General features: G+C 45.3%; 7 protein-coding genes and 1 pseudogene across 11 annotated transcripts in view; 5 read left to right on the forward strand and 3 right to left on the reverse strand.

Annotated features, from left to right (window-relative positions):
- The window catches only part of ajuba (ajuba LIM protein), an 18,317-nt gene extending 807 nt beyond the window's left edge, over window positions 1-17,510 (forward strand). The window contains exons 1-8 of the mRNA XM_083640683.1: window positions 1-1,939; window positions 9,184-9,285; window positions 10,313-10,380; window positions 10,551-10,613; window positions 11,824-11,954; window positions 14,611-14,662; window positions 15,671-15,739; window positions 16,881-17,510. The exon at window positions 1-1,939 is cut by the window's left edge and continues 807 nt beyond it. Coding sequence (XP_083496809.1) covers window positions 322-1,939; window positions 9,184-9,285; window positions 10,313-10,380; window positions 10,551-10,613; window positions 11,824-11,954; window positions 14,611-14,662; window positions 15,671-15,739; window positions 16,881-17,003 — 2,226 coding nt within the window. The 5' untranslated portion in view covers window positions 1-321 and the 3' untranslated portion in view covers window positions 17,004-17,510. The remainder of the gene's footprint in view (window positions 1,940-9,183; window positions 9,286-10,312; window positions 10,381-10,550; window positions 10,614-11,823; window positions 11,955-14,610; window positions 14,663-15,670; window positions 15,740-16,880) is intronic.
- Window positions 17,511-18,665: 1,155 nt separating this feature from the next.
- Window positions 18,666-57,820, reverse strand: acin1b (apoptotic chromatin condensation inducer 1b). Its single transcript, XM_083640673.1, is given in 18 exon segments — window positions 18,666-20,386; window positions 21,177-21,274; window positions 21,495-21,840; window positions 22,194-22,301; window positions 23,548-23,655; window positions 25,912-26,057; window positions 26,266-26,437; window positions 28,083-28,235; window positions 29,762-29,910; window positions 32,397-32,442; window positions 39,821-39,944; window positions 49,109-49,188; window positions 51,569-53,758; window positions 54,190-54,260; window positions 55,784-55,870; window positions 55,873-55,897; window positions 56,537-56,602; window positions 57,685-57,820. Coding segments are annotated over 18 exon segments (4,458 nt in total). The 5' UTR covers window position 57,820; the 3' UTR covers window positions 18,666-20,032.
- A 259-nt stretch (window positions 57,821-58,079) lies between these two features.
- efs (embryonal Fyn-associated substrate) lies at window positions 58,080-74,523 on the reverse strand. 3 transcript variants are annotated; one of them, XM_083640674.1, is made up of 8 exons: window positions 74,417-74,523; window positions 73,668-73,909; window positions 71,410-72,759; window positions 70,495-70,623; window positions 66,643-67,629; window positions 65,865-65,936; window positions 62,651-62,908; window positions 58,080-60,876 (listed from the first exon to the last, which is right to left on the reverse strand). In XM_083640674.1, exons 2-8 carry the CDS (start codon window positions 73,677-73,679, stop codon window positions 60,691-60,693), a joined length of 2,994 nt encoding a protein of 997 aa, XP_083496800.1. In that variant the 5' UTR covers window positions 73,680-73,909; window positions 74,417-74,523; the 3' UTR covers window positions 58,080-60,690. The 3 variants fall into 3 exon arrangements, with proteins under 3 accessions (XP_083496800.1, XP_083496802.1, XP_083496801.1); XM_083640676.1 differs by lacking the exon at window positions 65,865-65,936; XM_083640675.1 differs by lacking the exon at window positions 74,417-74,523 and having other exon boundaries at window positions 73,668-73,950.
- A 273-nt stretch (window positions 74,524-74,796) lies between these two features.
- dhrs4 (dehydrogenase/reductase (SDR family) member 4) lies at window positions 74,797-88,063 on the forward strand. Of its 2 annotated transcripts, XM_083640692.1 has the most exons (13): window positions 74,797-74,909; window positions 75,673-75,769; window positions 75,906-76,028; window positions 76,137-76,259; window positions 76,432-76,509; window positions 81,081-81,196; window positions 82,842-83,019; window positions 84,122-84,223; window positions 84,689-84,759; window positions 85,386-85,437; window positions 86,583-86,717; window positions 86,841-86,896; window positions 87,059-88,063. In XM_083640692.1, exons 1-13 carry the CDS (start codon window positions 74,839-74,841, stop codon window positions 87,171-87,173), a joined length of 1,317 nt encoding a protein of 438 aa, XP_083496818.1. In that variant the 5' UTR covers window positions 74,797-74,838; the 3' UTR covers window positions 87,174-88,063. The 2 variants fall into 2 exon arrangements, with proteins under 2 accessions (XP_083496818.1, XP_083496819.1); XM_083640693.1 differs by lacking the exons at window positions 74,797-74,909; window positions 75,673-75,769; window positions 75,906-76,028; window positions 76,137-76,259; window positions 76,432-76,509 and adding an exon at window positions 80,629-80,754.
- A 4,606-nt stretch (window positions 88,064-92,669) lies between these two features.
- On the reverse strand, window positions 92,670-101,838 carry LOC310780134 (uncharacterized protein). Its single transcript, XM_083640688.1, has 2 exons — window positions 100,093-101,838; window positions 92,670-92,987 (listed from the first exon to the last, which is right to left on the reverse strand). The coding sequence occupies exons 1-2, from the start codon at window positions 101,590-101,592 to the stop codon at window positions 92,853-92,855; spliced, it is 1,635 nt and encodes a 544-aa protein (XP_083496814.1). The 5' UTR covers window positions 101,593-101,838; the 3' UTR covers window positions 92,670-92,852.
- Window positions 101,839-107,552: 5,714 nt separating this feature from the next.
- tinf2 (TERF1 (TRF1)-interacting nuclear factor 2) lies at window positions 107,553-121,409 on the forward strand. The gene is made up of 10 exons (XM_083640684.1): window positions 107,553-107,790; window positions 108,055-108,257; window positions 108,492-108,605; window positions 108,946-109,041; window positions 110,767-110,877; window positions 113,000-113,123; window positions 115,238-116,327; window positions 118,111-118,169; window positions 119,709-119,788; window positions 121,235-121,409. Exons 1-10 carry the CDS (start codon window positions 107,772-107,774, stop codon window positions 121,352-121,354), a joined length of 2,016 nt encoding a protein of 671 aa, XP_083496810.1. The 5' UTR covers window positions 107,553-107,771; the 3' UTR covers window positions 121,355-121,409.
- Window positions 121,410-130,215: 8,806 nt separating this feature from the next.
- Window positions 130,216-130,912, forward strand: LOC310779712 (lipid transferase CIDEB pseudogene; annotated as a pseudogene). The gene is made up of 2 exons: window positions 130,216-130,442; window positions 130,771-130,912. The product of its transcript is annotated as a lipid transferase CIDEB pseudogene (transcript).
- Window positions 130,913-144,086: 13,174 nt separating this feature from the next.
- LOC310780143 (lipid transferase CIDEB-like) overlaps window positions 144,087-144,179 on the forward strand; it is a gene marked incomplete at both ends in the record, with an annotated part of 2,617 nt that continues 2,524 nt past the window's right edge. Inside the window, one exon of the mRNA XM_083640701.1 lies at window positions 144,087-144,179. This exon is cut by the window's right edge and continues 27 nt beyond it. Coding sequence (XP_083496827.1) covers window positions 144,087-144,179 — 93 coding nt within the window.

A 144,179-nucleotide genomic window follows, 5' to 3' on the forward strand; every position in this document is an offset into this window, starting at 1 on the left:
ATGTCTTAAAAAACGTTTTATTTATCTGCTTTGTATTTATTTTGTGTATATAGGCGAGGGTCCTTTTTTTTTTAGCCTCTCAGTTGATTTCAAGCCAGTTTGTATTGTTTTTATTTGTTGTTGCAACAGATTCTGCCATTTCAACTGCTGTAGTGAAAACTGTCCTGTTGACTTTACTTGAACATTGCTGTTCTGCTGTACATCTTACTCCTCGCATTGTATTTGAGTAACATCGGTCTTTAACGTAGCTGTAAGATTGAAAAGCAAAAAAAACAACAACTTGACTTTGACTTAAAGAGACATACAAGTATAGGCTCCATCATGGACCGACCAATCAGCAAGTTATTGGAGAAGTTAAAGCTAACCGACTCGGGCAGTGTGAAATTCAACAGTTCAAAGAAGAAACATGACTCTGCCAACAACTTGAACAACAGCAACGGCAACGTTGGCATCTCTGGTGGTACTGGGGGCGGCGGTCTGCCACCGGCTCCCAACCCTGCAGCTGCCTCGCCCTCCAGACCCGGCCAGTTCTCGCTTGCCTCTGCGACCGCAGCCGAGGTGTGCGTCCCAGCGGGCGGGAGAGGAGGAGTGTCCTCCTCCTCCTCTCAGCAGCATCTCATCAGCCCACCTCCTGCTTCCTCCTCCACCACGGCGGCGGGCCCCGTACCTCCGGACGGCGAGCAGCCGCTCCACCCGTCCACCTTGGCCCCGCTGAGGCGGCGCTCCCCGCAGCAGCGCGCCTCCTGCTACCTGGGCGAAGGCGGCGTGGACTCCTCCCACCTGAGGCCCGCCTCCTGCTACCTGGGCGAAGGCGTGGACTCCCACCTGAGGCGCGAGTCGGGACTGGGCCCCGATGGCGGCGGGGACCCGTTGGGCTCCAAGGCGTCCCTGAACCAGCGGCGCTACTCCCTGGAGCTCCAGCAGCTGGTGCGACGACAGCAGCTCCTCTCCCAGCCCCCGCCTCTCTCCGTGCCCCCGCCGTACCCCACCGCCACGGGGTACGGCTCGGCTCCCAGGGCCGGCGGCGCCGGCTACGAAGCCGGCTACCTCCCCGAGCCGGAGAGGCACAAGCGCCTCTCGCTCCAGGAGGCGCTGTTCTACAAACGCCTGAGCACAGGCAGCGAGCTGTGGGAGACCCCCAGACCGGCGTCCCTCTCTCATCCACCACCGCACCGTCCTTCCGATGTCACGGGAGGGGGGGGCTTCTTCTACCCGCCGGGGCCGACCCTGAGCCCCTGCTCTTCGTTCAGCCTGCAGGAGTCTCTGCTGGTCAGCCCCAGGTCCAGCTTCGCCTCCAGCACGGCCAGCGGCGGCGGCGGAGGGAGTCCCATGGGCAGCCGCTGCAGCAGCAACCGGACCAGCGGCATCAGCCTGGGCTACGACTCCCGCTACTCGGCCTCCGGAGGCCTCCCCCCGCAACAGCCGTTCCCCTCCCCGCAGACAGGGGGCTCCACCGCCGGGTATGGGGGCGCGGGGGGCAGGGCCGGGGCACCCACCACCGCCGAGGCCTGGACTCATTATCTGGAGGGAGGGGTGGTGCCCCCGGGCGCCCACGATAGCCGGCACTCGTACCCGCCTGCGGTCGGAAGTCCGGCCGCCATGTGTTACCAGGCCGGGTCGGACTGGTGGGAGGAGCGACGGGCGGGAGCCCGAGGAGAGGAGGGGGGCGTGACGGGAGAGAGGGCCCGCTACTCGGACCTGCCCGGGACCCGGTACCAGGAGGAGCTGACCCGACTGCTGCTGAGAGACGCGGCGCTGGAGGGGGAGGGGCTCCTGGGGGGGCTGGTGTGGAAAGAGCACCAGCCTCCTCCGATAAAAGCCATCTCCAAGCCCACGGCCACGACGCTGGTGCAGGCCTCAGCCGGGCCCGGGCCCGTCAAGGCCCAGGAGGATCCCGGAGCCGGAAGAGAGGGCACAGACAACCGCCAGGAGTTCTTTGGTAAGATCAGTCAGACTCCTCTTTTCTTCTTATCAGCTGTTTTCAGGGCATGGAGTGGAAACGGGAAAGCCAGGGAACTTAGTGAGGAGAGAGGTAGAGAGACGTGGAAAAACCCCAATTTGAACCGGTGCAGTCACGGTTCACACAGCATCCCCTTAATATAGATGACATAATCTGCTCAGTTCACTGGGTCACGTTCCAACATCCTCCCTCAGTGTGTTATTATTGTGTTATTATTATTATTGTTGTTATGATGATGATGACTCGCTGCCTGGTGTCAGATCACAGGGCCTCCCCTGAATCTGCCTGGTGTCAGATCACAGGGCCTCCCCTGAATCAAAGGCTTTGCTGGATGGATGGATGGACAGGTTGATAGTTGAAAGAAGTGGATTGATTGATGGATGGATGGAAGGAAGGTGCCATGGAGCCTGGTGCCATGGAGCCTGCAGAGACATGCAGAACATAAAGGAGAGGAGAGAAAAACACTCTGGGCCCCAGAAACTGATCCAGACAAGCCCATGTGTTCAGCTTCACGGCCATGAAAGAGAGGAGAGAACACAGAGAGAGAGAGAGAGGGAAGATAAAAGAGAGGAAGAGATAAAAGAGAAGTGTGAGATGAAGAAAAACAGCTTAGCATTTAACTGACGCTTTGAAAATGTACATTATTGTCGAGAGGAATGAGCATAGTAAAGCTAGCACACACACACACACACACACACACACACACACACACACACACAATAGAAATATGCGCGGCTTACAACACACACTTGCAGACACACACCTGTAGCCACCCCACACACACACATGCAGACACACACCTGTAGCCTCCACACACACACACACACACACATGCAGACACACACCTGTAGCCACCACACACACATGCAGACACACACCTGTAGCCGCCGCGCACAGCTGACGTTTGAGCAGACGTTGCCAATTCGTGATAGAGGGCAAATGTAGCGCATCGATACGTGACATAACTTACATACACACTCGGTGAAGTGCCGAGACTGCCTCAACGTTCAGACGCAAATGACATGTTTCGTATAAACACACAGCTCCCACCATTACAGTGAGTCACAGAAGATTAAGGCGCAGACTGTGTGTGTGTGTGTTGTATGGGTAGAAGTGTGTAACTGTGTGTATATTGTTTCTTTGTGGCAGGGTGTGTTTGTGTGTTTCCCAGAGTGACTTCAGGCCACAATAACGATGTGTGTGTGTGTGTGCGTGCGTCTCTGTTGGTGTGTGAGTCATGTGTGCGCGCGCGTGTGTGTGTGTGCATGCGTCTGTGGGTGTGTGAGTCATGTGTGCGCGCGCCGTGTGTGTGTGTGTGTGTGTGTGTGTGTGTGTGTAGCAGCACTGCTCTGGCGTGTGCAGGGGGCGGTGTGCTGCTGTAGCCTGTTTGTCGGCTCAGGTATGTGTGCCCAGAGGGGACATACAATACTGTACTCCTCCTCACTCACAGCCATTAGACCTGAGCCGTGAAGACAGACGCTGGCGCGCTCGCGATGAGCGGGGCTAAAGCGAACGGTTCCTACGGTTATTATTAAGCGACAGGCCGGTCCGTATTTGTGAACACGAACAATTACACTCCTATAAAGCCAGAAAGCAGAGAGAGATACAATAAGACTTTGATCAGCAGGTATAAAGTAGGACTGGTCTGGGCAATATATCAATATTATATATCGGCGATATCGGGATATGAGACTAGATATCATCTTAGTCTTTTCTTTTGGATATCACAATATCGTGATATGGCGTAAGTGTTGGTTTTAAAGGCTGCGTTACAGTAAAGTGATGTCATTTTTTTGTACTTAACAGACTGTTCTACCTGTTGTTGTATTATTTGCCCCAGTCATTATATCCATATTACTGATGATAAAAATCTCATTGTGTAAATATTGTTGCACCAATATCGTTGCATTATATCCATATCAAGGCATTTGGTTGAAAATATTTGTGATATTTAGATTTTGCCCATATTGCCCATACTTGTAGCTTTGACTTAGAACTGAACATTTAAGCCACTTGATAGAAAGTGCAGAGGTATAGTGGACAATGTGTCAAATACAGAGGATTTCTGGGCCTATTCGAGGGCCCAGCCCTCGAATAAAGCATGGAGCACATCCATCAATTAGGTTGAAAAGACTAATTTTGTGGCTTAATATTGTCACAAAAAGGTAAAAAGAGAGAAAACGATCCATATGCAAAGATGTCATCTTGTGCTTATTGCTTTGCCCAGGGGCCACTTTCGTGAAATGATAGAAGGCCAGGGGCCCGTTAATAAACAAAACAATATACATTTTTCTGTAGCGGATTGTAGGTTTTTGGGGTGTCAGCCGGAGTTTAGTCTGACAATGTTGTGCACACCGGATAGTTAGTTAGGTTAAGTACATGCATAAGTGCCTGGGTAGCGAGCAGACGGCGGTATTTGACAATTTAGCAGCTAAATCATAGATTATTGAAAGATATTCCTTAATTCCAGGATGAAATGCTATAACAGAAGTGGAGTATTGGCCAGAATGACATGAACATTTGGACACTTATTCAGCGGGTATCTTGCATGTTGCGTTCAGGTGCACTGTAAAAAAAAAATCAATTCCATTCGTGGGCCGCAAGTTGAGTATCACTGGTTTAAGTGATGTATCGATAACCGGTTTGAATGATAACCGTGATCAAATTCCTTATGATAACGGTACCGTTTCAAAATTTCATGATCATTTCATGATTTCTGTGAGTGTATTAGTACTTTTTGAACAGTTTCAACACATTTTAACAAACCGTGATAATACTGATAACCGTGCTAATTCTGGTCACTATAATCGTGATATGAAGTTTTCATATCGTTCCATCTCCAGTGAGTTTAGGCTCAGCCAGGGGAAGAAATACGCCAAACGTTTCAGAAGCCTTCTTCAGCATGTCGGACCTCCTTTCTTTTCATCTTTTTTTGTGATTTTCATTGGTTTCAGTCTCGGAGGCGGTTTCAGTGCATCGGTGTTAGTTTCCTTCAGTTTACCCACATGTTGTGCCCAACGTTTAAATGTATTACCCACAATGCACCACATGTTGTGCCCAACGTTTAAATGTATTACCCACAATGCACTTTATTCTACAGCCGCGCTCGCTGTTGGTCATGGACCACAAAATGTAGCCTTATTCCTAGAAAATGCCCCTGGATGCTGTCCCAGGCACTCCAACCAATTCTTCTCTGTGGAGCAGCTCCACACATTGATATTTTAAGAACTGAAGTTTTTCAGCCTGGATCTCTGCTTTCTGGTTTTTGGCCGGGAGTTATTCCTGGTCCTAAATATCGATGGGACTGTCCAAGACCATAGGAGGAACAGAGTGTAGGAATTGTTAATTTTGCGTGGCCCTCCCTCAACCACGGTAGAAAGGCAAAAATATAGATGCTTTAAATAGAACGCAGTGACACTCTGTAGCTTGAACCACCGCCCAACTTTTCCGTGTGACTTCCAATGCTCTGACTAGTGCTGAACATGTACTTCCTTATACCAGACTAGAGCAGCAACACACAGAAGAGTTACTTATTGAGTTTCCATGGGTCTGGAATGTACTAGGGCTGCAACTAACCATTATTTTCATTATCGATTAATCTGTCGATTATTTTCTCGATTAATCGATGAGTTGTTTGGTCTATAAAATGTCAGAAAATGGTGAAAAAATGGCGATCAGTGTTTCCCAAAGCCCAAGATGACATCCTCAAACATCTTGTTATGTCCACAACCCAAAGATATTTACTTGACTGTCGTAGAGGAGTCAAGAAACCAGTAAATATTCACATTTAAGAAGCTGGAACCAGATAATTTTTACTTTTTTTCTTAAGAAATTACTCAAAACGATTCATCGATTATCAAAATAGTTGTAGGTTATTTTTCTGTCGATCGACTCATCGATTAATCGTTGCAGCTCTAGAAAGTACTTGAAATTGCTTGGATTGAAGGAAAAATAATAATCAAGGACTTGAAAGTACTTACTTACTTTAGCCTAGTGGAATCTCTTGAAGTTTGCGCCTCGTGCACTCGGTCATCTCAAAATCCACCTAGGATATAATTTCTCTGCGTCGTCATCATCAGTAGTGCTGGACAAGCTTGAAGTCGATACACTTTATCCTATCTACAGTATCACTCTCGTGATACTGTGATACTGATACTGATAGTGCATCCAGTGATTTCTTAGCTTAAATATGCGGCTGGTTGCGTAGGTGACCTGCAGTGGATACATTTTTGTTTCAATCTGTTTCGTTTGGTTTTCTTGTTTTTCCCCCCCTCCGATTTATTGCTGAAACACGTATATCACAAAATACACTCGTGTGAACATCTCTGAATTATTGGCCCGCAATTTTGGATGATCCTTAAAAGTCCTTATCTATAATAAAATGATCGTTACAAAAGAGTGGCACTGGCAACCCTGTAGTTAGTTGTGAAGGTTGGCTTGACTTCAACCTGGGTCTGTCTCATGTTGTTTCCTGGCACACGGGTCCCCAAATGCGCCGCGACGCCGTCATTTTACGGCCGTACCAAGCAGCGAAGGCTGAACTCAACATGATCTTGAGCAACAACAACAAAAAAGTAGATTATTGACCTAACCCTAACCTGAAACCTACCCCGTGACCTCCCTGGAGACCTTATACCTAAACCCTAACTTTGAAGGAAACTTTGGCCAGGAAGTGAAAGTAGTATTTTGGCACCAAGCGCATCTTCATGTTTGATTTAAAATAGGGAACAAAGATGATCTGCCGTTAGATAACGCTTTGGAGGAACTTGTACCTGTAAGCAGCCTGTCTTATGTCTCGCTTGCTTGTTTGAAGAGGAATGGCACCAAACATTTTAGTTGTACATTGTTGTTTTTTCCTGTTTTATGAGTAATTTTAAGGGTTAGGGTTCGAAATGTCAGTGCCCACTGCCCGCGAAGATTAAAATTAGATTTTATGGACCGTCATGATCCCGTACCTATTAAACCTTTCTTTTCTTTCTCTCCCAACTTGCGGCCCGTGGGCCACATTTCAGTCTGGAATATGGAATATCTTTCAATAATCTATGATTTAGCTACGAAATTGTCAAATACCTCCGTCTGCTCGCTACCCAGGCACTTATGTAGGCTATGTACTTAACCCTTGTACCCCACTGCCGCGGAATCCTCAATTTACTATTGGTCCATCTGATGGACCTTAACAGGTATCGTGTACTAATTTATAAATATTAATTTAAATTTAATTTTTTTTTACTGTTTATAATTCATTGGTAACTTCTTCCCTAATACCTCATACCAACATTTCATACCTATTCGAATTTTAACCCCTCAAATGCCAGTGTACAGTAAGTACAGTAAAAAAAAAAAAGTACATAAAAAAAAAAAAAGTGTTTTTTTTTCCATTTCCATAAAGACAAACTGGCTTTGGGTCTGATATTATGGGCAGGTTGGGGTGTTTTACAAAAGTCACCACTGCAAGATGCCTAGTATCAAAGATTTGCAGGCATGATGTCACAATAGCTATGACATCACTAGCCTATGACATCATCAGTGATGTCATGAGATGATTTTTTGTCAATAATATGTCACTGATGACATTACTGATGATGTCACAGACATTGTGACATCATCAGTGGGTTTTTGTATTTTTTGTGATTTTTTGTAAAAATAGTATTTTTTCATATTTTGAGCCAAAAATCCAAAAAGCGCATGTTTTGGACTTCCAGCCATTTTCCCCAAAAAACACAAACGAGCTTTAGTCCAGCATCTATCCTGGTCTAAAGGCTTCAAATCAGTAGTGTGGACTGTCAAATTCAGTTTTCTAATATTTTCCCATTTTTGGCATAGGAATCAGTTTTTTTTACATTTCATGTAAACTGTATGGAATTGATTGCTATGCCAAAACTGGGGGAATATGGGGAAATAGGCAAACACAGTAGAAACTACAATTTTAACCCCTTGAGTCAAGGTGAGATGTGTAACATCAAGGAAATAATGATTTTTTTGAAAAATTTGCTGGAAGTCAAAAAAAAATGTTCTTTTTGTGCAAAATTAACATTGAAATCAATGGGACAACTATGCAATGGACTTTGAGACCATGTAACTCCCCCAAAATTTCTACCAACTCCAAGGTTAGATATTAAGGTCAAAGTTCAAGGTATTTGGTCCAGGATGCCCGCTGAAATAAATGAAATAAATTAATTTTGTGAAAATTTGCTGGGAGTACCAATAGAGTGGTTTCAATGGAAGTCAATGGGTCCATCAGATGGACCAGTAGTAAATTGAGGAGTATTTTTGAAAATAGGTCTTAGGAGCGTATAAAAATGATAACTATGATTGATTTTTGTCAAATACCCCAAAAAAAATACCTAGCCTTAGTTTAAAACCATTTACTCAAAAACTGTCGAAACGGCCCATACGCGAATGCAGGAAAAGTCCATCAGATGGACTAGCGGGGTACAAGGGTAAAGGAACACTCCGCCCATTTTCAACCAGCTTTGTATCATTAGAACATCAGTAGTATATCAGAAAACTGTAAACTGTTTTGAAGTCTGTCATTTAATTTGACAGTTATTGAGTGTTAAAGTGTGGACCAGTAAATGACAGACTTCAAAACAGTTTACAGTTTTCTGATATACTGCTGATGTTCTAATGATACAAAGCTGGTTGAAAATGGGCAGAGTGTTCCTTTAACCTACGGTAACTAACTTAACCTAACTAACTATCCGGTGTGCACAACATTGTCGGACTAAACTCCGGCTGACACCCCAAAAACCTACAATCCGCTACAGAAAAATGTATATTGTTTGTTTATTAACTGGCCCCTGGCCTTCTATCATTTCACAAAAGTGGCCCCCGGGTAAAGCAAGTAGAGTATCCCTGCCTTAAGCAGTTATAGTAACCTGTGAACTCAAAACTCCCAAGAGCAACATATACACTCTTCTCTCATACTAACAGTCAAAAAGTCATGTTTGCCCTCTTTACCAGAGCTTCCGAACGGGGGGATGAGGAGTAAACAGGCTTTTAACCCGGCTTTTAACTGTGTGAAAATGCCCTCGGTGGTGCGAACGACAGGATTTACAAGTGTTGACACTTTGCGTGGTGCTGGATTTCAGACACGTCCTCTCGGAATGCGTCGTAAAGCTAAAGTGTTAAGAGCCGGTGTGCCGACTACTCCTCCACTTAATGCTGTGTTTGCATCTGTTGTTGTTGTTGTGTGTGTGTGCGTCCCATTGTGCTGTGTTCAGGGACCTGCGTGAAGTGTGGGAAAGGCGTGTACGGGGCGGATAACGCCTGCCAGGCTCTGGACAACCTCTATCACACGCGCTGCTTCACCTGCGTGTCCTGCGGTGAGTCCTCCTTCTTCTGTCCCCTCCCAAACCCAACAATGAAGCAGGAAGTACGTTTGCGCTTCTGCTGAGCTTCTGTCACTCCTTCATCTACTGTTTACTATTCAAATTACAGCCCGACCCATACTGAAGTTTTTAGGCCGATGCCGATACCGATATTGGGGAGTAGAAAAAATCCGATATCGATATATCGGCCGGTATTCTTATATTAAATATACACATTATATTATACAATGTTTTTGCAATGATCCCTCAGATATCAAACACTTGAGAAAGATATGACTTGAGATATGTCATGTAGGCAGGATATTTTACAGCTTATCAATAAACTTTATTGTCCAAGATGACATCAATGCAATGAAACAGTAAACTGAACTGGGAATTTAATCATTATAAATAACTAGACATAGAAAAACACAAATAGAACAAATATAAAATATAACTTGAGTTAAGAAAAAAGATCAAATATACACAACATGCTGTCTATGACTTAAAAAAAATAAAATAAAGAAATATCGGCATATCGGCCCGATATTGGCTGATAACCAATATATCGGTATCGGCCGATAATATCGGTGGACCAATATATCGGTTGGGCTCTAATTAAAATGTACCCGGCAGGTATCTTTACTGAGGATGCTCGCCCATCATGATGTCTGCTTGCATCGTGGTCCTCAAAGTGGGGTCCAGGGGGACCACTAGGGGGTCCTTGAGGGGGCTCCGGGGGGTCCCCACCAGGAAAAACGGATGGATGAATTGTTAAACTTCACCGTTATTCCATTTTACAAGAAGTCGACACAATTAGTGTTGAATGACTAGTTTTGACACCGTTATCTCTCTCGTTACCAATCATGGAATTCTGGACAAAATCATATCTAACAAAAAGAAATCTCAGATTTTGAGTCGGAGAGACAAAATCTCATCAAATCGGGGTCCGTGGGTTTTTAATGTGGACTAAATGAGGGGTCCTCGATATGGTTGAAAATGACTGATTGTCTCTTTGTGTTCCTCCTCTCTCCTTTCCCAGGACGCACCCTGAGAAACAAGGACTTTTACAATGTCAATGGCTCTGTGTACTGTCAAGAGGATTACATGGTGAGAGAGTTAAGGTCAAAGCCAAGAAAGACTTATTTTCCTCATCTCTGTAACACACACACACACACAGACACACACACACACTCCAGCTGTATTCAGATTAAAACGACTTCATAAAATATCAAATTGAGATTTATTTCCCGTGCTAATCGTTTGCCTTCTTATCACAGTTTTCCGGTTTCCAGGCTGCTGCTGAGAAGTGTAGCGTGTGCGGCCATCTTATTCTGGAACAGGTGAGGGGAGGGGTGTGTGTGTGTGTGTGTGTGTGTGTGCGTGCGTGTGTGGGCGGGCATACGTGCCACATGAAGAAGTGACCCAATAGCTCCTAAGCAAATGTTTTGATTGAAAGATGTGGTTTAAATCACGTCGTCGATGTAAAACAAGTCCTATATCATCAGTGTGTGGTGCTCAATGCATTCCGGGGGTTTTGTGTCGAAGAGTTGTAATTTACTTTTTTCTGGTGAACCAACTTTCCCTCCGCCCGCCTCGTATATACTTCTACTGCAAGTTAGTGGTTTTCCTACGTTTCCCAGAATGCCTTTTGACAACCGTCCCGAGAACAGCACGCAGCATTCAGCTGTCGCCTGCTTTTACATCTGCTCAGAAATTCAAGGTGTATCACTCATAGCTAGTGATACTGTGTTTTGGGTTTAGGGTCGCGGTTGCTATGAATGCGTGTCCAGTGTGTCGCTGACAGGGCTGCTCAGTTCATCAGATTTTAATCTCAATTACAATTTTGGATTCCCGCAATTATGAAAACAAGATCATCGAGATAAAACAATTATTATTATTTTTATATATTAATATTTTAGTTGGCCTATTTATTTATCTAACAATAATAATACTTTTATTTTCCATTTATTTCCTTGTTTTAACCTTAAATTATATTTAAAGTTCAAAGACGTCCAGTATTTAAAAGACACATTTTGCAAATGCATGATGTTGCCAAAGTCAGAGTAATCACGTTAAATAATCGTGATCTCAATATCAGTCAAAAAATAATCGTGATTATGATTTTTGCCATAATCGAGCAGCCCTAGTAGCTGAGTCCATTGACCTCTTAATAATAAGTTCTGGACCTCCCCTCTCAGAACCTGCAGGCTCTTAATAATAAGTTCTGGACCTCCCCTCTCAGAACCTACAGGCTCTTAATAATAAGTTCTGGACCTCCCCTCTCAGAACCTACAGGCTCTTAATAATAAGTTCTGGACCTCCCCTCTCAGAACCTGCAGGCTCTTAATAATAAGTTCTGGACCTCCCCTCTCAGAACCTACAGGCTCTTAATAATAAGTTCTGGACCTCCCCTCTCAGAACCTACAGGCTCTTAATAATAAGTTCTGGACCTCCCCTCTCAGAACCTACAGGCTCTTAATAATAAGTTCTGGACCTCCCCTGTCAGAACCTACAGGCTCTTAATAATAAGTTCTGGACCTCCCCTCTCAGATCCTGCAGGCTCTTGGGAACTCGTACCATCCAGGCTGCTTCCGCTGTGTGGTGTGCTCCAAGGCTCTGGACGGCGTGCCGTTCACCGTGGACCAGAACAGCAACATCTACTGTGTGGCGGACTACAACAAGTGAGACATGCCATGCGTTTGAATGCTTTTGTTGTGGGGAGACGTTAGATGATCCATGGTGGCTCAGCTCTAGTCATATACCGTTGGCGTGTTCCATTTGCACTGGGCACCGGGGATTTCCCAGTTGAACGACGTCACACCCGAGTTGCCAGGCTAGCCGTTGTTAGCAATACCAGTTGATATCAATGCATTTCAAAGGTATTTTGAACATACAAACACCGTAGCAACATGTCCACAGATAGAAGTTATATACAGTATGGTGTGTGTACGACGGATTTAACAAGACGCAAATAAAACAGAAGTGCAAATAACCTGTATATCACTACGTTTTATGACTGTTGATGCGGGAGCTGCCATCTTGGATTTTGAGGTCAGGGTTGGTGAGGTTCCCCGTAGTTTCGGAGTAGGAAATCCGAGGTCAGGTGACGTCACATTCCCGGTGCAAATGGAACCCGACAAGAGATCCCACAACATCTGGGCTTGGAATCTGGCCTGGAAGCTTTTGTTGAATGTCACCCGCATCTCTCCATCTTTCCGTCTGTGTCTAGTCTACTGTCAACGTTCATAACACAAACAGTTCTAAATAAGCAATAAGCAACATTACCATGTTACAAAACAAGTAGAATACCCCTACTCCTACTACTCCACCTAGACATGTTATGCACCAAATTACTCACAATGCATTTGCTGTAGTGTAGCCGTTTAATGTTCTTTACAGTGGGTCCAGACAGTTACAGTGTAGCTGTTTAACCCATTGATACCTGATGCAGCATTTGTGTGTGTATCCCTTTAAGACGCGGTTCGCGGTCTTAAAGGGATACACACACAAATGAGGGATATACACACAAATGCTGCATCAGGTATCAATGGTTTAATGTTCTTTACAGTGGGTCCAGACAGTTACAGTGTACAGTTCTAGTGTAGCTCAGAGCCGTGTAGGTAGAAGAGTCCCGACATCTCCATTCACTCCAATGGACCAGTTTTTTTCCAGGAAGTAAGGTCCTGGAACTCGTGAGTAAAAAAAAAAAGCAGCACTGTCGAGTTGCAGCAAAATAGACAGTTTGTGTTGTACTCTGAAAGGGTTTTTCATCCCTTGAATGAAATTGTACATTATCAGCTTTATTTTAGCATGCAAAAGTAGCGCGAGACCCATTCCTGGCTGTTCATTGGCTAATGAGTCTCGCATTTTGGTCCTCCGCTGACGCCACTCTCTGTAGAGGACACTAGTGTAGCTGTTTACTGTTCTTTACAGTGGGTCCAGACTGTTACAGTGTAGCTGTTTAATGTGCTTTACAGTGGGTCCAGACTGTTACAGTGTAGCTGTTTACTGTTCTTTACAGTGGGTACTACAGACAGTTGCAGTTGTTTCAGTGACGCATCCGGATGAAGAAAAATTGGGATTTTGCTCATGTTGCCATCAGATCTTTAAAACCAGATGGAAGTGGGGCGGGCCTTGTATTGTGATTGGTTGTCTGGAAGCAGTCCAGCCACATTGTGCCCACAAACAGTGTATCTAGATGCAGAAGCAGAGCAGAAGACACGGGTTAAAACAGAACACCTGGAGCCGAGTGCACCAGCTGGGCGTAAAAAAGTAGGTCTTAACTGTTACGCCGGTCTTAGCTACGCCCGACGTTGTGATTTGAATTTACACCGAGTGCACCAAGCCTGACTTACCACGGTCGTAGCTGCGCCCGGTCTTTAGGCTGCGGACGTGCGCGTCCACGTGGATACGTGCTTGTTGCCAAGCAACACACTTCTCTCAGACGAGCACGAGACAGCTGACAGACAGCTCCAACTCAGCTCAGACTTATAGAGTTGTATTCAAAGCGTAGAAACAACGTTCTCACAGCTCAATTTAACAGCGCCAACACAAAAACAGAATCACAAGTGCAATCAGTAATGAATGTGATGGCGGACTGCGCACTGCGGGCAGTTGAGAAGTCAGGAAGAAATGGGAAGATCTTCCGACGCATCGGCTTTTAAAAACCCGCCGACGAGCGGAGGTCCTGCGCACAAAACGTCCATTTACAGCACATATCGATCGATATCTTTGGAGAAGATTCCCCCGCATCACAGGACTGAACGGCACTGACAGCACAGAGCTGTCAGTCCCGACAGCGCAGATCAAGATGAGACAGCTGCCAGTCAGTGTATGGGTACGCATTGGGTGTAACTTTTACGCCTGCTCCATACCAGACGTAAAAGTTACACCCAGGCGCAGCGCATACAGGGCTTAAGACTACATGGTGCACTAGTCATAAAATTAAGTTAGTCGTAACTTCGAGTTCTACGTCGGACGTAGCGTTACACCTACTGTAGGCGTACGCCCAGCTGGTGCACTCGGCTCCAGAGGAGATGCAGAAACGGCCATCTTCAAACCTAGAGTGGACATATAGTGATGTGACCTCATGTTTTATTGACAGGTGTAACCATAGCCATCAACTACAAAGGTACTACAATGTAGTACCTTTGTATGTAATACATACTTTATCACAAGGATTTAAACTTTAATCGGCATGTTACTTTTGGAAAGTACTCTTTGCATGCATAGCATTTAAAAAATGTCCCTTCCTCATCCCATTTCCTCCAGACATGACTCCGCTATCTTATCACTCCAACATAGAACAATCAACCTTTTCCCTGTGTGCTCTTTCAGGACGTTTGCCCCAAAGTGCGCTGCCTGTTTACAGCCCATCTTACCTACTGAGGTAAGTGCACATCACTGTGTGTGTATGAAGCCGTTTGAATCTGAATACAGCTGGTGTGTGTGTGTGTGTGTGTGTGTGTGTGTGTGTGTGTGTGTGTGTGTGTCCGTTCTCAATTGCCTGTGCCCTTATTGTATTTGTGGCTTCAGACTAGAGTGGAATATAACATTATCTGCAAATGCATTTTTAACCGGTGCTCTTTTCCTTATAGTGACATAGAACAAGTGTCAGAATAAGCTTACATTCCTAATTCATCACAACACAACACAACAGGGGGCAGTGGTGGCCTCAAGGTTAGAGAAGCGAGCTTGTGACCCGGTTCAGTCCCGGGAGCGGCAGGATAAATCTGGGTGGGGGGAAATGAAAAAGTCGTGCTGCTTGCCCCGCCCTCATTAGTTGCCCCGCCCTCACTAGTTGCCATATGGGACAATAGTACGACGAAAGTTTGGGCAATCACAGGAAAGGGGTTTCAAAATCTGATGAACTAGCATTTTCTCTGTGATTCACAAGCTACCTGACACAGGATCTGACTTGTCCTGCGCTTTGGAAAACCAGACCCAATGGCTACTCCGAGCAGGATGATTTGATGTTTGACCCGAGTGTGTGTGTGATCTTTGTGTCTGCTGACGAGGGCTGTGAATCTTCACTGGCCTCACGATTCCATTCGATTCTAATTCATCTGTCAACGTTTCGATTTGATTCCACGATGCATCTCGATACAGCTCCAAGTATCACATCCTCAATGTTCTATATTATTACTGCACATGGCTACTTTTTCATCAATTAATACAAGCAGTCAAGATAAATATCAAGGCCCTTTTTTACTTAGAAAGTGCCTTAAAATCTGAATGCCAACATAAACGACTCAACGATTCACCTGTCAACAATTTGATTCGATTCACACGTCCGCATCGCGATGCATCGATTAAACGATTAATTGTGACACCCCTACTGCTGCTGACCCTACCTCTGACCTGACGTCTCCACCGCTCTCTCCTTTTCCCATCACAGGGCAGTGAGGAGATCCTCAGGGTTGTGTCTATGAACAAGGACTATCACTTTGAGTGCTACCACTGCGAGGTGAGTGCAGCCTTCAGCTCAGCGTTCTCACGGTCATGGAAAGTCTGGAAAAGTCATGGAATTTCAAAATCTCACTTTCCGCCCTCAGTCAAATCCGTGAAAGTTTTGGAAAGCTTGTGGAATTTTGTTGTGCGTGATGAAATTGTTACAGTGATCTTCCGCAGGTATGCAACATGACGCAGCGACTCCAAATCAATACCAGAAATGATTACTACACTGAACAAATAGGACACTCCTCGTTATATTGGATTTTAGTCGTTGTATTATATTAACTAGAAATATCATGTGCGCTATGCACGCTAATTACTAATGTGTCTGCTCAACTGCGCATGCGCGTAGTGAGATATTTCTATCTAAAGTGCTAAAATCCAATAGAGGTGTGTCCTATTTGTCCAATGTAGTCAGAATTTCTGGTATTGATTCAGAGTCACCGGCACCGCCTCACGTTACATGGAAATTCTATTATGCATCCTTGAAAGGGTTTGAAATTGTATCCATGTAAATGAGTGGGAACCCTGTAAAGAAAGATAGGTGAAAAGAGGAGATATCCGCACACTGGAGCAGCTCCCAATATTGATTGACTACAAATGCAACGTTTCAACCTAAACAGTGGTTCTTCATCAGGCAAATAGCAAAACTGTTGGGGTTGAAAATTGACCACATAACACTGTCTGTCAGTGACGTCACGTCTTATATTTTGACCAAAGTTGGTATTAAAAAGACAAAAAAATGCGCTTACTGAGGTATGATCATCTGTTCAAAGTCAAGGCAATCTTTAGACAAATATTTTCCCGTCCCATTCCCAAGATTGTTAGTAGAATTAACTTGTTAAAAACAAAATGTAACATAATGCAAATTTGATGCCCCTTTTGGGCCAAATTTATATTTGAAATTCAATTATTTGATTTGCGTGAAGTCCTTGAAAATGAAAAACATTGTGCTTGAAAAAAATCCTTGAATTTCGTTTTGTAACGTCTGTATGAAGCCTGTGTAAAGACACCAAGCTCGTTGATTTTGTCCAAAGGATGTCATGTGTTTTGATGAAGAATATTATCATGTAGTGATTTGATAGCTGACCTCACTTCCTCATCTGCATTCCTGTTCTTATCTATATGTGCGCGTGTGTGTGCCTCTTCCTCAGGAGTGCGGGAAGCAGCTCTCCGATAAGCCGGGCTCCCAGTGCTTCCCTCTGGACTCGCATCTCCTCTGCCACTCCTGTCACATGACCCGAGTGTGCACCACACACAGCGTTCCCCCACACTGACTCCTGTCACATGACCCGAGTGTGCACCACACACAGCGTTCCCCCACACTGATGCACCCCTATGCAGCTATAATACTGTACGTTATGTAGTCTTAAAACAGTCGTTCTCTTGGTTGAATACTTGCACACAAACACACACACACACATTCTTAATTCAAGTTTTGCTTTGGAGATGAACTCACACATGAAACTGCTGATATTAAGACATTTCCACTGGTTGCTTATGATTTGGTCTTGGATCAGTCCCTTTATCACATCTATTGTCTGCTGTACCTTTCATGCTATTTACTGTACCATAGTTATGAGGGAATGGGAATGAAACTACTGCTTCCCCCCGCCCCCCTCCCCCCAACCCCCTCCCTGCCCTGCCCCAATGTGGCTACTGTTTGCTGTAGAAGAACAAGGGATTTTTGCTTAACAGTTTTGTAAATTTAATATTATCGCTAGCAAAGAATTTGCACTTAAAATTACTTTTACTGTATGATTTGTTACAATGAATCTGTACAATTTGGAACAAAAACATTCCTGTATCTTGTAATTAATAAATGTTTTCATTTGTGTTCCAATCATGTGTTGGTGTTATTGCAGCTGGCGGTAAGACCTCAGTGGTTTGATTCTGTTGCCCCTTTATACTGTACCTGTTGCTGGAAAACGCATACAAGAACATTTTTACTTTCAAAAGGGCACTTATCTGGTCAGAGGGCAAAGGGCAGGTGCTCTAGCACCACCTAGTGTCCATCTGTGCACGTCCTTGCTTGCTCACCTCTGTGGAGGTCGGGGGGACTGGGAGGCTTGAACCCATAACCTCAATACTGCTGAACAATCAAACCCTCTGATCCACTGGGTCACACTTCTTAACCCTCATGATGGATTAATTAATAATCGCCTATCCTGGGTTGACTTGAGTGACCATTTTTGGTCACTTATGTTAACGATAAATCTGTTTTTTTTGTGTGCCCCCTCAAACGACATACATACCCAAATGTTTATTCATTTTCAGAATTTTAACCCTTTATAAGCCAGTTTGTCTTGATTATTAAAAAAAATGCTTTGTTTCAGCTTTCCACAATTTCCCACAAAATACAATTCTACGGGAATATTTTTGGGTTGGATTAAAACAGGTTTTCTCAGAGATTTTCCAGTATTTCGTGTGGCTGTCACCACTTAAAACTGACTGAGGCTCGAACCCATGACCTCAAAACTGATGGGCAGGAATCCAACTCTGAGCCACTGTCACACTTTTCTCAGAGGTTTTCCGTCTTTTCGTCTGGGTGTCCAAATTGTGTGTGGCCATAGGTGTCAATTACAATGGGGACATGTCCCCACCACTTTTCAACACAGAGTGACACCCTTGTGTACTCTGATGTTGAGAATTCTGGAAATTTGAGTCTGGAAAAGTTGTTGAAAAAGTATGGCATTTTGAAATGGAAACTGTGTAGGAACCCTGATACTACAATGATAATGATCGAGTCAGGCAAATCTTTAGGCGTAGCCTCTGGGCTGTGTATGTAGTCTTGCATTGAGCTTCCATGGATAAAATAGTTATAGATTTGTCATTAGATGGTCGTCTACTTTTGTCACTGATGGAGAAGTGACTCGCTTCTGCAGCGTGAAACAATTTCTTCTTGTGAACAATGAGAAAGAAAGTAGCCCAAAAATAACCCATTTTAAATTTATTTATTTTTTATTCTTGGTACATTCAGCACTTGCAGGAGAGAAAAAAATAAATGGCAAAATCAAATTGTTTCCAACTAAAAACATCAAATTAAAAAATATTAAAACTGTAATCGTTACTCTACTCAAGGATAAACTCGTTCTTAACGTGACCTCCCCTGAAATATATGATTGATTAAAGGGTCAGGGGTCGGGGGGTAGGCATTTCGTCATGGAGAATCCAGTGCAGGGAAGGCTCAGCTTCCCATAATTATGACAGAACAACTCTCCATACTACAGAATATCATCAACCCCAGATAATCCACTGAAGACAAACTCAGGCATGTTCATGTCTCCCTGTACCACAACGCACGCACAATATCATATATCATGTCTCTTACTATCACCAGGACAGACACTTTTCTCATTTTAAAGCATTTGGACAGTGTTTAGACTCAGTACCAGTCGTGTCTTGTGTGTCAGAGAGAGGCTATCGCACACACAACGACCCTCCAAGGCTGAAACATATATATGATCCATAAAACTTAAAGAAAACTAAAGAAAGAAATCCTTCACATTAACCCTACAAAGAGGGCCTGTAAATTTAGAGAGAAAAAAAGAAGAAAAAAAAAAGTAGTGAAGAATGAAACGCTAAAATTGTTTCTAGAAAATATTTGAGGGACGGGGATCTATTTTGGATTGGGTTTTTTTTATTACAGGGCTTTGAGGAGGAAGTTAACTGTGCACCCGCAGAACTAAAATAAAGAGGCGGGGCTCCCAAACCTCAGCGAGTCAGCTAACCACCCGCCCTCTCTGCCTCTCTCACAGCAAGGAGACCTAGCCGGCACAACGCAGAGATGGGGAGATCCGCTGATCTCTCAACCCCGATGTCAACGTTCATCTTCTGAGACGCTTACAAACAGGAAGTGAGGGGCGGGGGGGGGAAGGACTGAGCGGCGCGCGCCGCCTCTGGAAGACGAAAGAGACCGAAACAGAAAGGGAAACTGGAGCTAGCTAGAAAGCTAGAGGGAACCATCGTTTCACTAAAAACACTCCTATTACCAAACGTATGATCAACATTTTCCATGTAAATGTACATCAGTTGGGAAAAGGGGGGGGGGGGAGGGGGGGGACAGAGAGGAAAGGGGCGGGGGGGACAGAGAGACTCGGCGTAACACGTGTGGAAGACACAGCGGCGGCGTCAAACGGGACAAATTAAAAAGAGCGAAGACGAGAGAAACGCATCATCAAAGTGAAATAAACTGCCCCCATCCTCCTCCCGTGACTTCCTATCTGCTGTGTCCTGCAGTAACGCTGCGTCTCTCCTAACTCTCTCTCTCTCTGTTGACCTTTGACCCGCCGCCTGGTTCAGCCCCTCAGCGGCGTCTGTCCCTCTGATTGCTCCGGCTACGAGACTGCCGCGCGCCGGCGCCGCCACCGCCCACAGCGCCCCCCGAGGGACGCCCGGGCCGGTATCCGTCCCGCCTCTTGTCGTCCCCTTCTCGCTCTCGGACCCGGTCCCTCTCCCGGTCTGCGTCCGCTGCCCGGGCTCCTCCTCCTCCTCCTCCTCCTCCTCCGCTCACCACAGCAACTCCTGCCTCCTTCTCCCGGCCCTTCAGCCTCTCTTTCTTCTCCTCCTCGCGCTTCTTGTCCTCGGCGTCTTGCTGCTCCTTACGCCGCCGCTCTCGCTCCTTCTGCCGGTCGACGCGCTCCGTAGCCCTCTGACTCGCCTGCAGGGGGGGCGGGGCAAGTACAGTTTAGTTATACGTTACGCTAACACTTGATTTGGATAGTCCGCCTGCAGGGCATTTGGAACATTTCAACGGCTCATCAGCTCGACAATTCAACCGTTTGGCTTCGTCTGTAGATGATGTTTCAACAGCTTATTAAGTTGATATTCAACAAACGGATTCCGTTTGCTTCCTGTTCCACACGCCTGCCTGCACCTACAGTGTAATATCGAGGTAGTTCATGAATTGACACATAGAGAATGTGTTCAACATATATGTTAAAACAGTTGAACATGAGCTGTTGAAATGTTACATGTTACGAATACTGTGTGTAGACTCTCTGTAATCAGACAATCCAAAAGTGTTATCCAAAGACTATCCAAAGTGTTACCCAGGTTTCAAGCAAGCATTGGAAGTACTGTGTGTGTGGAGCAGAGAAAAGAGTGAGTGAGTGTAGGATCAACCTGCTCGTCAGTGAGTGAGTGAGTGAGTGTAGGATCAACCTGCTCGTCAGTGAGTGAGTGAGTGAGTGAGTGAGTGTAGGACCAACCTGCTCGTCAGTGAGTGAGTGTAGGATCAACCTGCTCGTCAGTGAGTGAGTGAGTGTAGGACCAACCTGCTCGTCAGTGAGTGAGTGAGTGAGTGAGTGTAGGTCAACCTGCTCGTCAGTGAGTGAGTGTAGGACCAACCTGCTCGTCAGTGAGTGAGTGAGTGTAGGACCAACCTGCTCGTCAGTGAGTGAGTGTAGGACCAACCTGCTCGTCAGTGAGTGAGTGAGTGTAGGACCAACCTGCTCGTCAGTGAGGGGAAGCCAGTATATACATGGAGCTGCTTTGGTCTTCAGAAACAGGTCATCTAGCAGTTTGGCAGGAGGCTCATCTCCTTTCTCTGTAATGACAATTCAGAAAATGTAAATCTAGTATCATGAAGTAGTGATATACTGTCTATATGTACAGTATGTATGTATGTATGTATGTATGTACAGTATGTATGTATGTATGTATGTATGTATGTATGTATGTATGTATGTATGTACAGTATGTATGTATGTATGTACTTATCCAGACCTGGAAATGAGAAAAAACAAAGCCCATACTTTTCCTCTCACCCTTCTTCTCCGTCTTCCTCTCCTTGCTCTTGCCCCTCTCCCTCCTCCTCCTCTCGCGGTCCCTGGATCGAGAGCGCCGGACCTCCTCCTCTTCCGGCCTCCCAAATTCCCGGATCTTATCCCGGTCCCACTCTCGCTCGCCCCGGGCCCGTTCCCGCCGCGCCATCTCCCTTTCCCGCTCTGCCCACTGGTCCCGTACGACTGGCACGCCTCGGTCCCGCTCCCGGTCTCTTTCCCGGTCCCGTTCGGGCATCAGCGGGGGCAGCCGGGGCAGAGGAACCACTGGCTGGGCGGCTTGGACCTCCACTGGTTTGGGTGGCTTCAGGAGGCCTTTGTGGAAGTCCACCTGCAGGGGAAAACATTAGGGCCAATGAGAGACAAATGAGTGATGTTTGGAGAAGGTTTAGTGTTCCTAAAATTACAATAAAAACACTGGAGAACACAAACAGGTAAACCACTTCTGCTGCAAAAATAAAGACCATTTATTGAGGCTCATATTTTAAAGAACAGGTCGCAGTTGTGAATGAGACCTCGGTCTCAATGTGATTTACCTGTTTAATAGGGATCAATTTATCAGAAAATAATGGACACCCTGTAGCCAATAAGAATAGAGTATTCACACAGACCATGCCCTGTAGCCAATAAGAATAGAGTGTTCACACAGAGCATGGCATAATGGCATATAAAGGGGTTCTCTACCTCGTCCTGTTGACAGAAGTCCACACTGAGGACCTTTGGGTTGCTCTGGGGCCATTTGACTCCGTGGAGGGCAGTTCTGGTGGCTACCGCCTCCTCTGCTGTCACGTACTGGGAGAGAGATGAGAAGAAGAAGGAGGTTATCCGAGTGGAAAAACTCATCTCATTCAAGCGTTCAAACAAAACATTCAAAGTCTTTCAAACACAAGGATATCAGTTCAAACGGACTGACACAAACACAAAATGTGAACAAGCACAAGTTATGTCCTTGGGTTCCTTGAAAGGCGTGATATAAATCCAAGTTATTATTATTTATCATTAATGAGAAATGAACGGGAACTGTGTCCAAAAATCTCAAATGATGCGAAAGAGAAACGGTCGATATGGGTACAGATGGAAATGGACGAAGCAAGATAGAAAAAAGTGGTCCTCATTTGTGAAGACGACCTTGCTGAACACGAAGTTCACCGTTTCATATACTTTTGTTAACCACAGACTTTATTTCAGGCATTTCACCAAAATCCCCACTGACTTTGAGACGAGGGAACCAGGAAGTGCTAAAATCCAGAGCCGCGTTCGGAATGGTTCGCTCGTTCGCCCACGTTGTGTTCATCACATAGTGAACTATATGTGTTGTGTTCATCACATAGTGAACTATATGTGTTGTGTTCATCACATAGTGAACTATATGTGTTGTGTTCATCACATAGTGAACTATATGGGGAGTGTTCATCACATAGTGAACTATATGTGTTGTGTTCATCACATAGTGAACTATATGTGTTGTGTTCATCACATAGTGAACTATATGTGTTGTGTTCATCACATAGTGAACTATATGTGTTGTGTTCATCACATAGTGAACTATATGTGTTGTGTTCATCACATAGTGAACTATATGTGTTGTGTTCATCACATAGTGAACTATATGTGTTGTGTTCATCACATAGTGAACTATATGTGTTGTGTTCATCACATAGTGAACTATATGTGTTGTGTTACCTACCTCACTCTTCTTCGCCTTCGGTAAACATGACACACGACAGCATTGCATTGTGGTACATGGGAGAAACTGTAGGGTACATTCTCTGTTCACTAGACATTGCTCTGCATTGTGGGTATTTTATAGTGGACTATATATAGTGAATCAAATTAACCAGTTGAGAATTCGTACACTAGTACAAAATGGCCAACACACTACATAGTCCTATTTCTGTGATCGGGGCCGCAGAACAACACCTAGGATCATGACCGACGCTGGTTACCATCCTAATAAACTAAACTAAACCACTCAACAAATGGTCAAATGAGCTAAAACTGTGAGTTTGCGGGAGTGGAGAGAGAGAGAGGGACTCACTGTGACGAAGCAGTGAGACTTGATCTTGTCGATCCAGAAGCCGTCCTCCAGCACGCTGCCCGTGCGGTTCAGCAGCTCTTTGAGCTGGCCCAGGGTGAAGGGTCGTACCTAGGGGACATCAAAGGAGCGCGGGGTCAATCAAAAATAAAGCTGAATATATTATACAGTATTTTGCCTTTAACCCATTGACACCTGATGCAGCATTTGTGTGTGTATCCCTTAAAGGGATACACACACAAATGAGGGATATACACGCAAATGCTGCATCAGGTATCAATGGGTTAATACACAGATGAAAGTGGAGAGAGACATGAGAGAGAGAGGGGGGATGCCAGGTGATGCGATAGCGGGTCCTGGGCTGGACTTAAACCCTGGATGGTGCCGTTAAGATGGTATGCACCTGAGACCGGTGGTCCCCAACCCCTGTGGTCCGCAACGTATTTGCTACTGGACCACGAGGAAACAAGTATGTTTGACGAAACATAACTGCATTCTGGACCCAAGTCCAGGCTGAAGATCCTGAGATAGCCACAAAAGCTTCCATTTCCATCTCTCCTCGATGCGACCTTCTTGTTGCCGTTATTGGTGAGTTGCAATGGGGTTTTTTTAATGTTCATGTTAGGAAAATATGTGCGAGGAAACGGTACAAACGACACGCTATGTGTTTAATATCCAAAGGTATGAACGATGCGCTGTGTGTTTAAATACCAATTAAATCCTATCCTTACATTGCATGGGTCAACAACTCGAACCAGACTGGAGGACAGGTAACAGGCCAAGCCAAGCCAAGCCAAGCTGAGCCAAGCTGAACGTGAGATCAGGGACCGTGGAGTGGAGAATGTTCCACCTCCATGTTTGTTTTGGGTCTGTGTTAAAGCTGGTGTTTTAGGGTTGGGTGGCATTACGCTACGTTCACACAGGGCACCTACGCCTTGCCTTGCCTCAACCCACGCCTACGCCTACAGACCTTGAGCTGCGCGTGAACCTATCACACGCTTTTGTGATCACACTGCACGCCTATTCCACGCTGAACCTGAGCCGAGTCACAAGCGCCTCTCCTCTCTCCCGAGTGTTGTTTTTGGTCACGTGTGGCCCCGAATTATCATGGGTAGGTAAAATAAATCGGATATATTTAATGTGCTATTGATGCTGGATATGGTTATGTGCTATTGATGCTGGATATGTATAACCAGGTCTCCTTCTTTGGTGACTGCTGTCATAGAGAACTGGATGCTGTTGTAGGCTACTAAGTGGATTAACTTTTCATTGTCCATCTTGCTTCTTCGGTCGCTATTCTCTCTCCTGAAGATTTGTTTACCGACAGGGAGAAAGCCCCACGTTATAGCCACCCGTCAATCACTCTCTCTCTCTCTCTCTCTGCTCAACATTGTTGTAGTAACACCATTTTATTTTGAAATTCAGTTGACTTTGCCATTTCCCATGGATATTGTCGCGTTTTTCCTTCATGGCTTGACAGAAGAAGTGTGCCTTCACGCGCCTAGTCAGCTTGAAAATAGAACTCACGCCTAAACGATACACGCAAGGTTCACGCTGAGGCGCCCTGTGTACACAGCCTCATTGACTAAAAAGGATGCCTATTTAAAAGCGTGGGTAAAGGCAAGGCGTAGGCAAGGCTTGGGTGCCCTGTGTGAACGTAGCCTTAGATCTTAGCGTAACGTGTGATCGTGTTAAAGCTGGTGTTTTATGGTTGACTTAACTTAACTTATTTCAACACCTCCAAAAAGCACAGTGTGTGAGCACTGAGCAGCGTGTTGCACTGCGGGCTGTGCAAGATAACGATTACCACAACACACACGCGCACGAACAAAGACGTTATCACTGGACGCTGAAATGTTGCCTTTATAGTTCACACAGCAGTGGGAAAGGTGTAATGTAGAGGGCAAAAAGCAAAAAAACAAAAAACAGACATTAACCCATTGATACCTGATGCAGCATTTGTGTGTGTATCCCTTTAAGAATGCGAACCGCGTTGACGCGGTTCGCGGTCTTAAAGGGATACACACACAAATGTGGGATATACACACAAATGCTGCATCAGGTATCAATGGGTTAAACTGTGTCCTACATGTTTGCCCTGTACACCATGATGGTAAGTGAGTGAATTTGACCAGCTAAAATAGGTGCTGAACACAACTTTTACAGACTAACTTGTCACTGGTGGAAATGACAAATTTAGAAGTTGTCAGGTAACATTTATCGGCTGGTTTACCACTCGACTTTCTGCCTACAGTGCACAGCCGAAAGGCCCTTATTACGTCTTGCACACACACACACACACACACACACGCACACGCACACGCACACACGCACACACAAAGAGGAAATGCGTGGAGTTAAACTCACCAGGTTGGTGACATGGACGATATTGGAGATTTTCCCCCGAGGTGGCGAGGGCTGCCTGGCTGTGCGGACGGGGTCGTCGATGGTGACGGACACGCCAGACTTCTGCTGGCTGATGGAGCGACGCACCAGACTGTCACTAGGGGTCACTGTGGGAAAGAGAGAGGGAGGGAGGGAGGGAAAAAGGGAGAGTGAGAGATAGAGGGTCAAATGAAGGACAGCGAGAGCGATGACGGGAAGGAGGTAACTGAGAGACGGTATCGTACGTTTACCCTGAAGCCTCTGGAGATGACAGTTAGCACTAAACAGTGTTTATGCCACAAGCTTCTCACCTTCTGTTCAGTGAGGCGCTCTTACCTTTCTTTGCCTCTGTGTCGTGCGGGACAGAGGTCTGCATTTCCACAGTCTCCTCAGAGTGGCTGTTCTTCCTCTTCTCCTTGGAAGTCCGGTGTGGTTTTTCTCTCTCCATTTTCTCCTCCTCTTCCTCCTCATTGCCCTGTCCGTTTTCCTGGCTGTCAGCCGGGACAACCTGGAGAGGGGTTACAGGAGCAGAGCAATGGTGGAACAGTTTAACACACGCACACGCACACGCACACACACACACACACACACACACACACACGCACACACACACACACACACACACACACGCACGCACACACACACACACACACACACACGCACACACACACACACACAGACCAACAGTAAGGACAAAAAACAAATCAGCATATCAGAAGTTTGGCTATGATCAGTCATAATGGAGAGATGCATGAAGATGCGTCTCAACTTTAGTTAGTGTTTCTGTTCGTGTGAACATGAATGTCATAACGAAAAAAGATGCACAAATCTTGGCTGATTCAAACTTTCATTCTTCACAACACAAACTATTGCTCAAATCTATGTTGGTTTTACTGCTGATGAGCAGACTCAAAATGCAATGCTTTAAGGTGTTGATTATTGATCAAATGAGACCGTTTCCCGGAACGGTTCGTTTGTTTTGATTTTCATTTTCATCTGAAAGCGACATTATGCGCACCCTGCTCCTCACCTGGGTGACTGTGCGTCTGCACCCTGCTCCTCACCTGTGTGACTGTGCGTCTGCACCCTCCTCCTCACCTGTGTGACTGTGCGTCTGATGCACCCTCCTCCTCACCTGTGTGACTGTGTGACTGATGCACCCTGCTCCTCACCTGTGTGACTGTGTGTCTGATGCACCCTGCTCCTCACCTGTGTGACTGTGTGTCTGATGCACCCTCCTCCTCACCTGTGTGACTGTGTGACTGATGCACCCTGCTCCTCACCTGTGTGACTGTGTGTCTGATGCACCCTCCTCCTCACCTGTGTGACTGTGTGACTGATGCACCCTGCTCCTCACCTGTGTGACTGTGTGTCTGATGCACCCTGCTCCTCACCTGTGTGACTGTGTGTCTGATGCACCCTCCTCCTCACCTGTGTGACTGATGCACCCTGCTCCTCACCTGTGTGACTGTGTGTCTGATGCACCCTGCTCCTCACCTGTGTGACTGTGTGACTGATGCACCCTGCTCCTCACCTGTGTGACTGTGTGTCTGATGCACCCTGCTCCTCACCTGTGTGACTGTGTGTCTGATGCACCCTGCTCCTCACCTGTGACTGTGCGTCTGATGCACCCTCCTCCTCACCTGTGTGACTGATGCACCCTGCTCCTCACCTGTGTGACTGTGTGTCTGATGCACCCTCCTCCTCACCTGTGTGACTGTGTGTCTGATGCACCCTGCTCCTCACCTGTGTGACTGTGTGACTGATGCACCCTGCTCCTCACCTGTGTGACTGTGTGTCTGATGCACCCTGCTCCTCACCTGTGTGACTGTGTGACTGATGCACCCTGCTCCTCACCTGTGTGACTGTGTGTCTGATGCACCCTGCTCCTCACCTGTGTGACTGTGTGTCTGATGCACCCTCCTCCTCACCTGTGTGACTGTGTGACTGATGCACCCTGCTCCTCACCTGTGTGACTGTGTGTCTGATGCACCCTCCTCCTCACCTGTGTGACTGTGTGACTGATGCACCCTGCTCCTCACCTGTGTGACTGTGTGTCTGATGCACCCTGCTCCTCACCTGTGTGACTGTGTGTCTGATGCACCCTCCTCCTCACCTGTGTGACTGTGCGTCTGATGCACCCTCCTCCTCACCTGTGTGACTGTGCGTCTGATCTTGAGGCCTTTGTCCTGGTCGTCCCGGCTGCTGTCCAGACCCTGGCTCTCTTCGTCCCCAGACAGCTGCAGCTCCTCTGGGTGCAGCTCCACCACCGCCTCCTGGCTCGCCTTGATGTCTGGGATCAGAGACTGGAGGACAGCAGGATTGTCAACTCGGCCATAACCAATTTTAAGTGGCCCTCGGCTTGTCTCTCAAAATATACTATATGTGGCCCTTCACACGGCATTGGTTAATCAAGCAAGTTCAATTAAAAAAAGAATCCGTTCACCTAACGATGACAGCACTATCATACAGTTTGTAGACAAGCACCAAGTAGGAACAACACAGGCAGAACTCATGTTTTCAGATGGTAAACAAAATCCTTAGAGTACAATTGTATTATGTGATTTTCTTTTTTATAACCCATACAGTTATGATGCGAGAAGCAGCTGGCCCTGCGGTATTTTCACATGATCTAATCTGGCCCCCATTCAAAAAAGTTTAAACACCAGTGACCAGTGCTGTATGAGAACACTCAACATGGATTATCTAACAACTCATTTCAAGTGTGTGAAAGTTGTTTTTCATACTGTACAACCTGCCAACCTAGTGGATTTTCTTTTCGAGCACCGCTCAAAGTCACCAAAAACACACATTTCTAGCAGTGCCAAAAAGCTCTATGTACATGTTGTGACTCGGGTGCTCACCACGAGATGAAATATGAATCCAAAATGCAGAGAAACGCTTTTTTTTTAAAGGTAGCTGGAACTACTTTCTAAACATGGCTGCGCTGTGTACAGACAAACAAGGAAGTAAGTTGATCTTTGTTTACTTCTCAGTGTGTGGATTACTCGTGGTGAGCACCCGAGTCACAACATGTACATAAAGCTTTTTGGCGCTGTTAAAAATGTGTGTTTTTGGTGACTTTGAACGTTTGTACCATTTTCTTCAATTCACTGGTGATACTAACTAACTGGACGACTGTAGCTCACTGTATACTATACAGAGAGTGACGGTAAAGGCATTGTGTATCTTGGTTAAAGTTTCTGTTCAGGATTTCCATTTTATTTAATAATTTAAAAATTGAATCGGCTTTTATAGGCCTAATGAAAACAAATATTCAATTGAAAAATGATCTAGTTATGCAGGCCTTTGTAACTACAGCTTTCGCTAAATTATTATCTGAAGCTCCTTGGTGGCTGTATGTCCAAACAGATTTGCACAATGTGCAAAATGCAAAATGCATGTACCGTAAATGAATTATTTGCTACGTGTGGAAACTAAACTATAGAAGCAATCACATCCCTAAAGGGGGAGTATCTTTATCTTACACAGTGCCAACACACACACACACACACTCTCTCACACACACACACACACACATGCATTCAAACCCCCATATCAGTCTAACCCTATTGTGCTAATTTGAGATCAATTTGACTGAACAGCTTTTTCCCCAATTTTCCAGAGCTTTGGGGGCAATTCCAAAACTATTCAAGCTCTGGAAATTATCAAATTAATTTTCCAGGCTTTTCTCAAGACTTTCCACACCTGCACCTGCACACCTGCCCCTCTGCCCCTGCACACCTGCACCTGCACACCTGCCCCTGCACACCTGCACCTGCACACCTGCCCCTGCACACCTGCACACCTGCCCCGGGTCTCATCTCAGTACCTTCAGTGAGTCCGTGGTGATGCTGATGGATGGTTTCTTGGTGGTGACCGCTGTGCTGGAGCCCCAACGCCTCTTCCTCCCTGCTGCCACGCCTGCCTCCGACTCTGCTGTGCCTCCTTCTGAGCTGGCCGGAGACGTCTTGTTGCCTGCTGGGGGCGGAGTCAATGCAAAGTCACTCATCAGCGAGAAGAAGAGAGAACATCTAGTCCTGGATTAATGTGATCTGATTCATTAATGTGCTCTATCTACTTACTGATTTACCATTTATTTTTTTCCAGGAAGTACCATTGAGACTTCTACTGCTAAACGGAACTAGATGCGAGGAGTATGCAAGTCGTTGCATATTCCTCGCCTTGAGGCAGAAATAATTAATTCCTCAAAAATGTCTTTCCTATTGCAAATATTTCCTATAAGTCTAAAGCCGTTATAGGGATGGGCGATATGGATGAAATTGTATCTCAGAGTACACATTTTGATATCAACAGATATGTGCTGACATATGTGAAACCACATGTTCAATAAACCAACTGATGTTGTTTATTACTGTCCAATGAATTGCATGGTAATGACAATAGTGATCTCTAAATAAAACTCAATTATGTAACTCAAATGATACTCTCTAGATTAGAATACGGCAGATGTGTTTTTGTTTATACTGTATTATGCTTGGTATCATTGCCACAACAGAATTGGTTTTACGACGATATCGCAGTGTGACACCATTTAAAGACGATGTAGTAATTTGCGACAGTTGGTTTTGCCTTACCTGCCGGAAGTCATAGGCTCCCACCTTTTTCAAAAGTCCATTAAAATCAGCTGGCAGAGGCATACTGCTGCAGAGGCATACTGCTGCAGAGGCATACTGCTCTAACTGCTGCATTGACAAATCCAATCATTTTACGTAACATAGATAAGAGTTTTCAAAGTCGAGGTAGTTGAACTTACTCCAACCATGCAACCCACTTACAACCTCTCAGCAGGTCCCCTTAATCTACTGGCAAGATGAATGAATGAAAACGGAAGAGATTGACCAGGCCTCATGAATGTGAACGTTTTTATGCGTATTATTTATGCAACTGTTGGTTATATTTATGAAAAGGCTTCTGTCAGTTGGTTGTAATGGCTCACCTGCTGGGATACAATAAGTGCAAAAACAGCGACTTTATGCTTTGGAATTTTACAGGGTTATTAAAAACCATAGTACCCTTCAAATGTATTTGCAATACATTATTTATTATTAGTAGCTTATTCTTCAGTCATTAATTGCTGTATATTATTAAAATTATAAATAAATTATAGATAAATTACTTAAATGTATGAAAAGTGGAAAAGGTAAAAAAAAAAAAAAACAGTCTGAAGACATTCTTAATGCTGGATCCTGACAAGGGGCATGAAATGACCATTGATTGGGATTTGCCTTCAAGATTTAAGGCAAAGCTAGGCTAGGCTAGGCTAAGCTAGGATAGGTTAAGCTAGGCTAGGCTAAGCTAGGCTAGGCTAGGTTTTGGCCTATTACTAAGCTGAAAGTTGGTTCCGTAATAAAACTTGAAATAGAAACATAACAAATACCACTACTTTATCAAAATGAAAGTGCGATATATTCAGGGTTAAGCTCTGTCGGTACCGGTGTGGGTGTAGCATCTGCTCGCCTACAAGATCGACTCGCGGTACAGATGACATCACGGCTTCACGCATTGTGATTGGGTGTACGTCGGGTATGTGGGATTAACATGCCCAAAATGTCCGACAGCTTTACACTAGCTAACAAGCTACGCTACTGATGTAATCAGACATTTGGGAACGTTAATAATAAGATTCAAGTGTACACAGGACCATTTCTCATAAACACGAACCTTACTTTTTTTTAAATAAATGTGAGAGTTTAACGTCATCTGTAGTCGCAGGACCCCCGAGCACATCCGGTGAGGGTGAGTAGATCATATGCGCCCGGCAAGGTTCTGCGCAGCCTCGACTTGGAGCCTTGTCGCCGCCGAGCGGCGACAGCGAGACCGTGCATACAGCTCGAACGTTAACTCGTCCAAAACGTTATCGTGTCGTTTACAAAAAACTTGCAATCATGTCGGTGGGGGGACATTTTATTGTCCCTCCATTTCAAAACTCATTCCGGTGAGCCTGCAGAAGGCTTTGCTAGATGAGGGACAAGCACTGTTGAATGAGGAAATGGCATTTCCTCATTCCTCACAACAAGGAGTTGACGGCGCCGCAGAGTGACATTTTCGAGGAGCTGCACGCCCCCTACGCAGAGCTGCGGCGACCCCCTCGGCGCAGTCGATTTCGCTCGAGTATAATTTGCACTTTACACCCACAAACCGGTCATGCAGAACGCACAGCACTCTGCGTCCATCGTGAACGCGTGCCCATTCAGCCTGACAGTCATACGACTCTTAGGTCTCGAATGCTGCAGACTGTCACAGATAACTACGTTTAACCCTGAGCTGCTCTTTGACCCAACATTTTCAGCTGGTTTTGAATTGAAAAGTAACAGCGAGGGGTAGCTGCAATAAAATCAAATCAAATCTAAATCCCATGATGGGTCAGGTACGGTATTTCCTTTTCGTTCGCGTTACTGTCTTTAACAGTCCCAAAGCAGTATAAACCAAACCGGTATACTCACTGGACAAGGAGATCTTGCGAGCAGCAAAAGCCTTAGGAGTTGTGCTCTGGTAAGAGATGGAGACAGAAAAGAGAACATACAGAAACCCCAGGGGTGTGGGGCCAGATGAGAACCAGAGTCAGGACCCAACAGCGCCAACTACAGAGAGGAGGTGAGACAGGAAAAGTGGAGGGGGTGGGGGTGGGGGGGGGAAGTAACACAGGTCTGGAGGCTCCAATTTGACCACAATAAGAGGGGGGAGGGGCTTGGTCCATACAGAGAGACGCTCCAGACACATTTCCGCCTTCCACCTCTGCTCAAAGACACTGGGATAAATCGTTAAGCTACTTTTCTGTGTGTGTGTGTGTGTGTGTGTGTGTGTGTGTGCACGTGTGTGTGTGTGCACTTACAGAGAGGCTGGGGGTAGGTTCTAACTAAGGACAAACCAAGTACATGGTGTGCATTAAGACCTCAGCAGGCCTATGGGAAAGTCTAATGGGCGTGTGTTTTATTGTGGTACCAGCTATTAGAGGACATTGAGAACAGTTGTCCCAAAGGGGGACTGTCTGTCTGGAGAAAAAACCCCCCAAAGGACTAGGAGAGTGTCTTTCACTGTGTGTGAGTGGAGCCTGTCATTGTCCAAAACACAATGTGATCCTTGTGTTTTGATCCTGTGTAGACCGCTCTAACAGTTTGGTTATGTGCAGAGCCGTGTATATAGAAGAGTCGCCACATCTCCATTCACTCCAATGGACCTGTTTTTTTACTCTCAAGAGTTCCAGGAAGTAAGGTCCTGGATTAAGCAGCACTGTCGAGTTGCAGCAAAATGGACGGTTTGTGTTGTACTTTGAAAGTTTATTTTTATTTTTTTTAAATCAAATTGTACATTATCAGCTTTATTGTAGCATGCAAAAGTAGCGCGAGACCCCTTCCTGGCTGTTCATTGGCTAATGACTCACGCATTTTGCTCCTGCGCTGACGCCACTCTCTCTCTAAATTGCTCTGGTTATGTGTTAAGCTCATTGCCAAGGTTGCTTGAAAATGTTCCAGTTTAAATAAATGGCATCTCGTTGAATATTGTGTGTGTTGATGGAGTTCTATGGAGCAGAGGTGGAGAACCTATATATTGTGTGTGTTGATGGAGTTCTATGGAGCAGAGGTGGAGAACCTATATATTGTGTGTGTTGATGGAGTTCTATGGAGCAGAGGTGGAGAACCTATATATTGTGTGTGTTGATGGAGTTCTATGGAGCAGAGGTGGAGAACCTATATGTTGTGTGTGTTGGTGGAGTTCTATGGAGCAGAGGTGGAGAACCTATATATTGTGTGTGTTGATGGAGTTCTATGGAGCAGAGGTGGAGAACCTATATATTGTGTGTGTTGATGGAGTTCTATGGAGCAGAGGTGGATAACCTATATATTGTGTGTGTTGATGGAGTTCTATGGAGCAGAGGTGGAGAACCTATATATTGTGTGTGTTGATGGAGTTCTATGGAGCAGAGGTGGAGAACCTATATATTGTGTGTGTTGATGGAGTTCTATGGAGCAGAGGTGGAGAACCTATATATTTGTGTGTGTTGATGGAGTTCTATGGAGCAGAGGTGGAGAACCTATATATTGTGTGTGTTGATGGAGTTCTATGGAGCAGAGGTGGAGAACCTATATATTGTGTGTGTTGATGGAGTTCTATGGAGCAGAGGTGGAGAACCTATATATTGTGTGTGTTGATGGAGTTCTATGGAGCAGAGGTGGAGAACCTATATATTGTGTGTGTTGATGGAGTTCTATGGAGCAGAGGTGGAGAACCTATATATTGTGTGTGTTGATGGAGTTCTATGGAGCAGAGGTGGAGAACCTATATATTGTGTGTGTTGATGGAGTTCTATGGAGCAGAGGTGGAGAACCTATATATTGTGTGTGTTGATGGAGTTCTATGGAGCAGAGGTGGAGAACCTATATATTGTGTGTGTTGATGGAGTTCTATGGAGCAGAGGTGGAGAACCTATATATTGTGTGTGTTGATGGAGTTCTATGGAGCAGAGGTGGAGAACCTATATATTGTGTGTGTTGATGGAGTTCTATGGAGCAGAGGTGGAGACCTATATATTGTGTGTGTTGATGGAGTTCTATGGAGCAGAGGTGGAGAACCTATATATTGTGTGTGTTGATGGAGTTCTATGGAGCAGAGGTGGAGAACCTATATATTGTGTGTGTTGATGGAGTTCTATGGAGCAGAGGTGGAGAACCTATATATTTGTGTGTGTTGATGGAGTTCTATGGAGCAGAGGTGGAGAACCTATATATTGTGTGTGTTGATGGAGTTCTATGGAGCAGAGGTGGAGAACCTATATATTGTGTGTGTTGATGGAGTTCTATGGAGCAGAGGTGGAGAACCTATATATTGTGTGTGTTGGTGGAGTTCTATGGAGCAGAGGTGGAGAACCTATATATTGTGTGTGTTGATGGAGTTCTATGGAGCAGAGGTGGAGAACCTATATATTGTGTGTGTTGATGGGGTTCTATGGAGCAGAGGTGGAGAACCTATATATTGTGTGTGTTGATGGAGTTCTATGGAGCAGAGGTGGAGAACCTATATATTGTGTGTGTTGATGGAGTTCTATGGAGCAGAGGTGGAGAACCTATATATTGTGTGTGTTGATGGAGTTCTATGGAGCAGAGGTGGAGAACCTATATATTGTGTGTGTTGATGGAGTTCTATGGAGCAGAGGTGGAGAACCTATATATTGTGTGTGTTGATGGAGTTCTATGGAGCAGAGGTGGAGAACCTATATATTGTGTGTGTTGATGGAGTTCTATGGAGCAGAGGTGGAGAACCGAGGTGCTGGAGAATCGGTCTGTACGAACCAAAGGCATCTCAGCAGGACTCTAGCGATACTGCAGCTGAAATTCACCTACAGTAGATTTGGCATATTAACAAGACGCGGTGTACTTTCAAAAAGGTAGGATTCATCATCAGTTAGAGAAAATAACAAATTCAAACTGCAGTACTCATCATGACAGATCAAAAGTTTGGACTATGTTTCAAATAGAGAGGGAAAAATGCAGTCCTCATTTATGACCAAAAAGATCTGGAGAGAGAAGAAAAAACTTTTTTTCATTTTTTTTCTTTTTCTTTAAACAGTTATTCCTTTAAAAAACTGAATACATCTCAAAAGAGGAATAATGACAAGTCATTTCCTGGTACCATTGACACCCGATTCCTTACTGGCTCGACTACGGCCCAACCGCACGGCAGTGTGTACTGTATCTAGGCAACAAGGATCCAATCAGAGAAGGCGGAGGAGGTGTGAGGGCGGGGCTCGATTTGAGTGTGCAGATTAGCCAGCAGACCGGAAGTGATGGTTGGATAGGACTTTTTTGTTTCTTGAAGGGGGGGCAGGGGAAGACTTTTCTTCATAGATCAGAGTCACATTGAAGTCTTTTGGCATTGAGCTTGCCTTGTGATGAATTGGGAGGGGAGAGATATACTTTGTTAGGGTCCACGGCAGCCAATGAGTAGATTTGTGAAGTAGAGATGAAAAGTTTTTAAACAATAAGATATCCAGTCAAAAGAGATCCAGTTTGCGATGCTTGAATCTATTGTCTTTGATGATGTCACAACAAGTTCTCCAATGATCTGTCCATTATCGGGAAGGGGAGGGGGGGGGGGGGGGGGGGGGGGCGGGGCAGTATGAAAATGTCATCATGATGAACTGTCTGTGATGTCACACATAAATTGATGTGACAGTTAGTTTGGTTCAATGAGAGGGCAGTTGAAGACTTTATTGTCCAATGGGATTTGAGTTGCTGGCTTGAGTCTTTGAATGTGAATAAAGGCGGGACAATAATCCACAGAGCACAATCCAGCGTGGTGTTCCAAACTAGGGGGCGCTGATAGACGTCATCTTGCGTGTATTCTCCAGCACGACTGTCCTCGCTCTCACGTGGAACACAGACGGCCATCTGTCGGCAAGCTGTGGGTGTTAGTGATGGGATGGATGGATGGATGTAAAAAAAATAAATGAATAAAAACAACTGCAACGCTCTGTGCAGCCAGCGGGGTCCACAGAAGTAGAAAATCTACCTTTTCCCGGCGAAACGTCCGTTGGATCACGCTAGCTTATGCATTATGCTTAGCATGGCCAGGGGGGGATGGGGGAGGGGCTGACGGGTTTGTTCAGTTCAAAGCACTGCTGGTCCAAGTGTGGATGTAGGATGTCACAATGTATCCAGGCTCGTGCTACATTGTGTCGTTTGAAAGTCTCTTAATATCCATCATTGAGGTAAGCGAGTGAGGGGATGTTTTCACGCGCACGCTTGAATAGCGGAAGTCTTTACTGAGGGTGGCCAGCCTGTGGAGGCAGTGGCTGTCAGCTCGCCTCCACAGCGCCATCGATGAAAGCGTGACAAACGTTTGAACGAGTTCCCTCGTCGTCATTCAAACAAGTAGTCCCACAAAAGTCTGGTTCAAGAAAACCACTTCAGTTACACTGGATCACTGTATGGGTTTAAGCTCAGGGGGTTCTCAGTCCAGGGCAGGCTGCCATAATTCACCCCACAAGCAGGGGGCAGTGTGGGATCAGAGGCAGAGGTGAACGACAGGAACCACTTTAGTCATTTTTTTGTTGTTCTGAGATGGATCCACCCTTCCAGCAGAGCAGAGAGCTTGCAGGGCACAGGAACAAGCTCACAGTCTCTTCCTGGTTTGAGTTGTGTAGATTCTCTGAGTTGAGCCAGTTGCAACTGGCTGTTGGGAGGTCGTAGTAGCAGAAAGCATGACTTGTAGTTTCACTTTACAAGCCACACGTTTCTCTCGGGGAGGTCGGGGGACGAGTGTAGTCGACCGCAGCTCTTTTCTCCCTGCGCAGACGATGACGACGCTCGTAGGCGGAGCTTGTCCACAAAATGGCAGACGGGAGAGGCGGGGGGAGGCGATACAGATAGCTACACCACCCCCACTTTCTCCCCTCACTCCTCCACCACCATCACCACGCAGTGCAGTGCTGTCCGGTTCAGTTCAGCGAGCGCAGGCTCTCAAACCCCCGGGAGCTGGGGTTACCATGGCAACCGTGCTTTCTGCAGTTACCATGGCTGCCACTGCGGTCGGTGGCGGCGGTGTTGTCGGTGGCGGTCTGATGCGAGCTCCGGTTGCTGCTGGCTCAGCACTTCGCTGCAGGGCTACGGGCTCGGGCTCGGGCCGGGGCTTTACTCAGTGCCATGGGCTTGCAGACTCTGGGCCTAACTCGGGTACCACCAAGGCGCTTGGGCATAAGCGGGACAGGAGTTGTAGGAGTAGGAGTGGAGGAGGTGGTGTTGGTAGTAGTAGTAGTAGTAGTACGCAGCAGGTACCATTAGGGGCAATGGAAGAGGCATGGGCACCTTCATAACAAAGCAATCAATGGGGTTTTAAACAGCAATCACACCATCAATATATATAGTGAGAGAGAGAGAGAGTTCACGATGGGATACACAGGCAAAAGATGGACAGAGAGAGTGAGAGACATAGAGGGGAGGGGGGAGAGAGAGAGAGAGAGAGAAAGAGAGAGAGAGAGAGAGAACGGGAGAGAGAGAGAGAGAGAGAGAGAGAGAGAGAGAACGGGAGGAGAGAGAGAGAGAGAGACATAGAGGGGAGGGGGAGGACAGCGGGAGAGAGAGAGAGAGAGAGAGAGAGAGAGAGAGAGAGAGAGAGAGAACGGGAGGAGAGAGAGAGAGAGAGAGAGAGAGAGAGAGAGAGAACGGGAGGAGAGAGAGAGAGAGAGACATAGAGGGGAGGGGGGAGGACAGCGGGAGAGAGAGAGAGAGAGAGAGAGAGAGAGAGAGAGAGAGAGAGAGAGAGAGAGAGAGAACGGGAGGAGAGAGAGAGAGAGCAGGAGAGAGAGAGAGCGGGAGGAGAGCGGGAGGAGAGAGAGTGAGCACAGGGTGAAAGGAACAACAGAAACAAGTCCCGATGCATCGTTTACACACAGTGCCGGGGTCCAGTACTCATGCAAACCCAAAGGGGGCGCAAGACCAGCACACGTTGCAAAGACGACTTTGAAGGCATGCACACTTTAAGAGTAACACCCGTCATCTAAAAGAGTGAGAAGAGGCTAAATAACCTCACATACATAAAAGAGTCGCCCCAGGAAACAAGTATACTTAGTAAGTACTGTGCTTATATATATATATATATATATATATATATATATATATATATATATATGCTTAGTAAGTACTGTGGATAAAAGAGTCGGAGCTATGCCTAACATGTAATATGATGAATGAATGCTTGTGGACATCTGCTGTTCAATTTAATTCAACAGCTGTCCTGACGCAGAAAGTTGATATCTGACCAAAAAATAGCTTAAAAGAGATTATGCCACCGAAAAACAATGCTGATATATTTTGCATGTGATCTCACACATATCCCGAAAACTGTAAACAGTTTTGTGAGCATTCATTTAGTTTTGACAGTTATCGAGAGTTGATGTGAGTTCAGTTGTGGACCAGTGATGCCATTTGTGCATGAATGACATCACTGGTCCACAACTCAACTCAAATCAACTCTCAATAACTGTCAAACTAAATGAATGGCTGCAAAACTGTTTAAAGTTTTCTGGATATGTGTTTTCGGTGGAGTGCCACTTTAAATGAAAGCAAGTAACAATTTGCTCAATTTCTAAAGTAATGACGCATTTAAGTCATTACTGAGCTTTAGCGAGGACGTTCTGTGGTATGATGAGGTTGTGAATGTAAATATATACAGTATGTATGTGGGGGGATGCTTGTTTGTATACAGTAAATGACTGATGTAAATGAATAACTGGTGGTTAAGCTACATAAAGACTCTAAGCTCAATGTATTTTTTTTTGTTCGCCATCTCTCACACACACATGAAAACAGTGATATGAGGGGCATGCAGTTTGTGTGGCATGGATGTATTTCTACTGCCATCCCCCCCATCTCTTAACAAACCTCTCCAGGGACCGCGTGGACACACAAAGACTGTGTGTGTGTATGTGTGTGTGTGATCATCTAAGACAACGAGGTATTTTATGAGAAATGAGTTGTACTAACTGAACTCAGATGGAAGGGGGTTAGTTAGTTCATTCCCTTTTCCCCCGCAGCAGGACCCAACTCCAACTCAACCCCCGCCGGTTCACCTACAAGGCGTTTGTTACAAACCTCAAACCGGACAATCTGTTGGGCCTCTAATAGGATAAAAGAATTGAGAAAATATCCACTCTATACAATATTGCCATCATCATCAGAACAATGTTAAACATCTCCACAGGTGCCAGAAGCAGAAGTAAGTCTTGAGCCGTCTGGGGGTTGCGTTGGCTTTGAGTGACGTTCGTTCGTGCCGCTGACGATGCATGCTCGTACGTGAATGAAGAGGCGACAGAACAAAGACCCAGGCGCCACCCACCCCCCCCTCCCCGCCCCCGACCTCTCAGTGACCTTACCTCCTCCAGGCGGCCCTCGGTGTGCTCTGGCTCCGCCTCGGAGGCCGGCTGCTGGGCCCTGGAGCTCTCCGAGTTCGGGTCCACCACCTCCGTCACGGCGGCCGCGCTGGGCTCCGACACCTCCCTGGACGGAGGAGAGACGTTTGGGGTTGAGGAGAGAAGGGCGAGCGACAGATGGGCGGAGGAAAGGTGGGGTATGTGCGAAGGGTGGGAGAGAGAGAGAGCGAGGGAGAGAAAAGCATTTCGCACCTGGTGATAAGTCTGTAATGGTTGCCTCTCTCTGTGTTGTACATTCACTACTAGACAATCGACCTGGACAGAGTCCTGTCCAGGTCCAGCAGCTAGTTCATTCCCAAAAGGGGAGTGGCTTCAATAGTGTGGAAATGGTTGGGCTACAAAAGAGCCATGGTAATATTCGAAGGCATAATTGAATTTTTGAAAGGCAAACTGTGACATTTATACGGACATATAAAACTATAACACTTATTTCCGTTGCAATTCTTGAGATGAATAATACAATATTTTTCAGAATTTTGTCATATCGTCACGAATATTGTTATCGCAGAAATACCCTGAAATATTGTGATATTATTTTAGGGCTATATCGCCCACCCCTAACACACTCTCGATGTACTAGGTGCTGGCAGCACCTAGTATGTGTGTAGCCGCCAGTGTCTAATCAGACCCGGGGGACTTACCAGCCTCATGAGCATCGGTCTGAGTTCTCATCCACTGATACAGTGACAATTTACACCTGGGGATTTGGGAGTTATTAAAAAATAAAAACATAAATGCAATGTACATATTATTTTTCCTTTTCAGTCATTTTGCTGCTGTATATCACGAACTGTCATTCCTTTCATAGTAATAAATGACTTACATGAAAAAGTGGTCACCATCATGTTTGGCTACTGGGTCCGGGAAAATATACTAGGGACGAGACAAACTCTGACCGGCTGCTCTGAGTCCGACTGGGCAAGTGGAAAAAATTCCTTAGGTCGAAGACCGCATCAGAAACGGACAAAAAGCTGTGTTGGCTTGACATGTGTACTAAATGAAAGCGAGAGCGCCTTAAGGTCAACTCTAGAGACGAGGAGGCCACGCCCACGCAAGGGTCAGAGAGGAGAGAGCGCCGGAGACAACATGATGTGTAGCACCAGACCCAGGAAACACAGGGTGCTTGATCTGGGGCAGCATCGCTATAAATAACTCGCCAGCCAACTTGACACTCAGGGGCACACAAATACTCCTCAAACTCACTCATAGTCCAAGTCACACACTCACAGCTGACTCCCAGCAAGACCACACACACACACACACACACACACACACACACACACACACTCCTGAAAAGCCACCATCTGATCTATGGCCATTACGCCACCCTTAAATATAAAGTGTCCCTCTGAAAGCTGGCCCGTGCATCCACTTAATAATAATAATAATAATAAATTAAATTTATATAGACGGTTTTCACCAGCTGCAACCCCACAGCACTTCCTTTTTCTCAGCTTCTTCTTCTGTGTTTTATGGCGGTTGGCATCCTTAAATGTTGCATTACCGCCACCTGAATTGTATCAGCTTCACACGATTTACAGTGTCCACTTATTCAGCTGTTCAGGGGAAAACACTGACATAGCCTACTTCTATTTTGCTATGTAAACATTTTAATGTAAAGATAGGCCTATGCGTGCAATAACGTACTGATAGTCAGCTTACTCTGTAACATGTAGCTTTTATTAGCCTCTCAGGCTAGCTCCGGGACAACAACGCTTCCTACCCAGCGTGTGCACTACTACTACTACTACTACTACTACTACTACTACTACTACTACTACTACTACTACTACTACTAATAGAGCTGCGGCGCCGCCTGCTGCGCTATGTGCAAAAAATGCACATATCAATGTTTTTGGAAGGAAAGTAGACAGCTGAGCCGGCACATCCCGGTTCGTTCTCTCCCCTCTGCCGCCGTCTGATCGGCTGCCTCAGCCTCTCGTCTTGCCCACTCTGCTTCTAAAGCCTGTAGTTCTTCCTCAGTATATTCTGCTTCAAGTAGATAAGGTTCGGGGGTCTTGGTTTGTCCAGTAGTAATCGTCATCATCCTCTCTCACGAAGTTCGCCATGATTAGTAGCTATCGCAGTTGTCCTTTGTTTTGGTTACATTGGTTTTTTTTTTAGGTTACATTGGTTTCCATGGTGCTTTGAAGCGCTGTGTGAGATCAGTGCGCCCGGCGGCCATGATTGGAAAGTAGTGCCGGTTGTCTATTTTCTTTCAAAAAAAAACGCTATGTGCATTTTGGATTGACATTTCATCGTGTGGCGAGTCCCCGAAGCACAACATGTATTTCATGTATTTCAGCGATGTGTGTTTTAGCGGATTTTTAACAGCTGTGCCATCGGCCTCCGTTCTATGGCGATAATGACTAACTTCACGACTGTAGCTCACTGTATGTAAACTGCTTGGACAATGCCGGTAAAGGCAGGGGGTATCTTGGCTATGTCGGGGGGGATGTGGCAAATGAGCTAAACTTAAACAAACAAAAGTGGCATATCCCTTTAATTAAGAGTGCAATAATACAGTATCACTTCGCAATATATGCGTGCATCATGTGACCATCTCTGGATCCTCATGTTGCGTTGCTCCGCCCACACAAAGCGCTGACCCCGGTGACCCTGTAGAAAAGCCTCAGGGCGCTGAGTCAGTCACCCACACCAAACAATAAGCGAGCAGTCACTTACACCACTGACTGCAGCCACTGTCATCTGGCACCGAACAGACAATACCAGCCGCTCCCCCTCCACTCGCTTTCAACAGCGATAAGCAAAGTGATCGCAAGGACATCTCGTTCAGTTCGCTAATTAGCCTAATCACACCGAGTCTCCCGCCGCCGACAGGTCAGACGAGTCAATCCTCCACTTTCTTCTCTCTTGATTGACGCGCGGGCACAGCCGCTGGCGACGTTTCAGTTTCGCGTCTCGAAGAGGAGAGCGATTGTAACATTATAGTCGCCGCACTACGGCAATCTACCCCTAGAGGGTAAGGAGAGCCCGCCCCCCCCGCCTTCTACCTTTTCCCTGGAGATTACTCACTGGCAGGAAGGTTGGCAGGGGGACGACATCCACCCCTCCTCCATGCCACACAAGAATCTGATCCTTTGTACTACTAGGTGTAGAGGTGTGTGTGTGTGTGTGTGTGTGTGTACCCCACGTCTCAGGGGGGCAAGACCGCAGACGCACCTGCAGAATGACAGGGGCCCATAAAGAGGGCAGATGTGGACCAGAAACCTAACCCCCCCCCCCCCCCCCCCCCCCCCCCCCCCCGAGGAACAGGAGTGGAGGAGCCGGAGCATTGAGCAAGATAATGTAATGATCATGAAGTGAGAGAGAAAGTGTGTGTGTCAGCGCCGCCCGCGGGCGCGTTACACTTTCTCCTTGTGTCATTTTGACGCACAGGGTTGTAAAAATTCTGCCATAATCTATTATTTATCTGGGTTCAAACGACAAGACAGCCTTCAGATGTTTCTGTCATCGTTTCTTTCTTTTTTTTTTAATCAGTAAAAGACGGAAAAGAAAATATTCTGCCTCCTTTATTTCAACCATCTCTGCGTCTATACCGATTCTTCTTGGGACTGCGCTGGAAGGAGGTAACGCACTGAGGTGCGGCTCGCTGAAATAGGTCAAAGCCAGCTTGTGCCCGAGAGCCACAAATACGACATTCTGTACAAACGGACAAGGAGGGATCGGTGACGTCATGGCAGAGAACTGACGACGCATCTCATGGTTGAACGTCTCTCGAATCTGACGAGCAAAAAAGTGACCAGACCTGTGGCGTTACCAGAGGCGCCACTTCACATTCCTGGCAGGTCAACAGGCTTGATGATCCCGATCCGGTCCAAATCAAGTCCTGAGAAACTGACACCGGCCCCATATACACACACACACACACACACACACGGAACCGCAGCATTATCACTGATCAAACGCGCCGGGCACGTTAGTCGACTCGCGGGAGAGGTTGAGTGTGCGGAGCGCCCGGTGCCAGTTGGGAGAATTATGTCACACCATAAGGGCCCATTCACACAGACCGGACGGCTAACAGATGTCCGCTTTAATGATCTCCCCTGACAACAGACACATCATTAACATCTACAGCTGCACAAACCCCAAATACAGTCTTATCTGCTCCAGTGGAGCCCTGATGGGCAAAAAATAAATACGTCATGCTATTCTAAAAATATATATATATATATATATATATATATACAATCGTATTTGATTCTTTGTGTCTGAAAGAATTAAGAATTAAAAGTCTTTTGACTGACTGTGCGTGTGGCAGAACATGTTGAGGTCAGGAATGAAGATGAGGAGGGGGGAATCATTGTTTAATTCATAAGGAAGATGCCCGCATGATTCTCGTCATCACGCCATGAAATCGAAGACTATTATTTATTGATCTGTGCGTTACCTCAGTGTAAAGTATTGATCAGTGCGTTACCTCAGTGTAAAGCTATTTTAGGCACTGATCAAATAAGGCGACCCCCCCCCCAAGACACAAGAAGGAAAAAATCTCCCCTGCCTCTTTTCTCCCAACAAAAGGCTCACACCGCGGTCCCCACCCCCGGTCCTCCTCACATGGGCGAGCATGTTACACGCTTGTAAGCAGGCCACCGGTGACATCCGATATCTTACCGGCGGCAGGAACGGACAGTCTCGTTAACGAGCTGCGTAAAATCCGGCCGGTGAGACAGGCTATCTATCCCCCCCCCCCGTTGCTTTCTGGCTACGGTTAAACTATTCCCCCACCAGCAACCTGAAGCCGTCTGTCGCCCTCTCTCCCTCTTACCCGTTTTTGTTGCCTTCGGACAGCATACCGCCAGGCTGGGAACCCCCCGGGGGTAAATGATACTCTGCCGTTAATCGTTTATTCCGGTCAGGCGTGGGTTGAAATCGGGGACGCGATGGGGAGAAAAAAAATGTGGTCGCGGCGGCTTGCTGCTGGCTGGGCCGTGCACTGCGTCGGTATCAGAGATGCAATGCATGCATGGCGGCCATGTTGGCTGGTGAGACTCGTGTCAAGCGAACTAGTGTAAAAAACTGGATTTCCGGGCAGGAAATTCCACAATAAAAGTCCATGACAATCGCTTTCCCTTTCAGATACATACAACGTACCGACAGACAGAGAAAGGGAATGCGATTAATAAAGACTCTGTAGATAATGGAAAATATGGTTGTTGCATCCGGCGATTGAGGAAATAGGAAAGAAAAGCCACACCGGTTGTGAGGCTGCCTGACAAGAAATAGAGACGGCTATAATTAGGACCAGTGACAAAGCGATTTGGAGGTGTTTGCTGTTTTCCTCAGTGGTTCTCAACGTGGGTTCCGGGGACCACAGCAAGATGATGCTAACTAGTGCACCCGAGTTAGACACCCCCTGTTCTGGAACACAGTAGTCTCCAAAGCCTCCAGGACACACTGAAGTATAGAAGAATGGTGATGTCACTCGGGGACTCAATGATGATGTCATCAGTGAGTGATGTCATTAATGAGTGATGTCATCAGTTGCTGTCATCATTGCTCAAGTGACAGCACATCATTAGGTAATTAGGCCAATCATTAGGGCAATGAATCATCCCTAATAACCCAATAAAAAAATGAGGCTCCATTAGGTCACCAGCAGGGGTGCTCTTTGTGAAAGATTCAGCCCGATCGCACGTAAAATGGCATAGCTAGCCTGTGGCCGAACACAATGCTGCTCACTCACACAGACAGACACTTCGCATTTTTATTATAGGAATATTGACTACTAGGGTGGAGACTCTGGAGATGATGCGCCATGGCTGCAGATGTCACTGATGACATCACAATCATGACAGACCCCGCCACCACACACCCACTTAGCCAATTTGAACTAAAGAAGATTATATTATTGATTATTATTTACAAAAAGTTAACAATTAGAGAATGTAGAAGAATGCCTATTTTGATAATAGTTTCAATGTATCTCTACCTACACAACACAGATGACATGGAATTCTGGACAAAATCATATCGGACAATAATATTCTCAGATTTGGGTCTGACAAACCTCATCAAATGGGGGACTGTGGCTCTAATGTGGACTAAATTAGGAGTCCTGATATGAAAATGGTGGAGAATGATTACTGCTTTACACAATGTAAATTTGCGCCCTTTAATTGATCAATCGATTTGATCCATGTCAGAGCGACGTAAACCAGATAGAAGCGTTTAATTTCAGTGAAATCCTAAGTTCAACAGAAATGTTCATTTCTACAACCGAAGTGAATGTAACACAGCTCACGGACAGGATACACATAACTTTATCCAACAGCCATCTCTTCAATTCAGACATTTCTGATGTACAGTGATGTAGTCATAAATAAAAAGGTGGTTAAAAATGTCACTTACTCTCAATCAGCTACGGCAAAATACCCTAAAAAGACCCGGCCTATCCTCATATCACCTAGTCTAGATCAGTTTGATATGATTAAATATACATTATTACTGATATTACTAAGATGATAACTATAAATCGTTAAATTAAAAGCCAGGCACATTAATGAGGTTCAATTTAAACTAGGTTTCAGCGTGTTTGTTAGCTTATAGAAAAGTCAATCATCACCCGGTCAATCATCACCCGAGATTCACCTCTGAAAAGAGTCTGTCCCAAAATGTAATTAATGTATGATCACCTCCACCGGCTACAGCCACAGTCAAAGGTACGTCCAGGTGTTGAGTAGGGGAGTCAGGGCATAGAGTCAAAGGTACGTCCAGGTGTTGAGTAGGGGAGTCAGGGCATAGAGTCAAAGGTACGTCCAGGTGTTGAGTAGGGGAGTCAGGGCATACAGTCAAAGGTACGTCCAGGTGTTGAGTAGGGGAGTCAGGGCATACAGTCAAAGGTACGTCCAGGTGTTGAGTAGGGGAGTCAGGGCATAGAGTCAAAGGTACGTCCAGGTGTTGAGTAGGGGAGTCAGGGCATAGAGTCAAAGGTACGTCCAGGTGTTGAGTAGGGGAGTCAGGGCATAGAGTCAAAGGTACGTCCAGGTGTTGAGTAGGGGAGTCAGGGCATACAGTCAAAGGTACGTCCAGGTGTTGAGTAGGGGAGTCAGGGCATACAGTCAAAGGTACGTCCAGGTGTTGAGTAGGGGAGTCAGGGCATAGAGTCAAAGGTACGTCCAGGTGTTGAGTAGGGGAGTCAGGGCATAGAGTCAAAGGTACGTCCAGGTGTTGAGTAGGGGAGTCAGGGCATAGAGTCAAAGGTACGTCCAGGTGTTGAGTAGGGGAGTCAGGGCATACAGTCAAAGGTACGTCCAGGTGTTGAGTAGGGGAGTCAGGGCATACAGTCAAAGGTACGTCCAGGTGTTGAGTAGGGGAGTCAGGGCATATAGTCAAAGGTACGTCCAGGTGTTGAGTATGGGAGTCAGGGCATAGAGTCAAAAGTACGTCCAGGTGTTGAGTAGGGGAGTCAGGGCATATAGTCAAAGGTACGTCCAGGTGTTGAGTATGGGAGTCAGGGCATAGAGTCAAAGGTACGTCCAGGTGTTGAGTAGGGGAGTCAGGGCATACAGTCAAAGGTACGTCCAGGTGTTGAGTATGGGAGTCAGGGCATAGAGTCAAAGGTACGTCCAGGTGTTGAGTATGGGAGTCAGGGCATAGAGTCAAAAGTACGTCCAGGTGTTGAGTAGGGGAGTCAGGGCATATAGTCAAAGGTACGTCCAGGTGTTGAGTATGGGAGTCAGGGCATAGAGTCAAAGGTACGTCCAGGTGTTGAGTATGGGAGTCAGGGCATAGAGTCAAAAAACAGCTCTGCAATATTTTGGACAGGGCTGTAAATAGAAAGGCTAGACAGATCAGTGGTGATGCCTCGCACCCACTGAACTTGGCGTTCGAGCTGCTCCCATCCGGTCGTCGGTTTAGGGTCCCCTGCGCCAGCCGGATATCTATAAGAACTCCTTTATCCCCTCTGCCATACTAGCACTGAATAAATAAATTAATCTGTTTTGTATGGCATGCTGTGTTATGTATAGGTTAGGTAATATTTTAGGTAGGTAGGTATTTCTAGGTATTTAGATAGGTGGGTAGGCATTTTAGATAGGTAGGTCTTTTGTAATTTGTATTTGTTTTTCCATGACAAGCTGCTGCTATCTGCTAACTGCACAATACGTAACATACTGTACTGTATGTGCTGAAGAGAAGCCAAAGACACATTTCCACTAAGGTGGACAATAAAGTAAATCAAATCAAATCAAAATCAAAGGTAAGTCCAGGTGTTGAGTAGGGGAGTCAGGGCATACAGTCAAAGGGAAGTCCAGGTGTTGAGTAGGGGAGTCAGGGCATACAGTCAAAGGTAAGTCCAGGTGTTGAGTAGGGGAGTCAGGGCATACAGTCAAAGGGAAGTCCAGGTGTTGAGTAGGGGATTCAGGGCATACAGTCAAAGGGAAGTCCAGGTGTTGAGTAGGGGAGTCAGGGCATACAGTCAAAGGGAAGTCCAGGTGTTGAGTAGGGGAGTCAGGGCATACAGTCAAAGGGAAGTCCAGGTGTTGAGTAGGGGAGTCAGGGCATACAGTCAAAGGGAAGTCCAGGTGTTGAGTAGGGGAGTCAGGGCATACAGTCAAAGGGAAGTCCAGGTGTTGAGTAGGGGATTCAGGGCATACAGTCAAAGGGAAGTCCAGGTGTTGAGTAGGGGATTCAGGGCATACAGTCAAAGGGAAGTCCAGGTGTTGAGTAGGGGAGTCAGGGCATACAGTCAAAGGGAAGTCCAGGTGTTGAGTAGGGGAGTCAGGGCATACAGTCAAAGGGAAGTCCAGGTGTTGAGTAGGGGAGTCAGGGCATACAGTCAAAGGGAAGTCCAGGTGTTGAGTAGGGGAGTCAGGGCATACAGTCAAAGGGAAGTCCAGGTGTTGAGTAGGGGAGTCAGGGCATACAGTCAAAGGGAAGTCCAGGTGTTGAGTAGGGGAGTCAGGGCATACAGTCAAAGGGAAGTCCAGGTGTTGAGTAGGGGATTCAGGGCATACAGTCAAAGGGAAGTCCAGGTGTTGAGTAGGGGATTCAGGGCATACAGTCAAAGGGAAGTCCAGGTGTTGAGTAGGGGAGTCAGGGCATACAGTCAAAGGGAAGTCCAGGTGTTGAGTAGGGGAGTCAGGGCATAAACGCCCTTTTGCATGGTCAGTTCTGCCCATTTAATTCAGCAATTCAAATTCTACATGTATGTCTCTTGCCCAGAAAAGCAGTGGGATTTACAAGAACGTGTTGTTTTGCGCCACAAACCTTTTTGAGGGGTATCGCCTCTTCTCTCCTTTATCCAGGGTCTTTTTCTCATCCTCTGCCTCTTGTCCATGGTCGGCCTTCTGTAACGTGATTAAGAATAGATTATTATATACAATTATTTGATAACATTTGTATAAAATGTTATTTTATAAAAGCCACGGACGTGCACGGTCATATGACGGGCGGGAGCTGCACAGATTTGGTCCCAGTCAGGTGTAAACAGTGTATAAGGCAGAGCTCATCCCTTTACACAGCAGCAGTAGATCCTGGGTTTAATCGTTTTTTACGGACTGTTTCATTGGGCCTGTTGTAGTACTGTTTTAGCATTGTGTACTATATTTTTAGTACCGCACGGATGACGTATTTTTGTAGTCGGAACGCGGAAGTCCCGCACTTCCTGGTTCTTCACTGTTTCTGCCTATGGGATTTTTGAATGGGTTTTTGCCGCGATGCTTCAAATAAGGTCTGTGGGCAACGCAAGCTCAATCAAACGCAAACCAGTGTTCAGCGAGATAATCTTCACACATGAGGACCACTTTCAGGAGTTTTGAAGCGTAAATGCGAGCCCTAGAAGTAAAAAGCTCATGCTAAGCTATTCCAGAACTACACACAGTGTCGCATAGGCGTCCACGTCACGTCACCACAGCCACTTCAACCTGTACTAGTGTTGTTGATGTGTGCGCTGCTGTGCACTGATTACCCCGGGCTGAACCAGGTGAGGGAAAGAGAATCTCCGTGTTCGTCCTTTGAAGTGATGACGTAGTATCGAAGTATAATATCCCCGTCGACTCAACAGTGTAGTCTCATTTAGCCGTTTGCTAGCTAGCCGCTCTTTTAACGCCAAAAACTGCTGGGCCAAAAACCCATTCAAAAATCCCATATGCGAAAAGAGTGAAGAACCCGGAAGTGTTAAGGGGGAATTATGCTCACCCTGCCGTGAAGGGCGCGTGGGTGGAGCGAGGGGCGGGCGCGTCAAATGACGTAAATTTGTTGGGCGTGGTTATTCGCTAGCTCCGTCGGGGCACTCGCGCGGTGCGACATTTTTTTCCTCACAGCGCGAGCAGCGCACGGCTTCTCTCCAAACATGTCCGCTTTCGAGCCACTGAGCCCTGAACACTGAACTGTGTTTTCGCCACATTTCTTGACCCATGTGGTAGGCTATAAACTTAGATTTGCAACTGTTCGTTTTTAGTAATTTCACCAAGTAAATGTGTTGTGTTGAGAGCATTATTGAGAGAGATTAAAAGCAGCACAGAGTAGTAGGCTATCAGGGCTGAGAAGTAAAAACGGCTTTCAGTAAAAACAAGTTTGGTGAGTCCTTCATATGCTGATGTGCGGTCGTTTGAGAGTGAAAGCGCACTCAGTACTGCACAGAGTTTCATTGCGACTTTTCCACGGGCTGTTCTCACCATTGTACAATACATGCTGATCACTTTCTGAGTATAATGGCATCTGCCCCAGCGCGAGGTCTACACGGTGACTCACGGAGACTCGCGGGGCCCCACCCCCACGGAGCTTTGCTCGAGTATAAGAGCACCTTTAGCATCCATGTTTTCCGGACTCATTCCTGCGGCTCTCTATGGTGCGTCTATGTACAGTATGTATTGTATATATGTTTTCATTATCAATAAAGATGTCAATCAATAAAAAAAAAGAATAAACATGAGGAAAAACAAATAGAAATGCCCAAAGAGTAGTGGAGTAGTAGAGTAGAGTAAGTTCATGAGACAGAGAGGTTTCTTTTGTGGGTTCAACACAACATAAAGGGTTGAAATAAAGGAAAGGGGGGGCAGAAGAACATTAATTGGAGACGTTAGTGGAACGCCACTTAAGAGTCAAGACCAAGATGTGGTCTACATACTGATAGTCTTCACTTAAGAGTCAAGACCAGGTGGGTCTACACACTGATAGTCTTCCCAATTAAGATGGAGACCATAATGTTCCTCAGCAGACTACAGCCTGAGCAGAGTTTCACTCACAGACACAGCATGGAAAAAGTCAACACTAGAACAAATACTCAATCCAAAAAAAGTGGTATTTTCACATATCCTTTCAGATCGTAGATCGGTGAACCAACTCTGAGTATCTAATGTCGTATTTGAGTTAGTCTTGATTTTATGCTTTGTCGCGCGACACTTTTGAAACTGTCTCTCGTCTCTTCTGACGTGATATTTGTCGAGAGACGGTTTCAAAAGTGTCGCGCAACGAAGCATAAATCGAAGCATAAATTAAGCTTTAGTGTGTCACATTAGTCATGTCGACTATTTTACCTAATAAATCTCTGCTGCCAAGAGACTATATGCTATAAACGAATGACTTTGTAATGTGAACAGGTAACTGCTAAGAAACACTGTGAATGAGTTCGTGGCCCCAAATGACACCTGTTGGCTCACAGATCAGAGGGCATTCCATGCCTTAACCTCCGGTATGACTGACACCTACATCGGCCCAGTCACTAACCTTCAGCTGCTTGGCAGGGCGGGACTTATCCTGGGAGGAGGAAGAGGATGGTGACGAGCGTGAAGAAGAGTCGGACTTGGAGTCGGAGTCCGACGAGGAGCCTGAATCCTGCGACTCGATCACGAGCACCGAGCCGCGCGCCGAGGCCGCCGGCGTGTCGGAGAACACGCGGGGCCTCTTGACCGCGGGGGGAGCCATGTCGGCAGGCGGAGGAGATGGAGGCTGCTGCTGCTGCGAGGCGTCCGTGACCAGGACCGACCTCCTGGACTCCTCTGAGCCGGCCTGGGTGAGGGACGCCCTCCTGGACTCCTCTGAGCCGGCCTGGGTGAGGGAGGACCTCCTGGACTCCTCTGAGCCGGCCTGGGTGAGGGAGGACCTCCTGGACTCCTCTGAGCCGGCCTGGGTGAGGGAGGACCTCCTGGACTCCTCTGAGCCGGCCTGGGTGAGGGAGGACCTCCTGGACTCCTCTGAGCCGGCCTGGGTGAGGGAGGACCTCCTGGACTCCTCTGAGCCGGCCTGGGTGAGGGACGACCTCCTGGACTCCTCTGAGCCGGCCTGGGTGAGGGAGGACCTCCTGGACTCCTCTGAGCCGGCCTGGGTGAGGGAGGACCTCCTGGACTCCTCTGAGCCGGCCTGGGTGAGGGAGGACCTCCTGGACTCCTCTGAGCCGGCCTGGGTGTGGGACGCCGCGTCTCGGCCTCTCTTCCACGGCGGCAGGCGGCTCTCCCTCTCTTTCTCCCACTGCACCTCGAGACGTTTCTCCTCTCTTCTCTTCTCCTCTTCCAGCCGTTTCTCCTCTCTTCTCTTCTCCTCTTCCAGCCGGTTCCTCTCTTTTACCCGCTCCTCTTCCATCCGTTTCTCCTCTCTTCTCTTCTCCTCTTCCAGCCGTTTCTCCTCTCTTCTCTTCTCCTCTTCCAGCTGTTTCTCCTGTTTTCTCTTCTCCTCTTCCTGGTGTTTTCTCTCTTTCTCCTTCTCCTCTTCCAGATGTTTCTGCTCTCTTCTCTTCTCCTCTTCCAGCCGTTTCTCCTCTCTTCTCTTCTCCTCTTCCTGGTGTTTTCTCTCTTTCTCCTTCTCTTCTTCCAGACGCTTCTTCTCCCTCTCCTCCCCTTGTTTCTCCTCCTTCAGTCGCCTCTCTTCCTCCTCTCTCTTCTCTCGTTGTCTCTCCCGGTCCATTCTCGGCAGTGGTGGTGATTCACCGGCGGCGGAGACAGAGATGGTGGGCACAGCGGACGAGCACGCCGTCTCTCCTGGCACGCCCACGGCGAGGAGGCGGGCCTGCGCTGTAGGGAACGCCCCCTCGAACTCCATCTTGCGGGCGAGCAGGGAGAGGGGCCCGGGCCGGCGCTGCTGCTGCTGCGGAGGCTCTGGACTGCTGGAGCGGGAGCTCGAGTCCGAGTCCTGCCTCTGCGCGGCGGGACGGGGGCGAGACGCCCCCGCTGAGGCCCCGGGGCCGTCCGCCTCTGGGTCGTCCTCCGTGTCCGGCGGGCTCTGCTTGGGAGTGTCGGGGAGGGGGAAGGAGAGCTCGGGGGGTGGAGAGGGAGGAGGGGTTGGGTGGCGTAGCTGCATGGGGGGCTGGTGTACCTGCGGCGGGGGGATGTGCTGCGGTGGCTGAAGCTTGCGTCTGGATCTGGCCGACATCGACGGGACGCTGGGGGCGGGCTGCTGCTGCTGCTGCGGCGGCGGGGGAGGAGGCGCTCTGCCGCCCCTCCGTGCCGCCGCGGGCCCCCACTCCTCGTCTTCCTCGCTCTCGTCGTCGTCGCCGTCGTCGTCTTCGTCGCTCTCCTCGCGGACGCGACCTCCGGCCACGACGGCGGATCGGCTGAGGTGGAGGACGGGATGGGCCGATCCCGGCGCGGCAGGCGCGGCGCTGCCCTCCTTCTCCTGGGTCCGGGGCACAGCGGGGGGCAGCCCCTGCCGGTCGGGCTGGCCCACGATGCGCACCGTCAGGGAGGCTACGGCGCGGGGAGGAGAGGGGGCGGGTGGCTCCTGGAGCGTGGCCCTCTGCAGCCAAGATCCTGGAGCCTCAGAGGACTCCGGGTGGTGGTGGTGGTGCTGGTGGTGGTGGTGGTGGGTGGAGCCCGGGCCCATGTCAGGCCTGCGAGCCGTCATGCCTTGCCCCACCAGCAGGTGGCCTCCTCCTCCCTCCTCCTCTGGCCTTGTCAGTGGGGGCTGGGAGGGCATGGGGCGATGCTGCTGGGTGCCAATAGTCATGTTAGATTGAGAGAAAACATTGTGCCCTCAAACATGGTTTCTATCTATCCATCTATCCATCCATTTACTTGTTTTGTTAAATGTTGAGGCCCCCCAAAAAAATCAAATTAAATAATAATAATAATAATTTGTTGAGGGAAATAGAAAATAAGTATTTTATTTTTTTAAACGTTTTTTTTTTTGCAACTTAAATACAGATAGGATTAACAAACATTTTCAACACATCTTTATGTGTCACAAGAGGTTTCTCAACTTACATTAGAAATTAGGCCTAAATAAAGAATTAAAAAAAATCTTTGTAAACAATTCACATTAACATGTTATGATCAATGTTTAGTGGGACAGATCTTCGGATTTCTGTGTGTGTGTGTGTGTGCGTGCGCGCGTGCGCGTGTGTGTATAGCACTGACCTTGTCAGAGACGTAGGTGGCGCTGTCATCCTCTGAGTGGTCTTCATCCTCTTCCGGCCCCGCTGGGCTATCTGTAAGAGAGGCACACGACAAAGGGTTCAAAGGTCAGCACCTTGGTCGCAACCGACGCACGCCTATTGGTTCCCAAACAATGCTTTCGAATGAATCAGGGTGACGTAGAGACCCGTGTCTCTTAAGTCTCAACTTGAGTGTTGTTTTATAATGACTTAACTAAGTGGAAAAACCACAGCAAAATAATGAGTTTCGCAAAAGAGTTGACAAAAACAACGTGGGACTTGATTACAAGAGGTACTGGATCTCCTCGGCCCACTCTGACAGTGCCAGTGAAGTGCAGCCCGCTACATCGCTATTAGCATGGCAGAACCATCAGAGAACACACACTCATAGGACCAAAGTGCTGTCTATATTGGGCCGTGTGTATAAAAGAACACACTACACAACGGTCAACTGGGTAATATCACTCTATAGCTGTTATAAATGATTCTTCCCAATAATAATCAGATATACATTATATGTATAATGTGAAATGTTACACATGTGAAACGCAGTGGGCCTACGGACAGCTATATAGCAGTGATCTGGAAATGAGAAAGAAGGAAGTGCCCGGTATGATCCGCTCTGTATGTGTTGAGCCTGCTTTTACAAAAGTAAACAACACAAATGTACCAGACCATTCTGTGTGTGTGTGTGTGTGTGTGTGAGAGAGAGAGAGACAATAGAGAGAGAGAGAGAGAGAGAGAGAGAGAGAGAGAGCGCCTAGTCTCACGTGGTCAGACCCACCGCCGATGTCAGCAAGCTTCCAGCGACGGAGGGTCTGAATCACTCTGGGTCTATTTAGCTGTTGCACACATTCCGAATGCACCGCCCACGAGGTCCGTGGTTGGTCAATTCATATGTCTGTCACGCATCCTTTTTTGTCTTGGGGAGGGGGGGGGGGGGGGGGGGTAACCACTTTTGAGAGTTGTGTTCCAGACGTGGATCATCGTCTACATCTGGAACATACGTCGTACGTAACCTACGTGTCTGTACGACTGGCACTGAACGTACGTCGTACGTAACCTACGTGTCTGTACGACTGGCACTGAACGTACGTCCTACGTAACCTACGTGTCTGTACGACTGGCACTGAACGCACGTCGTATGTAACCTACGTGTCTGTACGACTGGCACTGAACGTACGTCCTACGTAACCTACGTGTCTGTACGACTGGCACTGAACGTACGTCCTACGTAACCTACGTGTCTGTACGACTGGCACTGAACGTACGTCCTATGTAACCTACGTGTCTGTACGACTGGCACTGAACGTACGTCGTACGTAACCTACGTGTCTGTACGGACTGGCACTGAACGCACGTCGTACGTAACGTACGTGTCTGTACGACTGGCACTGAACGCACGTCGTACGTTGTACATGTCTGTACGACTGGCACTGCGAGACTACAGAGAGCCTTGCTCCAAAATGGTCAATGTTAATGGACCATTGTTGTGGCAGGGAATGTACGTATGTGTTCATCGTTTGTTCTGTGTGTGTGTGTGTGTGTGTGTGTGTGTGTGTGTGTATGTGTGTTACCGTCGTCCTCCTCGGCATCTTGCTGCGCCTCTCTCTCAAGCCTGTGACGTAGCAGTTCCTGCTGCTTGGCCAGGTATTGCTTTATAAGCTGTTCTGGCTCATCTCCTCCCCTATCTAACACACACACACACACACACACACACACACACACACACACACACACACACACACACACACACACACACACACACACACACACACACACACACACACACACACACACACACAACACACACACACACACACCAGCAGCAACAAGAGCAATATGTCACAAGCTACATTTTACAAATCAGAAATCAGAAGTACCCACATCAATGTGTTCTCCTGACTGTTACAGGTAATCGACACCAACATATTTATAATCCATATAAAAGAAAGAACGTTGCCTCCCATCTCCCCCACTAAGCCAAAGAGCAGTAACTGTGAATGTTATAGGACCACATCCCCTTGTCAGACATCATGACATTTGACCTTAAAAACAGCCAAAAGGATTTACTACAGGGAAGATATCGCCTCTGAATATATTGTGAGGGTGATCCGATCTCACAATAACACAGCAGCCATGTTTCTTTATACAGCTAAATACAGAAACCAGTAATAACTCCTGGTAGAATGAGTTAGGTCTACTCATTAAAAGCAGCATGTGTCACGAAACTGATGCAAAACTAATGTTTATCATTTGAACTGACAACTGACTTAATTTCGCTGGAAGAAAAGTCGAACACTAAATGGACAAACCCATCCTTTGAGTACCTGAGAGTTGGGCTGCAGCCCAATGTGAGAGGAGGACGACCTCTGCAGGTTCTCCAGCATCAGGGCCTGAGGAAGGTATTTCAAATGTTCAATGATATGTTTGGCACTGATGACATCACTGATGACATCATCACTAATGACATCATCACTGATGACATCATCACCGTTATCCATTCCTGACTGACTGAATGAATGAATGCCTGACTTCACCCCAAAAACGCCTTATCTTGACCACACGCTACGCAGGCTGCGCACGTGGTATCGTCAGTAGCTCTGCATAATGAGCATCTTGTAATACTTTATGGTATATGACCAAGGTTTCAGCAAAAGTGATTAGGAAATGCCAATGGAACTTATATTTTTCTCCTACAGTATATGTATCTCATATTAAATGACTATAGGATTTTCTGTGGCATAATACTTTTGTTTTATTTCACCGTTGTATTCATAAGTACCCTATAAGAAGACCGTTTCAACTTGACAACATAAACATTCAAATTGGCCCTCGTCTTTTACTTCCTGTTGCAGTGCATCAAATAACTGACCGGAAATTGGGAGATAAACTTCAGTCCAAACTGTTCCCTCACAACAGAATTCCGGTGAAACTAAAAAAATGCATCTGAATAATAAATAATAAAGTATGCGTCGGTGAAAACGGTATGTTTACATGGTAAGGCGCGCCCCCGGCCCCGAAGCCCACCACTCATACACAGAGCGCGGGCACGATTATCAACTCTACAGTACAGTATGTACGCTCGCTTGCTCTCACACACACACACACACACACACACACACACACACACACACACACACACACACACACACACACACACACACACACGCGCGCGTTAGCTTAGGCCTCGATTTGACAGGTGCACAGTTCCAACTGTGTGCAACACGGTGAACGAGGAGTTACGAGTTAAGTTCGAGCGCAATTGGAAATCCGTTGCGGTGCCGAGCACAAATCACCAACAACGAAACGTGTTGTTCGTGCGTAATAGCGCGTGCCAGCCCGAATGATGCATTCCCGCTTCTGAATCAACACAGTGACGGCCTCTAACAGTGAACCCCCCCTCCATCTCTCTCTCGCCTCCTGCTGAACTTAGCCCAGACTCGACAGACGGCCAAAAACATGGCCAGAAACTTACCCCTTTCAGGCGCTTCATAAGTGCATTCTTCTGCCCGCTTTTCGAGAGGTTTCTCTGCTCCAGCGCGGCTTTCAGATCCGCGACTCGGAGCGATTGTAAAGGTTTTCCATCAAGCGTAATATCTTCGTCCGCCATTTTGCTCCCTGCGCTTGTCTAAACTCCAACAAGCGTCGCTACGGCTGCTGCTCGGCGTCAGAGCTCGGCAATCTCCGGAGGAAGATCGGCTTCTCCGAATCAACAGCAACAGGGCTGTATCAGAAACTACTGTACTGTACGGTAGCACACAGTTCAGGAAGTTCTTGCAGATTTATGAAACATAAACATTGATGGACTGCGCAAAATCAATGACCACACACACACACAACCTTTTTTGTATAATTGGAAAAATGTATTTGTGCATTTTGAACGGTCGGGAATACATGACATCAAATGTAGTGTTCAACTTCTTCCTTGCAGAGACCGGTTAGGTCACCTTAACTTCTAAACCTCAGCAAATAGGGCTAACTGACCCCAAACGAGCTCACATGGTGTAAAAAACATTCTTCTTGTACAAAAGAAAACAGCCCCAATCAAACTTATTTTTTTTTCTCCCAGAAACATTATTGTTCGATTTAATTCACTGAATGAAACCGTCCCTGGTTAAATATGTGCATATTATTTATAAAAAATAGAGCAAATTAAAGCCATGCAAATCCGAAAGCAAATGAAATACAAACTTGACAATAAATATATAATGGTTACTTGGTGACACGCTCATACTGTACTGTATTTCTGCCCGTTTTGGCAGGCACGTATTCATTGTGTAATACTGCAAACCTCCACAAGATGGCACTCTGGGGCAAGACAGGCGGAAAGGGGCCACGTTCAGCAGGTTGAAACTCTAGCCGCCGTTCTACAAGGAGAAATGAGTAGTGTATAATCCTTGTCTGACTGTAACAAAAATCACATCTATTCAAGCTGCCATTTCTAAATGTGCACACTGAACATGACGCTGCTCTATTTTGGCACAGACCAACCAACATGTCTGGTGGTGACTGGTAAAAATGGAAAAGAAACTAAACCTGGTGTATCAGACATAACCTCAACCGTTTCATTTGATGCCGCTGCTATTACACATATTGTCAAAACTTCAGGCAAAACCCAAACTTGACCAATTTGGCGGGGGAAAATAATGCGTTTAGTGTTCAAATGGATGGAGACACGGGCTGTGCTTCATTCCACAGTTCCACGTGTCCTTTAACTTCCCGCTTCACAGCTCCAGTAGGCAGCCGAAGAGGAACACGTCTGTCTGAGCCACGACGTATTTATTTGTTACGAGAGAGTGGAGCAGAAGAACAAAGTAAGAAAACGTTGGAAACCTCAACAAGACAGGTGGAGACAAGTCAACCTGGCCGACGGGTTTTCTTCGCCAAGAGCCGGCGTAGGGCCGTGGGAAAAGAGCATTGATCACTCCCCTCTCAATCTTCTCTCTCCATCTAGTCTCGCAGATTATCTATTCAAAACAAGGCTCTCGCTGTTCTGCTTCACGTGTAAGACTGCATGTTGACTGTAGACACTGAATGGCTGTCTGGGGTTGAGTTGTGTCATGCATGTAGGAAGGTTATGGGAATGAGATGACGCTCGGCAGGTTATTTCTACTTGCCAATGGAAACGAGTGGGTATGATACAAACACTGAAAACACTCTTGAACCGTTTTTAAAAAGAGTGGAAAGTCAGGCAAACATCGCACCACATGTTAAAGGGACAGCTCACCCTAAAATCCAAAATACATATTTCCCCTCTCACCTGTAGCGCTATTTATCCATCTATATCGTTTTGCGTTAGTTGCCCGAGTTTTGGAGATATCGGCCGCAGAGTTTCTGCCTTCTCTCCAACACAATGCAACTGGATGGCACTCGGCTTGTGGTGCTCCAAGTGCTCAAAGAAATACATTTGATCAACTCAACAGCAATGTCTCTTTCCAGAAATCATGACCCCGTTGCTCAAGATAATCCACAGACCTCGTTATGAGCAGTTTCATGGAGGAACTATTTTCTTTTGACCGAACTACAGCCGCTAGCTAGTTCCTAACATGAGACTGCGAAAGAAAATAGTTCCTACATGAAACTGCTCACAACAAAGTCTGTGCATTATCTTGAGTAACGGGGTCATGATTTCTGGAGAGAGACAATGCTGTTGAGTTTTTCAAATGTATTTTTCTGGTGCTTCGAGCACCACAAGCCGAGTGCCATCCAGTTCCATTGTATTCAAGAGAAGGCAGACATATCTGCGGCCGATATCTCCAAAACTCAGGCAACTAACACAAAACGATATAGATGGATAAATAGCACCACAGGTGAGAGGACAAATATGTATTTTGGATTTTAGGGTGAGCTGTCCCTTTAAGCCCAGAACACTCAATGTGCTGCATTAACAACTTCAGCATGAGAATCACAGAAAGCATTCCTCCTTTCAGGAAGCCCAGTAACAAGCATTCCTCCTTTCAGGAAGCCCAGTAACAAGGAGGCCGGTCGCAGGATGTTCAGCTTCCTTCTGTGCTATTTTTGGGAGAGGGGGATGGTTAAATAAATAGAGACAGGAAGGAAAAAATGGCTATCATGTGGGGGGGGGGGGCAAACATAACAAAAGCAAGTCTCCCAAGATACCTGGTCCACAAGGACGCTCAAAAGTCACAAAGAGGCTTCAAATATTATCAATAAGTTATCGACACGCAAAAAGACAAGTGTGCTCGGCACCAAAGCACAGTGGTCAGTATAAAACAAAACTAAGAGGCAAACCAACATGGTACACTTAAGAGGGACAGAACAAACGGTCGAAATCCAGCTGGGCAACAGCTGCAGCACGGCTGATCACTCCTCCGCCACACGACTCCGCTTTTTGCCCGCTTCAAATCCCATTCGGTTGAAGGGCAACGAAAGAATGCTAACGAGAAATAAGGCATTTCAAATGAGAGAAAATGCACGTGTAGTGTAAACAAAGTTTGACGCGGGGACAATCCGAAAAATATCATAAAGATATCTCCGCCAGCCGCTGGAGCAGAGTGGAGAAGCCCGCCGCCTGCTGGGAGAGCTCGGCCACGCGGTCCACCATCTCCTGGGTGGCCGAGACCGAGGGGTAGTTTTGCGCGGCACCCTTTGTCGCCACGACAACCGTCTTCAAGGCCTGGCACAGTCGTCCCCCCGACGTTGTGACCTGAAGCAAGGGGAAAAAACTCAATAAATCAGTAATAAATATGTACACAAAATGATTATATACACAAACATGTAAGGCATGCAACCAATGAACCCTGAAATTCTCCCTCCCCACTTGTTGTGAAATAGAACAGACGAAAGCAATCGAACACAGATTAGTAGGTCTAAATCGGAATTCAATTAATTACAAATTCGTTTAAATCAAACAACTCTAGATTCCAGAATTTGGAGTTGAGAGTTTGCAACAGGAGTCGACTTCCAATTCAGTTTTTTAAACGATACTCAGAATCAACGTGATTACAAATTGACTCGATCTCTACTGAACTGTCCATTACTGCTAGTAAACCAAAAGACATGTTTGAGCCAGATTGGCCATTTTTTTTAGCAGAATCTAAAGTCTGTTTCAGGACAGACTCCTCATGACTTGTGCTTAACCGTTATGATTTTCAAAAAAAAAATCCAACCATACGAGCGTGTGCGTGTGCGTGCGTGTGCACGTGTGTGTGCGTTGCACAAAGCTGTCGGATGGAAAATTAAACTTGTTCTTTTTTTGGTTGTGACTAACAGGTCCCCTTCTCTTTGTGTGTGTGTGTGTATGTGTGTGCGTGAGAGAGAGAGAGAGTGAGAGAGTGACATCAGTGTTGTTTGTCCACGCCAGGTTCTGAAGAACGACCAAACCCGCAGTCTATTTCCAACATGCAGGGACTTGCAAAGCTATAAAGGGATATACAGGTATGGGGCTTTGGTATAGAAAGCCAAAGCGAACGTCACTTCCTGCCTTTCTCCCTGTACCAGCGTCTGAAAAAATATGAACGGTGGTGAACGCAGAGAGACGTTACTTTTTTGATCCCGTTTGAATTGTGCCACGGGAGTAACACATATCGTCTTTGTCGATGTAAAAGAGAACTCTGCAAGTCGAGAAAGTCTCCGTTTGTGGTAAAACTGTGGCACTATAAGTTATCAATGAGACAGACTACGCACAACCAGTCGCGTTATGTGACGTCTCTCCCGCCAGTCCATCGTTGTTGATGGTGTGACGTATAATGTGCGACACGAGAGTGTAGCTGATTGACAAAACTAAACCTTACGTTTCAGTTTCAGGACAAACTGTGACTCTCTTGACATGCATAGTTCTCTTTTAAATTGACAACATTTAACATGGCAATCCTGGAAATCCTCTCAGCCACCTTCATTTATATTTATATATATATATATATATATATATATATATATATATATATATACATACATATATATATATTTTAATCCTTTTCCTTTGCGTTTATTTCTTTTCTTTTTTTTCTTCTTTTGTTATTGTTGATGTATTGTTTTATTTTATGTTTTTTTTTCTGTTGGGAATGGGACTGGGTATTGGGGAGGCGAGTGGGGGTAGATGTGTTGGTTGGGATGTTTCAATGTAAAAAAAAAAAAGAAATTTACATTTGTTAATGTATTGTAACGGCAATGCTCCCTGCTCAAAAATAAAAAATACTATTAAAAAAAAAAACATTTAACATGGCACCTGGTACAAGTCAAATGGGATCAAAAAAGTAATGTCTCTCTCCGTTCACCACCATTCATATTTTTTCAGACGCTGGTGCACAGAGGAAGGCAGGAAGTGACGTTCACTTTGGCTCTCTCTATAGAACTGTGTGTGTGTGTGTATGTGTGTGTGTGTGTATATGTGTGTGCGTGCGCGTGAGGCTACATGCTACATTTCCCACCCACACACTGTGCCGGGAAAACAAAGCCCCGCACGACGTGACTGGGCTGACCTTGGCCCTGAGGTCGGGGGAGCTCAGGAGGCGCGACAGCGTGTCCCCGATGAACACCAGCTTGTGGGCGGTCACGATGAGGCTCTTCCCCCGGGCCACGAAGACGCGGGGCGGCTGGTTCCCCTGCACGCTGCTGAACAGCACGTCGATGGAGTCGGCCAGGCAGGAGAGGTGGGCCAGACTCTGAGACGAGTAGAAGGACAGCAGCTCAGAGTCTTCCAGGGAGAGCGACATCGGCAGGGGAGGCGACGGGGTCAGCTGGAGGTGTGCGAAGAAAGACAAGTTAACGTCTCTTCTACATCCTGCGAGTGCAGCTTAAAGGAACAGCTCACCCTAAAATCCAAAATACATATATTCCCTCTCACCTGTAGTGCTATTCATCCATCTATATCGTGTTGTGTTAGTTGCCTGAGTTTTGGAGATATCGGCCGCAGAGATGTCTGCCTTCTCTCCAATACAATGGTACTGGATGGCACTCGGCTTGTGGTGCTCGAAGTGTCAAAGAAATACATTTGATAAACTCAACAGCAATGTCTCTTTCCAGAAATCATGACCCCGTTACTCAAGATAATCCACAGACCTCGTTATGAGCAGTTTCATGGAGGAACGATTTTCTTTTGACCGAACTACGCCCGCTAGCTGCTAGCTAGTTCCTACATGAGACTGCAAAAGAAAAAGTGAGTTTTTCAAATGTATTTTGTTGGTGGTTCGAGCAGTACAAGCCGAGTGCCATCCAGTTCCATTGTATTCAAGAGAAGGCAGACATCTCTGCAGCCGATATCTCCAAAACTCAGGCAACTATCCCAAAATGATATAGATGGATAAATAGCACTACAGGTGAGAGGAAAAATATGTATTTTGGATTTTAGGGTGAACTGTCCCTTTAAACAGCCTGTAATTCACACCTACAGAACATCGAACCAATGCAGGTGATTGGAGAAATATGAACGGATTAGGCGGGACATCCGCTTGTATTTCTCCAATCACCTGCCTTTAGGCGGGACATCCCTCCAATCACCTGCCTTTAGAGGCGGGACATCCCCCCTATCATGGCTCATTATTTCCACTGAGCTTCCCTTTACGTTTTGACCAAGTTTTCCGTGCTTGGAATTACAGACGTTTCGGCAGAAGCATTTAGAAACTGCGAGAGCCAACCGTCTGTTTTAAGAGACTATTTTTTCCAGGGAATGTCAGGTTGATGTGTCAATAGCATCAAATGTATTATTTACTATCGTCATCGTTAGAAGGTAGCAGCAGTGGACTAGATTTTTTTTTAACCTTTATTTATACAGGGAGAGTCTCACTGAGAGCAATGCTCTCTTTTTCAGGAGCGCCCTGTTCACATTCACACACACATTCATACCTGGAAGCTGACCAGTACAACCACAGTCTGATCTGCTGGCCACTGAGCAGCTCCACTGGAGCGGTTGGGGTTAAGGGCCTTGCTCAGGGGCACCTCAGTGGTGGTAATGAGAACGGGGCAAGCGCTGGCTGTCCATTTTCCCCTCCCTGATTTATACTGCCGGTCCCGGGGATATTTGCCCCCAATTAGATTATAAATCAGATAAGCAGGCTTGTGACTGAAGGTGCCGGATGGGAAAATCTGGACAGGCGAAAGTGACTATGAATTAGGGGTGGGAATCACCAGATGCCCACGATACGATACTAAAACGATACTTGAGTCACGATACGATAGTATTGCGATATATTGAATATTGCGATATTTCGATATATTGTCTAACTCCTTTTCCTACCTTTTCCTTGACCTCACCGGAAGTAAAACATGCAGTGTTTTTTTGTTTTGTTTTGGCCCAAAATGTAGGCTACATTATTAAGCTTCTCTGGTCTGGACTCAATAATACGCCACTGCAGGCGCGAACTGCAACATCGGGCGCTTCGGGCAGATGCCCGGTGGCCTGGCCTGCATTTTTTTTTTTTTTTTTAATATCCATACTTGGCGTCCAAATATCAATACAATATCGTCAGGCAAAATATCGCGATACTATGGTGTATAGATTTTATCCCCCACCCATACTATGAACGAGGAAAAACTGCCCCTCTCTCAACTACAGAAGGGCCCTTGAGCAAGGCACTTAACCGCCAACGGCTGCTGCAGTGGAGCTGCTCAATGGCCAATAGTAGACTGTGGCTGTGTAAATGTGTGTGTATACCTGTGTGAATTTGATGCTGAAGAAGAGTATGCATGCTCAGTCAATGTTTAGTTTGTTTGTTAAATGTGGTTGAAAGTGTGTGAGCGAGACACACACACACATGACTATCTTATACACACATGACGTCAGAAAGGGACGTTGTCATTGGTCCTGCAGGCTGCACTCTCTATAAGCCAACACAAACGTCCCTTGTTGGCCGTCTATGGCGCGTAACCCAGGAATCCAAGAAAGAAGTGGAAAAAAACAACAACACGACCTCACTCTCGATGAAGTCCTTATAAAGCCTTATAAAGTCAAATAAAGCTTATTAACCATATTGGAAATGTTTTTGGTCGATGTCCGTTATGGCGATATTTTATTTTCCAGCTCTTTTGGCTGATTGCCAGAGAGCATCAAGTCTCTCCTGTAGTGGAATTAACACATTGTTATTATTATTATGCCTACTCTTATTGTGACGGCCCACTGGCAGAGGCAGACATAAATACAATGCTTTTCAAAATGTACACATTCACTGGGGAAAAGTAAGAAAACCACTTCAACTCTTGGGTTATGTAAAACATACTATATTTAGGCATCATTAAATCATATCGGTTACAAAGAGACGAACATCAACGAGGACAAAATGTGATCTCGATTGAGAGCGAGTCAGATGATGTTGGGTAAACACAGTGAGTTTGGACTCGAGACAGGTTTTTAGACCAGATCAGGTTTAGAGTTTAGACTAGAACAGGTTTAGACCAGATCAGACGCCAAAGAGTGGAGCAACTGTCAATGCCGAGCTGACACACTTTCCATCAGTAAACAGCGCACGCACAAACGCACACGCAAGCACACACACACACGCGCGCACACACACACACACACAGAGTGAATCAATGACCTATCTGTGTAGACTTGCTCTGTGTGTGTATTGTGAAAACGTATCTAGGAGTGAGAGACTGTGCCCAGTGTGAGCAAAGGCGTGTGTGTGTATATGTGTGTGTGTATATATGTGTGTGTGTGTGTGTGTGTGTGTGTGTGTGTGTGTGTGTGTAGAGATTTACCCTGGGCTCTGTTGTAATGGTGTGTGTTTGTCCGTTCTCAGCTGGTGCGTCGGGTGGAGGCTCTGGTTTTCCCTGGTGTGGTGAAGCAGAGTAACATGTTAGCATGTTAACATGTTAGCATGTTAACATGTTAGCAACTTGTTAGTAGCATGTTTACAGACGTGGCCACGGAGCCAGCGCAGATTGTGTCTCCACACAAACACAGAAATAACAAGGCAGGAATGACATGTGAGCCACGTGTAGTTTGGGCAGGGATGAGTCGAGGGGAAGGAGGAAATCAAGAAGAACAAAGAAAGAAAAACAGGATACAGAAACAAAAGCAAGAAAACAATGGTAGTTGCATGTCCAAAAAATGCTTCTGGAAACCATAAATGGCCGTCATGACCCGTCTCTGACGTAGTTCCGGTGTCCGCCTGTTGCTAATTTAGCCTTCCTACATGAAATGCTGTTGTAGTGGAGCCCAGCGTCGTTGTAGGCTACTTGGCTCGGGGCTGTAATGTAAATATGTGACATGAGTCACATGATTTTAGATGGGTCAAAGTCATATTTCCGATGTATCTTGTTCATTCTATGGCCAGACGAGTTGTAATATAGTGTCATGTCATGGTGTTTTGGGGTCATTAATAAATTAGATTGATTGTTATTTTTCTTGGTAGTGCTATTTTACATTGAAGTCAACGGGGAGAGGCTTGCGTTTTCCCCCTAAAAGGGGGCGGGGCCTAATTGCCGATCTGATATAGATATAAAATAAACACTCCATCACGTCACGAGGACTGACCTGCAACTTGACATATCCGACACTGTCTCCGGTGGGTACCGGGGCGGGGCTGGGAGTCAGGCCGATCCCTGCGTACTCGTTGCTGGGGTCGTCCTCTCCCTCGCCGGGGGGGCCCACCGTGAGGGTCACAGAGGACGTGGCGGGGGGCAGGGGGAAGGCGGGCTGAGGGGTCGGGGGGAGGGGCCTCTCCTGGATCCAGCTGCCTTTACGCGAGCCCATCCCGCCGCCACCGCCGGACGATTTCCCATCGGGCACGGGGAGCGCGGGCAGAGGCCTGCGGGACAGGGAGTCCTGCGAGGGCAGACGAGGGCGCCCCTGAGCCTGCAGGAGGAGGCTGCTCTCCTCCAGCGCCCGCTGCACCGACGACAGGAGACCCTCGGACGGGGGAGCGCCGCCCACGGCCGACAACGCGGGCAGGAGGTCCGAGAGGCGCGCCCAGGCCTGGTGGAGAGGCGGCGGCGGGTCGCCGGAGTGGCTCGCCTTCCAGACGGACAGGATCTCGGCCAGCGAGGTCGCCAGGTCGCGCGACGACAGCAACGCGGCCGCGGGGCAGGAGGCCGTGCTCAGCACCGCGTGGACCAGGCTGGACAGCGAGGCCCTCCACTGGACGTCGGAGCCGGAGCCGTTGCTGGAGACGGAGAGGCGGCGCGTGGAGGTGGAGGACGACGAGGAGGAAGAGTGCGGCAGGGCGTCGACGGTGAGGGCGGGCATGTCGTAGATGCCGCAGTCCGGCTCCGAGGAGTCCGTCGGGTGGTCTCCTCCTCCTCCGCGGCTGGCCCGTTTCTCGGGACCGGGGAGGACAGAGTAGACCTGCTCCCCCGCCTGGGTGGTGGTGTCTTCTCCGGACAGACTGGTCGTGGACTCTCCCGGGCCCAGGCCGGGGAGCGTGGGGACACTGTAGACGTCTTCGTCGGCCGCGGGCACCGAGCTGCTGTGCTGGAGGTCTGACGTAGACATGTTCAGAGTGATGGTGGGGACGTCATACACCTGCCAGACGTACGGAAGACAGGAGAGGAAGAAGGTCTTGCTTAATCCTTGTTTTGTAATGTGTCAGTTACCATGCAAAGACTGACTCTAGGGCTACAGGACACAATGAGGAACCACAACACACGGCATGAGGAACCACAGCACACAGCATGAGGAACCACAGCACACAGCATGAGGAACCACAGCACACAGCATGAGGAACCACAGCACACAGCATGTGCTTTCTGTGACAAGGAGAGGACAATGAAGCATTTAAAGCCAAACTATTTTAACTTCATCCACAACAGGTATGGAAGGAATACACAGATTTTGTAGCCAATAAATCTTTGATCAACCTCGAGTTGGGTGCTTGCACGGTATGAATAAATACTGAATAGACAAAAGTGAAACCTATCTATCTTCTCACCACTATTTACATCTGGAATTAAAATGCATACTGGGTAACTTAATCAGACCGAAATTGGTTCGAGAAAAAATACATCAAGTCCAGATGTAAATGTACTCAATTCACATGTGTGTCACTGGTCAGAGACATATGTGTCACTGGTCAGAGACATGTGTGTCACTGATCAGAGACATATGTGTCACTGCTCAGAGACATGTGTGTCACTGGTCAGAGACATATGTGTCACTGGTCAGAGACATATGTGTCACTGGTCAGAGACATGTGTGTCACTGCTCAGAGACATATGTGTCACTGGTCAGAGACATGTGTGTCACTGCTCAGAGACATGTGTGTCACTGGTCAGAGACATATGTGTCACTGGTCAGAGACATGTGTGTCACTGGTCAGAGACATATGTGTCACTGGTCAGAGACATGTGTGTCACTGGTCAGAGACATGTGTGTCACTGATCAGAGACATGTGTGTCACTGGTCAGAGACATGTGTGTCACTGATCAGAGACATATGTGTCACTGCTCAGAGACATATGTGTCACTGATCAGAGACATATGTGTCACTGATCAGAGACATATGTGTCACTGGTCAGAGACATGTGTGTCACTGGTCAGAGACATGTGTGTCACTGATCAGAGACATATGTGTCACTGGTCAGAGACATGTGTGTCACTGGTCAGAGACATGTGTGTCACTGGTCAGAGACATGTGTGTCACTGCTCAGAGACATGTGTGTCACTGGTCAGAGACATGTGTGTCACTGGTCAGAGACATATGTGTCACTGGTCAGAGACATGTGTGTCACTGGTCAGAGACATAAAGCAGACACAAATTAGAGCTGCAACGACTAATCGACTAATCGATTAGTCGATCGACAGAAAATTAATTGACAACTATTTTGATAATCGATGAATCGTTTTGAGTACAAAGAATTCTCTGATTCCAGCTTCTTAAATGTGAATATTTTCTGGTTTCTTTACTCCTGTGTGACAGTAAACTGATATCATCTTTGAGTCGTAGACAAAACAAGACATTTGAGAGCATCGTCTTGGGCTTTGGGGAAACACTGATCGTCATTTGCTACCATTTTCTGACATTTTATAAACCAATCAACTAATCGAGAAAATAATCGACGGATTAATCGATGATGAGAATAATCGTTAAAAGTTGCAGCCCTAATGCAAATCAAATCAAAACCGATGGCATCCAGCTCAGATAACCCACCGGTGTAAATGTTGACCCAGCTAAAGTCATATCTACACACACAATCCGGATATGAAGAAGCACGTTAACGCCGGGTGTCAAGGAGGCCTTACAAAGTCAATGTATTCCTGTAGCATTACTGGTGGGAGCGCTGTGGGGGTGAGTGGTGGTGGTAGTGGTATAGCCGTGCTATGGCTCTGACAGCTGGGTGTGCCTGGGAGAAAATAGCAGCCGCGGCAGCTTCTAACTGGATAGACGGGCTCCCGCGGCAGACAGAGACAGGTGTGGCCATGCCTTGCTGAGGGGGGGGAGGGCGACAGACTCATGGTGGAATGTGTGAAGAAACGGCGACACGACATTCGATAGTCATCTCTCGTCGTGTGTTCCACTTGACTTGTACAGACACGGGGTTCCACGCGCCGGTTTGCCCACAGTTCCCGCCCGGTCTGTTTTGGGAATTCCTACCGAGGACTGCGATCGCATGGTGACAAGATGTTCACACAGTAGAAGATGCGTCTTTTCTAGACGCTGTGTAAAAAAAAATCAATCAGCAATCTAAGTGCCGTGCCCTATGTAAACTCTTATGATTAGGGGTGCTCCGATCCGGCTAAGCCACGATCCGATCCCGATTCCGATTCCTGGGGTCACGATCCGATTCCAGAATCGATTCTCGATTCCAACGATTCTCGATTCCAGAATCTAGAATCGATTCTCAATTATGTAGTTTTATATTGCAATAACACACAAAGGTAAATATATAAGACAAAAAAATGACAAATGTATTAATGCTGAACTTCAAATTCAACTTCTGAAGTATTACAGTCGAGGCCTAAATTCATTTTGCAAACTAGGGGGGAATTCCCCTCTTATGTTCTTCAGATAAGATGGATTTATAGGCTGGGGGGATCTGTAGACTTTGAGAAGGATTGATAGATTTTGGGGGGAATACATTAACCAGAGTTCTTAAGTGCAAGAGGTGGTGGCACCGTGGCAGTACAGTACACAAATTACATGAACATTTGGACACTTATTCAGCCGGTATCTTGCATGTTGCGTTCAGGTGCACTGTAATTTTTTTTTTTTTTTTTTTTAACAATACAAAGAAGAATCGATTCTTGGGAGTTTGGAATCGATCCAGGAATCGTGGCATTAAGAATCGCGATCCTTTCAGAATCGATTTTTTTGGAGCACCCCTACTTATGATGGTGCCCAGGCTCCATCTGCGTCTCTGCAGGATGTCCATGTGAACGGAGTGGTCTTTACCTCGGACTCAGAGTCCGCTTGCGAGGGAAGAGCGCGGGGGGTGTCGTAGATGCTGTCCTCGTCGTCGTCGGCGCCGAGGGCAGAAGGGGCTGGACGCTGCCACCTGCCACTAGGAGGAGTGTCGTACACCTACCGGGACGGCAAAAGCACAAAATCAAATTCTGATTACCAATTAAGAAATATCATCTTGAATTTATATTCATCTATTCCTTAAGCAGACTTCGAAGGCTAAACCCGAGTGTTGCAGAACAACGCGGGGAGCCACAGGGATGATACAGGCTTGCTAAGGGGCTCCCAGGAACATATCAATCCATTTAATCTCACTTTAATTTAATTTACTGAAATGCAACACAGTGAAAAATTGCACAAAATAGCTATTTTGATCATAGCTTTTAACCATTGTTGACTTCACACTAGTGCATCTAATGTAAGCACACCACAGGGTTTCCCTGAATGGTGAGGGTGCACCGAAATCACTAAAGTAACATGACCTTAAAGCTGCATTCAGCGATGTTTTGGTGTTCAAATAAGTGTTAAATGGCTCTATATTCTGACAGCAATCACTGAAATATATATAGAGTGTTTGGTCAGTGACTTGAAACCCCCAACCCCCCGCTGTCCTCTATCTCTCTCCTGTAGTCCTGCAGGCAGGGCGGACGTATCTCCGCAAATGTAAGTCATAGAGACTCACGGATGGCGGCGTTGGATTCGGGGTGAAACAATAAACATATAGTCCTTAGAAAGCATCACGATTCGACCTTCCTTTCCCCAGAGAAATTACAACTTTTCTCTGATTGGATAAAAATTGGCGCCGATCAGATCAGAGAAAAGTTTACTTAGTCCTTTACTGCCTTTTTTGGGCAATCTAAACGGGGCTTTGTAGAGTAGATTTGAGAGTGGGCGGAGCAAACTGACCTGCTCATCCACAGGATCTGCATAGTCTTGATTCTCTCTCTTGTTCTGTGCATTGTTCCTTCTCTCCAGGCCATCGTTGGCCCTCTCCTCTTTGCCTTGAGGAGTGTCCCTCTGCCGCTCTCCTTGCTGCAGGCTCGACAGAGCGGGCTGAGTGGCTCTGGGGACAGCGGCCGACGAAGGGGCCGTTTGCGGTGCGTCCTTCATAGTGACGCCCCTCACCGGAGGCGCTGGCGGAGGAGGTTTGCGGGCAAAGTTTGGCGATCCGGGTACCCTGACCTGCCCCGCTCGGACCAGCAGCGGGGACCCCCGGTGACAGGCCAGACCCGGCTTAATGCCCCGGGCCACAGCAGGGTTGGGCGAGACCCCTTTGAGCTGAGGCCTGGGAGACGGCTGGGCCGGCGGGGACGCCGGCTGTTGGTGGGCCTGCGACGGTGACACCGCGGCCGGAGTCCTGTGAATGTTGGCTCCCACGGGAGTGGGTGTTTGGTACACCCCGGGGGTCTCCTGGCCCACTTTGGGCTGGGGGGTGAGGGGGATCCCGTTGACCATAGAAGGACCATTAGGACAGAGAGCAGTGGCTGGGTTAGAGCCAAGAGCAGCCACGACTCCTCCTGCTGGGCTTTGGTAAACCTCCTCACCTGCCAGCAGTTTGCCCCTGGGCACTAGGTAACAGTTGTCCGAGTGTCCCGTCGCCACCGTCTCCCTGGGGACGAGATAAGTCGTGTCCTCTGGGTCCTCTGCTGCCCTGGGCACGCCGACGGGGGAGAGGTACACCGAATCTGAGGCCAACACAGGTCCTGGCTGCCTGCCTGCATGCTGGGCTACCAGAGGCGTGGGAGTCGTTGGAGTCTGGTAGAGGGTCCCCATGTCGGTACCTCGTCCTCTGAGAGAGGGAGAGCGCGGACGTCCCGCCACCGCAACATCCCAGTCGGGCCGCGGCCGGGTTCCGGAGCTGGAGTGGGAGCGAGGACGCCCGCCCTCTCCTCTGCGGAGCTCCCCGGGCCGCGAGGCCGGCGCTGCAGCTCCTGGGCTCTGGTAGAGGCCCTCGCCCGTGCCAGCCGGGGAGCGGTACACTCCGTCGATGTCCTCTGCACTGCTGCTGACAGCCGTCCGGGCCAGCGGGGCACCGGGGGACAGGTAGACCAAGTCCGAGCCCGGGGGCGGGGCGGTCTGAAGGAGACGGAGGCGGTTGGCGGGGGCGATGCCCTGTCTGCCGTGCAGGGAGCAGAGCCACCAGCCCGGCCCGCCGCCCTGCCCCTGTTCCAGAACCATGAGGATGTCGCCCTTCCGGAACGCCAGCTCCTCCGGGCTCTCCGCTGTGTTGTCAAACAGCGCCTTGGCCAGTACCGTCTGAGGAGGAGACAAAGAGTAGAAACTAATGCAAATGAGGAAATGAGAGAAATAGACACATGCACACACACGCGCACCAAATGTCCATACGAAAGAAGGTTTAATAACACAGCCCAAATCCACACAAGCTAGTGTCGCACATCTGCACACCAGAAACAAACAAGTACATTGACATGGCAACGCCAAGTCAGAAGTGGAAAATGGCTGATTGTTTAGGGCTGTTGAATGGAGTGAATAGGAGAGAATGGGGAAGATCTCTTAAAGTGTGTGTGTGTGTGTGTGTGTGTGTGTGTGTGTGTGTGTGTGTGTGTGTGTGTGTGTGTGTGTGTACGAGAGAGAGAGATAGAAAGAGAAAAAAGGGGGTGGGTTTGTGAAAAAGAAATTGTAAAGTCTAAATGCACGGCTGTAGTGATGATGGCAGAGTGAGAAAAGGGGACAGAGGGAATCAATGATCAAAATGGACAAGAGGACTTAATGGTAATGAGAGCAGAGGGGGGAGGGGCGGGGTGGAGAGGCACATCTGTCCCTTGTTGTTTAGGGTTTAATTGCCATCCCAAAGCCACAGAGTCACTCAGGCCCCCTTTCATTTTCTAAACCGACCCCCTGGGGGACAACTAGGCTCCATCGAGCCATGTGGGACCCGTTCAGGAGGGTAATGGAGGGACAGCTTCTCAAGTCAATAACGTTACCTCGGGAGGATCCAGACAAAAACATCAACCCTACTGAGATCAAATATAAACACAATCATGCCCGCACTGCCGATACCCAAAAGGTGCACATTATTATAGTTGTAGTCACACACAACTGTCCATCATCGCGACACCACCACCACCACCACAGGAAAAGAGTACACACAACCAGTCAACCACACAAAGAAGAAGCAGATAGCCTACTACTACTGTACTCACCGAGAGGGACATGTTTGCTATGTCTCAGAGACACAACTATAATTCTTCTAAAATTCACGAGCAATGTCCGGCATGAAGAGTGCGGGTCAGTCGGGATCGTCCATCTAAAAGATCAGCTCACGGATGGACTGGACGGTAGGGAAACTCTGGGCTGTGCCACAGCTGGGGCCGAGAAGGACACATCTCTCTCCTCTCCGGCTGCAGTCAGTCAACTCCTCGTCGTCTCCACCTTCTCCAGGAACCTGCAATCCATGCAGTCAAATCGCTCTTCACGTCACACGACTCGTTTATACAGCCGCAGCAAGACCGTTTTAGTAACGCTGGCTAACCTCAACACACAACTTGAAAGGCACATGTGAAGTGGAAAAGTGGGCAGGCAGGCAGCAGCAGCAGCAGCTGTCTGTCCTTTCCACGCCCAGTAAATGCAGACCATCTTGCGAAAGCTAACTGTTAGCTTGGCGGCTAGCAACGTTAATATGAATATGATACGTGGCGTGCACTCGCTATCATAGCTGCCATCTAAGGTTAGCTATACAGCCACTATCCATGTTCAGATCACACCCGAAGACATATGAATAGCAAAAGTTAGGTTATGTAGTAGCGGCCTGCTAGCTAGCCTACGCCGCTATCGTTAAACGGTGCACAACATTTTCAAAACAATGGCAATGCCGACATAAACTGAAAAAGCTAATTTGCTGGCCATCCAACCTTAGCATACAAACGTGTGGTTGTTAAATAACTGACGTTACCCCGATTTGTCTTGTCGTCGATGAACTTCACATAGATGCACAGATGATGGGCGAAATCACTTTTGTTTCGGTCGTGAAAATCCGTGGCCATCGATGTTCAATCATCTTCGGCGATGACAACACAATTATTTCCGCCTCCTTGGCTATGTGCGGATTTCACAGATATAATAGCAAATGGATGGGTGTAAGTAGTAGACATACACCACTCCCACGTCTTTGAAATCGCGTAGCTAACCATAGTCTGGGCACCTTCCACCCCGCTTTTTGTCATGGGGGCGTAAACCCCGGACCCAGAATTATCACCGGAAGGAAATGCGCCTAACAAAGTCTGTGTTGCCGTTAGCTTGACGCGGTGATGTTACCTAAACTAGAGTCTGATCAAAACAAAGCTAGCGTTACATAAAACTAAACGTTCATGCAATATGGCATCTCCGCCACCACCGCCTGACACACCGGTCAAAACGGTGAAAGAGGATTTGACGAGACGAAAGAGGTATAGTTATTTGTTATCTTGTTAACGTTATAATTGTCACAATCGGACTACAATGCATCGGTCATGGAGCATCTCAGTACTGATTACCTAAATGTGTTGATATCCATGTAACGTTAATGTTAGATAGTGTCGTGTCATTTCGTCATGTTTTATTATGGAGAGAAAACATTATTAACGAAGTGTCGTACCAGTGACGTTTATTACTCAAGTAACGTTAACCACTGTAATGTTATTGTGACGTCATTGTTCTTCTTTAGTTATTTCCACTGTCATTATACTTTATATGCATGATATTTATTTCCACTCCACCAGATCTGGTCTACATTTGGAAATATTAGAATTCTACGCTATTTATTTGGCAGCTTAAGCCTTACCATACCAGCTAACGTTATTATAAACTTATAAAACAACTGATTAGCACTGACTATTTTATTGGCTAAGCTCCCCAGCACTATCTTGCGAATTCAATCTTCATTTTTACCATTTCCCACATTATGAACGCTTAATGCATCAATTTCAATCGGCCTATATATGATTTGAAAATTGGCTATATTCATCACGAGAACTGTTACTTCTGCTACTTTAATTGGATTGTGATACTAATATGCTTTTCTAAGCCACAGAAACTTCTGTAAGATATAGAATGATTGACTTATATCTTAAGAACAATGTCTTTTTAAGCGTGGTATAAAAACGTTTTGCTGATGTCAAACATCTGAATCCTCCACTGTTCTAATTATCTTATAAATGTAATACTGTCTAGGTGTCCACCCATTTTAGAAAAAAACACACGACGAAGGGAACTTTTCCAAACCAGAGTTGGCACTGGGGAAGATCCACCTCTGGAAGTTGAAGCAATGGTAGTTTAACTTCATATGAAATTCCAGAGTGTTTGATTAACATTATATCATATTAGTTTAAGCAATGCTTGATTATGATGTAATGATGGTCTAATATGGTCTAATTGTTTGGTCTAATATGTTTATGTTCTCTCAGGGTGCAGTTGGGGGCCTTTCATCAAAGAGCATTATTGCCCCTGCAGCGGCCTCCTCTCTTGATGTGAGGCAGCGAGACACAAGAGAAGCTACCACTTCACAGACTTACCCACAGTCTGTCCAGGTTAGTTTTCTTCCCCTGTACACTATGTAAAATCTTATGCAATGTCACGGTATGTATCATGCTTTGTAATGTTATTATACTTCACCTGCTGTCTTGCGAATTAAACAGAGAAAAGCTCTTCGGAGAAAGACTGCCCCTGCTCCTGCCCCTGCAGCAGCCTCCTCTCCTGATGTGAGGCAGCGAGACACGAGAGAAGCTATCCCTTCACTGGCTTTGCCAGAGTCTGTCCAGGTTAGTTTTTTTTACATTTACATAGTCCGCACATCTAGTAGGAGAGTTTTGTAGGGAACTGAACCGAAAAATACCACGAAATTGTATAAGCTTTAAGCAATAAAAACAAACATAGGTTTCTGTTGCTGTTATATTCCTCTGTTTGTTTGTTCTTGTTTTTACATCGTTTCAGAAACTTGAGGACAGACCGATGTCTACAGGGCCAAGAGGTTCATCCATTCCAGTGCTGTGGTCTCCTACAACGGTTAAGGTTTGTCTCGATCAAAGTGGTGTGGCACATGAATTCAACGCCGCCACGTGACACCCCTATCTTGAGTACATGATTCAAAGTTCTAAATGACAGAAGTTGGAAGACAATGGCAAAATGATTTTCAGTTAGGTCAGTGTGACACAGAAAGAATTTCTGAATCCACCACAATTCACTCACCATATTTGAAGACTGGAGCATTAACCAGGAACAGAGTCCCCCTGCACATGTGTTTCGGTTGGCATCCACATAATGTATCTTTGCAATAAAGTATCATCAAGAATTTTAAGTCATTATCTTTTACCATTATTATCCTTGTTTTAACTTGCCGTCACCACATTTTGTAATTACTTGTAGATTTGTAACCATCTTTATATTTCAGTTAGAATTAAAAGTGCAAATGTCGGTTGTCTCTTTTTTTGGGAGGGGGGGTTGCATAATCCAAAACATCCAGAGCAAAAGCACAGGACTTTTTTGAAATTCTAGAGCCAGAATTCACATAAGTTTTATAACTTTATATTTGATACGCTAAAGAGATAATTATCACAAACCAATCCCACAGGTCAGTCAAGTTCTACATTACGGTAGTCCTTAACCATGAGCACAAGAACTTAGCCATTTGTCAAACATGTTTTACCAATTTCACTTGGGAGTTATTACAGATTTATTGCTCATTTTACAGTGGGGGGAAAGTATAGAAAACCGTCTTGATTTTGTGCTCTTAAGTAATGCTACTGTGGATATACTGTATCATGTTGTAGTGGCATCACGGGCAGTATGTACTGCGTCAACTAGCCCTGAAGTGAGTTTAACATTATGAAATTCACCAGACATTCCCGTAGAGCTTGAATTCCAAAAAACAACTGACAGTGCCAAAATGAAGAAATGACAGCAATACAGAAATATTCAACAATGGTTTTTATTGAGACTAATTGACATATAAGAAAAATAATTCACATTGTGAAATCAGTGCACGCCTACACGTTAACAAAGACTAAGCTAAACAACCAATTTCCATTTTAGAAAAAAAAAAAATAGAGAAAAATATATATACACAAATTCGAAGGCCCTTGGCTATATAATAGTTTCGAATAGTGTTCTTTAATCTTAGATTCACATTACAGGACCTGTAAGAATCCTGGAATCGGTAATCAGAACCAGTGTACTACTACACATTAAATAACAAGGGAAAGAAAGAAAGGAAGAAAATAACTTAAATTTACAGTCTTGCAAGTTGCAAAATGTGAATTTCGGACTTTCAATGACCCATGTCTATGTAACACTTCCAGGGCCTTCACTATTTTTTCATCATTTCACAAACTTTCCAGCAACATTGAGGACCTCATACAACATCCAATCTTTTGATTTAGCTGCATTCATTCAATCGTCATGCAATGCAACGTCACCTAAAGCAGCTAATGCTGAATCCATGCTGTCCTCACATTCTACCACGTTTATGGGCCCACCTTCCTGCTCTATGTCATGAAAGACCTCATTTATAACATTCAAGATGCACTGTGCCTGTTCCAAGGTGCTCACTTGAGTAGTGCTAAAAATATCATTCATTGTGAACAAAGTACAGCTGTTATTCACCACTTCTGTAATGAACTCCTCGTGACTGGAGTCTGGATTCGATGTGGCACTGTACACAGACACACTGCTGGAACCGGGCTCTCCTGTCATTCCCTCCTCAATGTCCTGCAAGCGTATTTGCAATTCAAGTTTTTGGGCCTCACTGACATTTCTTTGTCTGCACACTGGGTCTTCTCCTGCATGTTTCTCGATCTCACTAGGTTTGCCATTACATGCATCACCACACTCACAACGTTGAGCACAGACATCACAACATCTATGCCCAGGATGAATCGGCTTTCCCTGCTCATCATTGAAGATTTTAAGTAATTTTGCATGCCGGCAAGTTGTGCTGTTGGACACATACTGTTGCATCTGGTCAGACACTCCTTTTAATTGTCCACCATGATACAACAGGATGGAGTGGGAGTCCGCACCATCTCTTCCAGCTCTCCCTATGGCTTGCATGTAGTCCTCTATTTCATTTGGGACTCCATAGTGGATCACTGTGTGAACATTCTTGAAGTCTACTCCCATACCAAGTGCTGATGTGGCAATAACCACTCTAAGAGTGGAGGCAGGATCTTTCAGGGAGTTACCAATGTTCTTTTTGACGTCCTCAGGGGTTGCTGAATGGTACATGTCCACCAACCTGTTTCCAGATTTGTCATTAGCACCTAATGGATGGCAAAAGTTAATTCCCAGGTATGGTTTGAAAATATCTGCATACAGGTGTGAACAGTCAGCGATGGTTTTGCAGTAGATGACCATTTTTTCAGTGCTTGGTCCTTTTAGTTTGAGTTCCTCACACAACCATGCAAATGTATTCTTTGCTTTTGACGAGACCTTCTTTGATGCAAGCCTGATGTTTGACCGATCAGGACACACTGCAATCTCAACACAGCCCTGGATTCCAATAATCTTCATTAGCTCCTGCCTGGTCTTCTTTGATGCTGTGGCTGTTGTGGCAAACACTGGCACAGATTTGGGGAGCAGTGAACGAAGCTCACCAACAAGTCCACACCATTTCCGAAATGGTGATCTGCCTCCTTTTCCTTGGCCCCTGTTTGACAAAGGAAAAACAATGTCAAACATAAAAACACAACTAGTTGTCACATACCAAAATGCTGTTAGGTTTTCACACACTACTGAAGAATTGGATCATTAAATTATTTATTATCACACTTATGGAATATAGCATGTGAAACTGGTTATTATCTCGGGGCAAATGCCATGCATTATGGTAGTCACAATAGACAATGGAAGGAATTTGTTACAATTACACTAATTAGCTTACTGTCCAGAAGTTAAGATTCTTTTTCATTGTTTGCTTAAAATAACCCAGATCTCGAGATTGTATGATCAGACAGCAAGCTAACCCGCAAGTATAAAGTGGTGGAACTTTTAGATTTTATTTACATTATTATACTATCCCTGGGGGGGGGGGGGGGGTCTGTATACTTTTTGAAAATGGTTTGCGGAGAGAATAATTGTTATAATCATACTATTACTATGACAGTTAACATTAATGGGGTTAGGCTACTCACCACTGAATAACAGTGTGCACTTCATCCACTGCTATTCCAAGTAAACGATGTTGGAATATGGGTGTTTGTAGCACATTTCTCCAGTAGTCACTGCCGAGGAAGGTTTCTGGAGAGCCAAAGACAATGGAGTACTCGCCATGTGAAATCTTATGATCAATGTCCATGTCTTTCCCAGCACAGGCAGCAGATATGCCTTTGGATTTCAATTGTTGTACTTGATCCTCCATTATCGATAACAGCGGACAGACAACTATAACTATTCCATCAACTGGCCATTTGTTTGAAAAGTTCTTCCCAAGCAGTCGACACACCGTCGGCCAGGTTTGGAATACTAAGCTTTTCCCAAAACCAGTTGGTAGACATGCGAGAACGTCTCTTCCCTCGATTAATTGTCTGATGCAAAGCTTCTGTATTGGCTTAAAAGATGTGAGATTGTGAATCCGCAATGTTTCTAAAAGAACTTCTTCAAAAACTTCGTTCGGTACGTCCATCTTTTGTTTTGTTGTTTGCCGTTCTGATACTTGGGTCAAATTGTCAAGTTAACGTGAAAGTTGACGAGCTAGATCCGGTCTAGGGCGGGCTCTAGGCCGGACCCAGTATGATGACAAAATCAATTGTGGGCGGGAGCCAGGCTCTTTCTCGCCGAGAAGAGCCTGGTGACGCGAGGTTAGCTAACCATGGCCCATAAAAAAAGAGCGTATCTGATTGGGAGATTTGGATTGGGAGGTTACCGCGGGGTGCGTTTAGGGACGTCCAACTTTGGCCAACATTCAGAAAATACATCTACAAAACATATATATAAAAAAAAAAGGCTGATTGTCCACACTAGTAGTACCGCAATCACTCAGTACAGAAACATGTAAAATGTCTTTAAACAGATTGCATTATTATTCTGATTTTCTGGTTTGTCGCAGAAAGAAACAGATGGTACATGCTTGTGACTGCTTGCTGTGAACTTTTATTTTGAAAATCCGAGCCCTGTACCCGGAAACTACTGTAGTTAGCTAGCCAGCCGAGCTAGCTGAGTGTTGTTGCTGTCAAAGGTCTGAGAAATATCGACTTTGAAGAAGGTCCTTTTTCAAATTCTCTCACTGGACAACCACATTTACAATTTTGCATGACCAGCAGGGTGAGATCATGCTCTCAATCAATCACATTATGCATTGATCAAAGCATATAACGTAGCCTACATCGTAAAAGTATCAACTTTATCCTAGTTTAAATGCTGGTTCACATTTTTACGTTGTCATTGGATCCAGCCTTTACAACTGTGCAGCCTAACAGGCATATTGCTTGTGCTCCTGACAAAGTATTTCAGTATATAAATCATAGATCAAACTACTAACCAGCCTTCAACCAGTGCAACACTCGAGTCGTGCCAGTGTCCAAAGTGACCTTTGCCCTAGTTCCCTCATTTTCCTCATATATTTGCATGTCACCATTGTGTGTTTACAGGTGATGTTGAGGAGTGTTTTCAGGTGCCTTGTGACCAAACCTGTCGCTGGACAAAGGAGCATGTCTCAAAGTAGCCTTGCTGGGAAGGTAGCCATAGTCACTGCTTCCACAGATGGGTAAGAATAACCCTTTGTATTTGTCTATATACTGCCCTACAAGCCAAAGAGCAGCGTTTGTCTACTGTATTTGAATTAGTCCAGTATTTACATTACGTTACATTACATTACGTCATTTGGCAGACGCTTTTATCCAAAGCGACTTACAATAACACATTTTTGTCAGCAATAGAGCAATCAACTATGGAGCACAGTCTATGACAACTACAACCTCTGAAGGAACAGTGGTACAAGTTTAGTTTAGTGTTTGTTTTTTGTTTTTTTAGAAAAATAGAGAAAGAAGTTAGATCAAGAAGGGCCCAGATGGAGCCTGAAAAGGTGTGTCTTTAGTCTTATTTATTTACTATTTAATGAAATATTCTGGTACAGGATATAAATCCTCTACACCAGACTCACAAGAGACCATACAACAAATCCCCCCAACATTTTGATACTCAACTCACTATTTTTGAGACAAATATGTGAATGTGACTGGCCTTGCTCACAGAGTTGGCATGCAGCCTCTCCTCTCTCTCGCCAGAGGGTTTTCATAGTCCACTTGACTGGGCTGGCTGACTCTCACCTGTGGGCTCCTCCACTCTGGAGCTCTCAATGGTGCTGGACCTATTGTGTCGTTGTGGCCACTAATGAGCCTTTTTTGTTGTTGCCCTAATTACCAAATAAAAAATTCCAGCTCCGTTAGGTCACGTCACCCGCAGGGGTGCTCTTTACACTTGCTGAAAGATTCAGCGTGATCACACGTAAAATGACATAGCTGTGGCCGAACACAATTCTGCTCACACACACACTCACAGAGAGACACTTCACATTCTTATTACAGGATGTTGAGTATCAGCATTGATTGGACTATTCAAATAATACCTTTTATGTTTAAAATAGACATAAATGGGTTGCTGTTTGTCTTTGTAGGGCAGTATAGTGGGAAGCCCCCAGGTTCCACAGGTTTATCGGATCTCCTTGTATTGAGGTGCCTTACACCCTATAGCCTACACAGTGCATTCCTATTATGATCATACTAATCTTAATAATATACGATAATAATAACGATAATAATCTTGATAGGAAACAGAGGTGTGGTCAAGGTCAACTTTGCTCCCAAGTCTCAATTCTACATGTACAACACCAAGCCCAATGGGAACAAATTAAGAGTCCTGCAGTATCAATTTAATATCTAAAAAATAAAACTAAATATCATAGGACTTTTCAATGCAATATGGTTTTAATAGGATAAGAACTTGGTACTAGCATCATGATTTCTATAATCACTTTCAACGTCAATAAATTCAGTCGTTCCATACAAATTCAGAAAACTCAATTTAAATTAACTCGTCTGGTGGAACAAATCTCATCCCTTTCAATCTACCAGTATGTCATTTACACAAACACAAGAGTTTGTTGTTGTCGAGACTAGAAACCTTTAAGTTCAACTCATCAAAGTACAAGTCAAAGTCAAGTCACCAGAACCCACGTCAAGGTCAACTCTCAAGTCTTCTCTTCATGCATCAAGTCAACTCTCAAGCAATTGAAATTAATTTGTGACTTGAGTCTGACTCGAGTCCCCATCTCTGATAGAAAATATTGAATTCAGATTCTGGGGGATGATCCCACACTCACCACGGCCCTCTCCTCCCCCCCCTCTCCTCAGCATCGGCCTGGCCGCGGCGCAGGCCCTCGGCCAGAGAGGAGCCCATGTGGTGGTGAGCAGCCGGCGGCAGGACAACGTGGACAGAGCGGTGGAGCTGCTGCAGAGCCAGAGCATCCGAGTGACCGGGACCACCTGTAACGTCGGCAAGAGCGACGACAGAGAGAGACTGGTGCAGATGGTGAGTCTCATGCTCGGGTGAGTTGGTGGTCCAGAGAGCCCTCAAAGAGGCAATTTATACCTGGCGTTAACATGTGTTTTCTGCCGTCAGATTGCAATCAGATTGTGTTTTATCACTTGAAAGTACAGGTGTAAACACCCCCAAAACGCATTGAAGAAGGATTGCAATCTGATCGGCCAAACCACCTCCGGAGGTGGTCAGGGATGCATTGTGTGTACACATTGAACACAAGTGTAAATGCAATGTGTCCTCTCAATCTGGATACAGCAACTGTATGCGGATTGAGAGGACAACCATTTCTGCCATCAGATTGCAATCTGATGGCAGAAAACGCATGTTAACGCCAGGTGTAAATGGCCATTGTCCTAGGGAGAGTTCCCAAGTGAAATAAAGGATTGCTTACTCCAAAATGATAATTCAGTCTTCATTTATTCAGGGCTCCTTGCTGTCCCAAGGACTACATTGAATTGAATTGAACAAGCAAGTGGATGCGAGCTGCAGGGCCAGCTCGGCGAGCTCCAGGCCGGGCGAGCCTAGAAATCGAGCGTGCGTAGCGTGCAAGATCCCCTAGTATTCAATAAAAGACAGCAGAAAATAGATGAGTTTTAAGACGTCTTTTAAAACGTTCAACTATTAGACTGGTTAACTTAAAACCGTCCATTCTGTTTTGTTCCGCAGTCATTTCAGTGGGTTGCCTTGACACCTTCAGTAACAGGCAGAATCTTTCTGCAAAGCGTTGTCATTTTTTACTTGGATTATAATTTGGGAGAAGGCTGAGATGAAGCTTCAAGGGGCTACCTTGTGTGTTTGATGGTTCTAAACGCAACAAAGGAGTGACATAGGGGTGAATCGACGAGGACTGAATTTCATTTTGGGGTGACCTATTCCTTTAATTTCACAATATGACTTTTAAATGAAGTAATGAGGAAATGGAAATTGATATTCCAACTGCTATTGGTTCCCCAGGTCTCAGTAGAAATATACCATTCAAAATGTAGAGTTGCACATATCTCAGTTAAAATGCGTAGGACACTTCATCTGCTTATTAGATGGTCCGCTACATACATACTGTACATCCAGTGACTGAGTGTGTGTTGAACAGACTGTGGACCAGTGTGGAGGTGTCGATATCCTGGTGTCCAACGCAGCAGTCAACCCGTTCTTTGGGAACATCATGGACTCCACCGAGGCCGTCTGGGACAAGGTAGGGACTACAGAGTCCTAGGGCCATATCCTATGCCCAGTGAAAGTGCAAGCATTAGCTTTGCTAGTTTCTAGCGCTCAAAATATATATATTTTTTTCTTTTAATCACAAACACGTCCTTTGATGTACTGACCGAGTTGTAATTCAAAGAAAAAAAGGGAGATTCTGAGTGCTAGAAACTAGCAAAGATAAGCTAACGCGTGCCCTTGCACTTGCACTGGGCGTATGATATGGCCCCTGGGGTCTCATTTATAAGACAAACCAAAGCAAAAATTGGGATTTCTGAAAATTTGAACTTCATGCCAAAATCAGCACACTGCATCGTCTGCCCCCCCAAACCCCACCCCCCCAAATTTTCTTTCATTATCTAAAGTGTGAATGCTGGCACCTGTGGAAATGCTCTGATGATGTGCATCCATCCCATAATGATGTCAAAAAGACTAAGTGTCATTGTTTTCACAACAGATCCTGGATGTAAATGTGAAATGTGCCTTCCTTATGACCAAGCTGGTGGTGCCGCACATGACAAAAAGAGGGTGAGTGAAAACGGAGGAAACTAGAGAGCATACCTCATTACATTACATTTACATTACATTTCGTCATTTGGCAGACGCTTTTATCCAAAGCGACTTACAATAACACACTTTTTGTCAGCAATAGAGCAATCAACTATGGAGCACAGTCTATGACAACTACAAATCCTGAAGGAACAGTGGTACAAGCTTTAGATTAGGATTTTTTTTTTTTTTTTTTATAAAGAGAGAGAAAGAAGAGAGAGAAAGAAGTTAGATCAAGAAGGGCCCAGGTGGAGCCTGAAAAGGTGAGTCCACCTCAGTATTGCTCAGTACACAGACCTCCGCCATGGCATGTAACATGAGTCCGTTTGGAACTTAGGCGCCTTTTTTTTTGTGATTGGCTCCACCCATTGCCACACCTCCTCTTGGCCAGTGGGTGTGGAGAGTTCATCCGTTCTAAGTTGGCCCATGACCAACCTCTCTGCCAAGTTTCGTGCAAATCTGTCCATAACTTTTTGAGATATCCTGCTGACAAACAGACAAATAATAAATAAGTAATGATATTAAAGCATATTTGGAATGAGATAAAATGATGGTGTTTTTGATTGCAAGATTTTAAATTGACATATTTTTGTATTTTCTTTCAGGGGGGGAAGTGTAGTGTTTGTGTCATCTGTGGCTGGGTACCAACCGATGCAGGTTAGTGAGTGGAGGATGGACACAGAGTCACCAATTTCCACTGAATTCGCTGAGAGAAAAATACTATGAAAAAGATAAAAGATAAAAGATAAAGTATGAAAGTGAACAGAGCAAAACCATTACTATGAGGCCATTTACACCTGGCATTAACATGCGTTTTCTGCCATCAGATTGCAATCAGATAGTGCTTGACCACATTCGCCTGGTTTCATTTACACCTGGTGTTAACATGTGTTTTCGGCCATCAGATTGCAATCAGATAGTGCTTGACCACATTAGCCTGGTTTCATTTACACCTGGTGTTAACATGTGTTTTCGGCCATCAGATTGCAATCAGATAGTGCTTGATCACATTAGCCTGGTTTCATTTACACCTGGAGTTAACATGCATTTTGGGTGATCACCCAAAATGGGTGTCCTCTCAATCCACATACAGTTGCTGTATGCAGATTGAGAGGACACATTGCATTTACACTTGTGTTCAATGTGTTCACAATGCGTCCCTGACCACCTCCGGAGGTGGTTTGGCCGATCAGATTGCAATCCGTCTTCAATGTGTCTTGGGGGCGTTTACACCTGTACTTTCAAGTGGTCAAGCACGATCTGATTGCGATCTGATGACAGAAAACACATGTTAATGCCAGGTGTAAATGGTCTCTATGGAACTAACAGAGACAGAGACTTTAATTCCACATCCTAAGGGTATGTTTAGAGAGAGAGAAAAAATCCCTCTCTGATCTTGTCAACTCTTTTTGCTTGTTTGTGCAGTATAACGTGGACAACGGACCTTTTTTTCCGCAACAGCCATTTTGTGTCTAAAAGGCAGGAAGTAACACAGGGGCAAGCAAAACATTAATAAGGGTTTCTAACTTCCAATCCAATCCATTTAGGTGTTCCAGTGCCAGGGCCCTCGTTAATGTTTTGCTTGCACCTGTGTTACTTCCTGCCTTTGAGACCAAAAATGGCTGCTGTGAAAAGGGCAAATTAAGATCTGATTGTTTAAAAGTCTAGCACTGAGTTTTTTAGTTCCAGTGGCAGTCTTGTTTTGTTGTCATCTCTAGGTAAGTCTAATCACTATACATGATGGTCATGTAAATAAGTGTCTAACATACAGTCTTTATCTGGACATATTTGTACTTCTCCAGGCCTTGGGTCCTTACAGTGTGAGTAAGACGGCCTTACTGGGGCTGACGAGGGCGCTGGCCCCTGAACTGGCTCAAAGTAACATAAGAGTCAACGGTGTGGCTCCCGGAGTTATCAAGACCCGCTTCAGCAGTGCGGTGAGGAAATCCTGTCATTACCAGAAAAGGAGTTGAGGATCGCCAAAATATTTTGTCATCCAAATTGTCTCATAGTCTTATGCTCCCATTTCAATTGATGAGACAGCGCTTTGTTTTTCTCAGATATGGCAGAACGAAGATATTGTGGAGGAGTTCAAGAAGCAGCTCAGCATCAAAAGGTATGTTCAGTTTCATGATTTTTTGACCAAAGCCACTCATTTTGTGCTATACGATGGGCAAATACTATACAGTAACGCAGCGTAACAATATGTCAGTCTGGTCTGGTTCTATTAGTCGTGACAAATTATTAAGTGTCACATTTTCATTTTCGTTCCATTCAGAATTGGAGAGCCGGAGGAAATCGGTGGGGTCGTTGCTTTCTTGTGCTCCCAGGAGGCTTCCTACATCACGGGAGAGACCATCACAGTCACTGGAGGGATAAGCTGCAGACTCTGAAACTCCACTGGCGTCAAAACAAATAGTATATTTGCACTTAATTTAGTGTATTTATATGCAGATCATGTTTAAGAGTTGGCACGCCATAGCCAAGAGAAGCCTGTATTTTTAGAAACCTCAATATGGCAACATTAGCCAGGGTACTGAGGCATGTCAACGCCTTAAACCAATTAGGTTATTGAAGGTTATTGATTACTGTGTAAGCTCTCTTTCCATTGTAATACTTATTATTATGTAAATTTATGTACACTGATATTTCTAATTGAGACATGAACATGCACATAAAAAGGTGGTGATCCTGAATAAATGTAACGCAACAAACACACACACACCAGGAATAACCCAATTTGTCTCAGATTATTACTGGATGAAATCAAATACTTTTATATTAATAATGTCTCATAAGTCTCTCTCTATTAAAGTTAAGTGTTCACATACAAATGGTGTGCTTTTTTCGGAAATTGCGCCACCATTATTCATTAATTGAATTGTCCTGTTTGTGCAACTTCCTGGGATGTTTGGGTTGAAAAATATGTTGTATTCTGATGCCACAAGGCTTAACAAAGTTAGGGATTACAAACATGCAACGTGACTGTTATTATGGAGGACAGAACATGAAGGATGTAACCCAGATTGGAATGCAAACTAGATTTGTCAGATATACTTTAGTTTTACAAACCTGTCTGTCCAGACACACAAACCCGATGTGGACAGCCTTGCCAAAATATCTCATGATGAAACTGAGATCTTTGTCCTCTGGCCTGCAGTATACTGTAAATGCCATCACTCATCACCAGTAGTTCATAGATTGAAAGCTATTAAAGGACAAAGTTAGATTTTGAGGGGGGAAGGACTTTAAATTATGACACAGACCAAGATGTGGTTTTGCCAAAACTGCTCAAATGACAGCTGTGAAAATGATTAGAATAAAAAAGATTTATAATAAATAAACTGTCTCTGATACTCTGTTCTGTTCTGTTCCATCAGTTAGTTGCTGACCAAATTCATTTCGTCCAAGCGCCACTAGAGGGCGGTTTCGCACTAGTGACAAATCAAACGCGACCAGTCCAGACCACGCACGCAGAAAATCCTGCTTGATAGTTTTTAAGCAACGGTAGGTTTTTTGGAACTGATTATTACAACACGAACATTTCTACAGTATGTCATGTAGAAAAGATTAATTGTTTCACGAGTCAACGTGAGCTAGTCTGAGCTGACTTACGTGAATGCAGTCAGATCTCTTGTCCGTTCGCTAGCTAACATGATTAATTAGCTGCTAATACACCGTTAGTGGGCCGAATCTCTCATATAAACCGTTCATTTTCATACTGCTGGCTAGCGTAGCGTTAGCTTAGCTACATTGCGAATACGTTTTTAAATTGGGCTTACATTGAAATGCCAGCCGTCAGGTTCAGACAACTAACTGTAAACTAACTTAGGTAAGTTTAAACAGAAGAGGAGTCGCAGCACGGATCTCCAGACACAATTCTACTGGTTTTCATCGTAGCCGAGGGCCTGATTTAACGTTAGTAACGCAGTCATAATTGTATTGTATTGTATTCACCTAAAACCAGTGAGGGTCAGATAACCACTCACTGCCACAAATCAAGTCCATCGCTGGTGCGGCCATGACACAATCGCTTCTCCTCCTCCACACATGTTGTTTGCTGAAACCTCCACATCCACAAATAGTGTATTGCTCATGATGGCTTAGGCTAGGCTACTTTGTTAGCATTGACATGCCCAGTCCTCTCCACAAATTAATATCTTGTAGTCAAATAATTGTGACATGGGGCCAATGTTATGAATATGGAGAGAGTTTACTGCAACATAAGATCAGCCATTCGAAAACAGATGATTGATAGAACAAAATTAAACAACTAACTTTATTTAAGTCCTGGGTTGAACAGTTACTGGATTGGGGATTTTCTATTATTTTTTGGGAGAGAAAGATGAAGTTCAAGTAATGTCTCCCCCCATCCCCCATCCAAAGAGTCTAGATAGCATTTTGGAAATCAGCTGTTCTCTTTTCTCTTTACAGCATTCATTACCACAGATGAGGGTGAGGGTGACCGTCGACAGATGGCCTCTCAGGCCCAGACACAAGACTGAGGAATCAACCTCAACTCAGAGACCCAGACCCCCTAACCTCCAACCTCAGCCAGGTTCCACCTCCCCTCAGAACCCCCCCTCTCTTCCACCATGCCCTCCAGTCACCAGTGGAAAGACTCAGGCGTCGTCAGAGAGTGGCCTCGCCCCAGCGGCTTTCACACTCAACCAGAACACTACAGTGTGTCTCCCCCTGGTGTCTGAAGATAAGAAACTTGTGTGGGTGCTCTCAGACCACATCAGCCTGCAGCTGCACGGTGTAGCAGAGCTCCACGATGCCTTTATCACGTTCCCATACCCAGCGCGGAGGGAGATGGCTGCACTGGCACACCGCTGCTCACTGCACCCGGACCAGGTGAGGGTATGGTTCATGGTTGAGAGGCTCCGCTACGGCATCAGCTGGGACTCTGAAGACATCTGTGAGGTTCGAAAGCAGCGCTGCGGCTCAAGTCAGGCTCAGGGAGAGGAAGAGCACGATGAGAGAGGGATGAGAGAAGAAGAGGTGAAAGAGGAGAGAAAGGAAGAGAAGACAAGAGAGGAAGAGTCAAAGAAGAAAGAGAGGGCAGAGGAGGAGAAGGAGGGAGGAAGGAAGGAGCTGGTGCTTAATGAGAAGCAGGATGGATGTGCTAGTCGTGCTCTCATCCATCCAAAATGTAAGACCAACAGTGAGGAAAAGGTGTGGGGTCACGAGCAACGTGGGAGAGAGGTGAAGAGGGATGAAGGGATGACCGAGGCAGGAATGAAGATAGTGAAGAAGCACAGGAAAGCAGAGGCAGTGCAGAAAGAGAAAAGCAATAATAAAAAAAAGCTAGAAAAGTTGATGGTGACTGACGGGACGAGGAAGAGGGAAAGGAAGAAAAGCGGACCATCACCTAAGACCAGCGCTCAGCTGGAGGTGCTGAGGGACAGGTTCCTCACCTGCCAGTTTCCGAGAAAGAGGGACTATGACCCACTGATGTTGCAGACCGGCCTCCAGCACTCCTCGCTAGTCCAGTGGTTCAGCAACTTGCGCTGCTACGTCAAGACCAGACGTCCACGCTGGCTGAACCAGGAAGAGCACAGCCATGTGTTGTCCAGGATAAAGCGCCACCAGCAACTCAGGCACCAGCAACACATCAAGCACCGACAAGGACTTAGTGAGGAGCAGGATGGAGGTGCCAGTCCTGCTCTCATCCAGGAGAGAAGGGAAGAGAAGACAAGGGAGGAAGAGTCAAAGAAGAAAGACAAGGAGAGGGCGGAGGAGGAAAAGGTGGGGAAGGAGGGAGGGAAGAGCGAGGAAAAGGTGTGGGGTCACAAGCAACGTGGGAGAGAGGTGAAGAGGGAGGAAGGGATGACCGAGGCAGGAATGAAGATAGTGAAGAAGCACAGGAAAGCAGAGGCAGTGGAGAAAGAGAAAAGCAATAATGAAAAAAAGCTAGAAAAGTGTCATCCCGTGTCTGACGGGACGAGGAAGAAAAGCGGACCATCGCCTAAGACCAGGGCTCAGCAGCTGGAGGTGCTGAGGAAGAGGTTCCTGACCTGCCAGTTTCCCAGAAGGTGGGACTATGACCGACTGATGTTGCAGACCGGCCTCCCGCACACCTCGCTAGTCAAGTGGTTCATCGACACGCGCCACCACGTCAAGACCAGACGTCTGCTCTGGCTGACTCAGGAAGATCACAGCCAGGTGCTGACCATGATCAAACACCGGAAAGTAAGTGAGTCCATCGAGCTCCAGAGAGCTCCAAGAGCGCTGGGTTTTAATTTGTAAATTTGCCCTGCATTACAAACGTATGTTTTGTCTCTCTTCAGTAGCTGCACGTCGTTGAGAAATGTTTAGTATTGCTTACCTAACCTAATGTGATGGAGTGGACATGTGACTGGGGAAGAAACTTGGAGGGGCAGATAACCAAAGTGCAGGGTTAGGAGGCACATTGAATATTCTTGCTTGGTGGCTGCTAGCAGGATAATCCTAGCATCTTCTCTCTCTCTCTCTCTCTCTCTCTCCCCTCAGAAGACCTTCATCGCGGTCACCCAGTAGCTCAATACCGTCTTCGGCAATGACAGCTAAGTCCCCAAATGGAAGGGTGTGTCTGCCATGTTGTTTATGTGTTGAACGTGTATACACTCATACTTCCTTATCCTTGTTTTTGTATGTAGGTGACACAAATGGGTGTTGTGTTATTTGACTACCGTATATTGATATTTGATCATATTCAATGCAATATTGTTATGCGTTTTTATCCAAAGTGTTTCCAGCGTCTTATCATTCCGACCTGAGTTCTTTGGTTATAACTTTGTTTTTTTACACATAGCGTATGCAAATCTGCCGTTTTAATTTCACAGGCATCTCACCACCGAGCAGTAAAGCCACACTATAAACAGTAGATAGACGATACAATATGTGTCTGTGTGTGCTCTGTGCCGAGATCACAAACCGTTGTCACCAAAAACCCAAATCGTATCAACTGTTTTAAAATGTTTAAAGACTAAATGTTGTTGCAACTGTAGTGGCCAATTGAGAATTTAAATGTTTTTATACGTTTAATAATTCATTGGTTTTGCACTGGTTGTGCAATGATTTGTAAGTTGAGTTATAATTATTATATTCAATGTTTTAATTAGTTTTAAAAAATCAGTTAAACTTACTACCTCAGTAATGACTTGCCCTATTCACATTATAATTTTTTTACAGCTTTGTTTTAGGGATGAATACAATCAATCAATATTGAATCATCTACTGTGATTATACCTCTGTATTATACCTCTGTTCCATTAGACCTGTATCAGTCACTGCAGAGATTTTGTACTATCAGTATTGGGTATGGTTTCACCCCACTGTGTGTCGTCGTTCTTATTCCATTTCAAAATGTTACTTTTATGCATTGGTTTATATTGTAATATTGATGTGATGATGCTAACTTTTATGTCAGAACTTATAGTCAAATGTTATATACAGTTTTTGTGTCACCTTTTGTTCACATTTCAATCTTATCCAGTCAATAAAAATATATATCTTATAATCTTCCAGTCTTTTTATTATGATTGATTCCATCATCCACAGTATCATAATATATGCCTCCAACACAGACACAAATGTCCTTCTTGCCACTCCGACTTAATTCTGACTGTTAATAATTGTCTGTAGATATTTTTTTTACATTATTTATTTTCAGTTCGCAAATCAAATAAATCACATGCATACATTATCTGCAAAGTGCAAACACAGCCCCTTACCACAACTATAGATAGATAGTATGTTATCAATGGAGCATTCATGGCCAGTAGATGGAGACAAAGACCTTGACCTGGTAGATAGTAGAACCATGTAACTAAACATAATGAACAAAAAACATTGGAAAAATCTAGAATGAAAATATATTTAATTTACCACATTTGATTCAACTGTCTATGGTGGTGTTTAATGTGTATTATTGTGTAGATGCAAAATAATACTCTTCTAGCTCTATGCAGAGCTAAATATTCATGAGCAATGAAGGTAGTGATTCTTAGCTAAGCTTTATATAATAATCTGCAATGAGTCAACTCAAATGGGGAGAGACAGACCAAATGCAACAACCTGCATGTCCATTACAGAAGTTCACAAAGAAGCTCTGTGATGCAGGGGCCACCAATAAGTCCTCCACAGGAACAAGTGGCCCGGGGATACTTGGGGTAAGTGGCTCCTCCATCATGACTGTATCCACTGCTGGTCTCAATGTAAACCTTCCCACATGAACAGCTCCATCGCTTTTGCGGCTGTTGTGGCATACCAGGCCGATTTACGACGATTTGATCAGTTGTAGAGATTTCTGTGCCAAGATTAACAAAGGGGAAGTAGCTGCTGTTGACGCTCACCTTCATTGTGACTATTTCTACCCGCTGGTGCTGGTCTCTCCTGCTGAAAAAGGATAATGAGGAAGCAGCAACGTTCCACAACACTTCAACTATTTGGGGGCGGGGCGTTATTTCACCTCCATTTTCACCTAGACATTTGATCAACTGCTGGCACACATAGCGCTTTCTTTCTGGCCCATTCGGATTAGCAACGTCATAATAGTATGTTGTGAGAGAGATGAGCTGGTTATCTTTGCACTGCAGTCCATAGACATGACCATCCTTCAGGTTCTTTGCAGATTCTTTGTCACATAAACCTATGGTCCAGTCACAATCTTCCGAAAGGCTGAGCATCCATCTCTGAAGATTAGAAGCAGAATTGTTACTCCGGATCTGAAGAGTGTGGGCAGACAACTGCCCCAACCAACTACTGTAGAAAACTTTCCTGTGGTCCTTGGAGAGTGACATGTGAGTTGTGAAAGTCTGTGGGTCATCAAAGATCTGGTCTGAGCTGGTAGTAAAGTCTCTGTGGTTCTCTGGGTCTTCCTGGTGGTTTTCTGGATCGACCAGAGTTAACAAAGAACCCCATAACTGGTCTCCTTGCTCCAGCATCTCTTCACCACCTTGCCTTAACTTGTGAACCAGTTTGTCCCGGTCGCTGCCAGGCTCCAACCCCTTTCTCAGATCCACAGCCTTGGCCTTCTCCAAATCCTGATGCACCTGACGAAACATCTGCAGGAAGCGGAAGGTGTCCTCGTTCTGTGCCACTTGCATGCTGCTCTTGCTGGTTTTGATGGGCACCATACGGGCTGAGACAGAAGTCTGGACACTGGTCAAGGCGATGTCACGCAATTTGGACATAGCCTCGATGAGACGCAGACTGGAAGAACCCAACTTCTCCTTTTCACCTTTCTCCCACTTTTCCAAACTCACACTCTCCTCCTCTGTTTTCCTGAAGGCCTGCTGCTCAGCATTCAGTTTCTCCATGAGCTCTCTGTGGGCCGTGGACAGGGTCTTCATATTGTGTAGGCGGTGCTGGTCCTCAATGGCGCAGGAAACACACACACAGGTCAGATCATCCAAGCAGTAGTACTCCAGGAGCTTGCCATGTTGGGGGCATTTAGTGGTCCCACCTAAGCCAGCAGCCCCCGAGGCCATAGGCTCAGTCAGAGGGTGAGTTTGTAGCAACACAGGAGTGGTCAGGTGGGCCTGGAGGTGGTGGACACACATGGAGATCTCACACTTCATGCAGGACTTCCGTGCTGGTTTCCTGTCCTCCTCTGTGCACATGTCACAAAGCACAGCTTGCTGCTGGTCCTCTTGTAGATTATCAGACATGTTTTCAAATGCAGGGAGATACAAAAGAAGAAGCTGGATTTGAGTTGTCTTGAGATTTGTTCAGTGATGAATAAAGTCCTCAGGATGCACCTTGTGTGACCCTGGATCTTTTTAGACACAAGAACAGGTCTCAATAAACTACTTTGAAATGTCTTGATGTAGGCTAATTGTTCACCTATCTCTGTCTCTGGTCTCTCAGGCTCTGGTCTGATAGCTTGCGATCTGCCGCGGTGTCACTCCAGAGCAGTTTACTAAATTAGGCTACCTTTGTACCCTGTATAATTCGTGTACAAGGTTGGTACAAGGTGTTGGTCTTTATAACACACCTAGTGATATCATGTGACTTGAATAAAAAGCCAATAAAACAATATGAACTTCAGGCAGCAATCAGCCTATGTCAATCTACATCAAAGAAAATATATTTTGATCTTGTTTGATCATCCTTTCTTGAAAATATCTGATTTTGAAATAATGTTCCTACTTGTAGCCTATTTTATATTTATATCATACAACTACCTACATGAATTTAGAGGTAACACAAGTACAAACAAATGAGTACCACAGAAACCACCAGGCTATTGAACCATCATAATTCTAGGCCTACAGCAGGCATGTCCAAAGTCCGGCCGCGCAGGCCAGATACTTCCCGTTGACCGATCTTAAGTGGCCCTCGCCTTGTCCCTCAAAATATACTATATGTGGCCCTCCTCCACACAGTATTGGTTAATCAAGCAAGTTCATTTCACATTTTTTCCATTCACCTATAATGATGACGGCACTATCATACAGTTTGTAGACAAGCACCAAGTAGGAACAACACAGGCAGAACTAATGTTTGCAGATGGTAAACAAAATCCTTAGAGTACAATTGTATTCTATGTGATTTTTATTTTTATAGCCCATATGATGCGAGAAGCACAGGCAGCAACATAGGCCTACCTGTTCTAACATAAAGCAGTGAGTCCTTAGACAATTGTAGACTGAAGAAAATAAAACAGAATAAGAAAATCTCGTTATCGGGAACAAAAACATAAATGTTTAACAATGTTCTTTCTGTTCCAATATAACAATGTTATATTACTGTTAGTTGTTGTGCTCGCAAAGTAGCCTACATTTAGATAAAGATCACTAGGTTAGCGTTCACTCATCCATGCGCCACTAGAGGCGCACTTTCGCAGTGAAAGTGACACCATGCACGCACCTCCCGTCTCCCGACCAGGCAGAAAAGCTCTAACTAACTAGCTAACTTTTATGTCAGAACTTATAGTCAAATGTTATATGCAGTTTTTGTGTCAACTTTTGTTAATTTTCTTCACATTTCAATCTTATCCATTCAATAAAAAACATCCGATATATCTTATAATCTTTCAGACTTTTTATTATTATTGATTTCATCATCCACTGTATCATATGCCTACAACACAGACACAAAATAATGTCCTTGTTGCCACTCCGATGTAATTCTGTTAATAATTGTCTGTAGATATTTTTAACAATATATTCATTTTCAGTTTGCAAATCAAATAAATCACATGCATACATATATCTACATACACAGCCCCTTACCACAACGATACTGTAGTAGATAGATAGTATGTTATCAATGGAGCATGCATGGCCAGTAGATGGAGACAAAGACCTTGACCTGGTAGATATAGTAGAACCATGTAACTAAACATAATGAACAAAAAACATTGGAAAATCTAGAATGAAAATATATTAAATTTACCACATTTGATTCAACTGTCTATGGTGGTGTTTAATGTGTATTATTGTGTAGATGCAAAATCATCTCAAAAGCATAATTTTCTAGATCTATGCAGAGCTAAATATTCATAAGCAATGAAGGTAGTGATTCTTAGCTAAGCTTTATATAATAATCTGCAATGAGTCAACTCAAATGGGGAGAGAGGCCAAATGCAACAACAACCTGCATGTCCATTACAGAAGTTCACAAAGAAGCTCTGTGATGCAGGGGTCACCAATAAGTCTTCCACAGGAACAAGTGCCCTGAGGATACTTTGGGTAAGTGGTTCCTCCACGACCGTATCCACCACGGTATCCACTGTCTCCTCCAAGAAAGTATCCACTGCTGGTCTCAATGTAAGTGGTCCCACATGAACACTTCCATCGCTGTTGCGGCTGTTGTATCATCATTACAGGGGAGGTCGATTGGACGTTTTCTGTCCCAAGATTAACAAAGGGGAACAAGCCGCTGCTGTTGACGCTCACCTTCATTGTGAATATTTCTACCCGCTGGTGCTGGACGCTCCTGTTGAAGAAGGATAATGAGGAAGCAGCAACGTTCCACAACACTTCAACTATTTGGGGGCGGGGCGTTATTTCACCTCCATTTTCACCTAGACATTTGATCAACTGAGCAGAAACGTAGCACCTCTTTCTATTGTTAACTTCATAATGATGATCATAATAGACTGTTGTGAGAGAGCTGAGCTGGTTATCTTTGCACTGCAGCCCATAGACAGGTCCATCCTTCAGGTTCTTTGCAGATTTTTGGTCACATAAACCTATGGTCCAGTCACAATCTTTGGAAAGGCTGAGCATCCATCTCAGAGCAGAATTGACACCCTGGATCTGAAGAGTGTGGGCAGACAACTGCCCCAACCAACTACTGTAGAAAACTTTCCTGTGGTCCTTGGAGAGTGACATGCCAGTTGTCAACGTCTGTGAGTCAAAGATCTGGTCTGAGCTGGTCGTAAAGTCTCTGTGGTTCTCTGGGTCTTCCAGGTGGTTTTCTGGATCGACCAGAGTTAACAAAGAACCCCATAACTGGTCTGCTTGCTCCAGCATCTCTTCACCACTTTGCCTTAACTTGTGAACCAGTTTGTCCCGGTCGCTGCCAGGCTCCAACCCCTTTCTCAGATCCACAGCCTTGGCCTTCTCCAAATCCTGATGCACCTGACGAAACATCTGCAGGAAGCGGAAGGTGTCCTCGTTCTGTGCCACTTGCATGCTGCTCTTGCTGGTTTTGATGGGCACCATACGGGCTGAGACAGAGGTCTGGACACTGGTCAAGGCAATGTCACGCAATTTGGACATAGCCTCGATGAGACGCAGACTGGAAGAACCCAACTTCTCCTTTTCACTTTTCTCCCACTTTTCCAAACCCACACTCTCCTCCTCTGTTTTCCTGAAGGCCTGCTGCTCAGCATTCAGTTTATCCATGAGCTCTCTGTGGGCCGTGGCCAAGGTCTTCATATTGTGTAGGCGGTGCTGGTCCTCAATGGCGCAGGAAACACACACACAGGTCACATCATCCAAGCAGTAGTACTCCAGCAGCTTGCCATGTTGGGGGCATTTAGTGGTCCCACCTAAGCCAGCAGCCCCTGAGGCCATAGGCTCAGTCAGAGGGTGAGTTTGTAGCAACACAGGAGTGGTCAGGTGGGCCTGGAGGTGGTGGACACACATGGAGATCTCACACTTCATGCAGGTCTTCCGTGCTGGTTTCCTGTCCTCCTCTGTGCACATGTCACAAAGCACAGCTTGCTGCTGGTCCTCTTGTAGATTATCAGACATGTTTTCAAATGCAGGGTGATACAAAAGAAGAAGCTGGATTTGAGTTGTCTTGAGATTTGTTCAGTGATGAATAAAGTCCTCAGGATGCACCTTGTGTGAGCCTGGATCTTTTTAGACACAAGAACAGGTCTCAATAAACTACTTTGAAATGTCTTGATGTAGGCTACCTGTTCACCTATCTCTGTCTCTGGTCTCTCAGGCTCTGATCTGATAGCTTGCGATCTGCCGCGGTGTCACTCCAGAGCAGTTTACTAAACTTAGGCTACCTTTGTACCCTGTATAATTCGTGTACAAGGTTGGTACATGGTGGTACACGGTACAATGTGTGTACAAAGTGTTGGTCTTTATAACACACCTAGTGATATCATGTGACTTGAATAAAAAGCCAATAAAACAATATGAACTTCAGGCAGCAATCAGCCTATGTCAATCTACATCAAAGAAAAGATATTTTGATCTTGTTTGATCATCCTTTCTTGAAAATATCTGATTTTGAAATAATCTTCCTACTTGTAGCCTATTTTATATTTATATCATACAACTACCCTACATGAATTTAGAGGTAACACAAGTACCATGCAAATGAGTACCACAGAAACCACCAGGCTATTGAACCATCATAATTCTAGGCCTACAGCAGGCATGTCCAAAGTCCGGCCGCGCAGGCAAGATGCTTCCCGTTGACCGATCTTAAGTGGCCCTCGCCTTGTCTCTCAAAATATACTATATGTGGCCCTCCACACAGTATTGGTTAATCAAGCAAGTTCATTTCACATTTTTTCCATTCACCTAATGATGACGGCACTATCATACAGTTTGTAGACAAGCACCAAGTAGGAACAACACAGGCAGAACTAATGTTTGCAGATGGTAAACAAAATCCTTAGAGTACAATTGTATTGTGATTTTTTTTTTTTTTTTTTTATAGCCCATATGATGCGAGAAGCACAGGCAGCAACATAGGCCTACCTGTTCTAACAAAGCAATGAGTCCTTAGACAATTGTACACTGAAGAAAATAAAACAATAAGAAAATCTCGTTATCGGGAACAAAAACATAAATGTTTAACAATGTTCTTTCTGTTCCAATATAACAATGTTATATTACTGTTAGTTGTTGTGCTGGCAAAGTAGCCGACATTTAGATAAAGGTCACTAGGTTAGCGTTCACTCATCCATGCGCCACTAGAGGCGCACTTTCGCAGTGAAAGTGACACCATGCACGCAGCTCCCGTCTCCCGACCAGGCAGAAAAGCTCTAACGAACTAGCTAACCTTTATGTCAGAACTTATAGGTAGTCAAATGTTATATGCAGTTTTTGTGTCACCTTTTGTTAATTTTCTTCACATTTCAATCTTATCCATTCAATAAAAAACATCCCATATATCTTATAATCTTTCAGACTTTTTATTATTATTGATTCCATCATCCACTGTATCATATGCCTACAACACAGACACAAAATAATGTCCTTGTTGCCACTCCGATGTAATTCTGTTAATAATTGTCTGTAGATATTTTTAACAATATATTCATTTTCAGTTTGCAAATCAAATAAATCACATGCATACATATCTACATAAACAGCCCCTTACCACAACTATACTGTAGATAGATAGTATGTTATCAGTGGAGCATTCATGGCCAGTAGATGGAGACAAAGACCTTGACCTGGTAGATAGTAGAACCATGTAACTAAACATAATGAACAAAAAACATTGGAAAAATCTAGAATGAAAATATATTCAATTTACCACATTCGATTCAACTGTCTATGGTGGTGTTTAATGTGTATTATTGTGTAGATGCAAAATAATCTCAAAAGCATAATTTTCTAGATCTATGCAGAGCTAAATATTCATAAGCAATGAAGGTAGTTCTTCTTTATATAATAATCTGCAATGAGTCAACTCAAATGAGGAGAGACAGGCCAAATGCAACAACAACCTGCATGTCCATTACAGAAGTTCACAAAGAAGCTCTGTGATGCAGGGGCCACCAATAAGTCCTCCACAGGAACAAGTGGCCCGGGGATACTTGGGGTAATGATTGCGACCATGACTGTATCCACTGCTGGTCGTAATGCCACCACGGCATCCACTGCTGGTCTCAATGTAAACCATCCCACATGAACACTTCCATTGCTGTTGCGGCTGTTGCAGCATTCCATGGGACCGATGCGACCTCGATTGGACGTTTTCTGTGCGAAGATTAACAAAGGGGAACAAGCCGCTGCTGTTGACGCTCACCGTCATTGTGAATATTTCTACCCGCTGGTGCTGGTCTCTCCTGCTGAAGAAGGATAATGAGGAAGCAGCAACGTTCCACAACACTTCAACTATTTTGGGGCGGGGGGGCGTTATCTCATGTCCATTTTCACCTAGACATTTGATCAACTGAGAAGAAACCTGGCGCTTTTTTTCTGTTTTGGCCATCTTGGTTTTCTGCAGCCCAAAACCATCTTCTAAATTCCCTGATGCATCAGCAACATCATAATATTCTGTTGTGAGAGAGCTGAGCTGGTTATCTTTGCACTGCAGTCCATAGACAGGTCCATCCTTCAGGTTCTTTGCAGATTCTTTGTCACATAAACCTATGGTCCAGTCACAATCTTCTGAAAGGCTGAGCATCCATTGCTGAGAAGCAGCAAGAGCAGAATTGACACCCTGGATCTGAAGAGTGTGGGCAGACAACTGCCCCAACCAACTACTGTAGAAAACTTTCCTGTGGTCCTTGGAGAGTGACATGTGAGTTGTGAAAGTCTGTGGGTCATCAAAGATCTGGTCTGAGCTGGTAGTAAAGTCTCTGTGGTTCTCTCGGTCTTCCTGGTGGTTTTCTGGATCGACCACAGTTAACAAAGAACCCCATAACTGGTCTGCTTGCTCCAGCATCTCTTCACCACCTTGCCTTAACTTGTGAACCAGTTTGTCCCGGTCGCTGCCAGGCTCCAACCCCTTTCTCAGATCCACAGCCTTGGCCTTCTCCAAATCCTGATGCACCTGACGAAACATCTGCAGGAAGCGGAAGGTGTCCTTCTCCTTCTGTGCCACTTGCATGCTGCTCTTGCTGGTTTTGATGGCCACCATACGGGCTGAGACAGAAGTCTGGACACTGGTCAAGGCAATGTCACGCAATTTGGACATAGCCTCGATGAGACGCAGACTGGAAGAACCCAACTTCTCCTCTTCACCTTTCTCCCACTTTTCCAAACTCACACTCTCCTCCTCTGTTTTCCTCAAGGCCTGCTGCTCAGCATTCAGTTTCTCCATGAGCTCTCTGTGGGCCGTGGCCAGGGTCTTCATATTGTGTAGGCGGTGCTGGTCCTCAATGGCGCAGGAAACACACACACAGGTCAGATCATCCAAGCAGTAGTACTCCAGCAGCTTGCCATGTTGGGGGCATTTAGTGGTCCCACCTAAGCCAGCAGCCCCCGAGGCCATAGGCTCAGTCAGAGGGTGAGTCTGTAGCAACACAGGAGTGGTCAGGTGGGCCTGGAGGTGGTGGACACACATAGAGATCTCACACTTCATGCAGGTCTTCCGTGCTGGTTTCCTGTCCTCCTCTGTGCACATGTCACAAAGCACAGCTTGCTGCTGGTCCTCTTGTAGTTTGTCAGACATGTTTTCAAATGCAGGGAGATACAAAAGAAGAAGCTGGATTTGAGTTGTCTTGAGATTTGTTCAGTGATGAATAAAGTCCTCACGATGCACCTTGTGTGAGCCTGTGTTAGCAGAGTGGGTTAATGCAGCAGTTCTAGCGTGCACTCCCAGAGTAGCAGCAAGACAGAGGAAATAAACGTGGAGCAGTTTCTCTCTCTCTCTCTCTGTGGTTCTTCTACACACAAGGAGCTGTTTAAGGCTCATTTGAGATGAGCAAATTCTGCGCAGTTTCGACCAGCGCCTTGCTTGCCACGTTGCATGATGGTTAGAAAGTTGTCCCACTTGCTCGGCCTGCCCGACTGGGTGAGCCACGGGACTCTCGTGAGAGCGAGGCGGCCGCAGATTTGGAGCTAGGCGCCACAGTTGCTCCCCACCAACTGCGCCCAACTGTGGATGACAGAAGATGACGAGAAACGCATCAAGCTGAGCGCCCATTGGTTCAACACACAGGTGTATCACAAACCCACAGTGACGTGTAGAAACTTCAATGTTATATCTATTCCAAGCTGTCACTCTACATTTTACATAAATACCACCTGTAATGCCTACATAAAAATAAAAATAAGGAATCTGAAGGGCTGTGTCATTTGAGCAGTGAGTGTGGGTGGCGCTAATGCATGTTTTAATTTGTTTACAAACCCCTGTTAAACAAAACTGTAGAAGAAAAGCAGCAGTGAGTGTGCTGCGGGGGTGTTCGACTTGTTGACGCCTCGCCTGACTACGCTCGGCTGCTCTCGTCTGCTTTCCAGGCGAGGCGGCAGTCAAGTTGACACAGGGTCAGGATCAGGCTCGTTTGAGTTGACTGCCGCCTCGCCTGGAAAGCAGACGAGAGCAGGCGAGCAACAAGTCTCTACTACTTTGAGATTGTGGTAGTAGTAAAAAAGTATATGAAGATACCACAGCTGTGAAGAAAATGACACAGGACAGAGATACTAGACAGAGCAATATTCATTACAATGTGGACATAATGAGATTAGCACACACAAAAGCACACCTACAAGCAAACCTGCAAAAGGACTACAAATGACTACAAAAATGGCCGCAAGTCAAAATCTTCGTTCAGTCCTTTTGGGGCTCGAGTGTCCAGGGTGAAAATCCAAAAGGTCTCTCTTTTAAGTAGTAGAGAGTTGATGTCACCTCCACGTACAGGGTGTTTAACAAGTTCAATGCCAGAATATCTAAGAGAAGAAACATTGTGAGAAGCTTGTGTGAAGTGGACAGCCACTGGGCTTCTGATTTCATTGTTACGGATGTTGGATCTGTGTTCTGGTCCTAAGTGGTCTGGTGGTTTTGCCTATGTAGGCGAGGCCACATGGACATTTGAGCATATATATGACATTATTACTTTTACATGTTATCACTCCTTTGATGTTAAAGGGTTTTCCTGTACGTGGATGAGTAAAAGTGGTGGCTTTGTGTGTAAAGTTACACTGTGTGCAGTTGCCGCATCTGTAGTTACCGTGAGGGATAGACTGTAAAAAGTGGGGCTGGGTAGGAGGTGGGAGGTAGGCTCTCACAAGCAGGTTTTTTAAGTTAGGTGGTCTCTTATAGACGATCCGAGGTGGTGGGTCAAGGGACTTGAGAGCTGGATCAGATTCTATAATGTGCCAGTATTTTTGAATAATAGATTGAAATTCCCTGCCAAGGGGTGAATACTGGATTATACAATTAACTCTAGATTCAGATGTTCTGGATCTGGTGTGGCTGAGACACTCTGCTTGTGATACATTTTCAAACCGGTGACGTGCACGTGTGACCCATTGATGTTTATACTGTCTCTGTTGGAAACGAGTTTCTAGGTCAGCAGCCTGGGCTTGAAAGTGGAAGTGTTCGTGTGACAATAAAAGATGGGCTTGTCCATCTTAAATCGTATTTTAATCGTTTTTTAATCGTGTTTCTTTTTTATGTCACAAGGTCTGACATCAGCGATGTCACCAGTGACATCCTTATTGACCAAAATCATCTTATGACATCACTGACCATGTCATAGGCACTGATGATGTCATAGTCATTGTGACATCATCAGTAATGGCATAGGCATTGTGACATCATCAGTGACCCTGATGTCGTCAGTTAAACAGCTTCTGTTTTTAATAACGCAGTTGTAAAATCTGCAACAGCGGCAAACAGGCAGACCCAAACAAAATGTTGGCAAGATGAAAAAGAGGCCAAGTGCCAACGCATTCAATCAATACACAATGTACATGTTTTCATTTGTGTCATTTGTTCATTTGTGTCATTTGTGTCACTTTGTAATCTGTTACACTACTCGTTACTGGGGAAAGTAATATGTTACAGTAATATATTACTGTCCAACACGGCTTACTGCTTAATCTGCTCCAAGTACACCTAGAGTATGGAGGTCCCCAGTAAACTGATGAATTGTATTATTTCATTTAAAAGAAGTTAACACAATTATAGTGTGAATTAGATTAGAGAGAATGTAGAGCAGTGCTGACCAATTTGGGGCCCGCGGGCCAAATTTGGTCCCCCCCCCCCCCCCCGTTTTTTTTTTATCCAGAATGCAACTCGGGCAAGTTATCAGATATCTGCACTGATTGCAAAGGGTGGACGAGCTTTTTCATGCGGTGACTTTGTGAAACAGTGTCTGAATGTGGCTGCGGATATACTGTGTTCACTCCTGAGATTGCATCCCTGCAAATTGTCATGGCAAATTGTTTACAAAAGATGGACAATAAAGCTGATTTTCAAAGTACCTTGAGGATTTTTCAAGTTGTGAATTAAGTCAAATTTCTCTCTTGATTACAAAGGTGGAAAATACAACTGTTTTTAACTGGGTGTTTACTGATTAAATGTTTAAGCTCCCCACAAATGCCAATGTTTTTTTTTTATATATATAACCAATTGCAAATTATTACAATTACCAAACAGCTATTGTGGTCATATAGTTTCACTGTTACTGTATCTCTCTACCTACAATACAGATGTAAGCAGTTGTACCCTCATCTGAAACTGAAACTCTTTTTGAACTGGACTTCTCTGTGTTCTTTTGTTTTGTCATCATCACCCTCACCCTAACAACATGGACTCATGGAGATGTCTCCTCTACATGGCCGTCACCGTCTGCATGTTGAAAGGTAGGTCCAGACACACACGCTTCATTCACTCCATTTCCCCAAACAGAAACTACCATGTGTTCGATTGTCAATCTCTCTCTCAGCTCTTCCAGGGTCCCCGCTGTGACACCCTTCCTGGTCTCCCTGTTCTGAGAGCACACTCTGAACGGCCGCTGAGGGGGAGACCACACCCTCCTGGTCACTGATCTGAGGAGAGACAAGACAGATAAGAAAAGATGTTGTCAAGATATGAACTCAGTAAAATAGTGGAAGCCTCCAAACAATTCAAACATCTACCAAAATGTAATGCTAAATCATCTGATATGGCACATGGCAGATTGTGGTGCTATCACAAAATGTCTGTTATCTTTTCATAATGCGGAGGTGTTGTGTAAGAGGCTATTTATTGGTGAGGCATGCAATGAAAGGCAGCCAGGAAGAATGTGGTTAGAGGTTCTAGAGAGGCAGAGAGACAGTTAGTGAGAGAGACATGAGACAGTTAGTGAGAGAGACAGAGAGACAGTTAGTGAGAGATACAGAGAGACAGTTAGTGAGAGAGACAGAGAGACAGTTAGTGAGAGAGACAGAGAGACAGTTAGTGAGAGAGGCAGAGAGACAGTTAGTGAGAGAGACAGAGAGACAGTTAGTGAGAGAGGCAGAGAGACAGTTAGTGAGAGAGACAGAGAGACAGTTAGTGAGAGAGGCAGAGAGACAGTGAGAGAGGCAGAGAGACAGTTAGTGAGAGAGACAGAGAGACAGTTAGTGAGAGAGGCAGAGACAGTTAGTGATAGAGACAGAGAGACAGTTAGTCAGAGAGACAGAGAGACAGTTAGTGAGAGAGACAGAGAGACAGTTAGTGAGAGAGGCAGAGAGACAGTTAGTGAGAGAGACAGAGAGACAGTTAGTGAGAGAGGCAGAGAGACAGTGAGAGAGGCAGAGAGACAGTTAGTGAGAGAGGCAGAGAGACAGTTAGTGAGAGAGGCAGAGAGACAGTTAGTGAGAGAGACAGAGAGACAGTTAGTGAGAGAGACAGTTAGATGTCTTGACTTCATCAGTTGAAGATACAGAAATGTACAACAACAAAGGGGGATAAGTGGATTGCTAGGTTTTCCCCATTCCCCAAAATCTTATCTCGAGGAGCCCTTGTCTTTGGGTGACACACATGTACATTTCTCACGGTAAATCAGTTTGTATATATCGTATTTAACTCTGTAATGTCATGACAACTCTTCTTGTTCTACAGTTTCCACCATGCTTGTTTTTTCTTTTGTTTGTTTTGAGGTAGCTTAAACATAAGATCATCACTTCACTCAGACTATAGCTCTCTATGTAGCCTCTACCCATTATTGTAAGCTATCCTTTGAGAGTGTGATTTTCAGAATAGATATAAATGAAATATGAATAGATCAAAATGAGGTGACAACTCATTAGGCCTATAAGTAACGGTACCTAAAGGTCCATTAGAATCTCTCGAGACATGCCCATATCATTTGTAGGGACCCGTCAGCTGCGCTGTGTTGTTTGGGTTGTTGTTGATCCAGGACAGAGATCCAAAAGCAAATCAATAGAATAGCAATATTCCACAGAACACAACAAACTGCACTTACTTTAACAATGAAGACGTGGCATCCATTCTCTTCAGTGTCTCGCTCTCTCTTCTCACTGTCTTCTTTTTTCCTCGTGTCACAGATTGTAATAGTGTGAATCTCTCTGCTCGTGTTTTCCCCCCTCTGCAATTCCACTGGGGTGGACTTTACCCAGAGCCAGCTGATGTTTCTGATACAGAGCAGCACAAGGCAAAGTTCCTTTCGCCTGTGTGTGTGTGTGCCTATGGGCCTACCTGTCCAAATTGGGATTATATTGACTAATTTTACATAACAGATTTTGCTTGGCAAAAATAAATTAGGATGGTGACTATACACAGTATACAAATCTCGCGCGCTCGATTCCTAGGCTTGCCCGCCCTGCACTCTTGCTGCAGCTCGCCCGCTGCACGGGCTCGCATACGCAGCTCGGACGCTGCGCGGCCTCGCTCACAGCTCGGCTGCTGGGTGGCCTCGCCTGCTCTAGTATTGGCATGCTCAGCGCACAATTGCTCAACTTCGCATAACCGATGACATAACTCTCTGATGACATCACAATTGCTCGAGTGACCATCACTGATGACACCATCGAGTGCTCGAGTGACATCAGTGATGATGTCATAGACATGATGACATCCCAATTGCTCGAGTGGCATCAGTGATGATGTCATAGACATGATGACATCACAATTGCTCGAGTGACATCAGCGATGATGTCATAGATATTGTGACATCATCAGTGATGATGTCATAGACATTGTGACATCATCAGTGACATCACAATGTGGGACAAAAATTTAAACAGACACAGAGACATCTTCCTTATATATATATATATATATATATATATATATATATATATATATATATATATATATATACACCGGTAGATATATATATAGATATCATTTTTCACTTGTATTTATATATTATTGATATACTAATTTATATGCATCTTAAAATAGATGTCTGTCATTCTGTTTTTGTTTCGTTTGTGCTCTTATTTGTAAATAAAAACAACATATTAATAACAACAGGATGTTCCAGCTGTAGCGCAAGCAACACATGGCACGTCATATCCTGGGAGCGTCATTCGGTCGGTGCGCTTGTTTTGCTCACACAGGCAACACGCGTGGACGGAGTTTCTTCTTTGAGCCGTTGTCACTTACTTCGAATGACGAGACACCGCCCATTCGGAATGCCTTGTGTTAGAAGTTAAACGCTTGATATCGTTTTACTGAACGCGGGAGGATGAGGCAGAACTTGGGATAGAGTTGCAAGCTCCGCCGGGCAAACTAAAATATTGAAGTGTAAAGTTAGATCACGATCGGACCTACCTGACCTAAACGTTATCTAGGAGCATCTCTTCGCCGTTTCTTTGTCTGTCCGAGTAAGCTGTTAGTAACTTGGCAAGGAACCTGCAAACGCTAGCGTTAACGTTCCAATTTCAGCGTCAACAGGTCAGCGAGATTTCAGCGGAATGGCAACGAAGAAACCCGGTAACTTTAATCACGTTTGACAAGCTGAAACCTTTTAGAGATACGATGTCATCTGTTATCTTTGAATCCCATTGAGTACTATTATTCCCATGATGTCACATGCATTTCCAATGCACACAGCTCATTGACAGTTTTTGATTACAATCAACCTGTCCTACCAAGATGGCCGTGTGATCAAAAGATGTTAACAGAATATTATGAATGGATAAGTCAAGTTGCTATGACATTTGAACTGAGCAGCTAACTGTTTCTCTGCCCTGACAGACGCTACCCTGCCTTTCGCCGCCCTCCAGCTGCTGGCCCCGCCCGTGCGTCTGGTGTCCGCCGCCCTGTGGAAAGTGGTGAAGCAGCGGGATGTGGCGCAGTATGGCACGGCGGAGCAGTTTGTGACCACGGCCTGTGAGACTGTCCCCGGGCTGCTCACTTTCAGACACCAGAGCAAGCTCACGCTGGGCCTGAGGGCGCGGGTGAGTGTGGGAGGGAGGAGACAAATCAGATGTGACCAGATAGGATTCAGTCAAGAATACATTGCAAGAGGTTTTGAATGATCCACACACAATATTAGACTCCCATGGTGTCAATAGTCTTGTTCTCCTCTCCCAGGAGCAGAGTTCACTCCCTCCCTTTGGATAAATACACTATTCTTCTATAGATACATTATTCATACATTCTACTCTGTCACACACTTTGTTTTGTTCCAGTTCATCTTGGAGCTTTGCTGTGGTCAGGATGAACCCGATCCAACAGTGATCAAGAAACACCTGGAAAGGATCTGTGCTCCTGCCCCCGCCTCTTCCTCCTCCTCCACACATAAGGTGGTAGATCGATGAGATCAACAGCTCATTGTGACATCATCAGTGACATCACAATTGCTCGAGTGACCATCACTGATGATGACTCCATTGAGTGCTCGAGTGACATCACTGATGATGTCATAGACATTGTCACATCATTGCTGACCAAAATAATCACACAAATCTCACAATGTGGGACCGAGGCAGTTTTGGTGCAGCGGTTTTTGGAACCAGACGATGGCTTCTGCCCCTGGGCTCAAATCTCTATTAACAGACCCAAAAAACTTTATGTATGATGATGATGGTGATAAGGTATAAGATAAGGTAGGAAATGTAATTTTTGGCATTCTATCTCTCTCAGAGGAAGGATATAAAAGTTGAGAGTGCAGTCAACAACTTCCAGGCACTGATTCAGAAGCTGCTGAGGGACCCTGATGAGAGAAAACGCTTCTTCAAGGTCAGTCCAATTAAACTGCTCCCACAAAATGTCCAATAGGCTAGGCTACTGTAAATTAGCCTGGGTAAACCCAGCCTCCACGTGACCTCCGTGTACTATCAGTCACATAACTTACGACATAGACACATAGACATATTGTCTGTGATGTCACGTTGAGGGCTGGGTTCACCCAGGCTAACTGTAAATAGTATAATACTATCAACTTTACCACTGTTGAGCTGTGGAAAGCAGCAGGACAACCATTTTCCATAAGCAGGCAGGGCGAGACTATACTGTCTGCAATGGTTACTGGCTGCTTTTTGACCAAAATAACTAAAATAAATCACATTTGTTCATACTTTTATTTGCTACTGCCAACACTGCATGTTTTTAACCCTTCCTCCCGATGGGCCACTGATTGGTAACTTCTCCCGTTACTGTCTCTCAGAGGCTGTATCAGGCTGAGTTTAAAGCTACAATGAGCCTTCTGGTAACATGAAACCAGAAGACCTAAGGCAGTGCTGACCACCAATTTGGGGCCCTTGGCCCGCGCTCTGTTTGTTTTGGCCCGCCACGGATTTGGGATTTTTCCTTTTTTTTTTTTACCCCCCCCCCCCCCCCTTTTTTAATCCCATTTTTTTATCCCCCATTAGTGCTAACTTAATTTATTTATCCTTGTTGCTGCTCCACCCTCTGCCGATCTGGGGAGAGCCGAAACTGGCTCCATGCTTCCTCCGAGACATGGGCAGTTAGCCAGCCGCTTCTTTTCACCTGACAGAGGAAGCTTCACCGGTAGGACATAGCACGTGGGAGGTTCACGCTATTCCAACCATTTAGCTCAGTGATTCCAACCAGTTCCCCTCCCTCTGAACAGGCGCCCTTAACGCCCAGAGGAGGAACCACATTAGCAACCAGGATATATTGCATGTTTTTGGCAAATTGTCATGGCAAATTGTTTACAAAAGATGGACAATAAAGCTGATTTTCTAAGTACCTTGAGGATTTTTCAAGTTGTGAATTAAGTCAAATTTCTCTCTTTACAAAGGTGGAAAATACAACTGTTTTTAACTGGGTGTTTACTGATTAAATGTTTAAGCTCCCCACAAATGCAGATGTTTTTTTTTATATATATAACCAATTGCAAATTATTACAATTACCAAACAGATAAAAAGTAGATTATTATATTGAAATGTTATTTTAGATTTAGAATGTTAATTTTCTATAAAACACAATACATTTTAATGTAATTCCACAATGTTTATTTTTGGCCCTCGGCCCTCCACCCAGATTGAGTTTTGGCCCTTCATGGGAAAGAATTTGGGCACCCCTGACCTAAGGCATCCATTGTTGGTACAAACCATGTCATGCTACCTTGTCGGGAAAGGGGTAAATAACGCTCCCAATTTGGACGACATTTTGGCGATGTAAAATCCATTGTCAACGGGTACCTTCACCTCTCACCTCAAGATATCTGAATGAAAATCTCTCCTGCTATTAAAAGTTGGGAACCATAAGTTGCTGCACATGTAAAAAAAAATATATATATATATATATGTATATGTATATACTGTATATATATATATATACAGTATATATATATATTAGCTTAAAGTGAAAATATAGCCTATTCAAAAACGTTTACGTGTGTATGGGTGGTGCAAACGTTCTTATCTAAATACTTATATGAATGCTTATACGAGTACTGAGGAATATGATGACACAGCAATTCCTATTTTTTCCAATAGGAGGAATTTCCTGCTGATTACGGTCGTCAGTTTGAGCAGGACTTGGAGAAGCTACTGTGGGAGTTTCTGATTCGACTGGACCAGTTGATCCCGGTCCCTAACCTAGCTCAGGTATGCATCAGTGCTGTTATGATTAGTAAAGCATGGTTTCCTTCCTACTAACGTTAGGAGTCATAACAAATCAAATCAAAAGTCATAAACAAGCGCCAATTTGCAATAGTTGTGACCACATCATAAATGCAGGAGGCAGGCAGGCAGGCAGCCCACCCTACTCTGCCTCTACCACCCTGCATTTCAAAATTTGCACCCCCATGTTTGTGAAGGTGTGTGTTTGTGGCATGAACACACACAGTAACACACAGTAACACACACCTTCACACACACACACACACACACACACGATCTCTATGCCAAATTCCAGCCCTCTGCCCCAGCCGTCCTGCATTTCAACGTCTTTTTATGGACTGACCAACCAATCAACTGACAGTGACTTATTCACCTTATTCTTTGCCCATACAAGGACGCTTCTGCATGACGTCATTTCGTAATCGTCTTTCCGGTTTTAAACACGGAAGTAGAGTACGCCTACCGCAGTCATTTAGACTTGCCAAAAAGCTGTTTTCAAGCTAAAAAAAAACCCAACTGTTTTAAAGTTTTAATATTTGTCGGTTGAGAACGTAACATATATGTGACCAGTTTATCAGAATAACGCCTATTGGAAATCTTTAACGAGCAACGAGGACCGGGAGCGCTGGCTGTGCTGACACCGATCGGACTAGCTATCTGTCAAACCATACTGTAGTTAGGCTACTGGCAGTGAGAAAACACTGTCGACGTGCTTTTGTAACTAACGTTAAATGCCGACCGGGTACAGCCATCGGCTCCTCGCAGCAGTAACATTATGAACATGTAACTGAAATTGGCCGCAGTGTAGCTTAATTCTGAATGTTGCCAAACTTCATTCATACCGACGTTTTATTTTGAAAATGGCCGCCAACTAGCGCTGAACCGGAAGAACAAATACGTTGCGTCGAACGCGGAAGAGAGAAAAAGTGGGCGTGGTGAATAAGGTGAATAGAGCTGCTGGTTGCAGTGTATGTGAAAAAGACTGATTGTTGGGATAATTGACTTTCAAAGATGATGGTTATGGAAACTGTGTGGATGGATCTGACTGGTGTGCACATTAAAACACAAGGATCCAAGGGCCGTTTAACCTTTTATTTTGGAGTAGATTTTGGCAGTAGGTTGGATGAATTGATGGATGATTTTCTGTACAATGATAAACAAACAAAGGATTAATACATTGATGTGCCCACCATAACCAACTAAAAATAACAAGGAATATAAGCTTACACTTTTTATGCATCCACTAAATTAAGGTCAAAATAAACTGCACGGGTTTCGCACTGGTCTCCAACTTCAGACAGGGCCTGTTCATAGGCAAGATAGACATAACTCAGATGCATGACAGCAGGTAAGTATAACTCAAATATAACTTAAATGGTAAATGGCCTGCATTTATATAGCGCTTTTATCCAAAGCGCTTTACAATCAGTAGGTAGTCTACATTCACCCATTCATACACCGATGGCGGCAGGCTGCCACGCAGGGTGCCTACACACCATCGGGAGCAAGGAGGGTTAAGTGTCTTGCCCAAGGACACAGCGACAGCAGCTGGGAGGGAGCGGGGATCGAACCGCCAGCCCTTGCGTCATTGGCCGACCCGCTCTACCTCCTGAGCTAAAGCCGCCCCACTTAAAAAGGTACACAGTTAACTACTTACTGGTGGGCATCACCGTGCGGTCTTCACAGATTCAGGTATAAGAAAATGATGCAAACATTGCTTCTTGTTCTGGTGCTGCAAAGTGGTGGCAGACAAAGGGGAGTGAGGGAGCACACTCTGCTCCTATATAATGCCCTTCCCAAGCTCCTCCCCTATGCCCAGGTGAGGGACAGGTGAACTCTCCTCCCACTCTGGTCTCACAGCACTGATCTACTGAGTTTGAGCTTGAGATTTTCAACAGTATGGTGGTTGCAGTGTATGGTTGCAGCAAAAAAAAAAAAAACGGTCTGGCGAAGAGGTACTGTTTCAGAGTATAGAATCATAGGTAGTTTCTACATAGTGACTGAATTTCCGGCAGCAAATTTGATCCAAAATGGATATGTAGTTTTTAAAATGAAACTCTTCATATGTTTATAACGATATGATTCCCGTCCCTCTTTGCAATTCTAGACTGTGTCGTGGCTCAGCGCTGCCCCCGCTGTCCTGGAGGAATGTGCCCGGTCGGCCACCCAGCCTCAGCTCCTGAAGATCCTGCTTCAGCATCAAACCTGTCTGGGCCATCTAGAGGCAGCAGGTACCAGATCACTTGTTTAGCCTAAATGCAGCCACTGCTCTGACCAGCCACTGTCCAAATCTACCAGCAATGTAGGGGTGAAACGGTTCCCGGAAAGAAAGAAAATCTGACCTATTCGCTGACCTAACCCACATTTCAGGTTGCACATGTGTACTGCAGTTCCCCACTCCACACGTGTCTGTCCAATCAGTTGTCAGCAGTGTAGGAAATTAACCAGGAGCAAAAGGGCAAAAATGCCCCAAGAAATCTCAGAAGGCCCCTAAAAACCACCATCAAGGGGCAAAAATTGCCCCAAATATTTTGGCAATTTTATTTCCATTCAATGTATTTAATTTCCATTTCCATTTCTTAACACACACTCAGCACCTGCAAGCTGGTTGCCAGCAGATGAACACACTTACACAAACAGCGCTGTTGTTCACACTATATTTTAGCAACTTGATTCACTAATTACTTATTTTTTAAGTGCCCCCACAATTTTGTTAATGCCCCCATTTTTTAAGACAGTGGGGGCAAAAGTTTGCCCCCAAAATATTTTTTTAATTCCTACACTTGATGTCAGAATTACATGTCAGGCTATGATGACATCACAGCTAGAGCGAGTATGGAGCAAATTGTGGAATTTTCACTTTCACTTTCAGGCTCTTGTCAAATTGGCTACACCGCTGCTGCTCTGCCGGGCTGTGAGTCGCCAAAGGCAGTGCGCGGCAGAAGAGCACTCACACTGGCCGGAGAGGAGAAGCACAGCCGGTAGAACAAAAACAACTTGCTCTGAAGCGATCTGTCAGTGGGTGTTCAGACCAAAACTTTGGGGGCAGTGATGCTCGGGTCCGACCGTTTCTTACAATGGAGGCGACACAACGTGCTGGTACAGGCACTGGTCATCTCTGACTCCCACCTGGACTACTGCACCGTTCTGCCGGCTGGGCTACCTGCTTCTTGAAATTCAGGAAGACTCGCGACACATGTTGGTAGCTCCCGATATTTGTGTTTTATTCTACATTAAAAATGACAATGTTTTTCAAGCCCTCACAGGCTCTTTGTCAGGGCAGGTTAGCAAATCTTAAGGAAGTAACCTTTTTTGACTCAGCACCTGGAAAAGAGATGTGTATAGTAGGGCATTCACGACTAGTGAATTTTACTAGTCGACTAGTCGTCCCTAAAGGTAGTCGACTAGTCGTTTTTTTTTTTTTTTTTTTTTTTTTTTTTTGTCTGAATGATGACGTGTTTTGCAGTGTCTATATACTTTGATTTCTCTAGGCTACCTGCCTCTGCCATCAAACTCGTTGCAGCTCATTCATATGTAATGTAATCTATCTCGGCACGCATCAAATTCAAGGCGTTGGTACTGGCTTACAGGGCAGTACACCAGACTGCCCCTCCCTTTTGGATAAAAGCGTCTGCTAAATGACGCAATGTCAAGTATTTTTAACCAGCGACCCCCCTATCCAACACATCGTCACAGCCTATCCGACCCCGCCCATTCTTTCTCAATTCTTCTCTTCACTCGACCCTAACCCGCCCCACCTGCGGATAAACGTGCGCGATCTGCGGCTTTCCGATTGATTTTGCACACGGCACTATTTGCGGGTGTTTATAGCGAAAGATTTGGAGCCCTATTGGAAGATTCCATTATGATTTAAGTTGCATCTTATGTTGCACTGTTGATGTTGGCCTACGTAACATTCAATGCAGGGATATTTTATGATGTTATAATGACAAAGAGGAGTACTTGGGAGTACTTTTGAAAGAAACCCTGGATTTTGTTATACTCTACTTTTATTTTCAGCTATTTTTATTTTATTTCAGGCACAATTTTTTTTTAAATACATTGTTGACATAGGAATTTGCAGTTGTATTTCTCCTCCCCAGTAAACCAGATAAATATACCGAACCGAAACGGTGACCCTACAACCATGATATGAACCGAACTGTGAGTTTTCTGAACCGTTACGCCCCTACTGGAGTGGGATGGTGGCTGTTGTGAATTCCCTGCCCCCTGTTAGCGTACCTTTTTAAGTATATAATCAATTTTTCCATCCAATTTCCACGGTGTGGTTTTATCTGGACCCATTATCCACATTGTTTCAGTGATCTCTGTGTGCTCTTCACAGCTTCCCTGCCTCCAAACATGGGCGACTCCATCTTGACTTCACTGTCTCTCCCGCCCTCTGGAAGACTTCCTTCAGATCAACCCAACGCAGGCTCCACAAACTCCTCTGCCAGCCCATCCATCACCTCTGCTCCGGTGCCAGAGAGCGATTCCACAGGGAAAAGGGACAAAACGCCATTCCCAACACCTGTCATTGGACTGATATCGAATGAAGACGTCCCGATCATGATCTCGACCAATAAGAGAAAATCAAGAGGTGACCGGGAGGCCGGTCCACAAGAAGATGCAAGAAATGAACGGAGGGAATTGGAACCAAAGGGGAACTTGAAAATCACTGTGGACAAACCAGGGCAAAAGTCTAACGATGAGGGAGTGGCAGAGGGCGAAGAGCGAGGGGAGGAGAGGAGCACGCCAAAAAGAAGCAACGGAATCAAACGCAAACAACCTGACGAGATTGAAACTGAATCTGAGGAGGAGGAGGACGACGACGACGACGTCAGCATCACCAGAATTGTGAAGAAGAAGATAAGTATAATAGAGATTGAAACTGAATCTGAGGAGGAGGAGGACGTGAGCATCAGCAGAAAGATAAGTGGCAGTACGAGAAGCAGGGTGAGCATGCTCGCTCAGAGGGAAAGCGACCGGAGAACAAACGAGAGTGGAGAAGAAGACGCTGGAAGAGAGGAGTTTGACAGAGAAGAAGACGCTGGAAGGGAGGAGTCTGACAGAGAAGAAGACGCTGGAAGGGAGGAGTCTGACAGAGCGGGCCCGTCATCCTCTCCAGCCCAGATGGCTTTCAAAACGCTGAAGCTGCCTGGAGATCCGTCCCTCTCCTCCATCATCACTTCTTGTCTGCATCGCCAGCCCAAAGTGGTTTTGACTCCTTGTCTGCATCTGCATCGCCAGCCCAAAGTCGTCCTCACCAGACTCCAGATGAGCTCGGACGGCGCCGGCGGGAGCGCCAGAGGAGCGAGGTTCTCGCCCGTGCAGCCGCCGGACGAAACGAGGAAGTCACCCGTCAAGCCTCACCGTGCGCCGCACGACACGAGTAACGGGTCTGAGTTTGATTTTCCTGGCTTGGATGATAAAGAGTAAGATATGTGGGGGACACGTGGTGCAAAAAGGCTTATCGCTTATTTTTATTTTCAATGTTTTAATAGAACAATAAACTAACAAGACAAACGGGCTCAGACACAGGAAATGAAAAATAAAACAAAATACATAAATCATTGACATTTGGCATTGTTAACGTGGTGCTACCAGCTGCAAAAGGTGCTTATGTGCTTGTGAGGGATATGACGCATACTGTAGGACCCCACCCAAGGGCTCCACAGGAAACCGACCGGGCAAACTGAAACGGCTTATCGCTTATATCCGCTTCATATAGCAAGAGCACCCCTATAGTTCAGCAGAGGCTGCAATATGAGCTTCTCTTGAAAGGGTCTGTATGAGCCATCGGTAACACTGGCTACTCCACAATGGGTGATTTTACCAGCTAGGGCTGTCACGATACACTCGGTTCACGATAAGATACGATACACGATATTGGGTTCACGATAACGAGACGATACTTTTTTGCGATCGATTTGTAAGTTGAGGGAGCATCCTCCACGCTAATTTGAGTAATTTCACCATTTTCATCCTCCGTGTCTGTAACGTCCCTCGTCTGTTCAAACAAAGCAATGAAAAGGAGAGCGAGCATGCAATCGGATGCAGATCAGTGCCACCATGTTCAGCTTATTTTTCTCACGATATGAGATTTCATCTCAACGATACATATTGTCAAGTTTTGATATCGTGATGTATTGTGACATCCCTACCAGCTAGTATTCATATTTTGTCCGTACAGCTCAACAGTTGTATGCTACTAGCTAAATTACGTGCTTTGTTTGCAGCTACATACTGTATATGACAGGGTACTTTGGATTTGATTAGATTTTTTCCCCTCATCCATGTCTTGGCTTCGTGCAGCCTTCTACTTTACCTGGAAACAGTCACCACAATACATTTGATACTGATATAAAAAAAAAAGTATATATATATATATTATATATATATATACTTTTTTTTTTATATCAGTCAGAAGCAGATATATTAAGGTGGTGCATGCCACGCTTGACCTTTGACCTTACTAGGCCCACATTGCCCCATTGAAAAGTGCATTTCTGCCTTGAAGCTGACAGATCCTGGACCTAAAAAGAGGGAATGAGTCTGTAGTGGGACGTTCATTGTAGTCCTACAATGTTTCAAACCATAACAAATGTCCTCTTCTAATAAACACATCTGTGTTGTAGTTCTGTTTCGTTTGGGTTTTCTCTTTGTCCCTGTGGCGTAGTATTAGTGGGTTGAATACTTCAAAGTGGACTTGTGCAGTGAGTCCTGTAGCGACTTGTGAAAACAATGATGTTCTGTCTTATTGTGTCGTGTAGTGCTAACAATGTTACCTGGTAGCATAGTGCTAATAATGTTACCTGGTAGCTTAGTGCTAACAATGTTACCTGCTAGCTTAGTGCTAACAATGTTACCTGGTAGCATAGTGCTAACAATGTTACCTGGTAGCTTAGTGCTAACAATGTTACCTGGTAGCATAGTGCTAATAATGTTACCTGGTAGCTTAGTGCTAACAATGTTACCTGGTAGCTTAGTGCTAACAATGTTACCTGGTAGCTTAGTGCTAACAATCTTACCTGGTAGCTTAGTGCTAACAATGTTACCTGGTAGCTCAGTGCTAACAATGTTACCTGCTAGTTTCTAGACCAGAGTCATAAGGCCCCTAGCCTTCATAAGTAAGCGGTCACCTAGTTTGAGTTGGCTATCTTTTTAATCATTATTGATGAAATACTCTTTTAATTATATGATGTCTCTATTTGACAGAAATCATCCTGTATTACCTGGTGAACATGGTTCTCCCTCTCTCCAAATGAGGAACACAGGTGATTTAGCCAAAACTAAAATACATTGTATTTTAACTGCTCATAATGTGTTTACTTGTATGTTTAGAGACCCTGTCCCCCTCCAGGAGACTGTGAAGACTTCATGATGTGTTTACTTGTGTGTTTAGAGACCCTGTCCCCCTCCAGGAGACTGTGAAGACTTCATAATGTGTTTACTTGTATGTTTAGAGACCCTGTCCCCCTCCAGGAGACTGTGAAGACTCCATAATGTGTTTGCTTGTATGTTTAGAGACCTGTCCCCCTCCAGGAGACTGTGAAGACTTCATAATGTGTTTGCTTGTATGTTTAGAGACCCGTCCCCCTCCAGGAGACTGTGAAGACTTCATAATGTGTTTGCTTGTATGTTTAGAGACCCTCCAGGAGACTGTGAAGACTTCATAATGTGTTTGCTTGTGTGTTTAGAGACCCTCCAGGAGACTGTGAAGACTTCATAATGTGTTTGCTTGTGTGTTTAGAGACCCTCCAGGAGACTGTGAAGACTTCATAATGTGTTTGCTTGTGTGTTTAGAGACCCTCCAGGAGACTGTGAAGACTTCATAATGTGTTTGCTTGTGTGTTTAGAGACCTGTCCCCCTCCAGGAGACTGTGAAGACTTCATAATGTGTTTGCTTGTATGTTTAGAGACCCTCCAGGAGACTGTGAAGACTTCATAATGTGTTTGCTTGTGTGTTTAGAGACCCTCCAGGAGACTGTGAAGACTTCATAATGTGTTTGCTTGTGTGTTTAGAGACCCTCCAGGAGACTGTGAAGACTTCATAATGTGTTTGCTTGTATGTTTAGAGACCCTCCAGGAGACTGTGAAGACTTCATAATGTGTTTGCTTGTGTGTTTAGAGACCCTCCAGGAGACTGTGAAGACTTCATAATGTGTTTGCTTGTGTGTTTAGAGACCCTCCAGGAGACTGTGAAGACTTCATAATGTGTTTGCTTGTGTGTTTAGAGACCCTCCAGGAGACTGTGAAGACTTCATAATGTGTTTGCTTGTGTGTTTAGAGACCCGTCCCCCTCCAGGAGACTGTGAAGACTTCATAATGTGTTTACTTGTATGTTTAGAGACCCTCCAGGAGACTGTGAAGACTTCATAATGTGTTTGCTTGTGTGTTTAGAGACCCGTCCCCCTCCAGGAGACTGTGAAGACTTCATAATGTGTTTGCTTGTGTGTTTAGAGACCCGTCCCCCTCCAGGAGACTGTGAAGACTTCATAATGTGTTTACTTGTGTGTTTAGAGACCCTCCAGGAGACTGTGAAGACTTCATAATGTGTTTGCTTGTGTGTTTAGAGACCCGTCCCCCTCCAGGAGACTGTGAAGACTTCATAATGTGTTTGCTTGTGTGTTTAGAGACCCGTCCCCCTCCAGGAGACTGTGAAGACTTCATAATGTGTTTACTTGTGTGTTTAGAGACCTGTCCCCCTCCAGGAGACTGTGAAGACTTCATGATGTGTTTGCTTGTGTGTTTAGAGACCTGTCCCCCTCCAGGAGACTGTGAAGACTTCATAATGTGTTTGCTTGTGTGTTTAGAGACCCGTCCCCCTCCAGGAGACTGTGAAGACTTCATAGGTGATTCCGAGGATGAGGCGACCAAGAACTTCAAAGGCAGGGTATGTAGAAAAATACTGCTGCTACACTGAATATTTCATTTCATTTTTCTTTTCATTTATTTAATGTGACTCATTGACCATGATATTACTCCCATCCTGTGCAACATAATCATTATCATCAATTTTGGTAGGCTATTTAGCAGCAGGCAATAAATATAAAACAATACAATATTATGCCATCTGCCAAATTCTCTTACCAACACACCACAAACTAGAGTCATGTTGATGGTTTGTAGCCTACCTTGCCTTATGGCTCATTTCCACCACATATAACAGCACAGTACAGCTCTACTCGATCTGGTCTTACTCGGCTCTACTTGATATATACTCTGTTTCCATATCAAATTTACTCGCCTCCGCCCACACCTGGTCGTCATAGCGACCGCATATCTGCCCTCCGGCCATAGCCGAAGTAGGCTATAATGTATAACGTTAAAATGAAATCCATACATATACCAATACTGGTATCCAGCATTGAAAGTAGATGCCTACAGTAAACACGATTCTGCCTGACCAATCAGTCGTCTGCAGTGTTTTCATGTCACCGTATGGTACCGGGTCCACAGCCCTGGAACCTCAACAGAGCAGGGACCAAAAGCAGCACGACTCAACCCGGGCTGTCCACGTTTTTGATCGGTGGAATGAGACAAAAAAGCGAGAGACGAGCTGTGCGGGGCCGCGTTGATACCAGCGGTGGAAATAGAGAGCCGCAGGGATGACGTATTTTTGTAGGCAGAATGCGGAAGTCCCGAACTTCCTGGTTCTATACTGTTTCTGTCTATGGGATTTTTGAATGGGTTTTTGCCACGATGCTTCAAATACGGTCTCTGGGCAACGCAAGATTAATCAAACGCGAACCAGAGTTCCGTCGGATAATCTTCACACATGAGGACCACTTTCATGAGTTTTGAAGCGTAAATGCGAGCCCTAGAAGTAAAATGCTCGAGCTAAGCTAATCCAGAACTACACACTGTCGCATAGGCTTCCACGTCACGTCAGCACTCAACCTGGACTGTTGTTGATGTGTGCACTGATTACCCCGGGCTGAACGGGGCTGAACCAGGTGAGGGAGAGAGAATTTCCGTGTTCGCCCTTTGAAGTGGTGACGTTTTTGACGTATATATCCGCATCGACTCAAAAGTGTAGTCTCATTTAGCCGTTTGCTAGCTAGCCGTCCCTTTAACGGCAAGTAAAAGCTTCAAAACTCGTAAAAGTGGTCCTCGTGTGTGAAGATGATATTACTAAACACTGGTTCGCGTTTGATTAAGCCAGCGTTGCCCAGAGAGCTTATTAGAAGCATCGCGCCAAAAACCCATTCAAAACTCCCATAGGCGAAAACTGTGAAGAACCAGGGCTGTTAGCATCGATGATTTCCGGACTCGTTACTGCGGCTCTCTATGGGCCATTAGTGTTTGTCTGCTAACTTTGTCACTCTGTCTCCCCCAGCTGTTTTTGAAGCGCTACTACAAGACCAAGCATGGCACCTACGTTCCCACTCTGAGGGAGTTCTGGAAACCCCACAAGGCCAGGCGGGGCTTGCTGTCTCCTGGCAACGGACACAGATGATGAGACACATGTTCACTGCCTAGATTGGTGCAGGAGTTTTTAACCCATTGATACCTGATGCAGCATTTGTGTGTGTATCCCTTTAAGACCGCGAACCGCGTTAACGCGGTTCGCGGTCTTAAAGGGATACGCACACAAATGAGGGATACACACGCAAATGCTGCATCAGGTACCAATGGGTTAACAACAGACAAACCGTTACAATGTTCGTCTGCAGCTTTTCAGTTGGATTTCTCTGCCGGCTGCCCTTGTGAGACACGCACCAGTGCCCTCGTTCATGGACGTTTAAGTTGCTGTCTTTAGATTTCCGCTCTCATTGTAAAGAGTGGGTTTCAGCTGGACCAGAGATTTTGTTCATTTTATATACAATGATGTCGTCATGGGATAGCTTTTTGCATGCTATGTTTTCTCCCCAGATCAGTCACTGACGAGATCAGAATGTTACAGTATGTGTAGTTGTGTGTAGGGTGTAGTTGGTACAACTAGACAAAGATTTGTGCAAAGTTTTAACTGTAAATTGTTCACACAGCACAAGCAATATTTCTTTTTTGAAATTAATCTTTTTATCATATTTTAAAGGATGGTTAAAGCGTTATTACTGTGCATTAATAATGTGATATGGGTGATGTCTGCTACACACTGTGCCAGGAGTCATCGATGCGTCGTCTTTGAGTCAAAGTGTTGTCTCAAACTTTCGAAAATCGGTATGCTCTTGAACCCCTCCTGGTGTCAGACTAATGCAATACAGTACACTGTGTATTTACAATATACATCTAGTTTTTGTTTTTATATTTTTCATGCTATAGCAACACAAAATAAATTGTGAAATGCATGTTTCCCCACTTTCCCAGAGCCAGAAACAAATAAATGCCTTCAGACCTTGATGTATTTGGTGTACTCAAGTATGTCAAACAGCAATATCAGGCTATCTTGGCTCAATTGTTGAGTCTCTGGGATCAAATAACAATCATGATTCCATAGACATCCTGGAATTGAGTAAAGGGGGCGCCTTTTTCCAAGCTTTGTCTGGGTGGGGGAGGCCCACAGTCTCAGACTTTGAAAACCCCTGGTTTTAGGCAATGTGTTGAGTATCAGAGGGACATTACTGTCGACTGGCCGACTTGGATCAGATAACTCGATTGGCACGTTCACACTCTTGATTTAAACAGAAACCATAAATCATTTCAAGAATGGTCCTGTAGCTCTGCGTTTAGGTTAACCCGAGTTAACCCATTGATCCCTGATGCAGTATTTGTGTGTATATCCCTCATGTGTGTGCGTATCCCTTTAAGACCAATCCCAGCTCGGGACCTCTGCGAGCCCCAAGTCCAGCCGCTGTCCAAGAATGTTGAGGCTGACGCGCTGTCTCGTCTGCACACACCTGAGTCTGACGCGCTGTCTCGTCTTCACACACCTGAGTCTGACGCGCTGTCTCGTCTGCACACACCTGAGTCTGACGCGCTGTCTCGTCTGCACACACCTGAGTCTGACGCGCTGTCTCGTCTGCACACACCTGAGTCTGACGCGCTGTCTCGTCTGCACACACCTGAGTCTGACGCGCTGTCTCGTCTGCACACACCTGAGTCTGACGCGCTGTCTCGTCTGCACACACCTGAGTCTGACGCGCTGTCTCGTCTGCACACACCTGAGTCTGACGCGCTGTCTCGTCTGCACACACCTGAGTCTGACACGCTGTCTCGTCTGCACACACCTGAGTCCGAGCCCAAGGCCCCGCCCGACACCCATCATTCCTGCATCTTGTGTGGTTGCTGCTGCCGTCACCTGGACCATAGAGAGGGAGGTCAAGGACGGCCAACAGATGCAGCCTGACCCAGGTAACGGCCCCCCAGGTCACCTGTTTCGTACCGGACACCATGGTGTCCTGTGTGTTGGAGTGGGCTCACTCCTCCCGCCTCACATGTCATCCGGGGGTAACCAGGACCCAAGCCTTCCTCCGCAGACGGTTCTGGTGGCCGTCCTGGAAGGAGGCTACCAGATCTTTTGTCTCGGGCCTGTCCTGTGCTGCGCCCATAGCAAATCCTCCACCCAGCCCAGTACCGGTCTGCTGCGTCCCCTGCCGGTTCCTCACCATCCCTGGTCCCAGCTGTCCTTGGACTTCGTCTCTGGCCTGCCTGTCTCTGACGGTAATACAGTGATACTTACTGTTGTTGACCGTTTCAGTAAATGCGGTCTTAAAGGGATACACACGCAAATGCTGCATCAGGTATCAATGGGTTAACAAATGTGTGTGAAAATGAGTTAAGAGAATGCAGTGTTAAAGGCCCTTTAGAGTAGGCTACTGTAGGCAGGCCTATGTTCCTTGTGTGCTCCCCTATTAGATTGTAGTAAGTAGGCTACTAGCCTGATGGTTCCAGTTGGATTCATTTCATTTGCATGGCAGTTATGTTCAACTCTAAATGGATGTGGCTAGTATGATATAAATATAGAATACAAGTAGATTATTTCAAAATCAGATATAAAAAAAAAAGATGATCAAACATGCTCAATATATATATATTGTTTGAGGTATATCGTTGGCTGATTGCTGCCTGAAGTTAATACGGTAGTTCTACTGCCTTTCTATTCAAGTCATATCAGAAGTTGTTATAATCTGTTATAAAAGACCAACATGCACATTGTGTACAAAGGTAAGTTTGGCATTAGCAAACTGCTCTGAGTAACACCGTGGCAGACCAGAAACAGAGATGGGTGAACATCCAAATCAAGACATTTCAAAATGGGTTGAGACCAGTTCTACACGAGGGGCATCATGAGGACTTTATTCATCACAGAACAAAAGACAACTCAAATCCAGCGTTTTTTTTGTTTGTTTTTAATCTCCCAGCATTTGAAAATATGTGTGACAAACTAAAAGAGGACCAGCACCAAGCTAATCAAAACTCAAATTAAATGTGACATGTACAGGTAAGGTAACTGAAAATATAAACAGTGTTATTGTCTTATAACTGGTGGTGTCAGCACCATATTCTTCCCTCAAACAAAAAAGAAACACCAAATGCTTTTTAATGAGCATGTGTCTATGATACTTTTATAGTATAATAAATTAGCTGTGATTCTGGGTAACATGTGATTAGCTCTCATATCTATTAAACTGTTGACTTTTTCATTTTCTATACAATGCATTCTATATACAGTGTATGACTGATACAATGCATTCTATATACAGTGTATGACTGATACAATGCATTCTATATACAGTGTATGACTGATACAATGCATTCTATATACAGTGTATGACTGATTTTGCATATTTTTGTTAATTTGCAGTGGATTATGGGATGGCAGGTGACATGAACACCTGCTTCTTTCTATCATTTGGGAGATAATAAGCTCAAATGTGTCTGACTGTGACACTATGATCCAATAAAATCACGTGGTTGTTATTTTGAAAAAATAAAATTCTATTCACATACTGTGAAAAATTTACTTGTCATTGTGTGGTTTGCTCACCAGTGGAGTGGGGAGGAACATGCAAACAGAAATGCCCTTTTTGAGGCACTGAGGACAATGGGAATGGGGACACACCCTCAGCGTCAGAGGCTGGAATCGAACCCAGGACCTTCTTGCTGTGAGGTGACAGCGCTACGCTACCACTGCGCCACCCGCCACCGTCCCACCAACCGGCGCTTTTGGTGCCGGTGCTTTATCCTGGCCAACACATGGCTGTGCTCTTCCTGATTCAGCCAGCATGGTTGTCCCTGCTTGACGTGGTTGCGCATGTCGCGGAAACACTGAATTAGCGAGTGGCGTGTGAGGCCGGTCCGCAACGTCAGTCGGTCATAGTCCAGGCTACTGGGAAACTGACAGGTCAGGAACCTCTTCCTCAGCAGCTGCAGCTGAGCTGTGGTGGTCTCAGATTTTGGATGGATGAGAGCAGGACTAGCACCTCCATCCTGCTTCTCATTAAGCACCAGCTCCTTCCTTCCTCCCTCCTTCCCCACCTTCTCCTCCTCTGCCCTCTCCCTGTCTTTCTTCTTTGACTCTTCCTCCCTTGTCTTCTCTTCCCTTCTCTCCTGGATGAGAGCAGGACTAGCACCTCCATCCTGCTCCTCACTAAGCCCTTGCCGGTACTTCTTTTGTTGCTGGTACCTGAGTTGCTGCTGGCGCTTTATCCTGGACAACACATGGCTGTGATCTTCCTGATTCAGCCAGCGCGGCCGTCCGATCTTTACATTGTAGCGCATGTGGCCGAACCACTTGACTAGCGAGGAGCGCGGGAGGCCGGTCCGCAACATCAGTCGGTCATAGTCCCTCTTTCTGGGAAACTGGTGGGTGAGGAACTTCTTCCTCAGCACCTCCAGCTGAGCCGGAGGTGCTGCGTCTCTTCTCTTTATCCTGGCCAACACATGGCTGTGCTCTTCCTGATTCATCCAGTGTGGACGTCTGGTCTTGACGTAGCAGCGCACGTTGCAGAACCACTGGGCTAGCGAGGAGCGCTGGAGGCCGGTCCGCAACATCAGTCGGTCATAGTCCCTCTTTCTGGGAAACTGGCAGGTGAGGAACCTCTTCCTCAGCACCTCCAGCTGAGCCCTGGTCTTACATTTTGGATGGATGAGAGCAGGACTAGCACATCCATCCTGCTTCTCATTAAGCACCAGCTCCTTCCTTCCTCCCTTCTTCTCCTCCTCTGCCCTCTCTTTCTTCTTTGACTCTTCCTTTCTCTCCTCTTCTTCTCTCATCCCTCTCTCATCGTGCTCTTCCTCTCCCTGAGCCTGACTTGAGCCGCAGCGCTGCTTTCGAACCTCACAGACGTCTTCAGGGTCCCAGCTGATGCCGTAGCGGAGCCTCTCAACCATGAACCATACCCTCACCTGGTCCGGGTGCAGTGAGCAGCGGTGTGCCAGTGCAGCCATCTCCCTCTGCGCTGGGTATGGGAACGTGATAAAGGCATCGTGGAGCTCTGCTACACCGTGCAGCTGCAGGCTGATGTGGTCTGAGAGCACCCACACAAGTTTCTTATCTTCAGACACCAGGGGGAGACACACTGTAGTGTTCTGGTTGAGTGTGAAAGCCTCTGGGGCGAGGCCACTCTCTGACGACGCCTGAGTCTTTCCACTGGTGACTGGAGGGCATGGTGGAGGAGAGGGGGGTTTCTGAGGGGAGGTGGAGCCTGGCTGAGGTTGGAGGTTAGGGGGTCTGGGTCTCTGAGTTGAGGTTGATTCCTCAGTCTTCTGTGTGAGCCTGAGAGGCCCTCTGCCGACTGTCACCCTCACCCTCATCTGTGGTTATGAATGCTGTAAAGAGAAAAGAGAAGAGATTTTAAAAAAAAATGCTAGCTAGACATTTTGGGGGGAAAACCTCATTACCTGAACTTCATCATTCAATATCTTCACAAAATAATAGAGAATCCAGTCTGTTATATTTTTTCCAACCCAAGACATAACTTGGCCAATCTCCTTTTAAAAGTAGTTGTTTTGTTCTATCAATCATTCTGAAACATGTAACTCTTTTCAAATGGCTGATTGCAGTGAGACTCTCCATAGTATTAACCCGATAGCCTGAAGCTGACAAACTCCTTGAGCACTTTTAAGTTCACCCTAAAAAACTGGCTTATGGCCAATTGCACATCAGGGTAAATACAAATGTATTCTTAATTTATTTTAGACAGTCTGATGGTTTTAAGTTCTTTAATTACGTGTTATTTTTCGGATTGGCTCTTTTATTTAATTTTATATTGCTTTTGATAAATCTGTTTTTAGTTTTTAAGTAGGTAAAGATTTTCATAAAGGACGGTATGTATTTTTATGTATAAATGTCTGTTTTTATGTTGTTTGAACTGTATGTCTGAGACCAAGGACCACAATGAAAACAAGTCCTCGGACTTTATTGTGTTTTTATCCTTGATGTTGATGGCTGCATGTATTTTATGTCCCATGTATTCATCCAAACATTGAATAAAATCAATCAATCAATTGGCCCTGTAATCCCAAATTATTATTACAATTGTTAACTGCAAAATGTAGGCCTATTGTGGAGAGGATGGGCTCTAGTCAGTTACAGCTACACCATGGAGGTTATTTCAGCATGTGGAGGGAGAAGGGATTGTCAAACGGGCCGCACTATATGCATTTGATTTGTGTGTGTGTGTGTGTGTGTGTGTGTGTGTGTGTGTGTGTGTGTGTGTGTGTGTGTGTGTGTGTGTGTGTGTGTGTGTGTGTTTATCTGTCATCGACAGATAAACACACACTATATATTATTATTATATCATTATATATTATTATATTATAGCATTATGTTGTATCTGTGCGTGTGGTGATCAGGGAACATTCCATTTACAGTAACGTTAATATACACAATCTCAATAGCCTACGTGGTTCTCTGATCGATGTGGCTGATTTTCTATCCTACCCACCACAGGCAACGTTAGTTATGATTGTATTAACCTGATGCCAGGTGAATACTGAATAGTATTATAACTACTACTAACCGCTCCTCTGTCTGAACATGACAGATTTGCTCAAAATGGCAAACACAACAGGGGGGGGGGGGGCATTCCAATGCAAGCCAATTTTATTTAAATGAACCTAGCGCCAACATGTATACAATGAACTTGCTAGCAGCTAGCTAACGTTGTTTACACTGCAAATAACGTTATAACGCTAGCTAGCTCTTTCGGGCAGCTTGCTAGCTCACGTTAAAGTAGCAGACCGGTGATATCTCACTCCAACAACAAGTTAAGTTAGCTCAAGTTTATGATACTCACTGGCCACGACTACTACTTGAGAGTAGTATTGAGTTGACAGAGAAAATGTCCATGACGTTTTTTATAATTGCTTCTAAATACTGTACCTACCGTAGTACCCAAACACTTTGTCGTCCGAGCCAGTGCAGTGAGTGACAGGAGTTTCTGCCTGCCTCATGGTGGGGTTGGGTTTCATCTGTGATAAAAGCGCCCTCTAGTGGCGCCTGGATGAAAATGAATGATGACCTTATCCAAAAGTCAGACCAGACCAGAGACTGTGAGGGACCAGATAGGGAACAAGTATAGATATATACCAGAGATATTTTAGCACAACACGAATATTTCAATGACTGCAGTGGGCCTTTTTCACAGCAGCCATTTGCTGAAAAGGCAGGGTAAACCGGTGCCAGCAAAACATTAATGAGGGTAAACACAGTTAGTGACGGACAAGCCCGTCTTTTATTGTCACACAGTCACACACCAACACATGCATGCGGCCACAAACACACTCATGCTGACGGTGGCCGGTGAAATTTGTCCTCTCCATTTGACCCATCCTGGCTTGTCCTTTCCTCCGGGGGGCAGGCCAGGAGCAGTGGTCGCTTTTTCTTTCCAGCGCCCGGGGACCAACTTCGGATGTTGTCGTCACTGGTCGGATGACGATCTTCTGCATGTTTTTAGTGGGGGGTTATGTACGGAGGAACCCCCTGGGGAGCACGGGGAGAACATGCAAACTCCACACAGAAAGGCCCTTTCGACGAGATAACCCACCTGGGCAGTAGGCACTGAGGATATGGGGAGGACACAACTCCAGCGCCCACAGCGTCCCAGGCGAGAATCGAACTCAGGACCTTCTAGCTGTGAGGCGACAGCGCTACCGACTGCGCCACCATGCTCCACCGTGGGTAATGGTTTGCTGGCACCTGTATGCCAGCATTCTATCACTTGAAGAGAGTTTTTTTTAATCTAAACCAGATTCTGAAAAGTTAGTTCACGCTTTTAGTAGACAAGTAGACTAGACTATTGTAACGGTCTGTTCACCGGCCTCCCTAACTCAGCTGTGAAGCAACTGCAGCTAATTCAAAATGCAGCTGCACATGTCCTCAGTGGGACTAAAAAATTTGAACATATCACACCTGTTCTCAAGTCTCTGCATTGGCTCCCTGTCAAAACCACAATCTTCATAATACTGTTTTTTCTTCTTCTTCCCTTTTTGAGATTATTGAGATGTGTCTATGTATGTAGTATGTGTATGCATATATATGTGGATATACGCGTGTTTGTGTGTGTGTGTGTGTGTGTGTGTGTGTACATGTATGTATATATGCACATATATATCTGTAGATGCAACCCTAGCATTGTTTGTTTACCATGTTTGTTAAGTTGCATTGTCTTGTTTGTCTTTTTTTGTTATCTTGTCCCACCTGCTTGAGGGTGTCATACATACCGTACATATTAAAAGCATACACATAGCACTGACTCTCACTCTGCGGTGAGTGGCTCTAGGGGAGGGCGTGGCCCCCACAGTAACCCAGTTCCACCTCTGTATGAGAAAACACTTTTGCAAATACAAGGGCAGTTGTAAGGTATACTGCACATTGTAATGTATTGTATATTGTTCTTTTGTTATTCAAAAATTAAAAAAATATTAAAAAAAAACAAAAAAAAAACAGAATCGAGTTTAAAATCTTACTACTTGTTTATAAAGCTTTAAATGACCTTGCACCTCAGTACATCAAAGACATGCTAATTGTATACAATCCAGCAAGATCTCTCAGATCCTCAGACAGCGGCCTTTTAACCATCCCTCGTAGCAAATCTAAGGCAGGGGAGGCTGCCTTTTGTATATATGCCCCAAAGAGATGGAATACCCTGCCTAAGAACCTGAGAGGCCCCCACACTGAACACCTTTAAAAGTAGGTTAAAATCCTTTCTTTTTACAACAATTTATGGCTAGATTATTGGTTTATTGGTGTGTGTGTGTGTTTACATTTGTATTTTTCTGCTTTTTTGCATTTTTTACATTGTTTCGTCTCTGTATGTAAAGCACATTGTGTTACCTTGTGTATGAAATGTGCTATAGAAATAAAGTTTGACTTGACTTGTTTACCCTGCCTTTTCGGCACAAAATGGCCGCTGTGGAAAAGGTCTATCGTGAATGTTTGAGTTGAGCCATTTGTCTCTGAACCCCCAGGGTGCACTTGTGTCCAAATCTCAAGACCACAACAAGCCCCGGACAGGAAAAGACATAGCCCGCGTCACCTTTGACCTTTACAGGCTGAACCCCAGGGATGTGTTTGGCTCCCTGAGTGTGATGGCCACCTTCCAAGGCCTGTATTCTGTGAGCGCTGACTTCCAATGTCTGGGGCCCAAGAAAGTCTTCAGGTAAGAGAGGAGGAGATGTGAGTCATATACATCACTGATAATACAACGGAGAAGCTAAACAGAGAAATAAACCTCTGCTGATATGTAAAGTTCATGTATGTCCACCATTCAGGTCATAAGTAGTTTGCCACTACATAGTTCACAACTTTAGACAAAGCTGAAATGACACTTTATTAGAAAATCAGAGTAACTTCCACTCAACGTCAGTGTGAACAAGGAAAATGGAGAAAGTAAAAACAATCATAAAATGTAACATTAATGATGCTTTGGCGGGCTATTGTAAAGCACAGTAACAGCACAAACAATATGTCTCTGCTCCCTTCCTCAGAGAAGCTCTGCATGTAGCCTCCAGCCTCCTCCAGGCAGCTGGACACCTGCTCATCACCTCTGCCTCCCTGATCCGTCGCATCATCGAAGGAACGGAGCTCTGGCAGCCACAGAGAGGAGAGTACACCGCCAGCTGGAACTAACAGAGGAGAGTACACCACCAGCTGCTAACAGAGAGGAGAGTACACTGCCAGCTGGAACTAACAGAGAGGAGAGTACACCACCAGCTGCTAACAGAGAGGAGAGTACACCACCAGCTGGAACTAACAGAGAGGAGAGTACACCACCAGGTCTGCTATCAGAACTACTTCAATAAGGCTTTCACAAGTGTATTCACAAAAATCACTTCTGCAGTTTACCTCCTGAAGAGCAGGAAGAGAAATCACTTAATCAAAACTCAAATTAAATGTGACGTGTACATTAAGGTAACTGAAGATGTAAACAGTGTTATTGTCTTATAACTATAAGTGGCGCAAGAGACTCCTTTTACATCAAGTCCCAACAAGTCTTCTCTTCTTCACATCCACCATTCTCCGATCCAGGGCGCTACCACCTCACCTTACTTCTTGATCCCGGCGGGGTCCACCATGATGATCCAGTAGATCAAAAAGAATATGAAGGACCAGTACAGTAATAGTGACACCTGACAACACACACAAACATGGACAACAAAGGTATCATGAGCCCCGGTTTCACTTAGCACTTGATATGACTTTTGTCAACCGATCACATCAGGATAACCTTTTTTTCAACAACAAGTTCACAACACACGTGTCTTGTTGTGAAAACAATACTCCCTCATCTGGCGGAGTCAGGTGAACACCAGGATTACATGCATTAGGCTACATGACAACTGCTGCTGATCTTCAAGATTAGGAGATGAACAGGGTTCAGAGGCTGCATTGTGCTTAGAGCCAACCTTCCACCACTTACTTACAGTGGCAAACTAAGTATGTGATCAGCTTCGAGTGAAGCCATCAAGCCACCAGTTAAGTGGCTCCATGATTTCCATGGGTGTAATGTGATATATAAAATTGCATAATTACAATGATGTTGTTGTGTTGAAAGGGCATGATTTTTGGGTTTGGCTGCTTGAGATTTCCGTTGCCCCGTTAGCAGGGGCGGATCTAGATAAATATTCATGGGGTGGCAAGAGGGTGGCATGGAGATTTTAAGGGGAGGCAGAAATATATACAGCAATTTGCTGATTTAATCGTAAAAAATGACATATCAATACTTGCTTGGAAAACCCCAAGATTAAAGTCGAGCTGAACCCAAAAATGACTTTTCTTTTTTTTAGTTCAAATACCTGGGTATGCAGTGCACCTATTTAATGTATGCAAAATCACAAGAATCACAAAAATCACAAAAATCTAATTTCTTTAGTTTTTCACACTTTTTCACATCAAAAGTTCATTTTTCAAGATTTCATTGATAACACTGTTATCAATTGTAGTGTGAACATTGACATTTCTTTGGAGGCTAGGCTGAGTGCTGATACATTGTATAGCATGGTACCGATGGATGCCTTCGGTCTTTTTATTATTATTATTATTATCATCTTATTTTCAACTTTTCTGGGGTGCCGTGGCAAGGCAATTTTAAGGGGGGGGGCAGCTGCCACCACGGTGGACCCGCCCCGCCCGTTGGATTGTATCAGAGAACAGTGCTCCCTGTAAACTGAAAGCTACATAAATCTTCATTGAAGTAATCAAGGACATTTTGAGCAGAATTGATCGGCATGATGAACAAGCCCAAAAATACCTAGAATTATCCTTTAATGACATGACATTTTTTACTAATAATGCCCATCCCTAAACTGTGTAAAAAATAAAAGACAGGCAGCAGCACAGCATTAAATATCATATAGAATAGTGGTGCTTCTATCTGTGCACGCAGCAATCAAAATAAAAGCCTGTTGAGATGAAATACAAATTCAGGATAAGTGTCAAGCCATGAGACTGAGACAAAATTCTGTCATCTATTGACATGCTCATTGCAAACAGTAGCACACACATTTCACTGCCACGCCACAAGGCACACAGAGACGTTGCTCCTGACTGCCACATGGACAAAATCAACAGTTTACATGACATCATGTAGAAGTGATCTCTTCACCCACTGTTGCAGCACCCTCAAATGTTACAGACTAATGTTGTTACAAACCTAAGAGTTCAAAGTATTACTGAGAGGGATTGGGCACTGGAACTACAAAAATGGTCTTTAGTGGGACATTATGTATTAAGACTAGCATTCATTGATTAGGGCTGCACCAATTGCAGAAGAAGAATGTACCAGTTTGATACTCAGGGTCAAACTGGATTGTGCATTTATTGTGCACTATGATCATTACATTTTGCTGCACAAGATAACTTGCCAAAAGTCAATGGTGAATATGTTTTACTGCCAATGTATACTTACAAAGAAAGCACACAGCATCGCAGAATGGATGAAGCCATCCTGAACGCTGGATCCATGGTGTCCTCCGGTGGCCCCATAGCTAAAAATGTATAGAGATACTATATATTATTATTGTATTACATGTATATCATATATTATATAAGCCCAACACTTTTCTTTAACACACAGTGGGAAAACATAGATAAGACATTTGCACATAATACATATCACAAATGACTGATGCGTTCAACTAATCAGATAAAATCACCATCTATTCTACTTAAGTTACACCCTCTTTCAAAGCATTTCAATATACCTAGCAGAGAGCCAAACAATCTGTATCATATACTCTACCTTTCGAATTCCTTCAGGGTACGGGAGGCAACGGAGTCACCCTGGATCTCTGCTCTCCTGGCTGCCATTTCAACAGGGTACAGCAGCTCTGCTAGATCTCTAGGAACAAGAGAGATAAATACATGGAATTTGTAGATGAAAGAGTATTTAATGGAAGAGAAATAAAGGGATGTTTTGAGATCTTGGTGTAGACAGAACCACAATGAGATGTAAGTGCTCAAACTGTAACGGCTTGTGTTGAATTTGTGCTTGTCTGTCAACCTGAATCGAATTCTAGGAGCGTTTACCTCCTTGTTTGTTTGGGTAGGTGAGAAAAACACTCTTCCAAGTATGATTTTTACTGGACAAAAAAATTAACATAGTTTTCATAGAAATATGTCACCCTATGACAGAAGACGATTCCTCCCCTCGCTCTTCGCCCTCTGCGACTCCCTCATCGTTAGACTTTTGCCCCAGTTTGTCCACAGTGATTTTCAAGTTCCCCTTTGGTTCCAATTCCCTCCGTTCATTTCTTGCATCTTCTTGTGGACCGGCCTCCCGGTCACCTCTTGATTTTCTCTTATTGGTCGAGATCATGATCGGGACGTCTTCATTCGATATCAGTCCAATGACAGGTGTTGGGAATGGCGTTTTGTCCCTTTTCCCTGTGGAATCGCTCTCTGGCACGGGAGCAGAGGTGATGGATGGGCTGGCAGAGGAGTTTGTGGAGCCTGCGTTGGGTTGATCTGAAGGAAGTCTTCCAGAGGGCGGGAGAGACAGTGAAGTCAAGATGGAGTCGCCCATGTTTGGAGGCAGGGAAGCTGTGAAGAGCACACAGAGATCACTGAAACAATGTGGATAATGGGTCCACATAAAACCACACCGTGGAAATTTGATGGAAAAATTGATTAAAGGAACAGTTCACCCTAAAATCCAAAATACATATATTCCCTCTCACCTGTAGTGCTATTTATCCATCTATATCGTTTTGTGTTAGTTGCCTGAGTTTTGGAGATATCGGCCGCAGAGTTTCTGCCTTTTCTCTCCAATACAATGGAACTGGATGGCACTCGGCTTGTAGTGCTCGAAGCACCAAAAAAATACATTTGAAAAACATCATCTCTTTCCAGAAATCATGACCTGGTTACTCAAGATAATGCACACTTTGTTGTGAGCAGTTTCATGTAGGAACTATTTTCTTTTGCAGTCTCATGTAGCTAGCAGCTAGCGGGTGTAGTTCGGTCAAAAGAAAAGATCCATGTATGCTGAGGGACACGAGGAACTAATGCACTATCTCGGTTTGATCACACTGAGCTCCTTTCCTATTTCCCTTCTTGTGTATATATGTATTCTGTATTTTGTGACCTAGGAATGAAATACAATGTGTTTACCTGCAACGGTGATGAACTGTAGAAACTGAATTGCCCCCCGGGGATAAATAAAGTTTTCTCAACTCTCAACTCAACTCAACTCAATAGTTCCTACATGAAACTGCTCATAACGAGGTCTGTGGATTATCTTGAGTAACCGGGTCATGATTTCTAGAAAGAGACATTGCTGTTGAGTTTTTCAAATGTATTTCTTTGGCACTTTGAGCACCACAAGCCGAGTGCCACCCAGTTCCATTGTATTGGAGAGAAAAGGCAGAAACTCTGCGGCCGATATCTCCAAAACTCAGGCAACTAACACAAAACGACATAGATGGATAAATAGCACTACAGGTGTGAGGGAATGCATGTATATGTATTTTGGATTTTAGGGTGAGATGTTCCTTTAAGGTACGCTAACAGGGGGCAGGGACTTCACAACAGCCACCATCCCACTCCAGTAGGGGCGTAACGGTTCAGAAAACTCACAGTTCGGTTCATATCATGGTTGTAGGGCAGGGGTGGGCAACTATTTTTCATGAGGGGCCACATGAGAAACCCAGATTGTTGCCGGGGGCCGAACAAATATTGTCATGCCATAACCCATGGATGGGCAACTTTGATGATAGAGAGGGCCACAAAAAAATGTCCTCGCTACCAGTTTTTGCTGAGGGCTGAACGGCGCCAGCGCGAAAAATTTTGGGCATTTGAAGCCAGGTTTAGAGGAATAACTCATTTTAAATGAACAGTTGTGATGTCATTATTCAGTCTTAACCACCAATATTTGATCCTTTTCTCACTGACTCCTATGTCACCACCTGCTCTCCCTGCAGGGCTTGAAATTAACTTTTTTCACCACCTGCCAATATGGCTGCTAGATTTTAAAGTTACCAGCCAATTCGAATTTCCACTAGCCAAACTGTTTTTCTTGAAATAAACCAGAATATGAGTGGGTTAATTTAAGCATAAGTATCAGTAAGTGGCCTGGGATTCTCAAAGCCTGTGTTGAGGGTCACAAGAACAAAAATGCACTCTTGAAGCTAAATAAATCCAAAACCAACAAGTTAATTATTTAAATTTCTACTTCAATGTAGAACAGTCATTTCTTACACCTGAGATTACTTTTAGCCTTTTAGTCATAAATATTATTGAAAGATATTCCATATTCCAGACTGAAATGCTATAACAGAAGAGTATTGGCCAGAATGACATGAACATTTGGACACTTATTCAGCGGGTATCTTGCATGTTGCCTTCAGGTGCACTGTAAAAAAAAAAAAAAAATTTTTTTTTTTTTTTTTTTGTGCAATTCCATCGCGGGCCACACAGGGGGCGCCCGCGGGCCGCATACGGCCCGCGGGCCGTATGTTGCCCATGTATGTTGTAGGGTCACCATTTTGGTTCGGTATATGTATCTGGTTTACTGGGGAGGAGAAATACAACTGCAAATTCCTATGTCAACAATGTATTTAAAAAAAAAAAAGTTTGCCTGAAATAAAATAAAAATCGCTGAAAATAAAAGTCAAAGTAAAAAAAGTAAAAAGGTGGGGCAGGTTAGGGTCGAGTGAAGAGAAGAACTGAGAAAGAATGGGCGGGGTCGGATAGGCTGTGACGATGTGTTGGATAGGGGGGTCGCTGGTTAAAAATACTTGACATTGCGTCATTTAGCAGACGCTTTTATCCAAAAGGGAGGGGCAGTCTGGTGTACTGCCCTGTAAGCCAGTACCAACGCCTTGAGAGGGGCAGTCTGGTGTACTGCCCTGTAAGCCAGTACCAACGCCTTGAGAGGGGCAGTCTGGTGTACTGCCCTGTAAGCCAGTACCAATGCCTTGAGAGGGGCAGTCTGGTGTACTGCCCTGTAAGCCAGTACCAACGCCTTGAGAGGGGCAGTCTGGTGTACTGCCCTGTAAGCCAGTACCAACGCCTTGAGAGGGGTAGTCTGGTGTACTGCCCTGTAAGCCAGTACCAACGCCTTGAGAGGGGCAGTCTGGTGTACTGCCCTGTAAGCCAGTACCAACGCCTTGAGAGGGGCAGTCTGGTGTACTGCCCTGTAAGCCAGTACCAACGCCTTGAGAGGGGTAGTCTGGTGTACTGCCCTGTAAGCCAGTACCAACGCCTTGAGAGGGGTAGTCTGGTGTACTGCCCTGTAAGCCAGTACCAACGCCTTGAATTTGATGCGTGCCGAGATAGATTACATTACATATGAATGAGCTGCAACGGTTTGATGGCAGAGGCAGGTAGCCTAGAGAAATCAAAGTATAGAGACACTGCAAAACGCGTCATCATTCAGAAACCACGCCCAAGACTGGGGAAAACAAAAACTCCCCCCAATCCTGGCGTTCTCCTATGTCGCGTGCATGGTCGCATGTTGCACACAAAGATCATATATACGGAAGATGAACACTCCAACTTACTTCTTTGACAGCTGGATCCACATTTTTCGTCTCGCCAATTCTCAATGGCTTCCTTGTTTTGCTCGGGAGTACAAAAAACTTTAATTGGCGATTTTTTACATTTGTTGTCTGTGCAGCCCACCACACAACAGCTTTTAGCTCTGTTTACTGTGACACTGGTGTGTGGAAGTGAACGGAGAGCTTTCCCCCCTGATGGGCGTGGCCTATTTCATGCAGTGTCTATACACATCTCTTTTCCAGGTGCTGAGTCAAAAAAGGTTACTTCCTTAAGATTTGCTAACCTGCCCTGACAAAGAGCCTGTGAGGGCTCGAAAAACATTGTCATTTTTAATGTAGAATAAAACACAAATATCGGGAGCTACCAACATGTGTCGCGAGTCTTCCTGAATTTCAAGAAGCAGGTAGCCCAGCCGGCAGAACGGTGCAGTAGAGTCCAGGCGGGAGTCAGAGATGACCAGTGCCTGTACCAGCACGTTGTGTCGCCTCCATTGTAAGAAACGGTCGGACCCGAGCATCACTGCCCCCAAAGTTTTGGTCTGAACACCCACTGACAGATCGCTTCAGAGCAAGTTGTTTTTGTCGTACCGGCTGTGCTCCTCCTCTCCGGCCAGTGTGAGTGCTCTTCTGCCACGCACAGCAGCGGTGTAGCCAATTTGACAAGAGCCTGAAGTGAAAGTGAAAATTCCACAATTTGCTCCATACTCGCTCTAGCTGTGATGTCATCCTAGACTGACATGTAATTCTGACATCCAGTGTAGGAAATAAAAAAATATTTTGGGGGGGAACCTTTGCCCCCACTGTCTTAAAAAAATGGGGGCATTAACAAAATTGTGGGGGCACTTAAAAAATAAGTAATTAGTGAATCAAGTTGCTAAAATATAGTGTGAACAACAGCGCTGTTTGTGTGAGTGTGTTCATCTCCTGGCAACCAGCTTGCAGGTGCTGAGTGTGTATTAAGAAATGGAAATGGAAATTAAATACATTGAATGGAAATAAAATTGCCAAAATATTTGGGGCAATTTTTGCCCCTTGATGGTGGTTTTTAGGGGCCTTCTGAGATTTCTTGGGGCATTTTTGCCCTTTTGCTCCTGGTTAATTTCCTACACTGCTGACAACTGATTGGACAGACACGTGTGGAGTGGGGAACTGCAGTACACATGTGCAACCTGAAATGTGGGTTAGGTCAGCGAATAGGTCAGATTTTCTTTCTTTCCGGGAACCGTTTCACCCCTACATTGCTGGTAGATTTGGACAGTGGCTGGTCAGAGCAGTGGCTGCATTTAGGCTAAACAAGTGATCTGGTACCTGCTGCCTCTAGATGGCCCAGACAGGTTTGATGCTGAAGCAGGATCTTCAGGAGCTGAGGCTGGGTGGCCGACCGGGCACATTCCTCCAGGACAGTGGGGGCAGCGCTGAGCCACGACACAGTCTAGAATTGCAAAGAGGGACGGGAATCATATCGTTATAAATAAACATATGAAGTTTCATTTTAAAAACTACATATCCATTTTGGATCAAATTTGCTGCCGGAAATTCAATCACTATGTAGAAACTACCTATGATTCTATACCCTGAAACAGTACCTCTTTGCCAGACTTTTTTTTTTTTTTTTTTTTTGCTGCAACCAGCAGCTCTATAAGTCACTCTGTCTGTTGATTGGTTCGTCAGTGCACAAAAAGATGTTGAAATGCAGGATAGGGGCAGAGGGCTGGAATTTGGCATAGAGGTCAAGTGTGTGTGTGTGTGTGTGTGTGTGTGTGTGTGTGTGTGTGTGTGTGTGTGTGTGTTACTGTGTGTGTTCATGCCACAAACACACACCTTCACAAACATGGGGTGCAAATTTTGAAATGCAGGGTGGTAGAGGCAGAGTAGGGTGGGCTGCCTGCCTGCCTGCCTGCCTCCTGCATTTATGATGTGGTCACAACTATTGCAAATTTTGAAATGCAGGGTGGTAGAGGCAGAGTAGGGTGGGCTGCCTGCCTGCCTGCCTGCCTCCTGCATTTATGAAATTCGCACATGTGGTCACAACTATTGCAAATTGGCGCTTGTTTATGACTTTTGATTTGATTTGTTATGACTCCTAACGTTAGTAGGAAGGAAACCATGCTTTACTAATAATAACAGCACTGATGCATACCTGAGCTAGGTTAGGGACCGGGATCAACTGGTCCAGTCGAATCAGAAACTCCCACAGTAGCTTCTCCAAGTCCTGCTCAAACTGACGACCGTAATGGGCAGGAAATTCCTCCTATTGGAAAAAATAAGAATTGCTGTGTCATCATATTCGTCCGTACTCGTATAAGCATTCATATAAGTATTTACATAAGAACGTTTGCACCACCCATACACACGTAAACGTTTTTGAATAGGCTATATTTTCACTTTAAGCTAATATATATACTGTATATATATATATATATATATATATATATATATATATATATATATATATATATATATATATATATATATATATAGTGTATATATATATTTTTTTTTACATGTTCAGCAACTTATGGTTCTCAACTTTTAATAGCAGGAGAGATTTTCATTCAGATATTCTTCAGGTGAGAGGTGAAGGTACCCGTTGACAATGGTTTTTACATCGCCAAAATCTAGCCCAAATTTGGAGCGTTATTTACCCCTTTCCCGACAAGGTAGCATGACATGGTTTGTACCAACAATGGATGCCTTACGTCTTCTGGTTTCATGTTACCAGAAGGCTCATTGTAGCTTTAAACTCAGCCTGATACAGCCTCTGAGAGACAGTAACGGGAGAAGTTACCAATCAGTGGCACATCGGGAGGAAGGGTTAAAAACATGCAGTGTTGGCAGTAGCAAATAAAAGTACAAACAAATGTGATTTATTTTTGTTATTTTGGTGAAAAAGCAGCCGGTAACCATTGCAGACAGTATAGTCTCGCCCTGCCTGCTTATGGAAAATGGTTGTCCTGCTGCTTTCCACAGCTCAACAGTGGTAAAGTTGATAGTATTATACTATTTACAGTTAGCCTGGGTGAACCCAGCCCTCAACGTGACGTCACAGACAATATGTCTATGTGTCTATGTCGTAAGTTATGTGACCGATAGTCAGTGTTGGGCAAGTTACTTTCAAAATGTAATATACTACATATTACTAGTTACTTTCATTTGAAAGTAATAAGTTAGTTTACAATATTACTTTCTGTGTAGAGTAACTTGTTACTTATTACACTACTTTTGCATTACTTTTACCAAAACAACAGCAGCAGCAGCATGACATCGCCGCCCCGGAACCATCCCGAAAAATAATTTCAACCGCCTTGAAGTCAGTGTAAACAATCCAAAATTCTAAATGTTATTCTTTTCCTTTGTTATTGTCATCTATAGTGGTTATTTGCATAAAAACACACAGTTTGATTAGGAAATGGTTGCATCTTTTTTAAATATGTGCTTTGATTTAATAAAATGTAACTCAATTTGTAACTTGTAACTTATATTACTGAGTTACTGCTAAAAGTAATATATTACATGTAATATGTTACTTTTGTAATGAGTTACCCCCCAACACTGCTGATAGTACACGGAGGTCACGTGGAGGCTGGATTTACCCAGGCTAATTTACAGTAGCCTAGCCTATTGGACATGTTGTGGGAGCAGTTTAATTGGACTGACCTTGAAGAAGCGTTCTCTCTCATCAGGGTCCCTCAGCAGCTTCTGAATCAGTGCCTGGAAGTTGTTGACTGCACTCTCAACTTTTATATCCTTCCTCTGAGAGATAGAATGCCAAAAATTACATTTCCTACCTTATCTTATACCTTATCACCATCATCATCATCATCCTCATATCATCATCATCATCATCAACATCATCATCATCATACATAAAGTTTTTTGGGTCTGTTAATAGAGATTTGAGCCCAGGGGCAGAAGCCATCGTCTGGTTCCAAAAACCGCTGCACCAAAACTGCCTCGGTCCCACATTGTGAGATTTGTGTGATTATTTTGGTCAGCAATGATGTGACAATGTCTATGACATCATCAGTGATGTCACTCGAGCACTCAATGGAGTCATCATCAGTGATGGTCACTCGAGCAATTAATTGTGATGTCACTGATGATGTCACAATGAGCTGTTGATCTCATCGATCTACCACCTTATGTGCGGAGGAGGAGGAAGAGGCGGGGGCAGGAGCACAGATCCTTTCCAGGTGTTTCTTGATCACTGTTGGATCGGGTTCATCCTGACCACAGCAAAGCTCCAAGATGAACTGGAACAAAACAAAGTGTGTGACAGAGTAGAATGTATGAATAATGTATCTATAGAAGAATAGTGTATTTATCCAAAGGGAGGGAGTGAACTCTGCTACTGGGAGAGGAGAACAAGACATTGACACCATGGGAGTCTCATATTGTCTGTGGATCATTCAAACCCTCCTGCAATGTATTCTTGACTGAATCCTATCTCGTCACATCTGATTTGTCTCCTCCCTCCCACACTCACCCGCGCCCTCAGGCCCAGCGTGAGCTTGCTCTGGTGTCTGAAAGTGAGCAGCCCGGGGACAGTCTCACAGGCCGTGGTCACAAACTGCTCCGCCGTGCCATACTGCGCCACATCCCGCTGCTTCACCACTTTCCACAGGGCGGCGGACACCAGACGCACGGGCGGGGCCAGCAGCTGGAGGGCGGCGAAAGGCAGGGTAGCGTCTGTCAGGGCAGAGAAACAGTTAGCTGCTCAGTTCAAATGTCATAGCAACTTGACTTATCCATTCATAATATTCTGTTAACAGCTTTTGATCACACGGCCATCTTGGTAGGACAGGTGATTGTAATCAAAAACTGTCAATGAGCTGTGTGCGTTGGAAATGCATGTGACATCATGGGAATAATAGTACTCAATGGGATTCAAAGATAACAGATGACATCGTATCTCTAAAAGGTTTCAGCTTGTCAAACGTGATTAAAGTTACCGGGTTTCTTCGTTGCCATTCCGCTGAAATCTCGCTGACCTGTTGACGCTGAAATTGGAACGTTAACGCTAGCGTTTGCAGGTTCCTTGCCAAGTTACTAACGTTAAGCTAACGCGAGTTAACAGTTTTTTTTAACAGCTTACTCAGACAGACAAAGAAACGGCGAAGAGTTCGCTCGAGTGACATCAGTGATGATGTCATAGACATGATGACATCACAATTGCTCGTGTGACATCAGTGATGATGTCATAGATGTCACCGCCCATTCGGAATGCCTTGTGTTAGAAGTTGAACGCTTGATATCGTTTTACTGAATGCGGGAGGTTGAGGCAGAACTTGGGATAGTTGCAAGCTCCGCCGGGCAAACGAAAATACATCACAATTGCTCGAGTGACCATCACTGATGACATCATCGAGTGCTCGAGTGACATCAGTGATGATGTCATAGACATGATGACATCACAAGAGAGTTATGTCATCAGTTATGCGAAGTTGAGCAATTGTGCGCTGAGCATGCCAATACTAGAGCAGGCAAAGCCACCCAGCAGCCGAGCTGTGAGCGAGGCCGCGCAGCGTCCGAGCTGCGTATGCGAGCCTGTTATGTAAAATTAGTAAAGAGGTAAACATAATCCCAATTTTGACAGGTAGGCCCATAGGGAAGGATCTCTCTCACACACACACACACACACACACACAGGCGAAAGGAACTTTGCCTTGTGCTGCTCTGTATCAGAAACATCAGCTGGCTCTGGGTAAAGTCCACCCCAGTGGAATTGCAGTGGGGGAAAACACGAGCAGAGAGATTCACACTATTACAATCTGTGACACGAGGAAAAAAGAAGACAGTGAGAAGAGAGAGCGAGACACTGAAGAGAATGGATGCCACGTCTTCATTGTTAAAGTAAGTGCAGTTTGTTGTGTTCTGTGGAGTATTGCTATTCTATTGATTTGCTTTTGGATCTCTGTCCTGGATCAACAACAACCCAAACAACACAGCGCAGCTGACGGGTCCCTACAAATGATATGGGCATGTCTCGAGAGATTCTAATGGACCTTTAGGTACCGTTACTTATAGGCCTAATGAGTTGTCACCTCATTTTGATCTATTAATATCTCATTTATATCTATTCTGAAATTCACACTCTCAAAGGATAGCTTACAATAATGGGTAGAGGCTACATAGAGAGCTATAGTCTGAGTGAAGTGATCTTATGTTTAAGCTACCACAAAACAAACAAAAGAAAAAACAAGCATGGTGGAAACTGTAGAACAAGAAGAGTTGTCATGACATTACAGAGTTAAATACGATATATACAAACCCAAAGACAAGTCACCCAAAGACAAGGGCTCCTCGAGATAAGAGTTGGGGGAATGGGGAAAACCTAGCAATCCACTTATCCCCCTTTGTTGTTGTACATTTCTGTATCTTCAACTGATGAAGTCAAGACATCTAACTGTCTCTCTCACTAACTGTCTCTCTGCCTCTCTCACTAACTGTCTCTCTGTCTCTCTCACTAACTGTCTCTCTCACTAACTGTCTCTCTGTCTCTCTCACTAACTGTCTCTCTCACTAACTGTCTCTCTCACTAACTGTCTCTCTGCCTCTCTAGAACCTCTAACCACATTCTTCCTGGCTGCCTTTCATTGCATGCCTCATCAATAAATAGCCTCTTACACAACACCTCCGCATTGTGAGAAGATAACAGACATTTTGTGATAGCACCACAATCTGCCATGTGCCATATCAGATGATTTAGCATTACATTTTGGTAGATGTTTGAATTGTTTGGAGGCTTCCACTATTTTACTGAGTTCATATCTTGACAACATCTTTTCTTATCTGTCTTGTCTCTCCTCAGATCAGTGACCAGGAGGGTGTGGTCTCCCCCTCAGCGGCCGTTCAGAGTGTGCTCTCAGAACAGGGAGACCAGGAAGGGTGTCACAGCA

This window comes from Poromitra crassiceps, assembly GCF_964638095.1.
Source record: "Poromitra crassiceps genome assembly, chromosome: 7".
NCBI classification, from domain to species: domain Eukaryota; kingdom Metazoa; phylum Chordata; class Actinopteri; order Beryciformes; family Melamphaidae; genus Poromitra; species Poromitra crassiceps.

Excerpts from the sequence above, each read along its gene's own strand:
- efs (XM_083640674.1), bottom strand. Across the intron at positions 67,630-70,494 it reads AAGCGGACTCTGAGTCCGAG|GTGTATGACGTCCCCACCAT; the intron begins GTAAAGACCACT and ends TACGTCTGGCAG. Across the intron at positions 60,877-62,650 it reads CCCCCGACCTCAGGGCCAAG|GTCACAACGTCGGGGGGACG; the intron begins GTCAGCCCAGTC and ends CCCTTGCTTCAG.
- dhrs4 (XM_083640692.1), top strand. The coding sequence starts at position 74,839 with ATGGCATCTCCGCCACCACCGCCTGACACACCGGTCAAAACGGTGAAA. Across the intron at positions 81,197-82,841 it reads GTCACTGCTTCCACAGATGG|CATCGGCCTGGCCGCGGCGC; the intron begins GTAAGAATAACC and ends CCCTCTCCTCAG. Across the intron at positions 86,718-86,840 it reads AGACCCGCTTCAGCAGTGCG|ATATGGCAGAACGAAGATAT; the intron begins GTGAGGAAATCC and ends TGTTTTTCTCAG.
- LOC310780134 (XM_083640688.1), bottom strand. The coding sequence starts at position 101,592 with ATGTCTGACAAACTACAAGAGGACCAGCAGCAAGCTGTGCTTTGTGAC. Across the intron at positions 92,988-100,092 it reads GGAAGTGTTCATGTGGGATG|GTTTACATTGAGACCAGCAG; the intron begins GTTTACATTGAG and ends TCATGTGGGAAG.
- tinf2 (XM_083640684.1), top strand. Across the intron at positions 108,258-108,491 it reads CGCTGGGCCTGAGGGCGCGG|TTCATCTTGGAGCTTTGCTG; the intron begins GTGAGTGTGGGA and ends GTTTTGTTCCAG. Across the intron at positions 119,789-121,234 it reads CCAAGAACTTCAAAGGCAGG|CTGTTTTTGAAGCGCTACTA; the intron begins GTATGTAGAAAA and ends TGTCTCCCCCAG.